The sequence below is a fragment of the Ustilago hordei genome, assembly GCF_900519145.1.
Source record: "Ustilago hordei strain Uho2 genome assembly, contig: UHO2_contig_24, whole genome shotgun sequence".
Taxonomy (NCBI): Eukaryota; Fungi; Basidiomycota; class Ustilaginomycetes; order Ustilaginales; family Ustilaginaceae; genus Ustilago; species Ustilago hordei.
In genome coordinates, this window is record NW_024545283.1 from 1 (window position 1) to 136,024 (window position 136,024).

Here is a 136,024-nt window from a genome sequence, read left to right on the forward strand (position 1 = left end):
CCCTAACCCTAACCCTAACCCTAACCCTAACCCTAACCCTAACCCTAACCCTAACCCTAACCCTAAGCATGCATGCCTCAATCAGGGGCCAACACTTGCACAATATGAAGGCATGGTCAGCACCATGCTTTCCAATGCAGCTATGCCGATGACCAAAGAGGTAGCAGAGGGAGCACTGCTTGGACAACTTGTGGAGAAGATCAATGGTGGAGGGGATTGTCATGGGCCTGGATGCTCAAGAAGCAGGAGGGTCACTGGTTCATATGGACGGAGCACAGGTATCGAAGACCTAGTCGATACCAGTAGAGAGCATGGTCGTAGTGCAGTCTCCATGGAGACCATGGACTCCTATGGATTCACATGCAAAGGAGCACTGAGCCCATATGCGAGGAGGACCAGGCACAGCCACGAGGAGGACCAAGCTCAAAGAGCAGGCGCAGCCACGAGGAGGACCAAGCTCAGATGGTTACCACTCAGGGGCTCGAGAGACAGGAAGTCGACACAGGTCATGAGGAGGAGGAGCAGTGTCGAAGGAGTCGACACAGGTCATGAGGAGGAGGAGCAGTGTCGAAGGAGTCGACACCACTCAAGAGGCACAGGGGTGCCAAGCAGGAGAGGCCCCTGAGCAGTACTCGATGAAGAAGGTACTCTCTGGAGAGAGAGCAAGAGCAGCATCGCTGGCAATGCTGTGAAGAGGTATATAACCATGCTTTCTCATCATAGGTCGAGTGGATCCCCATCCACTCTACTCACCATAACTAGTTATCACTTCAGCATAAGTATACATTAGTTTCAGTCAGCATAGCAGCAATCTATCAAGGTTGCTCCTCATCGTAGTGCGTGTGTTGTATCACCACTACCTGACGTCCGAAGGCGCCCATAGCAGGTTAGCGGTCCGGATATAGATAGAACCGAAGGCAGTAGTCCACTGCGGTCCGGAGATCACTTCAAAGCATCAAGTCAACACACTGGACACTCGTGTTGACGCCACCAACCTTATCATCAACACCATCAACCTCATTATCATCGACATCACCAATCTCATCACCAACACCATCAACCTCATCATCATCAACACCCACACCAGACCTTGGTGTCATCATAACATTGATATTGATCGTGCCGAGCTACCCCTGAACGGAGTGTCCACAGAGGTCAGCCGAAACCTACGATAGTATATACAACAAACGCCACCTGTTGTCACTGCACAACTTGATAGTCACCGATACCGAGACAATAGCTGTCATACAGTTTAATAGTCACCGAGTATCTCGACAGACCGACCTGGGTTTCAGGCGCGAGACCCCTGACATTAGAGTGGATCATTCAAGCAGCTCCTCACGATCACCATGACGGACCCAGACCTCAACAATAAGCTCGATAGACTACTCACTCTATTGGAAGCTCAGCTAGAGCTTACTAGGCAGGGTCATCGAGAGGAACGACTACAACGAGCTCAGCTGGGTAGGGAGGAGACAATGGACCTCTCTCACTCAGAAGACCAAGCAGGAGGAGGAGATGAGTCTATGATAGGAGACCCACATACTCCTACTCCTGCTCCATGATCAAGACGATCAGTCTCATTCAACCTGGATGAGCAGGAGGACATCAACTATGAGAAGTATGCCTCACCTACTGGGCCAAGATATGTCAAGACTAAGCTGGACCCCTACAGCAGGACTAGGACGGACCCTTACCCCCTGGACCACGAGGAGGATACCAGCATCATGGCAGAGCTTAACCGGTCAAAGCCCATTGCCACCCCCTTTCCAAAGTTCAATCCCCGAGACATGGAGATCTTCATTCTAGAAGCCGAAGCATGGTTTAAGTTCAACCAAGTGTATGAGCAGTCTAGGATGATCAATCACATGGGTGCTCAACTGGAAGGGACAGCAAGAGAGTGGTGGACCTCCAAGCTCCGTATTGATAGAGCTAGAGAAGGAAGGTTGTTCAATGATTGGCACTACTTCACAGAGCGACTGTCAGAGCAGTTCAACCCACGCAATGCTAGGATGGAGGCATACAACAAGCTGTTGGCTCTCAGACTCACAAGTGATACTCCTGGTGCTGCCACACGTCATGTAGAGCGGTTCAGAGACTTGGAAGGACAGGTCAACCTAGATGACAACGAGCTAGTGATTGATCTCTTCAGAGGTAGTCTCACTCGCAGCATACAGGAGAAGTTCGAGAGGAATCCACCTGGGAAGAGATGGGAGTGGTATCGAGAGGTTGAGGAGATCGATCGACAGAGGATGCTACTACAGCAGTCCTCGGCTAGACACTCACTCCCAAATGCCACATCACCTCCACTAAGAACTGGGTCTCGGCCAAATCAAAGTTCGATCCCCATCCGACAACCCACTCAAACTTATCCAGCTCGATCACCATCACAAGCAACTACACAAGCAACTATACAAAACCTAAACCGACCCCTTCCTCATCATCCCACCCAACCCTCGAAGCAAGGAAGCCCTGCTCCATCAGGTATCAACACCTGTCATGTATGCAAGGGTATCGGCCATTGGGCCAGAGACTGCCCCAGCAGGAGGGTAAACCCTCTTAGCTCTCGACCCATGGGACCAAAGGTTATGGTCACCACAGCAGACCCCTTCGAGGAGGCCACCGACTCAGGAGATGGCCACACAGGCAGCACTGAGACGGGTGACCCCGAGGCCATGGACCTCAGCTCATACCAGCAACCCATGGACCCCGATCACGAGGAGGAGCACGATGATGATGACGACGAGGGAAACGTCAGTGGGGTGATGCACTGATGGCATGCATTGCTCTACAAACCTCCTCGCCATCACTCTGTATATATCAAGATTGTCAAGTATGTTTCTCTACCAGTGGAGGCAAAGCAGTACTGGAGCTCTCTGGAATGGTTCAAGACCATCCTGCTCGGATACTAGCTGATACCGGTGCTGGTTTGTCCATAGTCTCAGATTCTTTCATTAGTAAGTACCAAATACCCACAAAACCCATAAAAACAAGATCGATCCATGGTGTCACCGGGCACCAACTCTCCATCAATAGTTCTGCGAGCATGCAGGTATCTATTGGTACACACAATCTGGGTGTGGTCGAAGCTTCAGTGGCCGACACTGCGGACTATGACCTCATCCTGGGGTTCACTGAGCTACGGAGGCTCAAACCCACCATACAATGGGATACGGGCCAGCTGGAGTTCAAGACTCAGGAGCAGGACCGACCCCCTAGGAGACCCCCTGAAGCAGCAAGAGCAGGGGACCTAACCATGAGGAGACCAACCCTTCATGGTAACGAGTTTGTCTCAGCAGAGCGCATACTACGAGCAGCTCTGGAAGATGGACCCATAGGGTTCATGCTGTTAGAGGAGCCACCATCATCACTCCCGGCCTTTGGTTTTGTACCTACAGGCGCAGACAAAGGAGTCGAGATGGAGGTGGAGGTAGATAAGGTGGTGACGGCTGCAGAGATATCAAAGCCATACCAACACCTGCGAGATGTGTTTGATGAGGTGGAAGCAGACAAGCTGCCCCATCATACCGAGCATGATCTCCACCTCGAGTTGATAGAAGGAGGGAAGCCACCTCAAGGGCCCCTATATCTTAAGGGACCCAAGGAGATGTCCGAGTTGAGGAGGTACTTGGATGAGAACCTCGAGAAGGGGTTCATAAGACCATCGAAGAGCCCGGCACGATCACCAGTGCTCTTCGTACCAAAGAAGGATGGAGGTCTCAGACTCTGTGTGGACTACAGAGGTCTCAACGAGATCACTGTCAAGAACAGGGCACCATTGCCCCTCATCGAGGAGCAGCTGTTCTTACTCAGGAAGGCAAGGATCTATACCAAGCTAGACCTTAGAGCAGCATACAACCTCATCCGGATTGCTAAAGGAGATGAATGGAAGACAGCTTTTGGCACTCAGTTGGGACTCTATGAGTACCTAGTGATGCCCTTTGGCCTAGCCAATGCTCCGGCTCACTTCCAGTCATTCATCAATGACATCTTCCGAGATATCATTGGGATATATGTGGTAGTATACCTAGATGACTTCCTGATCTTCAGTGACACTGAAGAAGCACATGTGAAGCATGTCACTGAGGTCCTCACTCGCTTAAGGAGCAACAGGCTCTTTGCTAAGCTGTCAAAGTGTGAGTTCCACACCAAGACAGTTGAGTTCCTGGGGTACATCATCAAGCCAACGGGCATAGAGATGGACCCAGAAAAGGTGCGCACTGTCAAGGAGTGGCCAATGCCAGAGTCAATCCATGACATCCAGAGGTTCCTGGGTTTTGCCAACTTCTATCGAAGGTTCATAGCCCACTTTGCTCGCATAGCCAAGCCCTTGACAGCACTGGTAAAGCCTATAGAACGGTTCAAGAAGTTCGAGCTACCAGAGGAGGCCCAACAGGCCTTCCACAAGCTCATCCAGGCCTTCACATCAGCAGGAGTGCTTCAGCACTTCGACTACCACCTTCCAACAAGGTTGGAGACTGATGCAAGTGACTTTGCTATAGCAGGAGTACTCAAGCAGGAGCATGAAGGACGATGGCATCCAGTGGCCTTCTACTCTAGGAAGATGTCTTCTGCCGAGAAGAACTATGAGATCCATGATAAGGAGCTCCTAGCTGTGGTCGCCTGCCTCACTCAGTGGCGACACATGCTAGCTGGACTACCGAACCAACTGGTCATCCTCACTGACCATGAAGCCCTCAAGTACTTCAAGTCACAGAGACGCATCACAGGTCGACAAGCTCGATGGGCAATACTACTAGCAGACTTCGACTTCATATTGCAGTATCGACCAGGAGACAAAGGTGGTGAACCCGATGCTCTCACCAGAAGGACAGACATGCAACCAGCCGGTGAAGAGCAGGATCACAATGTGAGGCAACTACTGCCTCCTCGAGTGTTCAAGGAGACAGCAGACCATGACTCGCTCCTAGTGGCCCCCATGATCTCGATGGAGTCCATAGCATCAAAAGGTCTCAAAGACCTGGTCCAGATCTTCCAGCCCTTAGACCAAGAGCTACAGGAGATACATAGGAAGAAGCCCTTCGAGGTCAGGGATGACCTATGGTACAGTGGAGGAAGGTTGGTTATCCCCAAAGTGATCATGCCAGGGAGGACCAACAACCGACACTCAAGGAGTGCCAAAGAGGTAGATGGACAGTCTCTCTCTGTAGAGCATCTGCGATTCATGGTGATGACCCAATGCCATGATGGTATCACTGCTGGACACGTAGGAAGAGATGCTACCATCAAGGCAGCACAACGACATTACTGGTGGCCAAACATGACAGCTTGGATTGCAGACTATGTAGCAAGTTGTCCTGTATGTGCTAGGTACAAAGCTCCTCGTCATCGTCCATATGGTTTGCTACAGCCACTAGCAACCCCAGACAGGCCCTGGGGCTCCATATCCCTCGACTTCATCGAAGGACTACCAACATCGAAGAAGTATGACTCCAAGACCTATGACTCTATCTTAGTCATTGTCGACAGGCTAACCAAGTTTGCCATACTAGCTCCAACCCATAAGACAGTCACGGCCAAACAGACTGCAGTATTGCTATATGGACACATGGTTAGACTCTTTGGATATCCAGATCACATGGTCTCGGACCGAGGCAGGCAGTTCATATCAGGAGCATGGAAGGCATTTGCAGAGCAAATGGGTGTGAAGCACTCACTTAGCACGGCTTACCATCCTCAAACTGATGGTCAGACAGAGAGAGTCAATCAGGTCATAGAGCAATATCTCAGGATGTACTGCAACTATGAGCAGAATGACTGGGCCAACCTGCTGGACACTGCGGCCTTTGTATACAACAACACGGTCCACAACAGCATTGGTGTCTCACCATTCTTTGCATGCTATGGATGGAACCCCAAAGCTCATCCTGACATCCCTCAACGACTAGGAGTCAATGATCCAGGTCGCTTCGAGTACCTCATGGATGGAAAGGAGCGTTGCAAGTACCTCCAGGAGCAGATCAGAGAGGCACAACGTAGATCAGTAAACCAGTATAACAGGAAGCACAAGGACATCGAGTTTAAGGTGGGTGATATGGTCTATATCAACCGACGAAACTGGAAGACAAGGAGACCCACACCCAAGTTAGACACCCGGTTTGCAGGACCCTACCCAGTTCAGGAACGGGTAGGACGCCGAGCTTATCGAATCACATTGCCAGCAAACCTTAGGGTGCATGATGTGTTCCATGTCTCCATGCTCGAGCCAGCAAGGACAAGTTCTCTTCCTCAACGTGCTGAACAGCCCACCATACCATCACTTCCAGATGAGGACCTCGACTTCGAAGTCGAAGCACTCATCGACAAGCGTTCACACAATGGGACTACAGAGTACAAGGTGTTGTGGAGAGGGTACTCAGAAGAAGCTGCTTCATGGGAACCAGTAGAGAACCTCAACTGTCCCGACCTCATCCAGGAGTATGAGGTGTCGGAGGGGGGACGAGTGAGTAGACAAAGTAGAGAAAGGAGGAGAGAACAGGAGGAGTAGAGAAGAGGAGGAGTCAGCATGAACCAGACCAGAGCATGCCTCGACGGAGCTCGGCTCTTAAGAGGGGGGTAGTGTCATGGGCCTGGATGCTCAAGAAGCAGGAGGGTCACTGGTTCATATGGACGGAGCACAGGTATCGAAGACCTAGTCGATACCAGTAGAGAGCATGGTCGTAGTGCAGTCTCCATGGAGACCATGGACTCCTATGGATTCACATGCAAAGGAGCACTGAGCCCATATGCGAGGAGGACCAGGCACAGCCACGAGGAGGACCAAGCTCAAAGAGCAGGCGCAGCCACGAGGAGGACCAAGCTCAAAGAGCAGGCGCAGCCACGAGGAGGACCAAGCTCAGATGGTTACCACTCAGGGGCTCGAGAGACAGGAAGTCGACACAGGTCATGAGGAGGAGGAGCAGTGTCGAAGGAGTCGACACAGGTCATGAGGAGGAGGAGCAGTGTCGAAGGAGTCGACACCACTCAAGAGGCACAGGGGTGCCAAGCAGGAGAGGCCCCTGAGCAGTACTCGATGAAGAAGGTACTCTCTGGAGAGAGAGCAGGAGCAGCATCGCTGGCAATGCTGTGAAGAGGTATATAACCATGCTTTCTCATCATAGGTCAAGTGGATCCCCATCCACTCTACTCACCATAACTAGTTATCACTTCAGCATAAGTATACATTAGTTTCAGTCAGCATAGCAGCAATCTATCAAGGTTGCTCCTCATCGTAGTGCGTGTGTTGTATCACCACTACCTGACGTCCGAAGGCGCCCATAGCAGGTTAGCGGTCCGGATATAGATAGAACCGAAGGCAGTAGTCCACTGCGGTCCGGGGATCACTTCAAAGCATCAAGTCAACACACTGGACACTCGTGTTGACGCCACCAACCTTATCATCAACACCATCAACCTCATTATCATCGACATCACCAATCTCATCACCAACACCATCAACCTCATCATCATCAACACCCACACCAGACCTTGGTGTCATCATAACATTGATATTGATCGTGCCGAGCTACCCCTGAACGGAGTGTCCACAGAGGTCAGCCGAAACCTACGATAGTATATACAACAAACGCCACCTGTTGTCACTGCACAACTTGATAGTCACCGATACCGAGACAATAGCTGTCATACAGTTTAATAGTCACCGAGTATCTCGACAGACCGACCTGGGTTTCAGGCGCGAGACCCCTGACAGGGATGTCGACAGGGCTCTTGGCAGCATTACTTGGATGCTGAGCCAGTGAGCTGAGATCGGCCATGCCCTGCTGATACTGTATCTTCTGCAGAGAAGGAGGTAGAGACATTGCTGCATTGGACTTGTCGGACCTTGGAGGTGTGTTGATAGATGTCATTGGATTTGGCAGAGTCTTTGCATCACCTGCAACACATTGACTGCAGAGGTCACAGAGAGCAAGATCTGGCTGACTGAGACAGGTGAGGGGTGTCATGGGCCTGGATGCTCAAGAAGCAGGAGGGTCATGGGTTCATATGGAAGGAGCACAGGTATCGAAGACCTAGTCGACACCAGTAGAGAGCATGGTCATAGTGCAGTCTCCATGGAGACCATGGACTCCTATGGACTCACATGCAAAGGAGGGCCAAGCACAGCCACGAGGAGGACCAAGCTCAAGGAGCAGGCACAGCCACGAGGAGGACCAAGCTCAAGGAGCAGGCACAGCCACGAAGAGGACCAAGCTCAAGGAGCATGCAGATGGTTACCACTCAGGGGCTCGAGAGACAAGAGCCAAAGGAACTGTCACTGATCAAAGGAGGAGGAGCAGTGTCAAAGGAGTCGACACCAGATCATGAGGAGGAGGAGCAGTGTCGAAGGAGTCGACACAGCTCAAGAGGCACAGGGGTGCCAAGCAGGAGAGGCCCCTGAGCAGTACTCGATGAAGAAGGTACTCTCTGGAGAGAGAGCAGGAGCAGCATCGCTGGCGATGCTGAGAAGAGGTATATAACCATGCTTTCTCATCAATAGGTCGAGTGGATCCTCATCCACTCTACTCACCATACAACTAGTCAATACTTTAGAAACACAAGTACTCATTAGTTACAGTCAGCATAGCAGCAATCTATCAAGGTTGCTCCTCATCGTAGTGTGTGTGTTGTATCACCACTACCTGACGTCCGAAGGCGCCCATAGCAGGTTAGCGGTCCGGATATAGATAGAACCGAAGGCAGTAGTCCACTGCGGTCCGGGGATCACTTCAAAGCATCAAGTCAACACACTGGACACTCGTGTTGACGCCACCAACCTTATCACCAACCCCATCAACCTCATTATCATTGACATCACCAACCTTATCATCAACACCATCAACCTCATTATCATCGACATCACCAATCTCATCACCAACACCATCAACCTCAACATCATCAACACCCACACCAGACCTTGGTGTCATCATAACATTGATATTGATCGTGCCGAGCTACCCCTGAACGGAGTGTCCACAGAGGTCAGCCGAAACCTACGATAGTATATACAACAAACGCCACCTGCTGTCACTGCACAACTTGATAGTCACCGAGTATCTCGAGACAATAGCTGTCGCACAGTTTGATAGTCACCGAGTATCTCGACAGACCGACCTGGGTTTCAGGCGCGAGACCCCTGACAAGGGGCATGCCGTCCATGTAGCTAGAGATAGCTACACGTCTGCACACCTTCTCCTTGACATACAGATCAACCTTGTCCTCCAACCGTACACCATCATAGACCATCATCACTGCCTTGGCTGGCTGACCACTCCTGCCAGCACGTCCTGACTCCTGCACATAGCTGACCATATCATATGCTCCACCCATGTGCACAACCAAGCTGACATGCTGAGGATTGATGCCAGTGCCAATGGCTGTTGTGCCCACCAAGACACGCTTGCTGTTATCCATCTCTGCTGCTGAAGAGGCAAGCCATGACAAGAGGATAGCCTTTTTTTCTGCCTGATCCATTTCTGACCAGATACACTGGCAACTCAGCAACCTGGCTGTAGTCTCGGCAGCTATCCTTGAACGGCAGATGACCATGATGGAGCCATGAGGATGGGATCGGAGAAGCTGCTGGAAGTAAAAGTCCATGGTTGCAGAGGATGGCAGCCATTGAACAGAGTAGGCAATGTTGTTGCGGTTGGTAGCAGCACGGATGATACCAGTGCCATCTTGTGGGAGACAAAGTGCAGCCTTGAAGGTCAACAGGAGGCTTGGCGGCAGGGTGGCAGTGAGGAAGTACTGAGGCACTGGAACAGTGGTGATCAGTTGCTTGATCTTTGCCATTGATGGCCGGAAGGAGTCTTGTGTGATGCAGACATGACACTCATCAAAGAAGATGGCTGCCAGGCACTCTTGCTCCACCATCTCCTGTGCCCAGCTGCCAAAGTGCTCGTTGTAGCAATTCTCTGCAGCCACCAACACAAGCTGACTTCCCTCCACCTTCTTGGCACAGTTGTACCCAGACCACTTGCTTGCAATGATCCCAACAAGCTTGCATTGCTCCAGTAGGTCCTCCATGAGCGCAATGAATGGTACAACCACCACCACCACCGAGGTAGGAGGAAGCCAAAACAGAGGTGTCATGAAGAGCGCAGACTTGCCAGTGCCTGTTGCCATGACAATGATCAGTGGTGACTCACACCTGTGAATGGCATTGAGTGCATATGCCTGCTCCACTGTCTTGGTACAGTGGCTACCAGTGACCTTGAAGAGGGCTTTTCTGACCACAGGAGGTATTACAGCTGAACGGTGGTTCTCAACAACAGGAGGGATGATGTTTGCAAGGGAAGCAGATGGCTTCTCCTCCACCTTTCTCCTGATGTGCCGGACATCTTCCTCCAACTTGTCCAACTTGTGCTTGAGATCCACAGGCAAGGCAGCATTGACACATGCAGAGCCTGCCTGAGGAGGTGCTGCTGCATCCAATGGCTGCACAGCATCCTGGTAGCGTGAAGCCAGACACCAGAATGCATGCCACCTCTTGGAGACAGAGAGCATACAATCCAAGCTCTCCTGTGTCAGTTCAAGTAGCATGCTGCTGTCCAGACCATAGTGCTGCTGAGCAGTAGACGTGGAGTGACCAGCTTGCAAGTCGTGAGAATGGTCAGCATACTCCTCTGAGGGAAGGCCAGGCCGGATGAGCACCTTGTCAATGCTGACTGACAGCTGCCGCCAGTTGCGTATGTGGAGAGAACTTGCTGATGGGCCAACAAACTCCTGACAAAGACTCTGTAATGTCTTGCTGATGTCATTGGTCTGCCATGGCTGACCCCTGTGATTGACAAGGAGGAGAGCACTCAGCTCCCATGCAACTTCTACCGAGTTGAAGAGGAGGTGCAGGAAAGGTACTACCTCCATGACGTAAAAGAGCACCAGCTGGCCAACAGCATGAGGGAGGAAGCGAGGGATGAGCTTGGATGGACCTTTGCCCTTGTTGCTGGCAAGCACAGTGACAAAGTGACCATCAGCAAGGAAGAGGTTGCGCTGGCTGACCAATGTGTTGGTGTGCTGCAGCTTGACCAGCTCTGTGCCTCTTGCCGGCAGACCACTGGTGAGCTCAATGAGCACAGCAAGGAGCTTGTTGAACTCATTGTGAAGGGCAAAGTAGGCATGGGCAGCAGCCATGTCAAACTCTGGCTCTGCTGAGCAAGTATCAAGGAGTGGTTGATGCTGAGGAAAGCCTTTGAGAGCCTGACGGAGGCAAAAGGTGCCAGTATCTTGCTTTGTCACAGTAACAAAGCTGTAGCCTGGCTCCCTGTTGCAGAAGTGGTCCTTGTATGTAGACAGATCCACATGCTCGGACAAGGCACCATCCTTCAGCAGCAGCTGCTCCAACAGAGAGGTGGCATGGTCCAAGGTGCCTTGGACAAGGGTGTGAAGGCGGCTGATCTTGATTGTGTTGGTGCCATAAGTCACCAGCTTCCTATCCTCAGACCACTGGAAGTAGAGGCTGCCGCCATTATCCTTAGCCAGCTTGGTCCCATAGCAGAGAAGGGATTGCAGATGAGCACTTGCCGAGTAGCTGTTGTTGAACAGGTAACACTTCATAACTGCTTGAACCCCCTTGTTGATCTCTGGGACTGGCTTGCCAATGAGAGTGCCATGCTCTGGGTGGAGAAGGTGGTGATGCATCACTGCACGGAATGCAAACTCCAAGTTGACCAGGATCGAGGTTGCTGTATTGACCGGCTTGGATGTGCCATCAGGAGAGAGGCAGAGGTGGAGGAAGGTGCGTAGCAGAGGAAGACGTTCCAGCTCACCATAGGCAGGAGGATCTTGGGTGATGAGGTAGACACTGATCGACTGGATGCCACTAAATGCTTGCAAAACCACATCAGGATGCATGGAGACATCAACATCCAGATTGGGATCATGGAAGAGGTCCTGAAGGTCCTCAAAGAGCCCTGCAAGCTGTTCACTGATGCCAAGGTGTGCATCCTGATCATCATCACCATAGTAGCCAAGAACCTTGCCATCTAGCATGACATGAGCCAGCATGGTGATGAGCATTGCCCAGCAGTCAGCACGCTTGATGACTGTGGGTTGATCAAGGGAGTATGGATGGCTAGGGGTGTCGTCAAAGGCATGGAAGGTTTGCTGCACCTGGCGGCCAGATTGAAGAAGTGCCTCCATCCACTGCTGTGTACACTGTTGTGTCATGCCAAGCAGCCAGTGAAGGAAGTCCTGGTGGGCACCTGGCCACTTGTGAGGGTTGCAGCCAAGGGAACCAATGGCCGCCACTGGCTTGCCAGCCCAGTACTCCTGCCAGCCTAGCTGCTTGAGCCATGGGCTGAGATTGCCAGTCACAGTTCGTGGTTGAATGCCCTCCATGTCCAGATCTGCCTTTGCCATTAGCTCTGCATCCTTGGCAAAGAATGCTTCCAGCTGCTCCTTGAAAGCTGCGTCCTCCTCTGTGTTGATGTTGGTGTTGATGTTGAAGGCAACAGGAGGGGGTGTAGGCTCGAGCTTGCTGTTGAAGACCCACACATAGCGGGTGAAGGGACCACTGGTGAAGATGGGCTGAATGAGAACAGGGTGGATGACAGAAGCCTTGCCATCATGGCTGCTGCGCTGGTGCTTGTATGCAGAGGAGCTCGACTTGACAGCATACTCGCAGATACTGCAACAGTAGCCATCAAATGTATCAAGCTCCTTGATGAGGTTGATGGGGAGTAGATTGGTGTTGATGCTGACAGTAGCAGGGCTGACAAGGTCAAGAGTAAGGAGTGTCTCCTCCAACAGCTTGATGCCAGTCTTGGTGAGTGGATGATGGTGGGACTTGAGGTGCTGAGACACATTGGCATAGGTTGGGATGAGCGGCAGGTGGTGAGTGCACTCAGGGCGAGTGCAGAGGAGAAGAGAAGGGTGCTGGAGGAGGCGGAGGCGGAAGCTGCAAAGCTGGTTGGCAACCTTCAGATCAACTGGAGCAGCAAGAGCAGTCTGGTTGGCAGCAGGGAGCGGCAAAGTGCTGTTGATGACAAGGAGAGCATAGATAGCACAAGTGACGTCAGTTGATGCTGATCAAGAAGATACACTGGAGAGAGAAGCAGTGTACATACAAGTCATCATCACTGTCAATGGCATCAGAAGGAGCGAGGTCATCAGCTACTGGAGATGGGAAAGCATCATCAGGGTTTGAAAGAGCATTGGCACTGTGCATCGCAAGGTTCTTGATGATGGCAAGAGGAACTTGGCTTTCAGTGAAGGGGTTGATGCTGCTACTGTGACAGTGACAGCAAAGCTCGGTAAGAGACAGAGACTGGTCAGTTGGAGATCAATAGGAACAGGCAAAGGAAGAGGATAATAGCACGTACCTGACTGCAGCAGCAGTGTTGATGCTGGCACCGATGGAGATGGAAGATGATTGAGACATTGTAGATTGTGGTTGGTGTTAGCGGCAAGAAGAGCTAGATGTTGCTGGTGTGGTATGGTGCTGAGAGATGTGAGCGTTGAGGAGACTTGCCATAGCTGTGAAAGAGGGCTGGTATATATGCTAATGCTGAGGAGCTCAGGTGTTGGCAATGACAAAGTCAAAGGATGCATGTGCAGACACACACACAATGATGATGGGGAACAACAACATTGGATTGCTGAGTGTGGGAATAGAGTACAGGCGGTGATGTGAAAGGTGATGTGCAACAAAGCAATGATGAGAACAAAGGGTTGAAGATCGACTAAGGATTGATGATGAGCAAAGGCCTGGAGGAAACAAGTGGCAATGGTGATGTGTGGTGATGGTGAGAAAAGCAGCAGTGGCAAGAACAAAGGGGTGAGAGCGTAAAGGACAAAGGTGTGAGAGTGTAAGAACAAAGGTTAATGATGTTGACAAAGGTGTGAGAGCATAAAGGACAAAGGCTGATGATGTTGACAAAGGTGTTGCAAGGCTGATTGGTAGTGAGGTGTGAGCGTGAGAGAGAAATGATGTTGACAAAGGTGCTGTAAGGCTGAGCGGTAGTGAGGTGTGAGTGTGAGAGAGAAATGATGTCGACAAAGGTGTTGTAAGGCAGAGTGGTAGTGAGGTGTGAGCATGAGAGAGAACAACAGCTGATGAAGACAAGTGGTGATTATGTTGTGCGGTGATGATGAGAAGTAGTGGCAGCAAGAACAAAGGGCTAAGAGTGCAAAGGAGGCTCATGATGTCGACAAAGGAGTTGTAAGGCTGAGTAGTTGTGGGGTGTAAGTGCAAGAGTTGTGCTGGAGCTCTGCATTGCTCTCAAGCTGTGCGCTGCTCAGATTGCGTTGCTCCAGCAGAGTGTGCGTTGCTCCAGCTGTGAGTGCATTGCTCCAGCTGTGAGTGCATTGCTCCAGCTGTGAGTGCGTTGCTCCAGCTGTGAGTGCGTTGCTCTCAAACAGTGTGTTGTTCTCGAGCAGTGCGTTGCTCTTGAGCTGTGTGTTGCTCTCGAACAGTGCGTTGCTCTCGAGCTGTGCGCTGCTCAGATTGCATTGCTCCAGCAGAGTGTGCGTTGCTCCAGCTGTGAGTGTGTTGCTCCAGCTGTGAGTGCGTTGCTCCAGCTGTGAGTGCGTTGCTCCAGCTGTGAGTGCGTTGCTCCAGCTGTGCGTTGCTCAATTTGCGCTGCTCCAGCGAAAATAAATTTGTTTGCGTTGCAGCACTTGAGCAGTGTAAATTTCGAGTGCGTTGGGGGTCAACGCAGTCGCGTGAATTTCGAATTTGGCGGAGCGCAATTGTGCGTTGCCCGCAAGCAAGACACACCGGCTAGGGCTAGGGTCTTGCTGGGAACACCCTTGTAACCCTAACCCTAACCCTAAGTTGCTCTCGAGCTGTGCGCTGCTCAGATTGTGTTGCTCCAGCAGAGTGTGTGTTGCTCCAGCTGTGAGTGCGTTGCTCCAGCTGTGAGTGCGTTGCTCCAGCTGTGCGTTGCTCAATTTGCGCTGCTCCAGCGAAAATAAATTTGTTTGCGTTGCAGCACTTGAGCAGTGTAAATTTCGAGTGCGTTGGGGGTCAACGCAGTCGCGTGAATTTCGAATTTGGCGGAGCGCAATTGTGCGTTGCCCGCAAGCAAGACACACCGGCTAGGGCTAGGGTCTTGCTGGGAACACCCTTGTAACCCTAACCCTAACCCTAAGTTGCTCTCGAGCTGTGCGCTGCTCAGATTGTGTTGCTCCAGCAGAGTGTGTGTTGCTCCAGCTGTGAGTGCGTTGCTCCAGCTGTGAGTGCGTTGCTCCAGCTGTGCGTTGCTCAATTTGCGCTGCTCCAGCGAAAATAAATTTGTTTGCGTTGCAGCACTTGAGCAGTGTAAATTTCGAGTGCGTTGGGGGTCAACGCAGTCGCGTGAATTTCGAATTTGGCGGAGCGCAATTGTGCGTTGCCCGCAAGCAAGACACACCGGCTAGGGCTAGGGTCTTGCTGGGAACACCCTTGTAACCCTAACCCTAACCCTAAGTTGCTCTCGAGCTGTGCGCTGCTCAGATTGTGTTGCTCCAGCAGAGTGTGTGTTGCTCCAGCTGTGAGTGCGTTGCTCCAGCTGTGAGTGTGTTGCTCCAGCTGTGAGTGTGTTGCTCCAGCTGTGCGTTGCTCAATTTGCGCTGCTCCAGCGAAAATAAATTTGTTTGTGTTGCAGCACTTGAGCAGTGTAAATTTCGAGTGCATTGGGGGTCAACGCAGTCACGTGAATTTCGAATTTGGCGGAGCGCAATTGTGCGTTGCCCGCAAGCAAGACACACCGGCTAGGGCTAGTGTTCTGCTCGTGATTGTGCTCCTCTCTCTTGCTCTGTGCTCAATTGCGCTCCTGTCAATAGAGTTCCTGCCGATAGAGCTCCTGTTGATTGCACTTCTCTCTGCATCTCTTCTCTCGATTGCACTCCTGTCGATTGCTCTCTTGTCGATTGAGCTCCTCTTGATGAGCTCCTGTTGATTGCTCTGCTCTCGATTGCGCTCCTGTCGATTGCTCTGCTCTCGATTGCCCTCCTCTTGATTGATCTGCTGTCCATTGCGCTCCTGTCGAGTGAGCTCCTCTCGATTACACTCCTCTCAATTGCGCTCCTCTCTCTCTTGCGCTCCTGTCAATTGCACTCCTCGTGATTGCGCTCCTTTCGATTGTGCTCCTGTCGATTGCACTCCTCTCTGCTGCTCATCTCTCGATTGCGCTCCTCCAGCATAGTGTTCTGCTCTCGATCGAGCTCCTGTCGATTTCACTCCTCTCTTGCGCTCCTGTTGATTGCTCTCCTCTCTTGCACTCCTGTTGATTGCTCTCCTCTCTCTTGCACTCCTGTCAATTGCGCTCCTCCAGCATAGTGTTCGGTGCTTCGAATTGTGCTCCTATCGATTGCACTCCTGTCAATTGAACTCGTCTTGATTGCACTCCTCTCGGTTGCTCTCCTCTCGATTGCACTCCTCTCAATTGCGCTCCTCTCTCTCGCTCTGCTCTCTCTTGCGCTACTGTCGATTGCGCTCCTCTCTCCTGCTCTGCTCTCGAGTGAGCTCCTGTCGATTGCTCTCCTGTCTATTGAGCTCCTGTCCATTGAGCTCCTGTCCATTGAGCTCCTTTCGATTGTGCTCCTGTCAAATGCACTCCTGTCGATTGCGCTCCTCTCTGCTGCTCGTCTCTAGATTGCTCTCCTGTCGATTACGCTCCTCTCTCTCGCTCTGCTCTCTCTTGCGCTACTTTCGATTGTGCTCCTCTCTCCTGCTCTGCTCGTGATTGCGCTCCTCTCGATTGCGCTGCTGCAGCACAGTGCTCGCTCCTGTCGCTTGCACTCCTCTTGATTGTGCTCCTGTCCATTGAGCTGCTGTTGATTGCACTTTTGTCGATTGCGCTCCTGTCGATTGCGTTCGTCTTGATTGCGCTCATGTCGATTGTGCTGCTCCAGCAGAGTGAGTGCTCCTCTCGATTGCGCTCCTCTCAATTGCGCTCCTCTCAATTGTGCTGCTCCGACAGAGTGTGCGCTGTCCAGCAGTTCGCTGATGAGATTGCGCTTCTCAGATTGCGTTGCTCCAGCTGTGCGTTGCTCAATTTGCGCTGCTCCAGCAAAAATAAATTTGTTTGCGTTGCGGCACTTGAGCAGTGTAAATTTCGAGTGCGTTGGGGGTCAACGCAGTCGCGTGAATTTCGAATTTGGCGGAGCGCAATTGTGCGTTGCCCGCAAGCAAGACACACCGGCTAGGGCTAGGCTGCCCACCTGGCCCTCCTTCCAGTCCACGCCCTAGCCCTGGCCTCCACTGCCCTTGGCCTCCGCCTGTCAGTCAAAAAGACTTTCGCCAACCTCACACACCTCGAGGTCCTCGGCATCGACATTGACTCTGCAGCTCAAACCATTGGCATTACTTCAGAACGTCGGGCACACATCCTCTCTCAGTGCCACCACCTCCTTAGCTGCAGCACTGCAGACCTTCTCGACATGCAGCATATCGCCAGCCTCCTGCAGTTTGTGTCACAGGTTTTCCTGTGCAGCAAGGCTTTCCTGCGCTGCCTTTACAGCTGTACTCGCCGCCGGCACTCTGCTGGTCACTGGCGCATACCCAGACCGGCCCTCGCCGAGCTCACCTGGTGGGTCACCATGCTGGAATCCTGGTCTGGCATGAGTGTCCTCTCCCCTTCTCCCTTGGTGGTTGCCCATGTGTGGACTGATGCCTGCCCTCGCAGCTACAGCACCCACTTGGGACTGGCCGCCGACACCACGGCCGTCTTCTCGCATGAGGTCCTGCGCCGACACCGCAAGAAGAACATCTGGTTCTTGGAGGCCTTGGCCATCCTGGAAGCGCTCCGTCTCTTTGCTCCCCTCTGGTCATCTCCTTTGACGGTGGTTGTCCACGTCGACAATGAGAACGTCGAGCATGGTCTCCATTCCGGCAGCTCACACGACCCACTCACACAGAAGCTGCTTTGGGAGATCTTTGGGTTCTGCTTCACCCACAACTTCACTCTACACCCCATGCATGTCTCGACCACTGACAATGTTCTTGCTGACCTTCTTTCCCATCGCCAGTTCCATCACATCCAGCAGTCCTTTCCACAGGCGTACAGCCAGTTGTCCTTCTGCCAGGGACACGTCGACCAGCCGGCCAACCCCCTCCCACCTTCGCATCCAGCATGGGGATCACTTCGGCAGTGGCTACCTTGCTCTGGAACGGCCTTGCGCCCAGCACTCGAGACTGTGCTGGTGGTACTGTCACCGCTTTCCAAACCTTCTGCACCTGGCACTTGGGTGCCAACATCGCTTGTCTGCCTGCCACTGGTGTCCAGCTCCTCAAGTGGCTTGGCAGCATGTCCTCCACCGGCCGTTCATACCACTCCACCAAGCACAAGCTCAGCCACCTCCGCTCCCACCACGTCAACCTTGGCCTCAGCCTGGCCGGCTTTGAGTGCAGCCATCTCGAGCAGGCTCTGCGTGGCTACAAGTGCATCCATGGCGCTCGGCACACCGGCGCCAAGCTCCCCATCACGTTGCCCCTCCTTCGCCGCCTTGTCACTGCTGTCGATACCTTCGGCGACCTCTCTGTGCGCGATCGCACCATGTTCAAGGCGGTGTTCACCCTCTCCTTTGCCTGTTTCCTGCACTCGGGTGAGGTCGTCTGGGACTGGCACACCGACCCAGCCATCGTCCTTCACATTGGCAGCGTCGAATTGGCCGCCGACCATGCCATCGTCACCTTGCCGGCATCCAAGATGGACCCCTTCCACCTTGGCGTCAAGGTCGTCACCCCTCTTGTCGGCAGCCCAGAATGCCCAATCGCCCACCTTTGCCACCTGCTCTCTGGTTGTCCCTCTTCTGCCCCCCTCTTTGGCCTCGGCCCATCTGGGGCAGACCCCCTCCCACACTCGTCGTTCGTTGCCATCCTTCAGCACACCATTGCCTTCACCGGCCTGGCACAGTCGGCCTATGCTGGCCATTCCTTTCGACGCAGTGCCACCACGTGGGCGGCCCGCCTTGGCGCCAGCCCCGAGACCATCCAGTGCCTCGGCCGTTGGAATTCTGACTGTTTCCGGTGCTACGTTGACCGCTCCACCAGCGAACGCCATGACCTCTCCGTCACTGCCCTCTTCAGTGTTCGTGACAGCCCCCTCGTCCCCGACAGCGCCTCGTGGCAAGACGTGGGGGCCACCTAGCCCATCATTGGGCCCGGCCTTGTCGAGAGTGCTGTCTGCTGCGCAGGTGCCTCGACTCTCGGTTGGCAGGCCGGGAGCCTCAGAGCCAGCACGCTTCGCCGCTGACCCGCAATCAAACCCTTTCTCACATCTGTCAGCCGTGTGAGCATGAGCTGGGATGGACTGTCTTCAAAATTAAATTGGACCGTCTTCGAGGAGCGCAAGACGCGTCTGCCCCACGGCTGGACACCCTTAGAACCCTAAGACAAGTGTGTGGTAGACCATGTTCCTGTGTTGCTGCAACATCAAATTAGAATTGGACTGTCTTCCAGACTGTAGTTGACTGTCTTCCATTTCAATTGGACTGTCTTTGATCTGTAGCTGACCATCTTCCCAGCTCAGCACACACAGAAAATCAACTTTGTATTGGACCTTTGAAATGGACTGTCTTGAATTTTGAAGTGGACTGTCTTCCAGGAGGGCAAGATGCATCTGCCCCAAGGCCTGAATTTTGAAGTGGACCATCTTGAATTTTGAAGTGGACCATCTTGAATTTTGAAATGGACTGTCTTGAATTTTGAAGTGGACTGTCTTCCAGGAGGGCAAGACACGTCTGCCCCACGGCCGGACACCCTTAGAACCCTAAGGAAACGAATGTGCTGCACAACCTCTGAATGGAGTGGTCAAGGCGGTCAGCCAAAACCTACCAGAACGAAGCTGTCTGGTTGCTTTCAATTGAAACATACCAAGTAGTTCATACTCAATCGATCTCACCAAAATCAATCAGAAACACCCAATCTGGTTTCAGGCGCATGACCGCTTACAATTTACACCAAATTCATTTTTGCTAGTGTGGGTGATGAAGTTGATCTTGACATTGCCCCTTTCAGCCCATAGGCCCAAGTGGATGTTTCCCCTGGATTTCATCTGGTCATGCTTTTGCAGGGCTTTTGTGAAGAGTTCCAGGTCCTTGCCAGCTGACTTGTTGGCTGCAGTCTGCTTCTTGTAGCTTGTGGGCTTGAACCTCTGCAATGGCTGGTTGGTCTCAGAGTCAATGACAGTGAGGTTTGTCATGATCTCCTTGTTGAAAGCAGGGATGTGGATAGGACTGCCAACAATTCTGAACTTGTTGCTGGGGGGTTGATCATGTCTGGTGCAGCCCATGTTGTGGGCCATGATGGTCTGGGCATGGTCTTTGGCAGCAGTCACCAAGGCTCTCCTCTCCTTCTCTGCCTTGGACTTGGCCTTGTTCTTGTTGGAAGGCATGTTGCTGAATGTGTTGTAAAGTTGAGTTGAGTGTGTGTCAAAAGCTGGAAGAGGGATGGTGGAAAAAGGGAAGGAAGATGCAAAGTGGAAAAAGCAAACTATCTCCAACTTGCATGTGGAGGTTGGAATTTTCATCTGGAGGCCAGTGCACATGTGGAGGTTTCCATTTTCAAGTTGAGCTCCAGCAGAAATGGCTCACTTGCTTGTCTCAGCCTCAATATACTTTCCAGAGATGACTGAGCAACCGAGCATGTCTTACATTAAAAAGATAGATGATAGAATGATGGAGAGGAGGCTCCAGAGTGCTTCACAGCTTGTCCTGCTCACCTACAGTGCCTTGGAGAATACTTCACCTTGACATGCCTTTAAATGGCACATTCTGGGAGATGAAGGCATGTCAATGCTGGGTACCCTATTGTCACAGGGTCTGCGCAGAAGACCCTGGAGACATATTAAGTGCCTTGTGCACACAAATTATGAAATCAACCTCATCAAGGGTTTTTGGTTGATTTCATGGAAGTTGATCAGAATAAGCCCATTTGGTAGATCTTGCTGAACTCAACTGTAACACAACCACCTGGTCAGTTTCACCAAATGTGTTGCAAGAAAATCACATCGATGTGTAGCATGATGGGCATCCACATGGAAGTAAGGGGATAGTGGTACAGACAATTATCATCATTGGAAGGCAAGGGCAACATACAGGAGGAGATCGGATGTGAAGAAGGGGATCAAGCTCAGAAGCACACAGTTGGTTACCACACAGGGGGACATGCTCATGAGCACATGGAGCTAGTCGCAAGGGTGACTGCATGGACACGGAGCAAGACAATAAGGTCGGTGGTTGACTGCACAGTCAGGAGGATGCACAAGATAGAAAGAGAGAACAGTCACCAGTTAGGAAGGAGAGCTGTGTCCAGGAGACCAGCATATTGGTCATGAGGAGGAGGAGCAATGTCAAAGAGGTTGGCACAGCACAAGAGGAGGAGGAGCAAGGAGAAAAGGAGCAGTGTCGAAGGAACCGACACACTGTCCCAGGAGAAGAGGAGCAAGGACAAGGAGGTCAGTGTCAGGGGTCTCGCGCCTGAAACCCAGGTCGGTCTGTCGAGATACTCGGTGACTATCAAACTGTGTGACAGCTATTGTCTCAGTATCTGTCTCAATGAGCTAGCCATTCAGCAACTATCAAGTTGCACAGTGACAGCAGGTGGCATTCATTGTATATACTATCATAGGTTTCAGCTGACCTCTGTGGACACTCTGTTCAGGGGTAGCTCAGCACAGTCAATATTGATGCATAGGTTATGATGACACCAAGGTCTGGTGTGAGTGTTGATGATGATGAGGTTGATGGTGTTGGTGATAAGGTTGGTGGCATCAACATGAGTGTCCAGTGTGTTGACTGATGCTTGAGGTGATCCCTGGACCACAGTGGACTACTGCCTTCGGTTCTATCTATATCCGGACCGCTAACCTGCTATGGGGCACCTTCGGATGTCAGGTAGTGGTGATACAACACACACACTATGATGAGGAGCAACCTTGATAGATTGCTGCTATGCTGACTGAAAACTAATGAGTACTTATGTTTCTAAAGTATTGACTAGTTGTATGGTGAGTAGAGTGGATGAGGATCCACTCGACCTTTGATGATGAGAAAGCATGGTTATATACCTCTTCACAGCATCGCCAGCGATGCTGCTCCTGCTCTCTCTCCAGAGAGTACCTTCTTCATCGAGTACTGTTCAGGGGCCTCTCCTGCTTGCTTGGCACCCCTTTGCCTCTTGAGCTGTGTTGACTCCTTCGACACTGCTCCTCCTCCTTGCTATCCTGCTGCTTGTTTGGCACCCTTGTGCCTCCTGAGTGGTGTCGACTCCTTCGACACTTGTCTCTCGAGCCCCTGAGTGGTAACCATCTGCATGCTCCTTGAGCTTGGTCCTCTTCGTGGCTGTGCCTGCTCCTTGAGCTTGGTCCTCCTCATGGCTGTGCCTGGCCCTCCTCGCATATGGCTCGATCCTCCTTTGCATGTGAGTCCATAGGAGTCCATGGTCTCCATGGAGACTGCACTACAACCATGCTCTCTACTGGTATCGACTAGATCTTCGATACCTGTGCTCCTTCCATATGAACCAGTGACCCTCCTGCTTCTTGAGCATCCAGGCCCATGACAGTCAGGAACACTCCCCAGGAGGAGCAGGAGCGGTGTCACAGGCAACACCGTGCAAACACATAAGTAGTCTCATTTTACCATAGCATACGAGTGGATCCTCATCCACTCTACTCTATACTCTACTCATGCTTTACTTGACTCTTAGTTTTGTATCATTGCAATAGCAGGGCTTTTGCAATGACATCTCAAATGTGTGTGTTGTATCACTGTTGGACATCAGCTGTAGACGGTGTCTTCAACACTTGCAGTCCAGCATCTCACTGTAGGCGATAACTTTATTGCAGTCCAGATATTGTCAGATACCATCAAGCAACAAGCAGCATCATGAACACTTGTGCTGCAACAGGAGACTGCATCTTGTAGCCTTCCAAACCTAGTTCTATGGACAAGCCACATAGTCTCTGAATGGAGTGTTCAAGGTGGTCAGTCAAAACCTACCAGAAATAAGTCTTCTGGTTCCTTTCACCAAATTCTACCAGAAGTTGGCCTTCTGGTTCCTTTCACTGAAACAGTTCAGTTTCAGATGCGCGACTGCTTATAAAAGCATCATCCTCAATGATGAAGTACCATGAAGAGCGGGACCCAGTTGTATCCGATCCATCATTGTATCGGCTCTGACCGATCCCCAATTAGATCTGTTCTACCCGATTTTCAGTGTCTTGCTGGATCGTTACCTTCAGGAGGACCGACTGTCGGGCCTCAGGACGCTGGACGCCGGTCATTGGATAGTCAGTATAGTTTCTCCGAAGTTCCATAGTCATGCTCTGGCCTCATCATTCTAGTACTGTACCATACATGCATATGAAGAACATCGAGACATATATATACACTCGAATCATCATGTACTTAGCACGCACTCCTTATTGCAATCGACACTTGTGATCATTGACGAATGACGCACGCCCTTCAACAATTTGATACCCCCTATCAAAGCGATTGACAGGTCTGTGCTCGCTGAAGGCGTCGCAGCTGCCTAGCCGGGATTCGACTAAAGTCGAGATTTCGATATCAGATACGATCTCGGCCCGCTTTGTTGATCTCCACACAGAGACATCGCGAGATTTAGCCAGTGTCGACACTACCTTCTTCCCTGAACCATCTCACTTCACCTCGCTCCTTCCTCTGCCCGCATATATACGACCGCTACGGCTACCAGTATGGCTACCTGCACTCTATAAAGGCTCATTGCAGCTTTCAGTGCCCTGTCTTGCTTCCGAAGCCGACCTCCCATCATTCAAGACGATCACTTTCGTCTCCGAGCGCAGTCACTTTGACATACACGCGAGCCCACCCAGCTCATGACTCCTAACGACGACGAAGAGAGTCGCTCTCGCCATTGAAGCTGCTCCATTTCTGCAATTTGTGTGTACTCAATACTGGCTGGCGCTCACGATCTCACATACGGCCGGACTCTGACCGACCACCGTGCATGGACCGTTGAACGACGCTGTCGACCGCCTCGCGAAGGCTACATCATCCGACGTCGACAGAACGCAGCAAAGGCAATACCTGAAGAACGCTCGCTCATCACCCCATTGCAAAGGGCAGCCAGTTCGATCGCTGCCATGTTCCAAGCACCGGTGAGCTGGGCTGCGAGCAAGTTGCTTGCCTTTGTGTTCCCTCACGACACAAAGGCTCGGCCGCGTTCTACGCTGGATGCATCAGATCCTCTCGAAACTCTAGGCTCGACAGAGTGGCGTCGTCGAGATGAAGCGAGACGGTCGTTGCGGGGAACAACCCTTCAGCAGATGCCATTCGAGGCCTGTTACTGGCCGCTCATGCACCGACCCCGCAACAGCAAGGAAGCACAGCAACTCTACGATCACATTCGCACAGTGGCGTGGTACCTCGACTCGGTACCTTTGCTGGGCTCTCGACTTTCTTTCAACGTTGGCGTAGAGTCCCTCATTGGCCTGATCCCCGGCGTGGGAGACTACGTCGGACTCATTCTAGGACTGTATCAGATCTTGCTCTGCACGCTCTTCGGCCTTCCGTTGACCGTCCTTCTCTGGATGATTTTCAACGTCGTTGTCGACTGCATCATTGGCATCGTACCCATTATTGGCGATGCGCTTGATGTTCTCTTCAAGGCAAACTTGCGCAACCTGCGATTACTCGAAGATCACCTGCATCGGACGAAAGGCAAATGTGGTGCAGGCGTTTTCTACATCGAGTTCCCTCCAAGCGACAGATTCCTACCAGTACGACAGAGCACTCGCACGTCGCAAGATCCGCCGCCCTATGCATCAATCAGGCATCCTGAGTTCAACATCCCCACAGACAGCCCAAGAAGAAGCAATGACACAAGACCGTACTTTCTGAGCCTTCCGTCTTCTGTATCGGCGTCTACTAACATAGGCACGGCAGCCTCTCCAGTCCCTGAACGACGTCCGAATGGACACAGTGCAAATGTGCCTGTTCCAACAGCCAAAGCCGGGACATCGCCAGTTGCGTCAGAGAATGGCACACGAGACGCTGCACAGCGGACAGCAAAGTTGCAACTGACGATCGAAGCCGAGGCATACACCATTCCAGAAGAGTCAAGCACACCGGGGCAGGGCGGCAAAACGAGTGCTGCATGGCTCCATAATGGTACTTCGCAAGCGTCCACATCGGATGCTCTTCATGACCCTCCTCCCAGTGTCGTCGAGGCGCTGTCTTCAGATGACTTCCTCGCTCAAGACGATCAGCTGCACACCCAACTAACAACAGACTCAGCTTACACAAGCTCGATGGACAGCTCCAACAAGCATCTGCAAACGATCCATCACGGGCCTTCGCATTCTCTATCGCTCGACGAAGAGCGACCACGCGTCTCTTGGCACGAACTAGCACGGACAAAGTCGTCGACAATAGCAGGGCCAGAAGCAAAGCGTCCAAGTCATGAACTTTTCGACGCGGATGACGATGCAGAGGACGCATTGGAAGACCAGCGACTGCTCAAACGTAGGCCATCGGATAGGGAGCACGAGATTGAGGATCCACGCGAGCTCTGGCGAAGACGTCGCGGAATGTATCTGCTGGTGTACTCGGCAATCTTTTGCGTTGCCTATGTGACCTCGCTCGACTCGAACACGGGCTACCTCTACCTCAACTTTGCATGCAGCGAATACGGAGCGCTAGCTTCCTTCAGTACGGTCGCGATCGTGCAGCAGATGGTGTTCGCCATCGCCAAACCGCCTATTGCCAAGTTATCTGATGTGGTCGGGCGACCTCAGGCATACGTGCTTTCTTTGGTCTTTTATGTTTGCGGCTACATCGTGGTGGCCTCGACGGCTTCTTTACGATCGCTGATCGGCGGCATCTGTCTTCAGTCTGCAGGCACAACGGGCATTCAAGTACTTCAGTCGATCATCATTGCCGACACTACAACAGCCAAGTGGCGCGGACTCGTCATCGGCATAGTCAATCTGCCATTTCTGATCAATTTTGCGGTGGCTGGGCCGATGGTGGATCTGGTGATGCGCCATGGTGGCTGGCGGTTCGGTTTTGCAATCTGGACAGTAATCGTGCCGCTAGCAGCCACACCGCTGCTACTCACACTGTTGGTGGGTCAACGTCGAGCGCATCGGGCTGGACTGGCGACGAGGAGCACACTTACGGACAAGCCTTGGAGGCAAGCTTTGCGGCAGCTGGTGACAGAGCTCGACGTGCTTGGGCTCTTGCTATTCACAGGCGGATGGCTGCTGATCCTTCTGCCACTGACGCTTGCCGGACACGGCGAACGACAGGCTCAGATCCCGATGACGACCTTCATCCTTGGCGGTGTGGCGATGCTGTTGGTGTTTGGATGGTGGGAGACGCGAGCATCAGTGCCGATCTTGCCGTACCAATTCTTGACCAACAGCGCTGTGGTCTGCACATGTGTGGTGGGCGTGCTGGATTTCGCGTCGTTCTACATCTCATGGACATTTCTGTCGAGCTTCGTTCAGATCCTCAAAGGGTGGGATCAGACCAAAACGGGTTATTTTGCTACGACGCAAAACGTGACGTCGACGATCACAGGTATCATCGTCGGGTCACTGATGGCCATGACGCGTAGGTACAAGATGCTGCTGATGGTCGGATTGCTAGTACGAGTGCTGGGTGTAACGCTGATGGTGAGGTACAGAACAGCGGATGACCCAACGTACATGCTGGTGTTGTGCCAGCTATTGCAGGGTATCGGTGGTGGTTCGATCGCCATCACGATGCAAGTTGCGGTACAGGTGACAGTCAGACACGCGGATGTCGCGATTGTCACAGCACTGGAGCTGCTGACAACCGAGATCGGTGCAGCGATCGGCTCTGCAACTGCGGGATGGATGTTTCAGACCTATCTGCCGACCAAGCTCCGGGAGAACTTGCCCAACATGAACGCCGACGAGCTCAAGGCGGTGTACGGCAGCTTGCAAAAGGCACTCAGCTATCCGATTGGGTCTGACGAACGAACTGCCATCATCAAGGCTTGGGTAGACGTGATGCGAATGCTGAGCATTGTTGCCACAACCGTGCTGGTACCAGCAGTTCTATTTGGAATGGCAATCCCTGACACGTCGTTGCCCGACGTGCACGGTGGAGTTAGTCATCATCACAGTCATCATCATCACCAGCACCACCATCATAACCATGGATCTCGCAGAGGAGAGCGAAGAAGCTCGAGACGACAGCCTTCCTTTTTGTCAGCAAGCAGGCCGTCATCTCCGCTTGAGGTGCGGGCAGGCTATCCGGACATCACACCGGGGATGGGACTGGGCGTGGCTAAGGAAGAGGCTGCAGCTGCAGGACTGCTTGCTGCAACGACGAATGGATCCAAACGAAGTCGATCTGCGTCAAGGAATCGAGCTAGCGAGCGAGAGAGCAGAGATGATCCGAGTCTGCAACAGAAGAAGCGAAGATCACGCCGAGCAGTGCTCCATTGATCTTGACATGCTCGAGCCTCATCTTTACCAAATTCAAAGGATGCTCGTGTGAGCAATTCTTTGTCTCGAACAGTGAGGTGTTGTTCAGGCACATGCCAATCAGCACAGTCACGGCTGCGACGGTTTCGCGAAAGGGTCCCAGCCGTGACTGAGCGCGGATGCATTATTATTAGAGATCAGCCTCTGTCTGCGGGTGAGATAGAGTTGTAGATTACGTCGGAATTGCAAAGGTTTACCCGAGATGCCGAGAGAGCTAAGCTCGTGAATAAGCGACATGCACGTGAAATGCATCAAGGTTGACATGGCAACGACTCAGGAGCTCTGCAGGAGAGGCACTCAACCCACCTAAAGGGCAGCTCAGCATTTTCAAAGATGGTGTCAAAGGTATCTATACACATGTTTATAGTCTCATTTCCTTTGAATATGACAAGAATTATAGTTGCTCCCAACGTAGTGGGAATTTCATCTTCAACTTGTTCGAAAAAAAAAAGCACGCGACTTGAGCTGTGCTGTGCTGCCGCGTTGAGACGGAAACAGGCAAAATGTGGTTGGCCTTACGGGCGAATACAAAAGAGGACCCCATTTCTTGTTTCAAGTTGAATTGGACACTTAACATTGAACTTCAAAATGGTCGTCGATTTGTATTCAAGGCGAGCTGGAGGAAAAGAAATACCCGCAGGAGACCGCAGGAGACCACAGAGTAGGGGGTTTCAGTTTTCTCTGAGTTTTCAAAACTCCGAGTTTTCATGGTTTTTTTGGATTTTGAAAGCTCACTGCTTAAGTAAGCTCTGCCAGGAAAGAAAAGCTCAGAAGTTTTGAAAACCTCTACTTATTTTTGCCATGAGCCCGGGTTTCTGAATATTTGAGTTTTCAACAGGAGTTTTTGTCATGTGCTGATATCATGTGATTCTAACACAATTCTGCACACAACCCTTGACCTCCACTTTCTGCACTGTCTACACTTTCTCACACTTTGAGTTACGTCTGTCCTTGCTTCACTTCTATCACCATCTCCAGTAGCATTTCCTCCCTGTCAGTGCCAGGACATGGACATGCCATCCCCTCACAACCATATCAACAACATTACACTATTCACAGCTTTGCAGCAAGCCTCTGGATTGGCTCCAGCATCAGAGCAGTCTTCAACTGCTTCGCAGCACAACACAATAATGTCAGCTCAGTCCAACCTTGATTGCTCTCATCAGTGCCACCCTTCTGCAACTTCCAGCACCTTGGCTGGGGCTGAGTAGACTCAGCCAGCAACCTCTCCCACTTCCCCTTTTGTCCTCCTCCACTCCTTCTGGTTCCAATGCCACCACATCTGCTGGTTCTTTGCCTCACCAAACCTCTACCCACCCAACTCGAATCTCTGCAGCTTGCAGACATCAAGCCAGTACTTGTGGCAGCAGGTTCAACAAAACAGATCATATTGCCTACTTCAATTGGTCACCTAGCAACATAAATAACCTCATTGATATCATCTACAATAATGATCATTACCAACATGTTCTATTGCCAGGATGTTTGACTGCGGAACAGGAAAAGGGTCTGAAGACAAACAAAGATGTTATCTGCAGGCAGATATGGCAGGAGCTGTTCCCAGATGAGTCTACTGTTGGTGGTGCTGGTCAAGTAAAGACTAAGATTTGCTGGCTCACTGAACAATACAACAACATCAAGAAGACCATCTCACAGCAGACCGGTGCTGGAGTACTTCTTCAAGACATGGATCACAACAGCTCGGTGTAAGCGATCGCGCGCCAGAGACTAGCTGAGGTTGATTGAGTAAGGTCTACTTGATATGATTCGCCTAAACATAACCAAGCATCATTGCCTAGTAAGTCTCGACTGACTGCCTTGAACACTCTGTTCAGAGGTTGCACAGCATGGATGTTGTTTGTTGGTGAGTGAGTGATACACCCTCCCCTACAGTATGAGTGTTTGTAGTACTGTTGATAATGCTCTTGGATGTCGACTGGACTGCGATATGCTAATCACCTACAGAGGACAGGAGTTACTGGACTGCTGGTGTGAAACACTGCCTGCAATAACTGACTGGACTGCTGGTGTCAAGCAACACTGCCTACAGCAAGGGACTGGACTGCTGGTGTTGAAGAACACTGCCTACAGTAATGAACTGGACCACTAGTGTGAAGAACACCACCTACAGTTGTCGACTAATGGTGATACAACACACATGTTGAGAGTCGTTGCAAGAGCACTGCTATTGTGATGATACATAACTGAGTAAGTATAGAGTAAGTAAGTTGAGTTCAGAGTGGATGCCAATCCACTCATATGCTATGTAGAATGAGAGTATTTATATGTCTGGTTGGTGTTTTTTTCCCTCGACACCTATCCTGCTCCTCTTGAGGGGCCTTTGTCCCCTGTTAGGCATTGCCTTGCCCTGCTGGCACCAACCCCTTTGATACTGTGCTCCTACCATTTGCTTGGCATAAGGGTTATGCAACACTGCCCTCTTGCCTACATGCTCTCCTTCTGTCTGACGTGTGATGCCCCCTTTTGGCACAGCTCCCTCTCGACTTAATCATGTGAATTCCCTTTGAACCTCATGACCATACCCCCTGGTCATGTGGTCATGTTGGCACAGTTCCATCTCAACTTGTTCAGATCAGCTGACTAGTTGAAGCATGCTGATCCAACTGACTCCAATGTTGGCACAGCTCCAAATACTTGTTCAGATTGGCCAACTAGTTGAAGTGTGCTGATCCGACTGACTCTGATGTTGGCACAGCTCTGAGTACTTGTTCAGATTGGCTGACTAGTTGAAGCATGCTGATCTGGCTGACTCTGACCAATCCCATGAGATCAATCTGGATTCCTGGGGTTCAATCGATCTTGTAATTCATGTGCACTGCCAACCCGATTAATCTTGTTGATCCCTGATGGTTTTTGGCTCTGATCAATCTGGCGCACCCTTCATATGTTGATCTTCTGCGCACCCTTCATATACTGCTCTGTTATGCAACATTATCATAGCTGCCGCTGATCATTTGGCGCACTCTCTTGCGCAGGCCAGCCGTCCCTGTGACACTCGGTAAGTACAACTTAGTTGATTCATGTTAAGTGTGCCAACATTCTTATACTTTATATCTCTGTCTATGCTTCTTTATCAACTTGCAGGACTATGCCACATGTGAATCGATTGCTCGAAGCTGCCCTTGGTTTGAGCACTGGCACAAGATGATGACCAACTGTGCACAGACTGGTCCAGTTGTTCTTCTCACTGGTCACCCATATGATGCCACCCCTGCCTCCTCTCAGAATAACTCAGTTGATGCCAATGTGAATATGGATGATGCCAATGATGCTCACTACCCTCAGCAATGCAACATTCCTGGCATGGAATCCATTCTTGAGGAGTTGCAAAATGATCCCATTGGAGCAAGAGTTATCTCATCTTTTTCTTCTTTGGTTGCAGCCACCCCAGCTGCTGCTTCATCTTCATCCCACTTGCCCTTCTCTTCCTCATCCAACCTGTCTTCGTTTGGCCCCACCCCCTTCACCATTACCCCTATAGACACTCCAACCTGCCAGTGCTCATCCAGCACTGCTTTTGAGGCTGATGAAGTGGACAATGGTGATGGTGACTCTGTTTACCATTCTCCAGCCACAGGTACAACACCCAAGAAGTCTTGACCCTTCACTTCCAAGAGCAAGCAAGAAGAGCTGTTGGAAATTGTGTGGGCCTACACCCAAGACATGCTTCAGGCATGAATCAAGGTTGAGGAGGAACACACAAAGAGGGAGGAAATGCACATTCAATTTGCCAGGGAAGAAAGTGAGGGACAAGAGTGCATGCAAACTGAAGAGCATGGTTGGCTCATGGAGATGGTGCAGATGATGAACCCTAATATACCCTTTGGCAACATTGCTGAAAGTAGTCAAAGCAATCTTGATCTTGACCCACTGGTTCTTGCCATGGATCAGCAGGACAACAGTGATTCAGCTCATGAGTAGACCATTTGGCAAGAATGGTGTTCCTTTTGAGTTCTCCAAGTTCTGTTCCTGTGTTTCTGACTTGTTGTACCATTGCTCTCTGTAAAGCTAGCTCTCAATATGTATGACTAGCATACCCCATACCCAGTCTTCTGTGTAATCTCTCAAATGTAGATTGCTTCAATGTGATGAATTGTTCCACATACAAGATGCTGATCAGTGTAGCCCCAGTTCTGAGCATGCATGTTGTGCAGAAATCAGCTGTGTTGTGTTTGTAGCTTTGGACTCTCTTTTGGACCACATCATCCTCTCCTATTTCTGGCCCTCTACTTCAACCATGGTGTGCACTTCCGACAAACAGCACCTCCTGGATGACATTGAGACCACCATCATGCACTCATTGATGGTGGAATCCAAGATGCAACTTGATCTGATGGATGTCAATGCCACTTGGCACCCTAATGATGACCTTGAAGATTCTGATGATGACATGTTTGATCATGCTGTCTCATTTGCACTCATCAGGACTTACAACATCATCAGCCAGTCTCGATACACAGTTGAATGCCTTCAACTGCTGCAATGAAAGGATCCCCTCATCAACATGCTTGATCGATATGCTGTCATCAACCGCAAGCTCTTTGGAGGGGCTGTTCACATGACCCCAGATGCATTCCAAGCTCTCACTTACAGACTCAGCACAACCAATGCCTTCAGATCAATATCAAGCTTTTGGCATGTTCAGCAGCAAGTGGCAGTTGGTCTATATCGGCTTGGATGGTCAGGAAATGGTGGTGGAGTTTGTGATGTTGCATTTGCCTGTGGTTGCAGTTGGGGCTCAGTTCATGTGTGGACAGATAGGACTATTGCAGGCCTATATGAGCTGAACAGCGAGGTAGTAACCTTTGCAACTGAAGACAAGCATGCTAAGGCAAAAGCATGGGTTGCTGATAAGAGTGGAGTTGAGGAATGGTCTAGAGGATGGTTGGTGGTAGATGGTACACACATCAATCTTGCTTGGAAGCCAGTACTCAATGCTCACAAGCATTACTCATACAAGGGTGATTATACATTCAACATTGCCCTTGTCTTCCTCCCTCATTCCTTGTGCATTGTTGAGTCAGTGGTTGGACATCCTGGGTCATCACATGATGCACAAGTCTGGGCTTCAGGCAGTGGTATTGTTGTGAAGCCTCGTTTGCATCTCTGCACATACAGTCCAGGCTTGTATCATTGCACATATGTTTGCAAGCTGTTATGATTGACCAGATGAGGTGGCAGAATACCTTAAGGCATCAGAAACTCTATCTGAAGCTGAGGTGCTGGAGACCATGTCAGGGTTGGAAGCATATCAGCAGGCTACCAAAGATGCAAGGATACAATGAAGGGAAACCCAGCAGCAATACAAACAGGAACAGGCTGCTGTCATCGAGGGCATGTCTCAGAACTGAGTCCAGAAGTTCAGGCAGGAGAAAGCACTGGATCTTAGGGAGGAGATGCTCACTGCACTCTTTGCTTCTCATGGCTGCCCTTTTGAGGACACAACAGCAGAATCTCAAAGGATGGGAATGACAACATTGGCCTTTGCTGAATGGCAGGAGAGACAAAACTGATGGCATGAGGCTCACAGAAGACAGCGATCAGAACAGGTGTGATGTAAGCTATTTGCTTTAGCTTTTCAATCAAAGGTTTTGGCATTGTTCAGTATAGTGTTCAACAACATCTGATATGATCACTTTGATCTTGACCTGGTGTAGGGAATCAGAGATTGTTTTTACTGGGCGAGTCAAGTGAAACTCCAAGATGCATGTGTCACAGGCCTGTGCAGTTTCTTGGGGTGTCAAAAATTGGGCCCAAACATATTTTCAAAGTATTGTGTTTTCAAAACTCAGAGATAACTGAAACCCCCTAGTGTGTGCTTCTTTCTCAACGCAGAGAGAGAAGAGAGGCAGACACTCGAAGAAGGACACAGGACCACACAAAAGAAAGAGACACACACACACACACGCAAACACACACAAAAAGTAAAGGCGGTGTCCAATCATGCCGTTGTGCGAAGGAAAGAAACCGCAAGCTTGGCCCGTTGCAAGACTTGATATTCATCCTTCGAGCTCGACTTGCTCTCCAATCTATCCTCTTCTCATCCTCAACCTTGAGCCTGTCCCCACAACATTTCATCGCCACTTGATTGGGCCGATTGGATTGGTAAGTAGCTTGGCCTGATCAGCGTTCTGTCTCCAGACGTGGCCCCTCGTTGCTCGTTCCTAGGCTCACCTCTAAGACTGCCATCTTGTCTTGCTTTCCTTACCTCCAGCTTTCGTTTCAGGCTACTCGTCTCATCGATTGTCACCTTTCAAGGAACACTTTGCTTCGCAGCTCCACGCAAGTGCAAAGCCACATCTAAGGTCTTCGTTCGGGTCTCGTTCGCCCAGGTCTATCGTCTTTGCCACCGTCCTTTGCCCACCTCTGCCCAACATGGTCTCCGCCGCCGATTTCATGAGGCAGCACCAGGCTCAGCTTGCTAACGCCGCTGCCGAGCAACCTCCCATGGCTGATCCTTTCCCGGCCCTCACTCAGGATCCCTTCCCTGCCGCTGAGCCTGCTGCTCCCTCTGCTTCCGCATCCAGTACTACTACTGCTGCTGCTGCTCTTGGTGCTGCCAACGGTTCCTCCTCCACTCCTGACGCTCCTTCTGCTGGCGCTGCCACCAAGGGTCGTACTCAAGCCTCGGCTCGTGCCAAGTCGCCCGACTTATCCGAATCGGCTTTCCCTTCGCTCGGTGCCGCCGTCAACCCCGCCAAGGGTCACTGGGCCAACAAGGGTTCCACCTGGAACGGCTCTGCCCCAGTTATTCAGCGTTCCGTTGCTCAGCAGACCCTCTCGCTTTCGCTTTCGCACGACTCCATCAATAAGCTCTCCTCGATCATGTCCAAGGTTCAGAATAAGTACCGCGGTCTCAAGGTTGAAGCCTCCACCACTCGCAAGACTGGCACCACCACCTTTGTGCTTAAGGCTGCCGACGAGGCCCTCGTAAAGAACGCCAAGCGTGAGATCACCGTCCTTCTTGCCAAGCACGTCTCGACTCAGATCATGATTCCGGCCTCGCTCCGTGCCTTTGTCATCGGTACCAAGGGCAAGAACCTCAAAGCCATCACCGAACAGACCAGCGTCAAGATCAACGTTCCTCACCGTGACCCTGCAGCTGACCAGGCCATCGACACCGATGCAAACCAGCGCAACACCATCGACTACGAAAATGACGAGCAGATCCCAATCACGCTCGAGGGCGACGAGATCAACGTCAAGCAGGCTCAAGCCATGATCCAGTCGATCGTTGCCGAAAGGACTTCCAAGATCACCCAGCGTCTCACCCACATTGACCACATCTTCTATCCCTTCATTGCTGGCCCCAAGGGTGCCAACGCTGCCAAGCTCGAGAAGGAGGCTGGCGAGGGCGAGATCTCGGTCCGAGTGCCCCCTCGTGCCGCCTTCTTGCACAGCAAAGACGGTGACGACGAATCGGCCGAGCCCAAGCGTGAGCGTGATCTCGCCATTGTCGTCTCTGGAGACCGTGAAAAGGTGAACAAGGCCGTCACTTCCATTGAGGCTCAGGTCGAAGAGATGAAGAACTCCTTCCGCACCCTCGCTATCAGCATCCCCAAGCGTCAGCACCGCTTCTTGGTCGGTGACGCTGCCAACGACATCCTCGCTTCCACCTCCTGCAGCGTCGAGCCGGCCGCTATCGACGACCCTTCCGACAGCGTCACTATTCGTGGTCCTCAGACTCAGCTGCCTTTGGCACTGACTGCTGCCATGGAGAAAGCCAATGCCGTCCGTGTCGAGGTGGTCGACGTTGTCGCTGCTCACCGATCCCTCGCCAAGGACCCTGTCGGCCATGCCAAGCACGTTCTTCGATGGCTCAACGTCGGAGGCAAAATCCCCCGCAGCTCCACCGCTCAAATCTACCTCCCGCGTCCTGCCATTGTCGAGTCGACTGGCAACGTTCATATCGAGATCGTTGGCTCAGACGCTAGCGAAGTTTCCAAACTCCGAGAGACGATCCAGGAGCTCGTCAAAACAGTTCCTCCGTTCTTCGTCGAGGAAATCGATCTCGACCCTCTCCTGCACCGCTTCATCATCGGCAGGAAGGGTCAGAGCTTGAAGCCCTACGAGGCTCGCGGTGTCGACGTTCTCTTCCCTCCCGCTTCCTCGAGCGCCGACGGTGACTCTCGTTCCGACGTTCTCCTCGTCCTTGCAGGCTCTTCTGTTGTCTCTGGGCTGCCTGCAGACCGCAAGGCGCGCGAGGCCAAGGCCAAGGAGATCCTGGATGCCGTCAAGCAAGACATCCAAAAGGCTCAAGTCGCAGCTGCCGACATCCGCACCGAAACTCTCACAGTTCCCCCCAAGCTCCACCGCGCCATACTCGGTCCCAACGGCACCACACTCAACGCCGTCATCGGCGAGGATAGGCTGGTAGCTGTCAAGCTTGGCTCCAGCAAGGCTGCGTCTCCTGCCTCGACTGACAAGTCTGGCTCTTCCCTCTCCGAAGACTCAATTATGGTTCGTGGCCCCAGCTCTGAAGTCGAGCGTGTTGTCAAGGAGCTCAAGCGCATCGCCGTTGAAGCCGAGCAGGACAGCATCATCAATGGCCATGTAGTCGAATTCTCCGTCGATGCCAGCCACGTGCCGCACCTTGTTGGACGTGGCGGTTCTGCCATCACAAAGCTGCGGGAGGAGCTCGGTGTTCGCATCGACTTTGGCGAGCCTTCTAGTGCTGAACGTGGCGACGGCGCCAAGAAGGGAAAAAAGGCCACTTCCAGCACCAAGGTGGTCCTCACAGGTCGTAAGGAGAACGTCGAGGAGGCCAAGAAGCGTCTCCAGACACAGATCGAGAGGCTGGCAGACGAGACTACCGTCACCCTCAAGATTCCTCAGGAGATGCACGGCAGTTTCATCGGCCAGGGCGGCAAGTACGTCACCCGACTCCAGGACACCTACGCTGTCCGCATCAACTTCCCCAACGCCAACGCCCAGAGCGGCGTCTCGACTCCCACCGAGGGAGCCGATGACAAGCCTGCTGGTGGTCGCGCCGCACACAAGCCTGACGAGGTCATCATCAAGGGTGGCAAGAAGGGCGTTGAAGGTGCCAAGGCCGAATTGCTCGAGCTGCTGGAATACGAGAAGGAGCACAACAACGTCTCGACCCTCACAGTAAGCACCAAGTCGATCGCCCGCATCATGGGCAAGGGCGGTGCTACGATCAAGCAGATTCGTGACGAGAGCGAGGCTCAGATCGACGTCGATCGCGAGGACAACGAGCAGGACGGCACCACCTCGATCAAGATTCGCGGTACCAAGAAGGCAATCGCTGCTGCCCGCAAGGCGATCGAATCTATCGCATCTGAGGTGGACGCCGAAGAGGTCTTTACGCTCACCATCGCTCCCGAGCACCATGGTATCCTGATCGGCCCCCAAGGATCCAACATTCGCGATCTCATCATCAAGGCAGGTGGACCTGAGGATGCCAAAGCCTCGTCTCAGTACGTTCAATTCCCTCGCCGAAACGAGAAAGACTCCTCCACCGTCACTATCCGTGGCCCTGCATCGTTGGCCAAGGCGATCCGTGATGAGCTCAAGAGCGCCGCCGAGGGCCTTGCTTCGCGCGTTGTCTACGGTGTCATCGTCGCTCCCCAGGCACAAAGGATGCTGATTGGCCGCGGAGGATCTCGCCAGTCAGAGCTGCAGACACAGTACTCTGTCCGCCTCATCTTCCCAGGCTGGAAGGAATACTCTTCGACTGGCGAGCCCATCAACAAGTCCGACCTCGCTGGTGGTGACGACACCACCATTGTCAAGATCATTGGCGCCGAGGACAGGTGCAAGGCATTGGCCGAGGAGATCAAGTCGAGCTTCGCGTCCGTCACCAAGTCGATCGACGTCCCCCGCGCTGTGCACGCCCGCATCGCTACTCCTCAGTTCTTTCGCCAGCTCCGCTCGGACTTTGGCGTTTCGGTTGACACTCCTCGCGACTCGGCTTCGTCTTCGGCTTCGGCTTCGATCCCAGCCGCTTCCGCCAAGAACGGCGCCAAGGCTTCGGATGCCCGCATCGACGATGATGACGCAGCAGACGCCGAGGAGAACGAGTTTGAGCTCGAGGAGCTCTCGTCAACCTCAGGCAGCGATGTTGTCTCTTGGACCTTGACCGGAAAAGATGAAGCTTCCCTGCAAAAGGCTGAGAAGCGCATCCAGGCCTCGATCAAGGACGCTGGCAACACTTCGCACCAAGGCAAGCTGTGGATCACACCCTCTGCCGTCCCCCGAGTGATTGGCCGCGGTGGTAGTGGCCTCATGAACATCCAAAAGGAGTCAGGCGCCACCATCGAAATTCCTCGTGACGCTGGCGGACTTTGCATCATCCGTGGTTCCAAGGACGCTGTTCTCCTGGCCAAGGAGCTTATCGAGAACGTCGCTTCTTCAAGCGGACGTGCTTGACAATGATCCCTGCTCCGACACACTTGTCAAATAGACCCCAAAAGCATATTATCTTATCGCAATCATTCTTCTCTCGTTCCTGCAATTAGAATTGGTAGCGTCGCTGAATTCCATTGTCTTGGCCTGTCGTTCGTTGACTCATAGTGATGCGCATCCGAGCGCTTGGTCGATCCGCAAACTGGTGAGCGGCTGCCAAAACTCAGTTTGCCTGACAATGACTGAGACTTAGTCGATTAGATAATCGAGTGAATGGCTAAAATACAGCGATGTATGAAGGGTTCAGGATCGATAGCGAGAACGTGAGGATGTGGATCTATCGTCGTACCAATCAGGGTCAAGCCCAAGCGCACGCAAAAGTTTAGGGCTAGGGCGGTAGCCGTGGTCCGACATATCTGCAAGGACGCCTTCCCATCGATGGTCTTTCTCACTGAAGCATTTGCGAACGAGAGCCTCATAGCTCTTGCGGCTCGGCTTGATACCCTTCTCTTTGGCTTCTTCAACAAACCCGAAGGCATTGTCGTAGTTACGCTGCGTTAGGCACAAGACGATCATTCGCTCAAATGTCACCAGATCGGGCCGGATGCGCAGCTCGTTGAGATCTTTGAGCAGCTTGACTCCGGTCTCGTAGTCGGCGGCATCGATGCAACCATTGAGAAGCGTGTTGAAAGTGTCAAGGTTCGGCTTGATCGCCAAGGCCTGGCGGGGCGGTCTGCCGCCGTCCTTGTCTGTGAAAGTATAGTAGGAAGGCATAGCGCGATAGATTTCCAGGGCTTGCGCCAAATCACCAAGCCACACAGCTGCGCTGAGTACAGCGTTGACGACCGCAGTGTGAGTCCCGACAGCGGAATTGGTGGCAGTGCTAGCAAGTGCATCAAGAGCAGCTTGTAGCCAGGTCTTGTCGCGATAGATGGAGGTACTGATTCTCGAAGTGATGCGATCGGTGATGCGGAACCCGCGATGGTGGTACGTATGAAGCGTGCGCATGGCCCCGCTGTAGTCTTTCGCACTGCATTGCGCTTCGAAAAGGGGCGCCAAATGCCATTCTTGGATTTCGATGCGTTTGGAAGCAGGCGATGGCCTTCTCAATGGTTGCGCAGAGTCTTCGTGATTGCTTTCGGTTTTTGAGTTGAAATCTTGCGCCTCATAGGTGGGGTCGATATGGCGAAGAGATATACGAGCCATCTGCACACTTCCTTCTTTGGCAGCGAGGGATAGGATCTGGAGGACAAGACCGTCGTCAGGCGACAGGAGTCCTTGCTTCACCGCGCGAAACCAGGCAAGTTCGACACCTGGCAGATATCCGCCTTCGGCGCAGGATCGCAAGATCGACATCCACAGGCTTGGCGGAAGTCGGCGAGCAACTTGACCGCTTCTTGCTTCGGAGCGAAGGAGATCCTGGGCGTCTAGCCCGGACGTGCTCCCCTCTCCTCGTGAGGCTTCGGAGTACACCAAGCCTCCTTGCTCGATGAGATCGGCGAGCTCGACTGCGGCTCTGAACTCCTCGGTATGGAGGCAGAGGCCAATCAGATGCTTGAGCGACTCGTGAGGTAGTTGAAAACCGAGGCGGTAGCAAGAGGACAGGAGCAAGAGTGCGTACTCTAGGTTGTAATCTTGAAACGCGTTGTGAGTCATATGTGCAAATGTCGATACATTCCAGTTACGCGTCTTTTGTAACGATAGCGTCAGTCCACGGCTGGACCTCGACGACAGTGAGCTTTCGTCGCCTTTGAGAAGGAGATTCGCGAGCTCTACCGCCGAGCTGTTTGAGGTTGACGAGGAAGGAGATTGCAGAGCAAAGATGCGCTCAAGGATGGCACTAGTTGCATCCTGGTCGCCGGAGACGACGGCGGCCTGAAGCAGGAGATTGAGCGACTCGATACAATCCTCGAAACCGACTGAGAGCATGTCCGCGTGAACTGCTTGAGTCTCTTCCAGAAAACCGTGAAAAGCAAGAGCACGCATCACTGCGAAAAAGACGATCTTCTCTTTTGACTCGAAGGTGCCAGCAGAGGATATCTTCTCCTTCCTTTCCTTGATAAGCTGACAAAGCTTGGTAGCTTGAACAGGATCATGGCTGTCCGCTGCTTTTCCCAGCGACGTGTAGAGCTGCTTGAGTTCGGGGTCGGTGGAGATGTTGCGCAAGATGTAGGTGTCGCTCGACACCTGCTCCTTGGGTGTCTTGGATTGTGGTAGGCTCACGCCAACACCGCGCCTCCTGAAATGCTGGAACAGTTGTGGTGCATGTGGATGACGACGTTCAGCAGCCTTTGAATGGGGATAGATGGAGTTCCGCGATGGACCGTTGGACTGGTCTGATAGTCCAGGTTCATTTCCTTTGTCTGCGTAAAGTTTTTTACTGGATGCTGCGGATTGTGTTGCTAAGCTGCGGTGAGGCGATGTAGTGAAATCTGCATGGCAGATTGCTTCGAGACCTTGCCTCCAACTTGGAATTTGATGGAACACGAGCAAACCGCTCCGAGAGAGCAAGGGCCGGAGCGCTCTGGAACCTCTCTGCTGCAGCATTCTGATCAAAGCTCCGTAGCTTTCTGGATTAAAGAGGCTATAGAGGAGAGTCGGCGTTAGAAGCTGTAAGTTCTGTGTCAAGAGTTGTGTCGAGAAGAATCACCTCCAAAGTGGCTTGAGAACAAAAATGTCAAACCCTTCTCGCAGCCTGACTCCCGAGTCCCGGAACAGGTGCGCATCACGTGATTTTCAGAAAAAGGCGTGCGCGTCTGGACTGGACTCAGCCATCGCTTTGTTCTGCTCCCCGCTCCGCTCTTCACAACATCTATTTGCTCTCCGCCTCTCTCTTCACTACCATCATCTTCTCCAACACCAGGCATACGATAAGCAGCCTGTTTTGTCATTTTCGCCCGCCCTGCACACCCTCCCTTGCCGCTCGTTTCTGTACTCGACCGGCCCCTCTTAGGGCGGGATGGGAGCCTCCTGTCGAGCTTCGAGAACCTCACGGGTCTTTGCCTGCAATCCACCTAGTTTAGCGTGTTCTTATAGTCGATTTTCAGTTTCATTCGTGCGATTGAGTCCAGACGGGATTTTCTCTTTTTGAGTCTAACAGCTGGGTAAAATTTGGCAGGTGCCGTTGATCTCGTCTCACTTTTTGACAGCTGGCTCTGTATGCGAAAGGGCGAGCTTGCTGCAGCCCACGGCAACGTTGGCAAGATAAGGATCGTCGAGGCTTTTGTTCAGAAGGCATGTATGGGCACCACAAAGAGCAAGGTGGATGCCTACAAAAATGCAATGGTAAGCTGAGACAGTCTAGCCCAAGGATTAGGCTGCGAAACATGCCCTTCTGAGTGCACACTCGGACAAGCGGAAGCAATGGAAGCCGGCGGCGGCATCGTCAGCTTGAGGCGCAGCCGTCGAATTGCTATGGTCTGGACACAAGTCGCAGACAACGTAGGCCTCTGTATTTGAACTATGGCTGTTTAACCAAGCAACGCCAGCCAATAGACACCCTTCGTGGCCTTGAACACTTGAGTCACGAAGAGAGGAAAGGGTCAAACGCCAGACCTTCGGCAACCAAGGCATATCATCATTCTCATTCTCATCGACGGCAGAATGGTCTTCAGATGAATCTCACTCATCACTACAGTAGTGGCCACTTCCTGAGGTACATGGATGTTTTTTCGTGGTACAAATCTGTGGCTTGATTGACAGTGCAGGTAAGGAGACTGGTGAACTAGCACAAGTTCGCTGTGCATATCCAACAAGTCGACCTGAGCTGGCTGCAATTGTGGTCCAAGAGAGAGGAAAGAGGGAGGAAGAGAGGACCGAACACAATCCAAAGTTTGAACCACGTTGAGCTGATCGGAGTCCTGATGGGAAGAAGCGAATCGTGGAACGGAGCTTGAACTTTTCTCGATGGAAGCGACCAAGATCAACGTCATAGTTCAGGGCGAAACCCACAAAAAGATCCATACACATACAGTCAAAGATATCGAACGCCGCGATGGCTTTAGAGATTCAGCGATCTCGCACCTGCCGGCCTTTGCTCGAGTAGAATCCTCGCTGTGTTTGCTTCCATCGGATCTTTGACAATACTCAGAAGTGCGAATTGTGGATGCAGAGAGGAAGATTGAAACGCCGCATCTTAGACCCGCAGATCCGACTCGCAAGGGAAGACATCCAGCAGGTTGAGGTTGATATCACCCTGCAGAAGTCAAACGCCGATGCAGAGGGTGGAATGTGGACCATTCTGTTCCTAGTTCTCAGAACCGTTTACTTGTCGGTGACTGCCAATCGAAAGGCGAAGGTGGCTTCGACGACGTCGGAGACTTGGATCCTTTATTCAATCGAACGAGTCGGAGAATCTCGCAAAGAGCGGTACAAGCCTCTCGCTTGGCTGACCTACTTACTGCCCTTGCTCACATGATCAAGAGTGGAAAGGTGTCCCATACTTTCGCGGAGTTGGAGGGAAGCAAACCGTTCTTGACGACTGTCTGAATGCGCCAAGCAACAGGCCATCGAACCGATGCCGGAGAGAAGAAGCTCGGCAAAAGCCTCGTGGCATGTTGGATTGCGAGCAAGCGAGAAGATGCGGCCTTCGCTTGTCCCACTGTTGGCTTTACGCTTAGTGCCCCTGACTCGCTTTCTGTGCTGGTGCGATTTGCCCACTTCCAGGCGCCGAAGCTCCAACGTTTCGGACCAACTTGCCAGACGCATGCCGCCATCATCATCATCTCACAGCTTGACCATCCTCCTCTCCTACTCTTCTCGTGATGCCCAAGATTTCGTCACACCGGGCATCTGCCTGTTGTCTCTCCCACCCTTCCACACACATCCGCATATCACCTCGCCTCTGCACCCCAACTTTGACTTGCCCCTGACTTGCTCTGCCTTGTTCTGCCTCGTCACGCCTCGCCGACGTCTCCGCTCCATTGTCCCGTCGCATCGCGGATGTATCTCCTCGCTCGCCTATTCCTCGCAATCATGCAGCCATGAAACTGTACCGCAAATGTAAGCTTGGTCGGCCTGTTTTGGACCAGACGCAGCACCAAACCTACACTGTTCTTTCATTTCGTTGACGTGGCCAGCGGCTAAAGAACCATCTGGAAGTCGACTTCTGGTGCTTCTGTCTGCCCGACGCATGGATTTCCATGTCGAAAAGTCAAGCTCTTTTCCGTCAAGGTGCCCTCTGTCTCCATCTCGTCTCTTGTTTTACCCGCCAACCTCATCTTGCATCCGTTAATGCATTCGACGATTCCGATGTGGACGCCTTGCTCCACTTGTTTTCCGTCCTCTACATCGACCATCTGGTGCTGTCCTGCCTGTCCCTATCTGCCGCGATCACGGCGAATTGTTCGCATGTTCCACCAGGCACCTTTCCGTCCTTCTCCCGCTGATCCCTTTCCGTCTCGGCAATTGCGGCGTCTGCTTCGACGATTCGTGCAGTGCTTTAGCATCGCAGTCCTACACAGCCTGTCTGCCGGCGGAGTGATTGTCAGTTGATTTGATGCTGCCCTCAGTCTCTGAATACGTATAATGGCCCGCGTGTCGGACCGGTCTCTGAGCCCACTCTCCCCCTTGCCCATCGACTTGCTCTCCGTGATCCCTACTCCCTTGTCTCTTATCCCCAGTGTTGCCCTGGCTGGCATCATCTCTTGAGCCAGCGTCACCCCCGACATCCTTTCTCCACCATCACTGTCTCCCACCATACGCAAAACTACCCACCATGCGATCGAGTGCCACTGCCGGCCTCACCCCTCAACAGCTGTTGGACCGTCGCCGTGCTCAGAACAAACTGGCACAAAGGCGATTCAGGGAAAAAGCTCGAATGTCTCGATCATCTGCTTCGAGCTCTGCGGTATCATATCTCTCAGCAACCTCAGCACTGCCCAGCTTCCCACCCCATCTCGACTTGGCAGCGACAGCTCCGCCTCGAGTAGGTCAAGTCAGGATCCGTTCGGCATCGTCCGACTCGGCTTCATCTTCCTTTCCCCTCTCCCTGTCGTCACAAGTCTCCAGTCCCACCTCATCATGCACCGAACTCAACACGCCAACCATGCCCACTTTCAATCACCTTGCCATGCCATCGTCCAGCTTGCCATCCCTGAACGGCGGCTCGCTTGATGTTCAGCCTGTCTTGGTAGCGCACGAGCCTAAGCCCGACATAGCCTCGACTGAGTGCTCGTTCTACATGCCACCACCTCCTACCTACTTTGATCCTTCGAACTTTGCTTCCTTTGACCCAGTCCACCCTCAGCCTGTACCGATTGTACCTTCGGCAGCGCCACTCACCTACTCGAGTCTGGCTTCTTCGTCACCGACACTTCATCGCAACATCGGCTTGAAGATGCTCGGAATGCACTCCGATGCGTTCCTCATGAGCCAGCCTCTACCGAGCCTCTCCTTGCTTTCTAACGCAATGCTCTTTTCGCCTCACGGTACACCTCAGCACGTGCCCCACGAGAGCTCTTGTATACCTGTCAGCTCGTTCGAAAATCTGTTGCGCATCCCTTCGCGACCCTCTTCCGGCTTTGCCAGTGGCACCGAGGAGCCAAGCCTCTCGCCGCCTTCTTCCAGCTCCTCGACATTTTCGTCAACATCTCAGCCCTACGAACCAGTGACCTCTACAGCTGTAGCAAGCCAGTCGGCAGAATTGTGCCTAGAGAGAGCCATCTCTATGTATAATGCAGGTGGCTCTTCGGCTACGTCAACGCGATCTGTCGCTATCGCGTCGCAGTCATTTGCACGCGTCATCGAGCTCCTCGGCGGGCATTTTGGCCTGGACCGCAACGGTCAGAGCTTGCCTTCGCTCCTTGCTCGTCTGCAGCTCGATGGAAAGCTCTCTGAGAATGCCGAAACCAACAAAGGTCTCGTCTTCGATGCGTGCATCGACTGGGACAAGATGGCCTTGAACATGTTCCCCGTCCCCGAGCAGCTCTTGTACCCTCACCGAGCCTTCATCGACGCCTGCCTCCCGTGGCCTGCTGTGCGCTCTCGCCTGCTCAAACAGTCCTTGATCTCGCCAGTATGTGAGCAAGAGTTCGCTTTGGATCTCTTGCTCTCCATTCTTTCTTCGGATGAGTCCCTTTCAACTTTCCATGTCTACGGCGACGACGTGTTTGATCCGGAGGCGTGGAAAGTGAGCGAAGGCATGCTAACAAAGTGGTGGGGATTGTTCGACGATTCGATTGTTCGTAGGACCAACTGGTGGCGACGTCAGCGAGGACTTCCCGACCTGGTCATCCCTACTCCACTAGACTCGTCGAACGACTCGGTGCGACAAGGACTGGGAACCGGTTCGCTTGACCAAGTTCACCGCCTCGCTGCGACACTTTATGCATAGACAATACCTTCCACTACCCTTCACTTGATAGACAATGGTTCTGTTTTCTTTCGCTAGTCACCTGCATGCTTTCGTCTAATCGTTTTCGCCTTATGTATTCTATATGTATCATACTCGATGCCACGCTTTTCAAAAGCATCAATGTTCAATCAGTCAGAACATGGACCAAATGTGAAAAGTGTTGCGATGCATTCCATGGATGAAGTCACAATCATATCCAGATATGCTAATCCCTAGGTTTTGTATCTGAGAAGAAGTGGTTGTTCATGGCAGCACAATGTATTTTTGCAAGTGCTCGGGAATGGCCTTGTCAAGACCCTTGGATTCGAGCCACTTTCGGGAGAACAGCCTTGCTTGGTACCTGTAAGCACCATCACAAAGAATCGTGACAATGGTTTTGTTGGGGCCGAGCTGCTCAGCCATCTTCTTAGCAGCGACCACGTTGAGGGCAGAAGAGGCACCAACGTAGATGCCTTCCGAGTGCAAAAGGTCGTACACCATCTCGATACTCTCCTCGTCAGGAATGTGAACGGAGCCGTCGAGCTTCTCGATGTCGGGCTTGAGGTTGTCGGTTACTCGACCCTGGCCGATACCTTCAGTGATGGAGCCACCTTGGCGGTCCATGAGCTTTCCCTTGGTCTGGATGTACGAGTGGAGCACCGAGCCGGGAGGGTCCGCAAGCCAGCATTGCACCTTTCCGTTGCTCTTCTCCTTGAGGTAGCTTGTGATGCCGGCAAGAGTCCCTCCAGTACCAGTAGCGCAGATGAAGCCATCGACCTTGCCATCGGTCTGATCCCAGATCTCGGGACCGGTGGTCTCGATATGGGCTCGTCGGTTGGCAGTGTTGTCAAACTGATTGGTCCAGACGGCATTGTCAAGTCGGTCAGCATGTCGTTTTGCCTGATGGTTGTAATTTTCTGGGTTGTCGAAGGCGACGGCAGGAACTGGGTAGACTTCGGCGCCGAGCATGCGCAAGAGGTCGATCTTCTCTTGGGACTGGGTGTTGGGCATGTAGATGACACACTTGTAGCCCTTGGAGCGGCAGACGTGAGCCAAGCCGATACCAGTATTACCAGCAGTACCCTCGACAACAGTACCTCGAGGCTTGATGAGACCACGCTCCTCGGCATCCTTAACAACAAAGAGGGCGGCGCGGTCCTTGACGCTTCCTCCTGGTTCCATGAACTCAGCCTTGCCGAGCACCTCGCAGCCGGTGGCATCGCTGATCTTGTTAAGGCGGATGAGCGGTGTGTTGCCAACAGCACCGACGAAACCGTTGACGGGACGCATGTGAGCAGCTGCGACGGGAGAGAGGCTAGAGGTGGAGGCAGCGGCAGTAGCGGAGCTGTGCAAGGCTCGCACCGACGAGCGGGCGATGCCCATCAAGGATCTTGGAAGTGACGCAGCCATGACAAGTGTTCTTGCTCGATGTGAGAGTCGATGAGTGATGTCCACACACTAAGGGTATAGCGAGATGATGGCGATGAGAAAAGAGAAAAGGTTGTCGACTGCAAGACTTGTCAAGTTCTTCTCAACCTTAAGCCCGGCAATCGCGCGGAGAGTTTGCTTTCAGATTATCTTTCTCGACATTTTCCGACACAGAAGGATTCGGTGACAGCTCTGTATCACACCCGGGAGCATTGAAAAGACGAGGCACTGTGACATGGCACTTGCGATCTACACAAGTCCAGCCCAGAAACTCACCTGAGTCATGTATGCAAGAGCTTCACCACGGCAACGCAAGAAGGTTGAGCTGCTTTCTCTGCCAGGCCGATTCTTGACTTTGATGCGCTCGCTGTCTTCCAATCTGCCATATTTTGAAATGCCGCCATAATCTCAGCTTGGCGCGTGCGCTTTGACTGTGCCAGAGATCAACCAGCGATTCCATTTCACCTCAACATCCTGCTGTCTTCTCGGGTCCTCACTTGATTCAAAGACATCCTGTATGTGTCCAAAGCACGTACATGACACACGAAGTCACAACGTAACGCAAACCGTGAATCGGGCTGCAAGACAGTGATGGAGCGAGTATCAATCATATTTATTTCTAAGGACGTGTCTTGGTGTGGCTTTGAAGCGCTTGCACTTGACGAGCAATGGAGAAGCAACCATGCACTTACTGGTCGCGGACCCAGAGGTCAACGAACTCGTTAGCGGGGAGCTTGGTGAGCTTCTCGTGGTCCTCGAGGAGAGCGACGATCTCAGACTGACGAGCCTCGGGGAAGAAGCCCTTGAGGTGCTTCTGCAGCTTGGACTTGATCAAAGGCTTGGCCTCGTCACGACGACGGGCGTGGCCGACGGGGTAGTCGAGGGCAACCGAGTCACTGGTACCGTCGTTGAAGGTGACGTTGACGGTGTTACCGATGGATCGAAGCTCAGGGTCAAGGTAGTCGGTGGTGTAGCGGGGCTCCTCCTCAACCGTCATCTTGGCACGGAGCTCGTCGATCTTGGGGTTCTTGGCCACCTCGTCCGAGTAGTCCTCGGGGTCGAGCTTGCCGTTGATGAGACCCATGGCAGTGATGTACTGGAGCGAGTGGTCACGATCGGCGTAGTTGTTGAGCTTGCCGGACTTGGAGATGATACGAACAGCAGCCTCCTGGGTTTTGATTCTGACGCTCTTGATGTCGTCCGAGGTCTTGCCGTTCTTCTGCATCCTGCCGTGGAGGGTGATAGCGCCCTCAATGGCGGTCTGCGAGTGGAACTCGGCGGGGACCAGCTTGAAGAGGACGTTCTCCATGACGTACGAGCCGTAAGGGCGCTGGAACTTGAACTCCTTGCCCTTGAAGAGGACGTCGTAGAAGCCCCAGGTCTTGGCGGTGAGGACCGAGTTGTAACCCTGCTCGCCCTTCTGGACGAGGAGAGCGAGGTTGACGGCACGCGAGCAAGCGTCACCGGCAGCCCACGACTTACGCGAACCAGCGTTGGGAGCGTGACGGTAGGTACGGAGCGACTGGCCGTCAACGAAAGCCTGCGAGACTACGTCAACGGTCTGGTCACGGGTGTTGCCGATCAACTTGGAGACGACGGCAGCTGAGGCGACCTTGACAAGGACGACGTGGTCGAGACCGACACGGTTAAACGAGTTCTCGAGGGCGAGGCATCCCTGGATCTCGTGAGCCTGGATGGCAGCAGTGAGAACGTCCTGGACAGTCAAAGGCTTCTTGCCGTTAGCGATGTTGGTACGGCTGATCCAGTCGGCAACGGAGAGGATAGAGCCAATGTTGTCGGAAGGGTGACCCCACTCGGCGGCGAGCCAGGTGTCGTTGAAGTCGAGCCATCGGATCAAAGCACCGTTGTTGAAAGCGGCACGGATGGGATCAAGCTCGTAATTGGTACCAATGACGCGGGCACCGTTGGGGACAACAGTGCCGGGGACAACGGGACCGCAGACTTTAGCAGCGGAAGGGAAGCGGAGAGCCTCCATGGCGCATCCCAACGAGTCAAGCAAGCAGAGACGAGCAGTTTCGTAAGCGACCTTGGAGTCGATCTTGTAGTTGTGGACGTAGTCGGCAATGTCCTGGAGGACCTGGTCGGGAGGAGGACGGGCGTTGTCCTCACCCTTTCCAACACCGGCGTGACCACTCATGATGCGAGCAGAAGTGGCGAAAGGGGCGGCGCTTCGGGGAAGGTTGGAAAGAAGGGACTTGTTGGAGAGCTGTCCGACGGATCGAGCAGCAACAGCGGTAGCTCGGGGCAGAGCAGAGGTGGAGATGGATCGAGTGGAGGTGGATCGAAGCGATGCAGCCAAAGTAGATTGAGAAAGGAGACGAGGCATCTGTGCAAGGAAACGGAGGAAGGAAGGAAGACCATACGACGTCAGTTTGATTGCTCCGCTGCTTGTCACGGTCGTTCGAGACTGGTTCCCGCGCAGACTACTTTTGCTGCGAGGACAGGTGTTCTGCAAAGGCTGCGACATGCTTCATGAGAGAAGAAAGGAACAAGGCGAAGCAAGGCGCGGAATCGAGTTCTAGGATGTATGCGTGGAGAATACTTACGATCTGTCTGTCGGTGATGACACTCGACGATAAGATTAGGTTTTGAAGATTGGAGAGGTGGGGGGAGGAAGGGAGTGAAGAAGGAAGATGTGGGGAAAAGGAAGGAAGTGATAGAGCTTGAGTTGGTGTTGGACTTTCAAGTACTGTAGTTTGTCGACGATCAACGAGCGAGGTTGTTGTAGTTGCTGTTGATTGACGTGCGGGAGCCGCTTTGACCGACACAGCGCTTTAGCCCTTTCGACAGCTGGAAGAACAAGCCGGACGCGGGGCAAGAAACAGGGCCAAACGCAGAGCGCAAGGGCCAACAGTCACAGAGTGCTAGCAGCTCTCACAAATTGACCGGGAGCGATCGGTCAAGGCGAGACACAGCAAGGTAGAATTGTAGGAAGAATTCGGGTCGGCTTTTGGGGACTTACCGGTAATCGCTTGAAAAGGCGGCCGTTATTTACTTATTGAAAGAGAGCCAAAAAGGGTTGTGCGACCACAATGTGAATGCGGAGCCGCAGCTCTCTCCCTATACAGACACGCAACAGACACGCAACACATACACACAACAGCTCACGGACGCAAATGTCGACTGGGAATCGTCAGATCTGTCGTTCGCAATCAGAGAACAAAATCGTGCGTGAGTGAGGCTGAAGTGTGTTGGAGGGTAAAGGCATGGTTGCAGTCATAGTCTTGGGTTTAGCAAGCAACTGTTGGAAAATAGAACTCTGATCGACCCTTATCGGGAGGTGGTAGTCACAGTACAGCGTCCAAGCTTATCGAGCTAAACACTATACTATATTGACATGAGGAAAGAACACTGTTGTAGCTCGAGCTCTCTGCTTACTATCTATATACATTTTGGTTTGTGGCTGTCTGTGAGAATGTCCCACCTAATAACTGTCTGTGACAATGGATGTGTCGCTGTTGCCCTCGATCTTCATCATGTGGGCCCGCCCAATCTCCAATCTGATTAGCCCTCCCCGATCAGTCACCAGATCGTGTTCTGCTGGATCGTTTTCTCCAGCAGCAACAGGGTCCTTTCTTCCACACCTTTTCTCCCTTAGGGGGTATCAAAGTTTTTGCGATTTTAAAAACACGGGTTTTTTCGAGAGTGCATTTTTGGAGGGAATTTGAACCCCCCCCAAGGAAAAGCAGGTTTCCAAAAACACAATGAAATCATATGGCCGATAAAATACATAACCTAACAGTGGTCATGTTACTTGTCACTCTTGTCGCTATTACCCTTTGCTTGCTTATATCTTGCTTTCCTCTTCACACAATGCACTCAATGTAATGTTTCATATGGTGGTGAGAAGAATTGTATTGAACAGAAGAAGAGAGAGTGCCTGTCAGATCGAGAATGGTTGTGTCAAGACTTGCTCCTGTCTCCGAGCTGATGTGCTTTGAGTCATGGCAATGTAGTCCACAGTAGTCCTCTCATGATGTCGAGACAATGCAGTAGTGTCTTCCTCATTGCACCCAGTGGATCTGAACAGTGCCTGGAACAAACCCTCTCGAAGATCATGTGCAGCAGAACTTCAAAGTCTTGACACTGCATACTGTGACATTCCTTGTGTTGCAGTGGCAAGATCCAGTTCATATTCCTGCTGATTTGTGCATCTTGTCCTCCTGAGCTCTTGTGTATCACTGGCATCAAGTTGGAGGCTTTGAACAACCTCACTCACCTCATCCTCAGAGAAAGAGGGCAACAGCAGGTCAGCAATATCAGCAGGATGGTCATATTGACTTGCAAAGGTGTGGGCAACAATGCAGGCTTGGATTGTCTCAGCAGCAGTGATGTGGTCCTTGAAATGGTAGATGTTACCACAATAGCCTGTAAGGCACTGGAAGCGGTTCTTCAGGTATGCAATGGCATGTTCGACTTGTACTCAGACTCAAGAGAGCATGTAGTTGAAGTGTTGAAGGTCTCAACTCTTGTTGGCAGCAATGTGAGAGAATGGTCCAACTGTGAAGGCAGAATGGCCATATCCACCATCAACCCAGATGAACTCACCTTCGTCAAGGTACAGGCAAGGCTTCTTCAGGATGTTGCTGCCTGAGGCCCAAACCTTCGAATCCTGAACACTGCCAGGCTGTCCAACAACTGATTTGACAATCCACAGTGAGTGTGGCAGGATCACCAGCACTACATTGATGCTGTGGAAGCCATTGTAGCAGAAGTGTGTCACAGGGACGGCTGGCCTGCGCAAGAGAGTGCACCAAATGATCAGTGGCAGTTATGATAATGTCATGTAACGGAGCAGTATATGAAGGGTGCGCAGAAGATCAACATATGAAGGGTGCGCCAGATTGATCAGAGTCGACAACCATCAGGGATCAATGAGATTAATCGGGTTGGCAGCACACATGATTTACGAGATCGATCGAACCCCAGGAATCCAGATCAATCTCATGGGATCAGTTGGAGTCAGCTGGACCAGTATGCTTCAATGAGTTGGCCGATCTGAACAAGTACTTGGAGCTATGCTGACGACGGAGGCAGTCAGATCAGCATGCCTCAACTAATTGGCCGATCCGAACAAGTATTTGGAGCTGTGCCGATGTCGGAGTCAGTTGAATCAGCACACTTCAACTAGTCGGCCAATCTGAACAAGTCGAGATGGAACTGAGCTGACATGACCACATGACCAGGGGATATGGTCACGAGGTTCAAAAGGGGATTCACAAGATTAAGTCAAAAGGGGGCCATGCCGAAAGGGGGCATCACACATCAGACAGAAGGAGAGCATGAAGGCGAGAGGGCAGTGTTGCATAACCCTTACGCTGAGCAAAACAGTAGGAGCGCAGTATCGAAGGGGATGGTGCCAGCAGGGCAAGGCAGTGCCTAACAGGGGACAAAGGCCCCTCAAGAGGAGCAGGATAGGTGTCGAGGGAAAACACCAATCGAACGTATAAATACTCTCTTTCTACCATAGCATTCGAGTGGACTGGCATCCACTCTGAAAACTCAACTACTTACTATATACTTACTAGGTTATGTATCTTCACAATAGCAGTGCTCTTGCAATGACTCTCAACGTGTGTGTTGTATCACTGTTAGTTGACAACTGTAGGTGGTGTTCTTCACACTAGCAGTCCAGTTCATTACTGTAGGTGGTGTTCTTCACACTAGCAGTCCAGTTCATTACTGTAGGTGGTGTTCTTCAACACCAGCAGTCCAGTTCCTTGCTGTAGGTGGTGTTGCTCGACACCAGCAGTCCAGTCAGTTATTGTAGGTGGTGTTTCACACCAGTGGTCCAGTAACTCACATCCTCTGTAGGCAATTGGCATATCGCAGTCCAGACGACGTCCAAGAGCATTATCAACAGTACTATGAACACTCGTACTGTAGGGGAGGGTGTATCATGCACTCACCAACAAACAACGTCTGTGCTGCACAACCTCTGAATGGAGTGTTCAAGGCGGTCAGTTGAGACTACTAGGCGACAATGCTTGGTTACATTTAGGCGAATCATATCGAGTAGTCCTTACTCAATCAACCCCAGCTAGTCTCTGGTGCACGACCGCTTACAAAGTGCTCTCGACTGAGCACTCCTGGCTTCCAGGCAAGAGGGATGTGTGTGCCATCCACCACAAGCCAGCCCTTACCCCACTCTTCAACCCCAGTTGTATTGCACACCCAGGCAGAAGCATGTTGTCTCTCTCCCTCTGAAGCAAACTGCATGACCTTGTTGTTTAGCTCGAGGAGGCCAGCAACTGTGCAATTGGTGTATCCAACAATGCTCCCAACACTGCAACCACATTGCAAAGCAGCATCACATTCACCACCTCCATTTCCAGAATGGCTGAGTCTGTACAGAGCCACTGAAAGAATCTCTTGCACTTTGTTGAGAGACATCACACCTGAGCTGCTGTAGTTCCACCAGAAAGCCTCTGTTTGCTGGAGTCGGATGGTGAGATTGTTGCATGCTTCAGGCGACATATGAACAGGTCCATGATACATCCTATGATTGCTTGATTCATACCTGTTGAGAAGGTGGATAAGCTTATCAGCATGGCCAAGAGGAGTGCAATGTGTGATTGTGTACCTTTGCTTGCATATGAAAGTGTACAAGCAGACAAGGTGTCATGAGAGTGGAATTGGGTCACCATCATTGTCCAAGTTGTCAATGTCAGTGATGCAGGAGTGCTGCACTCTGTTGGTGTTTTGGATGACCTCCACAGGTATAGAGAGCTTGAGAGTGTGGACAATGTCATTGAGAATTACTTGCTTGTCACTGTAGCACACCATGGCTGGAAGGAGGAAGGGAGTTGGAGAGGGAGCATGGAGAGGGGGGATGGAGAGGGGGGATGGCAGCAAGAGCGATGCCGAAAGGTTGCAGAGTGGAGTGTGTCAGGGGTCTCGCGCCTGAAACCCAGGTCGGTCTGTTGAGATACTTGGTGACTATCAAACTGTGCGACAGCTATTGTCTCAGTATCAGTGACTATCAAGTTGTGCAGTGACAGCAGGTGGCATTCGTTGTATATACTATTGTAGGTTTCAGCTGACCTCTGTGGACACTCCGTTCAGGGGTAGCTTGGCATGATCAATATCAATGCATAGGTTATGATGACACCAAGGTCTGGTGTGAGTGGTGATGATGATGAAGTTGATGGTGTTGGTGATAAGGTTGGTGTCAGGGGTCTCGCGCCTGAAACCCAGGTCGGTCTGTCGAGATACTCGGTGACTATCAAACTGTGCGACAGCTATTGTCTCGGTATCAGTGACTATCAAGTTGTGCAGTGACAGCAGGTGGCGTTCGTTGTATATACTATCGTAGGTTTCGGCTGACCTCTGTGGACACTCCATTCAGGGGTAGCTCGGCACGATCAATATCAATGTTATGATGACACCAAGGTCTGGTATGAGTGTTGATGATGATGAGGTTGATGGTGTGGGTGGTGAGATTGGTGATGTCGATGATAATGAGGTTGATGGTGTTGGTGATAAGGTTGGTGGCGTCAACACGAGTGTCCAGTGTGTTGACTTGATGCTTGAAGTGATCCCCGGACTGCAGTGGACTACTGCCTTCGGTTCTATCTATATCCGGACCGCTAACCTGCTATGGGCGCCTTCGGACATCAGGTAGTGGTGATACAACACACACACTATGATGAGGAGCAACCTTTGATGGATTGCTGCTATGCTGACTGAAACTAATATATACTTATGCTGAAGTGATAACTAGTTATGGTGAGTAGAGTGGATGAGGATCCACTCGACCTATTGATGATGAGGAAGCATGGTTATATACCTCTTCTCAGCATCGCCAGCGATGCTGCTCCTGCTCTCTCTCCAGAGAGTACCTTCTTCATCGAGTACTGCTCAGGGGCCTCTCCTGCTTGGCACCCCTGTGCCTCTTGAGCTGCGTCGACTCCTTCGACACTGCTCCTCCTCCTCATGACCTGATGTCAACCCTTCGACACTGCTCCTCCTCCTCATGACCTGGTGTCGACTCCTTCGACACTGCTCCTCCTCCTTTGATCAGTGACAGTTCCTTTGGCTCTTGTCTCTCAAGCCCCTGAGTGGTAACCATCTTCATGCTCCTTGAGCTTGGTCCTCTTCGTGGCTGTGCCTGCTCCTTGAGCTTGGTCCTCCTCGTGGCTGTGCTTGGCCCTCCTTTGCATGTGAGTCCATAGGAGTCCATGGTCTCCATGGAGACTGCACTACGCTCTCTACTGATCTTGACTAGATCTTCGATACCTGTGCTCCTTCCATATGAACCCATGACCCTCCTGCTTCTTGAGCATCCAGGCCCATGACACTACCCCCCTCTTAAGAGCCGAGCTCCGTCGAGGCATGCTCTGGTCTGGTCCATGCTGACCCCTCCTCCTCCTCGACAACATCGCCAACATCATCCTTCCTCCTTCTCTCTCTACTCCTCCTGTTCTCTCCTCCTTTCTCTACTTTGTCTACTCACTCGTCCCCCCTCCGACACCTCATACTCCTGGATGAGGTCGGGACAGTTGAGGTTCTCTACTGGTTCCCATGAAGCAGCTTCCTCTGAGTACCCTCTCCACAACACCTTGTACTCTGTAGTCCCATTGTGTGAACGCTTGTCGATGAGTGCTTTGACTTCGAAGTCGAGGTCCTCATCTGGAAGTGATGGTATGGTGGGCTGTTCAGCACGTTGAGGAAGAGAACTTGTTCTTGCTGGCTCGAGCATGGAGACAGGGAACACATCATGCACCCTAAGGTTTGCTGACAATGTGATTCGATAAGCTCGGCGTCCTACCTGTTCCTGAACTGGGTAGGGTCCTGCAAACCGGGTATCTAACTTGGGTGTGGGTCTCCGTGTCTTCCAGTTTCGATGGTTGATATAGACCATATCACCCACCTTAAACTCGATGTCCTTGTGCTTCCTGTTATACTGGTCTACTGATCTCCGTTGTGCCTCTCTGATCTGCTCCTGGAGGTACTTGCAACGCTCCTTTCCATCCATGAGGTACTCGAAGTGACCTGGATCATTGACTCCTAGTCGTTGAGGGATGTCAGGATGAGCTTTGGGGTTCCATCCATAGCATGCAAAGAATGGTGAGACACCAATGCTGTTGTGGACCGTGTTGTTGTATACAAAGGCCGCAGTGTCCAGCAGGTTGGCCCAGTCATCCTGTTCATAGTTGCAGTACATCCTGAGGTATTGCTCTATGACCTGATTGACTCTCTCTGTCTGACCATCAGTTTGAGGATGGTAAGCTGTGCTAAGTGAGTGCTTCACACCCATTTGCTCTGCAAATGCCTTCCATGCTCCTGATATGAACTGCCTGCCTCGGTCTGAGACCATGTGATCTGGATATCCGAAGAGTCTAACCATGTGTCCATATAGCAATACTGCAGTCTGTTTGGCCGTGACTGTCTTATGGGTTGGAGCTAGTATGGCAAACTTGGTTAACCTGTCGACGATGACTAGGATAGAGTCATAGGTCTTGGAGTCATACTTCTTCGATGGTGGTAGTCCTTCAATGAAGTCGAGGGATATGGAGCCCCATGGCCTGTCTGGGGTTGCTAGTGGCTGTAGCAAACCATATGGACGATGACGAGGAGCTTTGTACCTAGCACATACAGGACAACTTGCTACATAGTCTGCAATCCAAGCTGTCATGTTTGGCCACCAGTAATGTCGTTGAGCTGCCTTGATGGTAGCATCTCTTCCTACATGTCCAGCAGTGATACCATCATGGCATTGGGTCATCACCATGAATTGCAGATGCTCTACAGAGAGAGACTGTCCATCTACCTCTTTGGCACTCCTCGAGTGTCGGTTGTTGGTCCTCCCTGGCATGATCACTTTGGGGATAACCAACCTTCCTCCACTGTACCATAGGTCGTCCTTGAGTTCGAAGGGCTTCTTCCTATGTATCTCCTGTAGCTCTTGGTCTAAGGGCTGGAAGATCTTGACCAGGTCTCTGAGACCTTTTGATGCTATGGACTCCATCGAGAGCATAGGGGCCACCAGGGTTGAGTCATGGTCTGCTGTCTCCTTGAACACTCGAGGAGGCAGTAGTTGCCTCACATTGTGATCCTGCTCTTCACCAGCTGGTTGCATGTCTGTCCTTCTGGTGAGAGCATCGGGTTCACCACCTTTATCTCCTGGTCGATACTGCAATATGAAGTCGAAGTCTGCTAGTAGTATGGCCCATCGAGCCTGTCGACCTGTGATGCGTCTCTGTGACTTGAAGTACTTGAGGGCTTCATGGTCAGTGAGGATGACCAGTTGGTTCGGTAGTCCAGCTAGCATGTGTCGCCACTGAGTAAGGCAGGCAACCACAGCTAGGAGCTCCTTGTCATGGATTTCATAGTTCTTCTCGGCAGAAGACATCTTCCTAGAGTAGAAGGCCACTGGATGCCATCGTCCTCCATGCTCCTGCTTGAGTACTCCTGCTATAGCAAAGTCACTTGCATCAGTCTCCAACCTTGTTGGAAGATGGTAGTCGAAGTGCTGAAGCACTCCTGCTGATGTGAAGGCCTGGATGAGCTTGTGGAAGGCCTGTTGGGCCTCCTCTGGTAGCTCAAACTTCTTGAACCGTTCTATAGGCTTTACCAGTGCTGTCAAGGGCTTGGCTATGCGAGCAAAGTGGGCTATGAACCTTCGATAGAAGTTGGCAAAACCCAGGAACCTCTGGATGTCATGGATTGACTCTGGCATTGGCCACTCCTTGACAGTGCATACCTTTTCTGGGTCCATCTCTATGCCCGTTGGCTTGATGATGTACCCCAGGAACTCGACTGTCTTGGTGTGGAACTCACACTTCGACAGCTTAGCAAAGAGCCTGTTGCTCCTTAAGCGAGTGAGGACCTCGGTGACATGCTTCACATGTGCTTCTTCAGTGTCACTGAAGATCAGGAAGTCATCTAGGTATACTACCACATATATCCCAATGATGTCTCAGAAGATGTCATTGATGAATGACTGGAAGTGAGCCAGAGCATTGGCTAGGCCAAAGGGCATCACTAGGTACTCATAGAGTCCCAACTGAGTGCCAAAAGCTGTCTTCCATTCATCTCCTTTAGCAATCCGGATGAGGTTGTATGCTGCTCTAAGGTCTAGCTTGGTATAGATCCTTGCCTTCCTGAGTAAGAACAGCTGCTCCTCGATGAGGGGCAATGGTGCCCTGTTCTTGACAGTGATCTTGTTGAGACCTCTGTAGTCCACACAGAGTCTGAGACCTCCATCCTTCTTTGGTACGAAGAGCACTGGTGATCGTGCCGGGCTCTTCGATGGTCTTATGAACCCCTTCTCGAGGTTCTCATCCAAGTACCTCCTTAACTCGGACATCTCCTTGGGTCCCTTAAGGTATAGGGGCCCTTGAGGTGGCTTACCTCCTTCTATCAACTCGAGGTGGAGATCATGCTCGGTATGATGGGGCAGCTTGTCTGCTTCCACCTCATCAAACACATCTCGCAGGTGTTGGTATGGCTTTGGTATGTCTGCAGCCGTCACCACCTTATCTACCTCCACCTCCATCTCGACTCCTTTGTCTGCGCCTGTAGGTACAAAACCAAAGGCCGGGAGTGATGATGGTGGCTCCTCCAACAGCATGAACCCTATGGGTCCATCTTCCAGAGCTGCTCGTAGTATGCACTCTGCTGAGACAAACTCGTTACCATGAAGGGTTGGTCTCCTCATGGTTAGGTCCCCTGCTCTTGCTGCCTCAGGGGGTCTCCTTGGGGGTCGGTCCTGCTCCTGAGTCTTGAACTCCAGCTGGCCTGTATCCCATTGTATGGTGGGTTTGAGCCTCCGTAGCTCAGTGAACCCCAGGATGAGGTCATAGTCCGCAGTGTCGGCCACTGAAGCTTCGACCACACCCAGATTGTGTGTACCAATAGATACCTGCATGCTCGCAGAACTATTGATGGAGAGTTGGTGCCCAGTGACACCATGGATTGATCTTGTTTTTATGGGTTTTGTGGGTATTTGGTACTTACTAATGAAAGAATCTGAGACTATGGACAAACCAGCACCGGTATCAGCTAGTATCCGAGCAGGATGGTCTTGAACCATTCCAGAGAGCTCCAGTACTGCTTTGCCTCCACTGGTAGAGAAACATACTTGACAATCTTGATATATACAGAGTGATGGCGAGGAGGTTTGTAGAGCAATGCATGCCATCAATGCATCACCCCACCGACGTTTCCCTCATCGTCATCATCATCGTGCTCCTCCTCGTGATCAGGGTCCATGGGTTGCTGGTATGAGCTGAGGTCCATGGCCTCAGGGTCACCCGCCTCAGTGCTGCCTGTGTGGCCATCTCCTGAGTCAGTGGCCTCCTCGAAGGGGTCTGCTGTGGTGACCATAACCTTTGGTCCCATGGGTCGAGAGCTAAGAGGGTCTACCCTCCTGCTGGGGCAGTCTCTGGCCCAATGGCCGATACCCTTGCATACATGACAAGTGTTGATACCTGATGGAGCAGGGCTTCCTTGCTTCGAGGGTTGGGTGGGATGATGAGGAAGGGGTCGGTTTAGGTTTTGTATAGTTGCTTGTGTAGTTGCTTGTGATGGTGATTGAGCTGGATAAGGTTGAGTGGGTTGTCGGATGGGGATCGAACTTTGATTTGGCCGAGACCCAGTTCTTAGTGGAGGTGACATGGCATTTGGGAGTGAGTGTCTAGCCGAGGACTGCTGTAGTAGCATCCTCTGTCGATCGATCTCCTCAACCTCTCGGTACCACTCCCATCTCTTCCCAGGTGGATTCCTCTCGAACTTCTCCTGTATGCTGCAAGTGAGACTTCCTCTGAAGAGATCAATCACTAGCTCGTTGTCATCTAGGTTGACCTGTCCCTCCAAGTCTCTGAACCGCTCTACATGACGTGTGGCGGCACCAGGAGCATCACTTGTGAGTCTGAGAGCCAACAGCTTGTTGTATGCCTCCATCCTAGCATTGCATGGGTTGAACTGCTCTGACAGTTGCTCTGTGAAGTAGTGCCAATCATTGAACAACCTTCCTTCTCTAGCTCTATCAATACGGAGCTTGGAGGTCCACCACTCTCTTGCTGTCCCTTCCAGTTGAGCACCCATGTGATTGATCATCCTAGTCTGCTCATACACCTGGTTGAACTTAAACCATGCTTCAGCTTCTAGAATGAAGATCTCCATGTCTCGGGGATTGAACTTTGGGAAGGGGGTGGCGATGGGCTTTGACCGGTTAAGCTCTGCCATGATGCTGGTGTCCTCCTCGTGGTCCAGGGGGTAAGGGTCCGTCCTAGTCCTGCTGTAGGGGTCCAGCTTAGTCTTGACATATCTTGGCCCAGTAGGTGAAGCATACTTCTCGTAGTTGATGTCCTCCTGCTCATCCAGGTTGAATGAGACTGATCGTCTTGGTCGTGGAGCTGGAGTAGGAGTATGTGGGTCTCCTATCATAGACTCATCTCCTCCTCCTGCTTGGTCTTCTGAGTGAGAGAGGTCCATTGTCTCCTCCCTGCTCAGTTGAGCTCGTTGTAGTTGTTCCTCTCGATGACCCTGCCTAGTAAGCTCTAGCTGAGCTTCCAATAGAGTGAGTAGTCTATCGAGCTTATTGTGGAGGTCTGGGTCCGTCATGGTGATCGTGAGGAGCTGCTTGAACGATCCACTCTAATGTCAGGGGTCTTGCACCTGAAACCCAGGTCGGTCTGTCGAGATACTTGGTGACTATCAAACTGTGCGACAGCTATTGTCTCGGTATCGGTGACTATCAAGTTGTGCAGTGACAGCAGGTGGCGTTCATTGTATATACTATCATAGGTTTCGGCTGACCTCTGTGGACACTCCGTTCAGGGGTAGCTCGGCACGATCAATATCAATGTTATGATGACACCAAGGTCTGGTGTGAGTGTTGATGATGATTAGGTTGATGACGTTGGTAATAAGGTTGGTGGGTGTTGATGATAATGGGGTTGATGGTGTTGGTGATAAGGTTGGTGGTGTCAACACGAGTGTCCAGTGTGTTGACTTGATGCTTGAAGTGATCCCCAGACCGCAGTGGACTACTGCCTTCGGTTCTATCTATATCTGGACTGCTAACCTGCTATGGGCACCTACGGACGTCAGGTAGTGGTGATACAACACACACACTACAATGAGGAGCAACCTTGATAGATTGCTGCTATGCTGACTGTAACTAATGAGTACTTGTGCTTCTAAAGTATTGACTAGTTGTATGGTGAGTAGAGTGGATGAGGATCCACTTGACCTATGATGATGAGAAAGCATGGTTATATACCTCTTCTCAGCATCGCCAGCGATGCTGCTCCTGCTCTCTCTCCAGAGAGTACCTTCTTCATCGAGTGCTGTTCAGGGGCCTCTCCTGCTTGGCACCCCTGTGCCACTTGAGCTGTGTCGACTCCTTCGACACTGCTCCTCCTCCTCATGACCTGGTGTCGACTCCTTTGACACTGCTCCTTCTCCTTTGGTCAGTGACAGTTCCTTTGGCTCTTGTCTCTCGAGCCCCTGAGTGGTAACCATCTGCATGCTCCTTGAGCTTGGTCCTCTTCGTGGCTGTGCCTGCTCCTTGAGCTTGGTCCTCCTCGTGGCTGTGCTTGGCCCTCCTTTGCATGTGAGTCCATAGGAGTCCATGGTCTCCATGGAGACTGCACTACGCTCTCTACTGATCTCGACTAGATCTTCGATACCTGTGCTCCTTCCATATGAACCCATGACCCTCCTGCTTCTTGAGCATCCAGGCCCATGACAGTTGGTGGCATCAACATGAGTGTCCAGTGTGTTGACTTTGATGCTTGAAGTGATCCCCAGACCACAGTGGACTACTGCCTTTGGTTCTATCTATATCTGGACTGCTAACCTGCTATGGGCGCCTTCGGACATCAGGTAGTGGTGATACAACACACACACTACAATGAGGAGCAACCTTGATAGATTGCTGCTATGCTGACTGAAACTAATGTATACTTATGCTGAAGTGATAACTAGTTATATGGTGAGTAGAGTGGATGAGGATCCACTCAACCTATGATGATGAGAAAGCATGGTTATATACCTCTTTACAGCATTGCCAGCGATGCTGCTCCTGCTCTCTCTCCAGAGAGTACCTTCTTCATTGAGTACTGCTCAGGGGCCTCTCCTGCTTGGCACCCCTGTGCCTCTTGAGTGGTGTCGCCTCCTTCGACACTGCTCCTCCTCCTCATGACCTGGTGTCAACTCCTTCGACACTGCTCCTCTTCCTCATGACCTGCTTGCCAGTGTCCTATGACTCTTGTCTCTCGAGCCCCTGAGTGGTAACCATCTGAGCTTGGTCCTCTTCGTGGCTGTGCCTGCTCCTTGAGCTTGGTCCTCCTCATGGCTGTGTCTGGCCCTCCTCGCATGTGGCTCAGTTCTCCTTTGCATGTGAGTCCATAGGAGTCCATGGTCTCCATGGAGACTGCACTACGACCATGCTCTCTACTGGTATTGACTAGGTCTTCGATACCTGTGCTCCTTCCATATGAACCAGTGACCCTCCTGCTTCTTGAGCATCCAGGCCCATGACAGAGTGGTGGTAGTAATGGAAGAGGTGTGAGAGTGAAAATTTTCGTTTAAATGCTTTTGAGCTCATTATGTGACTGTGCTGCACATCATTTTTATTCACCTCATACTTGCACTCTACAGAAAAACACTCAGAAATGACTTTGCATTGAGACCAGATGATAGTACATGTAATGCTACAAGACAGGAAGATTGAATGAAGAGTCCATGTTGTTGTTGTTGTTGCTGGTGTTCTGACAAGCATCCTGTTTGATGCTGGCCTGAGAAGCAAGGAGGCACACCATCTCCATCACCATTTCATGATCACACATGTGAACACATTCATCATGATCTTTCTCCTCCCTCTCATGATGCAGGTGCATCTCCTCATGCTTGGTACACTCAGCCTCCAGTATTTTCTTGCATCTGGTGCATTCCTGTTCAAGCTGCAGGTGGATCTGAAGGGTATCAATGGAAGAATGATAGAAAGCTTCAGCAAGTGTGTCATGCTTGTGATCAAGGGCACCTCGCTTGTGCTTGGTGCTGGGAGAGAGCTGGGCTGAAGATTGAGAAGAGGTGGAATCAGAGACATCCAAACCGCCAGCAGTGGAGGAAGGTGGTTGAGCCTGCAAAGGTGGAGGCAAAGATGTGTTAAAGATGTCATCATCACCAGTGCCAGCAAAGGATGCACCAGAAGTGGATGCAACAGCAGCTGGGGGGTTGGTGGGTTTGATCAAGTCAAGAATAGGAGGCAAACCATGGCCATGAGCACTGTGATTGTACAGCTTGCTGCCACAAATATCCATGGGTATGTCAGCTGAGCCATTCGAAGGCATGTCAGGCTTGTCATCACTGGTGAAGTCAAGACTGGGAGTTGTGATAAGTGCTGTGGGATCAGCATTGAATCGGCCATTCATCATCTTGTGCATCCTTTCAAACCAAGCATACTTTGTTGACAGGGCAATGCGAGATACATAGGACTGTTTAAAATTGAAAGTATGAATCAGCATCCAAGCATACTATTGCAAGCAACAAAGATCACCAAAACTTACTGGGTTGGATGCATCCATGTCCTCCAGCAGTGTACCAGCTCCAGTGGGTGAAAGCTTCTTCTTCTCCCTGTAGTATGTCTCTAGCAGCCACCTCAGCTTTGACTTGATGCGATTGGGATCGACAGATGCACCTGGGAAAATCATCTTGGAGATATCCTGAAAAATGGGATGTTTGTGAAGTTTGAGGGCTGGATTGCTCTCAGCCAATTCTCAAGATGGCAGCAGAGTGTGCTGGTAGGAGTTGTTGTTGTAGAGGATCATGACAAGGTGAAGAACATTGGCACCTGACCATGTCAAGTTCTTCTTGCCTGTGGCAGATCTAGAGGCTTGAGTTGGACAGGAAGTGTGGATGTCAGGAGCACTTGTAGAACCAGATTGAGACAGTGCAGGCATGCTTTTGGTCTGAGTTGCAGAGCTTGTAGGTGTAGTGGATTGGCATAACAACTCTGCAGAGATGTCACCAGAATCATCAGTGGAGGAGGTCATGTTGAATGAGCACAAGGAAGAGGGAGTGAGCAAAAGTGTGACAAGAGTGAGGAAAGGAGAGAAGATGTGGAGTGATAAAAAAACAGTGTTTTCACAAATGTGCCTCCTGAGCTGCATTTTTGAAAATGCGGTTTTTTTTTTCCCTTTGCAGAGCTTATGTAAGCTTTTGCGTTTTTTTGAAAAATGCGCTCTTGAAAAAACCCGGGTTTTTAAAAACGCAAAAACTTTGATACCCCCTCTTGTCGCCTTCCGGTCATACAAGACATGCATCCATGATTTGATAGCGTCGCTTGCAGAAGCAATCATGAAGTCTGTCAAGTCAAGATCATGGTATGGTTGTTGGAAGTAAGCTTTATGACAGGATCTGGGCAGTGCTGAAGGTTTAAGAGTGTAAAGCCTACTGCTTCTTTGCTTCTTCTCGAGAGTCTGCGGCCGGTCCGAGCATTCAGGCCGAGTTCGCGTTGAGTAAAGCCTGCACAGAGACACATGGAGAGAAACGTTGATCGACGTCGATCAGGTTTCTTCAACCACTTGGCTACTTATCTCACGGGCAGAGCGGAAGCAGCGGAATTGTGCTTGGACATCAGCAATCTGATAGCCTTTGACCGTCAAGTTTTTCATCGTTGCTTTCACGGAGTCAGCGCTTTGCTTGCACATTGTTAGATCTCATCGAGATCCTCTTCTCAGACTCGAGATGAGGACGGGTCCCGATGATCAACAATCGGTGATAGTCGGAGCACAGTATCGCTGCTGTTTAGGACAGAAACACATCTACTCAATTGACTAATCGAACATGGTGAGAGCCTAGAACTATCAGCTCGATATATCTACATCTGGGTGGCACATGCCGAATGTGCATGTATCCTTCTTAATGACGAAATCTGACAACGAGCGGGACTAGGTTGTACCCGATCGCTGGTGAGATCGGCTCTGTCCGATCTCTTTCTTATCCGCTTACGTCAACCAAGGTCATCATATTGGATGGATATCTCCAGTATCGACACCGTCCGATCGTCCGAAAATTCAGCTTCTCCCGATGAGAAATGTGCCAGTGACCGATTTTCTTTCGATCGATCCCTGACCGAATTTTGTGTGCGACGTCGATGCCAAGGGCTGAGTCAGAATTGCAGGCAAGCCAACACTTGAATGCTCTCCTCTCGTGTTTTCAAGCAAGATGGTTTCACTGATAACCCTTGCGTAGTGAATCTACGGCGAGAAGGAAACTCGGCTTGCGTTGGTGTCAAATCAAGCTTGCGAGCGATCCTGGCTATCAGTGATCATGTTGCATTTTTGAAGGACAAGCGTGGCCGGAAACAGGAGGAAGCGTGAGCGAATGGAGATAGCGACACGAATTCCGTGTTTGGCGGCGATACGGCCACAACTCTCTGTTTCGCTTGAGCCTAAAGCAGCCTTGCTGATGTAGCTCTAGATCACATCATAGACGACAGCCTCACAGCAGAATCTCATCTTGTATCGTAGCAGCGCTTGCCGATACCGTCGCACCTCGGGAAAGGCTCTCTGAAATCGAAACAGTCGGCTGCAACGTTTGCATTTTGCCTGGCCATCTTTCTGCCTCACTAAAGAGAGAGAGAAAGAGAAAGAGAAAGAGAAAGAGAGACGAAGCACAGCGTCAAAGTGGATCTGTAACGAATGCTAGAGAGTGTATTACAGTATTGCTGCTTCACTGTGCCGTGTTGGAAGGGCAATTTTTCAGTCTGTGTGAGAAGTCAGTGAGTGAGTTGGTGTGATTTCGCGAAATTCCCAAGCCCTGCCTCGTTCTTTTTCGCTGTTGTGCTGTGAATTTGCCTCTGCTGTGCTGTGCTGTGCTGTGCTGTGCTGTGCTGTGCTGTGATCTGATCAAAAAGTGGAAAATGTGAAATTGAAATGGGCTGAGCGGGCAACGTCGGACCTGTGCTGCCAGAGCGACCGGTTCGTGATGCTCTCTTGATGAATCGTTTTCCCTTGACAGCCTCTCCCCTCCTCACCATCACACACATTCAACATCGAAAAGGCGCCTCTACACCTCCCCCTCTTTCTTTCTTCATCCTTTCTCCACTCCATCACCGCGACGAGCTCTTACCTACTTTCACTGGCTTCCTATCTTTGATCTGCTGAACACATAGACAGGTTTATCCGACATCACCCCCTCTACTGCATTCCACTTATCTCAGGTGTCACATTCCACCGTCAGACTGAACAGCATCGCTCATCGGCATTTTCCACCCCGGTTCCATCCTTATAAGCAACATCATACTTCCATTCAAGGCCTGAATTGCCTTTTCGAGTGACTTTGAAGATTCACGCTATACTTCCACAATTCTCTCTCCAAGACACACTCGTATCACTTCGGGCGCCTACCGACCTTTTCAGAATGACTGACTCCGTCTCTTCAGGGGAGATGGAACGTCTTACGGCTCAGGTGAGTCTCAAGGACGCTCCACAGAGTGCCACCGGTGGCCCTCCTTCGCGCGCTTCGCCCTCATCCGCTGCTCCGCCATCACTTCGACCTTCACCAGGTACTGGTGGTCCATCAGCAGTGAGACCAGCAAATACAGCGGTAGGCGCAGCTGAACGGGCACGACAGATGGCAGGAGCACGCCTACCTCCCAGCTTACAAGCAAAACTCGCTGCCAACGCAAACCGCTCGACAATGTCTGGCAGTCCCAATCCTGGCGTTCTCGGTCATGATCAGCGTATCGACAGCAGTGCAAGTGCTTCTCTCTTTGTCTCGGCATCTAGTCGTCCAGGCACATTGCCAGGAACAGGTATGGGTGGACTCGCAGCTCGTCGAGGCGTTCCTGGCGCAATGGGCAGTTCGCCGGCAGCTGGAGGTCCACCAGGAGTAGCACCCGGCGGAGGCATGGGCGCAAGGCGTAATCGACCAGGTCTCAAACTCAGCGACATGGGTGTTGGGCCCGGAGACGGTGTCGAGGCAGGCACTGCTCCACGACCAGGCATGGGTGCTGGCGCTGGCCGCAGAGCACCACCACCAGGGCGTCTCCCCGATAGCAATGGCTCTAGCAAGTCCAACGAAGGAGGAGAAGGTCAAAATGACGCTATGTCGACCCCCTTCAGCAACTTCTCCAAGATCGTCGATCCCTCGGGTCGACTCAACTTCAGCGGTAAAGCTGTTCTGCATGCATCAGGTGTCGAATTTGGAAATGGAACATCATTCAAGATCAACATGGCCGAGTTGGAACTTATGGACGAGCTAGGAAAAGGTAATTACGGAACTGTTCGCAAAGTCAAACACACCAAAACCCACGTCGAGATGGCCATGAAGGAGATCAGGCTGGAATTGGACGAGTCCAAGCTCAATGCTATCATCATGGAGCTTGACATCTTGCATCGAGCAACAGCACCACAGATCGTCGAGTTCTACGGCGCCTTCTTCATTGAGTCGTGCGTCTACTACTGCATGGAGTACATGAATGCCGGAAGTCTCGACAAACTCTACGGAGACCGCGGTAGCGTACCCGAAGACGTTCTGGCAAGGATCACAGGCAGCATGGTTCGCGGTCTCAGCTTCCTCAAAGACCAACTTCAGATCATGCATCGAGATGTCAAGCCCACCAACGTCCTCATCAATTGCAAGGGTCAAGTCAAGCTCTGTGATTTCGGAGTTTCTGGACAATTAGAGAAATCGCTCGCAAAGACCAACATTGGCTGTCAATCCTACATGGCTCCCGAACGCATCAAGGGCGAATCGCAAAACATGCTCCGAACCTACACAGTAGCTTCCGATGTGTGGTCGCTTGGGCTCTCAATGGTCGAGACTACACTTGGAACCTACCCCTACCCGCCAGAGACATATTCCAACGTCTTTGCCCAACTACAGGCTATTGTACATGGCGATCCACCCGAGTTGCCTTATGAGCTCTACTCCGAAACAGCACGAGACTTTGTAGCCAAATGTCTGGTAAAGATCCCGTCGAGAAGGCCGACGTACGCACAACTGCTGCAGCACGACTTTCTCAAACAGGACGATGCAAAGGGCGAGCAGGGCGTCGATATGGTCGGCTGGGTCGAGAGGGCGATTGAAGCTAGGACGAGGAAGAAGGAACAAGCCAATGCAAATGCAAATGGAACAAGTCCACCAGCTGCCTCTTCGGCAACGCAGAATGCATGATCAATATACGGAGTCGTTGCATCTTGTCGATAATCGCCCCCTACCACACAGGTCATCTCATTTATTTGCATCGTCTCTTCTCATCATCGCAATCTTGCTAAGGTTATCTCAGTATCAGATCTGCACACAAATCCGTCTTGCTGTGAGCTGGATTAGTGTCAAGAAAAGCCATTGCTTCGTTGGCCTGAACATGAGTTGTATTTCTTGAGGAGGAATGAGATCAGGTCGCCGAGTAATAGTAATACTCATCGATCAACGGCAAGTAATCGCTCAAAACACCACCCACCATTCCGACCAAAAACTTTCCTTGTGTCCTTTCCACCATCCCTTGCAACTTTGGCCTTGTGAACGCATACCACAGTGGTCCTCTGAGAAGGTACCAGCAGAACGAGTTTCTTCTCTTGCTCCACTCTGTTTGCTCAACTGCAGAAATGGGTCTTTTGGCCTTATCGGCTGGGTTACCACCCATGAACACGGATGCGAGGATAGAGGTGAGGGGATTTTGACCCATCATAGCGGCCATGAGTGGGTTGGTAGCGAACAAGCTCTTGGGTGCGGGAATTGCTGGCGCAAACGACTTGTTGCGGAGTTCTTTTGCGAGGTATTCGAGCGCAAAGGAGAGGGCGAAGGGAAGTGTTGCAGTCCTACCCCACTTGCGGAGGGCGAGGACGTAGATGAATGGTCGCAAGATCCATAATACCTCGGCGAGGTGACCTGTGCGGTTGCGGAGAGGACGGACGAGGTCAGAGGGTTTGCGAACGTCGTTTACAGTCAAGACGCGGGAGAGGAGGTAGTCATTGATCTGGGATTCGGACCATGATTTCATCGCGATTGGAGGTGACGGGGGTTCTTTGCGACCTGTGGCGGTTGTGGGAGCAGGAGTGCGGATCAGGGAGGTGGTTGATCCGTTGAGACGGGTTGAGTCTACGAGGGTGTCGTCAGTGTCAGAGCCAGAGTGGCCGGCGGCAGCGTTGATTCGCATTGCTCGGAGGTGTGGTGGTTGACGATCGGGTTCGTTGGCTGTGGGAAGCGGGTCTTGCTCTTCGTCATCGTACCCGGGACGAAGAGATGCAAGCGTAGGTCGCAAGAGTCCGGTACGAGATCCCTTCCAGAAGCCCTTGGGTGGCTTCTCGCTAAGCTCTGCAGATGACCCTAGCAGATGAGACGAGGCAGCAGCAGCAGCAGCATCATGCAACTTCCCAGCAAAGTTGCCCATCGTCTTTGCCCTTTCTCTCTCCAATGCCGCTGGATCCACTTCTCTTTCCGGAATGGGTGGGTTGATCACCATTCTAGACCCGGTCATCTGCACCAAGCTCAACCTGAGCACCACTTTGACTGCCTCAATCGCAGCCACCACATCCCAGGCCTTGCTCCTACCAAGCTTCCGCCTAGCGATCATCTCTGCTAGCAGCTCAAAGTATCCTACTACTACCAGGGCCCTGGCTACTTTGTTGTATCCGCTGGAATGCTGTGCAAAGTGCTGTGTATACCTCGCATGTTCAGAAGGAGTGATGCCGGTGATCGCACTGACATCTTTTGGTGTCAAACTGCGTTTCTCGGATGTAGTGACTGCCTGGGCGGATGCGCCTGCTGCATAAGGATATTGCTTATCGAGCGCCCGAGCGAGGATGGAATCGTGATAGAGACCGAGAAGGTTTAGCGTGGCGTAGATGGCTTCGCCTGCAAGTTCGGCGTCTTTGAATCGACCTGGAAGGAAGTATGTGATGGATCGAAGCGAGCTTTCGACTGCAGTGATCTGAGAAGCGCTGTTCAATAGAAAGTCGTCGTACTGTTTAAAGAGGGCCATCGTGAGCAACGCTTGTGCGGAGCACTATACGATTTCTGCCGATGCGATGTATGATGTAGAGAAGAAGGTGGAACAGATGGAATTGGTGGTCAGGCCAACTTGCTGCAATGTGGAATCTGGATCCGGTTCGACTGGTGTGCTCAGTTACCGGCGCTCCAACAAGCGATTCGCTCAAAGGTTACGCCGTCAAAGCGCGCGCGGCAAAAAGGACCCTCCTCTCTACGTTGAAAGCGGACCAATCCAAGATCGGGGCCCCATACCACCCGATCGACGAATTTTCAGGCCTCGTTTTAAAATGGGGAGATGGCTACGAACTTGTTGCGGACGAGAGTTGTAACTTCGGTCGTCGCTCTTGCGGCACATCCGTCGGCAGAATCGTCCGAGCAACGGCACAGAGATTCTCTCTTTCTCTCTTATAGTGCGAGGTTGAGCTATAGAAGAAGAAATGATGGAATGGCGTGGGACTGATTTGATGCTTTCCCTCCGCTTCTCCTGCTCCTGTACTCCTTGCTTGCCTTTCCACTTTCGGGCTGAATAGAGGAGCAATTTAAAATCCAAAAAGACTTCAAGATACGTCGATATTTCCAGGGTCTAACACGTAAGGGCGGCGTATTCGGGAGCCGAAGACCGAAAGTAAGCAAGGTCTCGGCGCGACCGAGATAAGGGCAAAGTTCGTGGGAACATATGCAGCTTACTCTTGAGGCTCGACAGCGAGAGCGAGTTATGAGGTATGCCAAACGATGCGTTGACGTGACAACGGTTATGAAAGGGGGGTAGCTACTGGACAGAGGGTTTAGAGTTATGTGGGAAAATATACACGACTCACCTGGAACAATACAGCGAGAGTCAGGGGCGGTGATGGTATATATACTCATGTTTTGTAGCCTCCATTCTTTCGTGATAAGCAAGACTTGTAGTAGTTAGACATCTGTCCGAAGCGAGCCTGATTGTGGCCCCCAAGGAAGTGTTGTTTCTACATTCAACTAAAAGGCGCAATTAATATTTTTTTTTCTCACGCCTCGCGCGGAAACTCTCTTTTTCATTGTAGTCGCACCTAGGATATGTGTTAGGGTTAGGAGAGAGTTGCTGTTGCCGCGTTGTGTGCACTTAATTTCGCACCCGACCGAGTGGATTTGACGCCGTTCGTCAATACGGAGATGTTTGATTGGCACTGTAAGTGTGAACTTTTGGACAGCGATCGTCGCTGACCTACCTTGCTTACGCCCTGAGACCTCCTTGAATCGTTGTCACATTTCATGTTGAAGGAGTTAGGAGAAGAAAGACTGCTTCGGGTTATTTTCCCACAGCTGCGCGTCCAACCCCTTAGAGGGTCAGAAGCATAGAAAACATGTTTTGTTCCTACCTCTAGGCCGCTACCGATGGAATGCAATGCATCGCCCTAACCCGCCCCTTAATGAGGCGGAGGCGTTCAAGATGGACCAGACCGTCGGAACAAGGTTCGGTCATGGGCCAGGTAACATATACAGCGCCATATGGCGGATCAGGAAGATAGGTTGCAAGGATCATAAAGTTGACCGGCATCATCGTTTGATGCTTCGAGACATTTCAAGGGCACAGCCGCTTTGGACGCGTAATGAGTCTTGCACTTTGATAGCTCTGTATGACTTGTGCGGCGGCAGCTCTATCGCCTTTGGATGCTTCCTTTGCACCCTAACCCTTCTGCCGGGCACCGACATGGATCATCGGAGAGAAGGAGTTGGTAAGAGACCACTAAGCTGAATGATGACACTGGTTATCACTAAGACGCTGCGTAGCTAGACAAGTGCTTTTAGTCGTACCGAGATGCAGTCGTGTCTTGGGCCCGGATCGGTGACCCCACTCGCTTGGCTGTCTTGCATTACCGCCTTTTGAGCTACTGTATACGAACAAGACAATGCAATGTGTACAGAAGACACGACCTGCAGAGATGATGTGTCTCTCGCAAGTGGTGGTTAGAATGTGTGAAATTGTGTAGCGAAAGAAGGCAGAGAAGCGAACATCGCTTCTGCACTGAAGTCGCTTTTACCGCAGATCGATTCACTCTTCTCCACCGTACAACAAGCGGCATCCTCGTCGATGGATATGGCACTCACTGAGCATACGCTTTCGCCACGTATAGCAACTAGGTGGCGCTGGAACGTCTCTAGCGTACAAGGGAACAGAGAGACTCGTCTCAGAAGGGCATGATTTTAGGTTTCGTCGAATGAAGCGTGCTATGCTGCAACTTTGGGGGAGCATCCTCTACACGGAGCATTGGTGAAGGGATGACAACCAGAGCCCTGGCTGGGCTGCAGACGGCATGCATGCAAACCCATCTTGAAGCAAGATGCGTTTTTGGTGCGATATCGACCTGGTGACCGTTTACGACTTGAACAATTCGGAATTTGCACACACAGAACTCCTCACGCTCTATGCTCAAAAGGAAAGGCGATTTTCATGTTTTGATTTTGATTTTGATTTTGATTTTGATTTTGATTTTGATTTTGATTTTGATTTTGATTTTGATTTTGATTTTGATTTTTTGATTTTCTTTTAAATCTATCTAATTATTTAATTCATTCTTAAATTTCTGAGAGGTGCCACGCGGCAAATCGGTCGGAAGGAACGTGCCTGACCTCCTTGCTTCTCTCGATCCCTGTCGTTCTTGCACTCCTACGCAAGCTGCTTTCAAGATGGAAGCAGAAAGCAGCAGCACCGCAAACTTTATGCATCCTCCTTGAAACCGTTCCTTGCATCCGTATCAGAGTTATGAGCAATGGCCAAGGTGCATCATGCTTGCTTGTTTGTGTCACAAACTACTCTAGAGCTCTTTGGTTGGTAAAGGTGTCAAGATCTCTTCAATGTCTGCAAGACGACTCCCCGTTCACTCTGTTTAGTCCATAGTCGGCAATGCCGGTCAATCCAGCACGAATTTACCAATCCGAATGATCCGACCTGATCCCATCTGAAGCGTTGTCTCCTCGCGCTGCTTGCGTTGCAAATGCCACCCAGCCCATCACACCGATCAGCCGAAATGGATCGGAAAACAGACACTCGATACAATTCACCGAGATCGGTCGGAAGGGGCTCAGTGGACACATCTCGCTGACATTTGCCCGAACAAGGCTCTTCCAGGAGATTTCGGATTTCTGGCGCGCGACCTCTGGCAATCTACTCGTCTCCTCCTCCAGGATCCTCTACCGCATCCAAAATCGGCCCGGACTGCGACTTCATGTCACATAAGGGTGTCGCCCACTTCATCCGAGTGTCGGCACCCACCCTTGCATTCCTCCTCCCGTATGCCTTCCTTCACTAGCGGCAATGGCGACCAAGCCACTACGGCCATCCCTCCTATCCCATCAGGCCGTTTGGCTCCCGATGCATCGGTAAGCCCTTCTCGCAGTGCGATCGTTGAGATCCAATCGGATCTGCTCGACCTGACCGATTTCGCTGAGATCGACCGGAAGCTCATGTCCCCGCCAATCTCGCACTTTGCGATCCCAGAGAGGCAGTCGGGTTAGAGAACAAGCCAGGCTGAAATGTCAGGCTGGAATGTCGGGCTGGAATGTCGAGGCGTAGATCGGCAGAGGTGTTGGAGTAGAGGGCTGTCCTCGAGATGGCAGCACGCTCAGCGGCAGACTTATCGACGTAGCATCGGAAAGCATCGCTGCACCAGCGGCCAAGAGCGTGGATTGTGTCAGCATCGGCACCGTTAGCAGCTGTCCGTGTGGCAGCGCCGCGTCTAAAAAAGCGGACCGAGTGCGATGACGGCGCAACGCCACAGCCCTGCTGCCGGCTTTTGTTTCCGTTGTTCAAATTTTATTTTATTTTTCAATTTTTAATTTTTTTTTCTTTTTTCTTTTTTCTTTTTTCTTTTTTCTTTTTTCTTTTTTCTTTTTTCTTTTTTCTTTTTCTTTTTCTTTTTCTTTTTTTTGTTGGTTTTACAGGAACGACTTTTTTTTTTTCTTCTTTTTTTTTATTCTTTATTATTATTATTATTATTATTATTATTATTATTATTATTATTATTATTATTATTTTATTTTATTTTTCGTTTGGAAGTGACTGGGCTGATTGCTGTTGCATTGCAGTTCATTGTTCCCACACTTTGCACCTTTTCCTCATCTGCCGCTATATGCACATTTCTGTAAACGAGGGCCAGACTGTTGTCTGTGCTTTTTGTGTGGCTTTTTTTTTTTCTTTTTTTTTTTTTTTTGTTCTTATTCCCTGCTTTCTCCTCGAATTCGCAGTCTGCGGTGAAATCTAGACAGTTCCACAGCGATATTGTGTGCAAAATGAGTCTAGTCGAATCCAAGTGGTGACAAACCCACTCTTCATCCTCTCTCTCTCCTCTCTCTGTCGCTGCTCTCATCAACCAGTGTGTAGGAGTGTGTAGGAGTGTGTAGGAGGAGTGTGTTGGCAGATCTTTCAATCGATTCTTCACACTCTTTTCTCCTTTTCTCTTCCGTTCTGTCAGTTTGCCTCTCCGCCAGCAATTACACAGCCGGCTAGGCTGCACTTTGTCTTGCTTCCTCTCTCCAGACGTTTCCGGCGTGTTAGTTCACCCATTCACCCATTCATTCACTCACTCTCTCCAATCCTTCGCGTTGCCTTGTCATCTGCAATCGACAGTAGTGCTGAGCTGCTGGCCGGTCCATTACTTCTCTGCCTCTCCTCTTCCGCTCTCTGTCTGCCTGTCGCCCTTTTTTTTTTAGCCACCCCGCTGTCAATCGTTCCTTTTCGTCTCTCCACTACAAAAGGCTTCTGTGGAACAACCGCCATCACTGCGTCCCCCTCTTACTTGCCTGTCCCTTCTCCACCACCCTCTCCTCCTTCTCGTCGTGCCCAACCATCATCGCTCCGACCCTCCCGACCTTCCCGACCTTTTTCCCTGACCTTCTTCCCTGACCTTTTTCCCTGACCTCACCTTTTCTTTTCATTCGCGACTCGATCCTACAACCACCAACTTCACTTACACCGCCTCTCGTCTTCCGCTCGATCTGCTCCGCCATCACACGGACTCACTCTGCACTTGGTAATAATTGCAACAATACTGATCGCCATCGGGTGCACAACTCCTCCTTAGATTGGACTAGAAGGAGCTCCACTACGGCCTAGAGCTTTCCTCCGTCTCTGAGCGACAACCACGGAAGAGCAGTTCCCACGCTAGACCTAAGCAGCCACTTCCAGGCGCACACACCTACACTTACACAATGGACCGTCTTCACCAGCTCGTTCCACGCGGGCTCTACATGGAGCCCGTTTTGCCTGCTGGCATCAACCCGAATAGTAAGTAGCGTTCAGCCTGAAATTGGCTTAAGCCCTGCCCTCACCTCTCCGCGATTGCAACCCTACTGAGCTTGCTTTCTATTACTCTTCGCTTCCACAGACCTCACTGCCGTGGCAGAGTACTATGTCACACACCGCATTCCACAGCGTTTCAACCCCGGTATCGTCGTGGCTTCGATTGCTGTTTCCGCTCTCGGTTCCTATTCGACTCTTCTCGTTCTCGGCAAGCGTACCTCCAACAAGGGTAAAAAGAACATCTTCCTTCTCTCGCTCGCTGCTACCACCATGGCTGCCGTCGGTATTTGGGGTATGCACTTCATTGGCATGCACATGAGTCTTCGTCCCGTCGCTGGCGTCAACTGGTACATCAAGGTCGACCCTGGTTTCACCGTTCTCAGTCTTTTCGTTCCCATCATTGCTCTTCACGCCGCCTTCTTCATCGTCGACGCTGCCATCTCTTTCAGCTTCATCCGAACCACCATCTCCGGTGTCTTGACCGGTCTCATTGTCAGTCTTATGCACTACTCGGCTTCCCTCAAGACCAACTACGCGGTCAGCTACAGCCCTACCCTTGTCACCATCTCGATCGTTGTCGCCTGTGTCGCCTCTACTGTCGCCCTTACTGGCTTCTTCAAGTTCCGCTCCCAGTGGGAAGACTCGTGGTGGAAGCGTATGATCTGCGCCTTTGTTCTTGCTGCTGCCGTCTCGGGCATGCACTACATCGGTGTCTGGGGTACCAGCTACAAGGTCAAGGCTTCTACCATCACCGGTATGAACGAGATCAGCTTGCTCATCGGTCGTCAGCGCAACAACATTCTCGTTATCGCCATCGGCTGCATGTGTTTCGTCATCATCTGCTTCTCCATCTTCATTGCCGTCTCGGACATGCTTATCGTTCGTGACGCACGAAGAAAGTCCAAAAAGGTTGTCGTCTGCTCTGCCACCTTTGACAAACAGGGTCGTCTCCTCGTCAAGCCTGACGGTACCATGCCTCTCATGATCATCGAGACCGATGTCAACACCCGTGACATCTTGGATGCCCTTGACAACCGTCAGCCTACCTTCCAATGGCTCTACTCGCTCTCGTGGGACTGGGCGATCATCAGCCCTTGGCTCCGCGCCATCACTTCTCGCTTCGCTGCTGAGTCCCAGAACGCTCAGAGCAACGAGGCCCTTTGGAAGAGTCGTGGCAAGAAGATGATCGCTCAGGGCCGACGATCCCTCGACATCTCCGATGACCGACGCAAGGGACCTCAGAGCTTGGCTGACTTCCGTGACCGCTTCATTGACGCTGCTTACCACCTTGCTCACGAGCTCGACATTCCTTTCGAGGAGATCGGAGTTCTCTACGACCACGTCTTGCCCACTGGAACTCGTAGCGAGGGAAACAGCAGCAACCCTAACAACCTCATCCCTGACAAGTTCACCCCTTCCCGCCAGTTTGCCGATGACGAGAGCTCCATCAACGGTCCTGTTCCTTCCATCTTTGGTGAGGGTAATGACCAGGAGGAAGGTGCCATGTTGTTCCTTGTTCGCGAGCTTCCTAACTCGGCCGCTTCCACCGAGCGTTTCCGGCAGATGGGTTACCGCATGACCGAGACTCGTTTCCTTGCTGGTGTGCTTGCCGACCGTGTCGCAGTGCAGAAGGACGAGATGGAGCCTTTGCTTGACTCGCTCAAGGTTTACGCCAAGCGTGGTACTCGTCCTGTCGTTCAGCCTGGAGGAGTCTACTGTGGTCTCTTTGGCGTTCGCGCATCGACTAGCAAGGAGGGTGGTCTGGATGTGCTTGTCTACAACTTTGCTCGTCACCAGATCCCTGCCTACCGTCTGCCGGACGTTCAGTGCATCACGCCAGAGATGAAGACCTTCCTTGGCTCGCTCGATCAAGCTACCATGGAGGACGCCATGAAGGTCTGCGAGCGCGAGTCGATCCGCTCTGGTGAACGTCGCAAGTACCTTCAGTCCATCTCCTCCGTCAACGTTGCTGACAACCAGGAGAACGAGGCCGAACAGGAGGCTGTCGAGCTCATGATTCAGTTCCAGACTGCTCTCTTCATTGCTCTTGACGCTTTGCACAACTCGGTCCGCTTCTACCCCAAGATCTGCCAGACTGCTCGCATCAGCGCCGAGGTTCTTGAGGTGCCTTCCAGCCTTGACGATTCTACTGCTCCCGCCGAGATGATCTTGGTTCAAGCTGTCTTGCCTGAGGCTCGCACTATGCCCGCCTCGTACTCGGCTTCCGAAGGCCAGCACGCCGTCTCCGAGGTTGTGCCTACGGACAAGCCCAACTCGGCTACTCCCTTCGTCTTTGTTCCCTACACTCTTTTTTCCAAGTCGCAGATGATGCTTCTCCGCGGTCGTCAGGCTGATGACTTTGAGCACGAGGTCATCCTCGAGATGCGTCGCAGGTACCCCTCTTCCCTCCAGTCCGAGGCTGAAGAGAAGGGTCTCTTCGAAGCAGCTTCGCCTCGCCGCATCTCGCACAAGGAATCATTCATCTCTGCCGGTCGCTTCAACACCAAAAAGTACGCGGGTAGCGATGACGATGACAAGCTCGAGACCAGCTCCAAGTTCTCTTCTGACGACAACCCTGCTTCGCCCATTACTAACAAGTTCAGCGTCTTGCCCAGTACCAAACGATGGGGTAATGGAGCTCGTCGTGGGTCGAAGGAAGATGGATTTGAGCAATACGAGCAGCAACAGCAGCAGTACCAGCAGAGGAGAGCTGATGGTACTACCGCGCTTTCACCCGGTCGCCGTCAATCGATTACCTCTTCGCGATCCCGTCAGACCAACGAGGATCATGAGATGAGGCAGCTCAACGACGGTCCTCTTTCGCGCGCTGATAGCATGTCGAGCCGTAAACCTGTTCCCTCTGTCTCAGGTTCGAGCGTTGCAGGTGGTAACAACATGAACAGCTCTCTTGGCGTTCGTCGTTTCATTCAGGGTCAGGAAGCTGCTCAGCAATCACGAGATGGTCGATTAGTTCACACCATGGACGATGTCATCACGGAAGAAGGTCAGGTTCAACGCGATGGAGACTTGCGATCCATCTCTCCTGACTGTGGAGAGAAGGAGACCTCTTACCCTCCCACATCGCCTTACCCCGCTCAACCTCCTCAACCTTCTCAACCTTCTCAAACTCCTCAACCTCCTCAACCGCGAACATTGACTGAAGCTTCCAACTTAGTCTTTGGTCAAGGTCAATCGCGTTCAGCAGCCCGCCCATCTACGGCACCAGCAAACGTCATCCGACGCGAGCCCAACTTGCTTCGACCCTCCTCCTCTGGCGCTCAACAGCAACAGCAACGAGCATTGCCAGTATCACAAAGGCAAAGGAGGAACCGAACAGCCATCAGCCCAGGTGTAAATCCCTCTCATCAAGATGAAGGCAGTTTGCATGCCAGATTGCAGTCTGACGGATGGCACGCAAGGCAAATTCAAAGCTTGGAGAGAAGTCCAGCTGGAACTGCGCTACTTGGTGTTGACTTTTAAGTGATAGTGCTTTTTATTCATTCATTTATTTATTTTGATATTCACACTCTTTTCTTAATTAGCTCTATAAGGTCAGGTCTTGTTATCCTACACAGTTTTGCAATTTCTTTTTAGTCGCTCTTTCATACCTTCTTACCTTGGCCTGATCGAGATGTCATGTCGAGATCTGCTCTTGACTTTGTCTATCTGCGATTTCAACGTTTGACCTCCTTAAAACTTCTCCTGCACACTCGAGCATTCGCGCAAGTTGAACCCACCTTTCCAACTCTCAGTGTCTGCTACAGCTTTGTTTGGTGAAAAAATTCACAAAGAAACCCAGCCTGACCTTTTCATCGCTGTGTCGACATCGAATCCTTTCACGCAGGCATCAGTACGATGAGGAACAAGCAGGTGGGACGTTACTCTTCTAATGCGCTCTGTATGGCTACAAGAAAGTATCAAGATTGCAGGGCTTAATCAGGCTTCCATATGGCATCACTCTCCGCTAGCAGCCCCGATCTCAGCACGAACCATCTCGACCAATTTAGGCAGAATCTTGCCTACCAATCCATCTGGTTTGTCATAGTCCAACGGAGCAAGAGAGATGAGCAACGCTCGACGGAGATCCCATACGCGTTGCTGTCCCGCTTCGCCATCTTCAGAAGTTCGTAGCCAAGTGTGAATCTTGCGTAGGACAGAATCCATGTTGGGGATCGGTTGGAACTGCATTGCTGCCGAAAGATCCGTGCGCTTCTTTGCCTTCGGCCTTGTGACATTGGTGTCGGTTGTGCCAGGTTTGCCAGCAACGAGATTGTTGAGCAGGTCAGAGCCAGAGAAAAGACCATCTTTGCTCTGCTCTGTGCGCTCTGCGGCATTCAGACCTTTAGACGCATCCTGTGACTCGCTTCGGAATAACGGCCGCGAAGCATCCGACGCAACCAACCTCGATCGTGTGGCCAACCTCAAGTCCAGCGCGTACCGATCTTGGAACCGCAACCTGAACCAAGTTGCATCTTTGATCTCGACCTCAGGCACCTCCGGATCGCTCAAGCACTTCTGCGTCAAGGGCGCAATCTCTCGTACTAGAGGCAACGTGTCTTGCAGAAGTTTGAAGAACCCTTTCCAAACCAAGCGTTCCAGCTGAGGCTGCACCATTGCGCTCATGGCTGCTGAGCGGGCTGCTATGTTGACGGTGCGCCGGAGTTCGAATGCCATTGTATAGTGCGGATTGGCTGAAGCGTGAGCGTCGTGGAACCATTGCGAGACCGCATCTTCTCGCTGAACAGCTGTAGTTGTCGCCCCAGCGGCGCTGGGTGCATCTGCATCATCTCTAACTTTGTCTAAAGCATCAATCTCGCTTGTCGGAATAGAGCCGAACTCGAGGATGTAGCCACCACTCTGGGCCATAGGCGTGTTGGTATACGGCGCCATCTCCATCTTGGCGTCCTGCCATCTCACGTGGGCCAAAAGCTTGCGCTCTAGGTCGTCCACTTTGATAGTCCCGTAAGAGAAAAGGACCACGTCAAAGTCAAATCGTCGCAACTCTACGATCTCAGACGGCTTCTTGCAGCTGATCCGAGACCGCAGTGCACGCAGCTGCCATGCTCGGCTGGCGTTGAGGACTTCTCGTGTGAGCTGTACCATTCGCATGATGCGTTCCCACTGCGTATAAAAGATAGGGATGCAGTTGTCCAGGTCGCGCGTCGACAGAGTCAACAACGCTGTCTCATCGTCAAAATCGATCCAAGTCGCTGGAGATGTAGAATGCTGGTCCGAAGTGGTTGCGTACGCCACAACCTCGTGCAGCTGTCGGAAGCGCCCAGACTTCATACGGAGTTTGACGAGCACCTGCACGCAGCATGCGTCAGTGTCGTCCCATTTGCGGACACGCAGCGAGATGTTGGGTTTGGTGAGATGTGCTTTTGCAGAACCGAGCAAATCTGTGGCACGGAGGCAGAGGGTCGGCACCAAGGTACCAACGCGCGAGTCGGCCGTCGCTTGCTCGCTTGCGTCGTGCCCATCATGTGTCGGACTGGCATCAGCACCTCCGTCGTCGCCTGGAGCTGTGCCGCCGCTAGGATCTTCGTCATCCTCGAAAAGACCATTGTCGCGCACGTCAGCTTGCGCACCAGCGCCTGCAGGTGCTGCGATCCGTCGTTGACGCTTTGCTGGTGGAGCCGACCTGGCGGTATTGCTGCCAACGTGTAAGTACGGGATGCCTCGCATGCGCAGCTGCTGCTCTACACGGAAGTAGGAGACGAGAGCGATACAGTACGAGTGAACGTCTGCAAGCTCTTCCATCGTGAGGTCCTTGGTTCCGATACTAGAAGCGACGTCAGTCATTGTGCCGTCTTGAACTCCTGTAGCTTTGCGTTTTTGACCAATTTCAGCTGCGATTGCCAGATCGTTGTTCTTGAAACCTCGTTCGGCTTTCGAAGTACTGGCGATCTTGGTTCTATCCAACCATTCGATGGACTGAACAGTCAACGATGGCGCACCTGTAGCGTCCATCATCTGCACTACATAGACCAAACCAATGCTTGCGCCTGCCAACTCTGACGGCTGCAGAGCCAGAAAGTAGCCGGGAAAGCTGTTGCGCAAGGGAATGAAGAGCTTCGGCGCTGTCTCTGGGGATGTAGAGGGTCCAAACTTTGTCAAGTCCTGAGGCCGCAGATTGAGCTTGCGCACAGTACGCAAGCCAAGATAGGAAGCCATTCTCTCCCACTCCTCGACACGAGCAAAGACCTCGAGTTTGTAGAGAACGTCGAAGAGCGCGTCGATGGACCCATTGATGCGATCCGAAGCCTCGGCGAGACGTGCAAATGTGGGACGCGTTGAAAGGATTGAGGCAGTAAAGCTTGCAGACTGTTGCGGCCCAGCTCGAACAGCTATGTCCGTCGAGACCCGGGCTGGCTCCGAGTCGAGGAGGATGCGGCCTGTGACGGGGTCGACGCTGAGGCGGAGAGGAGGCATGGCAGACATGCTACCTTGCTTCGCTCTGCCTGCCCGTTGACGATCGCTGCCACGGAGCTCGATCTGAAGGAAGCTGGTTTCTGTCATCTCTGTTGCGGTCGAGAACTCGTCGCCTTGCCTTTGCGCATCCTCGACACAAAGGGTGCAGTCTTCTGGGCGTAGCAGGCGTGAGAGCGGATGATCACTGACCAGTATGCGTCGCTGCAGATTGCGCAACAGGGCGGCTGTGTGTCGCTTAATGACTAAGCTGAGAAGCGCCTCAATGTCGAGACTGTGCGGAGAAATGGAAAGGTCGGATGTGGTTGAGTCTGCGAGAATGCTTGAGTGGGCATCCCACGTGACCTGCAAGCCTCTTCGTTTCACCGTGGTCGGTTTGACAGGTCGGGCCTGATCTGTTTGATGTTCATCGTCGTCGAACAAGGTAGCGAGAGTCTTGGCAGCGCCTGCATGATCCGGCAGATCGACAATGGTGATTTGAACACTGCCTCCCGCAGCGGGGCTGTCGACCTTCTGCGCTGCACCGGTGGCTCCCTGCGCCTGGGTCCAGTAGTGAACAGTGAGCCTTCGAGGACGTTCGCCGGTCTCGATGCGCAGGTTTGAGCCCCAGTTGAGACGACATAGAGCGTAAGCTTGATGCTGCAAAATGTCCATCTGATAATGGAGGGAGCGCTCTTGCAAGAAAGCGAAGAGCCTCAGTAAGGATGCGTCACGTTCTTTACTTTCTTTTCTATCTGTTTGTCCGTCCTGGGCGGCTTCTGTTGATGCAACTGTCGGGTCGGAGTTTTGCACTTTGTCTTGATCCTCTTCTGCTCCTTTCGGCTCTTCGGCTAGGTCTGCCTGCTGCGGGGCTACATCAGTCTGTTCTGTCTTGGCTTCGTCCGAGCTCTGAACCTGCGGTCTTGGCGCCAGCTCCTGGTCACCCCAAATACGCAAACGCTCTCGGTAGGCTTTCTTGGGCTTCTTCGGAAACATGCGCGAGCTAGAGGCTGCACATGAGCCAGTCGGAGTGACGTCAAAGCTGAGGTCGAGCAACCACCACCTGTCCTCGACACTGGCGTCACCAATGGTAGCGGCTTCGTCGGCCCCTGACATCGCAGACTGGACATGCGAATCTGCTTCCTCGTCCCGACCTCCGCTGCTAGCGGTGAGCGCAGCCTCAAAGAGACCCTGTACACGAAAGTGAACCTGGCCATCTCGTATCGAATAGTCGGAGAGAGGCGCGGGAATGTATTCGCGACAAGCCATGCGTGTGCGAAGGGCATCTTCGAGTCGTGCGACAATGGCAAGCGCTTGCTTGTCTGTGAAAGGCTTTGGTGCGACGGCCATGTCCTTGATGCTGGACGGCAGTCGTCGGTAGGTGCCAGTCTGCAGAACATCGATAGCGGTGGGGAGGTCAGCGTTTCTCATGCGAGCATTGGGCAAGATCTTGCGAATGTCAGTGAGACCAGCAAACACGTCTTCATGCTGCCACTGCTGTTCGGAGAGAAGCGCAATGATGTTGCGTGCCTTTTGCAGGTCGGTGACATCTTTGGACCAGCGTGAAAGAACAAGAAGCTTGATGAACTGCTTGCGGACATCGAGAGCTGTGTTGAAGATCTTTGCACGTTTGGAGGAAGACGGTAGTGACGGCAATGTCTCTGCAAGGTTCTGAAGTGATTCGTAGCCGTAGTTTGCCAGCCTCTCGACCAATGCTGCGAGCGAGACGAGATCAGTCTCCTCTAGCGGTAACTCCTGCTCGAGCTGTACTAAGGGGATGTTCTGGATGGGGTCCACCTGTCTTTGCTTGCCTTTGGCATCGGCCGTAAGAGTGCCGTTAGCGGCGCCATTGTGATGAGGTGGCTGGTGCTGGTGACCTTGCTGGCCGTTTGTAGATGCATTCAAGCTCTGATGCGTCTTTGGAGTCGTAGCTGGAGGTACGCCAATGTTGAGCTTATGAGGTGAGGTGAGCAGATGCTTATCCTTTCCGAGGGACTGCTGGGCTGAGAGAGCGGCAGATGGCGATGAAGGATGCATAACATTGGCGTTGGAAGACATGTTTGTGTTGTTAGCTGTTGCAGACCGAGAAGAAGGATTTGGCTGACTAGATTGAGTCACATGATGATTGTAGCTGATACCGTTGGCGCCATGCGGAGTTGATGGCATGCGATAGCGAAGGGCTGGGAGAAGGCGGCAGCGAATAGAGTATGGAAGGAAAAGATATCAGAGGGAGGAGCGTGTGGCGATGCTGTAGTCAGGCTGAGCTCTGCAATTCGGCGCTTAAAGGCTGAGCGATGTGAGTTGATTAGCGGATGCGTGGGAAGCTCTGTGGAGGTCGCAGCGATTGTATATAGTCTGAGCAATATGACCAAGGATGCGGAATTGCCGATTATGTAGAGAAACAAGAATGCACGCAAGTGCCGACGGTGGGGATGAGGGCGATCTTGAATGAAGCTGGCGAATGAGACAAAGCAGCGACACTGCAACCGAATGCGTGCACGCCAAAAGATCGAGATGAGGATAGTCGGGAACGAGCCAGCTGTGCTTCGACAATGATGTCGAAAGTGTGCCGAGCCCTTGACAGAGCGATCTAAAGGGTGATGGGAAGGATAAGAAGGGTGGTGGTAAGGGAAAGGCTGATCGACGACGAGAGGAGATGTGCTTGACGGCTTCTCAAATTGCGGTCTTGCCGAAGTTGCTAATCCCTTTGGACAAGGAAAGCAACAGCAGCAGAATCAGGCAGAATGGCTGAGAAGAGTCGGGCGTCGGTGAGCCAGAGATGAGATTGCCAATAGTTTCTGTCACTCTTCCCACTTTCTCCTTTTCGGTGCCAGTCTCTCTCTCTCTCTCTCTTTCTTTTTGTTTTTGTTTTTGTTTTTGTTTTTTCTGCCATGGCTCATTCCTTCTCCTAGCCAAGCAGCGAAACGGGGGATTTAGCCCTGTTCGTCTATACATTTTATCAATTATTTAAATTAAGTTTTTTTTTTTTTTTTTTTTTTTTTTTTTTATAAATGTTTCTCGTTCATTTTCTGATGACCTTCGCTGCAGATGAATGCGAAGCGTGTCCGCCGACACTGTAGTTATGCTACGCCCAACAACAGTAGCAGCCTTTGTCTACTGGAGCAGTGTTGGTAATGAAGATCGCAGAAGGCATTGCGCGGATGTGATGCGCCGAAGAGTGTTGGCAGGACTGTGACTTTATGGTAGGGTTGCTCACCGTTTTCAAGCGGTTGCCTCCACAATGAGTGTCTCAACTGACAGCTCTTCCTCTGAGAATAAAACACAGCGCTGAAACAAGCTCAACGGCGACTCGAGTTGTCAAAAAGTATATCGTTTTATTTTTTATTCCAACCTTGAAGTTAGTCCTGAAGGTTCGAACACACGCACCGGAGCGCATTCGGGCCATGCGAAAGTCTATTCAGCCTGTGCGCCAAATGCTTACTTTAGTGTGAGAAGCAGAGGACAAGATTGGAGGACAAGCTCAGAGCGAGGGCAGAATGAACGGTACGCGGCTAAGCCGATGACCAACGTCAAGCGAAGCCAAAGCGAGCGAGAAGACGCGCCTCCTCCAAAAGCCACACAGAGATTATTGACCCAACCAACACGCACACGCACACGCACACGCACACACGCACACCAAGTTGAAGTCCTTCGTCAGTGCGTTGGAGCCAGTGGTTGATGATGATGGTAGGAGAGAGAGAGAGAGCGAGAGAGCTAGGAGTCTATATATACAAAAGAAGAGCGGCGGAGAGCCGCATTGACTGCGGAGCATAACAAAGCATTTGCCTTGAGTAGGTTGTGACACATGTGGTCTGTGCTAAGATGTTCAGGCCTTTTACTCGGCCGTAAGCACTACCTTCACTGTCTCCACGCTTTGTGCGGCTTTATCTACTTCAACTCCCCCCCTCAACAGCATATGTACCCTGTTCATTATGCTGTTGCTTCAAGGTGTGGCCTCCGTTCTTCAACACTGTCGCATAGCTCGGGGACCCCGTTCCGTACACTGCTGCCGGTATTTGCAGGTGTAGCCCAGATCTTGCTTGCTGCATTGCCTGCCTCCCAATGGGCTTCGTGAGTACGTCTGCCAAGTTTCTTGTGGTGTCTACGTACTTGATCTGCACCCTTCCCTCTTGTACGTTGTTACGGACGAAGTGATACTTGGTGTCGATGTGCTTAAGCTTCCAGTGCTGTGCTGGGTCCTTACTAACCTGTATGCAACCAGTGTTGTCCGAGTAGACCGTCGGTGTGCCTGTGGCAATGCCAATTGAGCGTAGCAGTTGCTTGAGGAAGAGCACCTCACGTGTTGCTTCCGTGGCTGCAATGAACTCTGCCTCGACAGCGGACAATGACACGCATTTTTGTGTCGCTGACTTCCAGGCTACTGGATTCCCGTACACTAATGCCACTGACCCCGATGTGCTTCTTCTCTGTATGGTGGCATCGCTTGCCCAGTTTGCATCGCTGTGTGCAACCAGTGGCTCTTGCGACTCACTTGCCCTATAAACCAATCCAACCTGCCTTGTGCTTTCGAGGTAGCGTAAGACCCTTTGTGCTGCCTGATAATGCTCCTGCGATGGTTCACGCATGTGCCTAGCGAGAACACCCACGGTGAGACTAAGGTCGGGCCGGGTGCTGTTGGCAACCCAGAGCAGCTTGCCAACAATCACCGGATACTCCTTCTGTTGTGCTGCGCTTGCGACAAGGGTTCCCTCCGGTATGCTCTGCATTGGAACCATGGTTGGCTTCGTACGTTTGTCCAGGTGCTTTGCCAGCACTTGGTCGATGTACCCTGACTGACCAATCGTCATGGTGCGCATCGCATGGTCTCGACTGATTTTGATGCCCAAGAAGTGAGAGACCTCACCACTATCTTCCATCTTCCATCTCTGACCAATCTGCTTCTTAACCTTTAGGACCGTTTCCAGCCGTGGTGCTATGACTAATGTATCATCGACGTAGATGACCACAATGGCCATATCTTCACCCTGTCCCTTGGTGTAGATACAGGGAGCGCACTCTACCTGGAAGAATCCCATGCGTCGCAAAGACCTGTCGAACTCCTGATTCCATTCTCGCCCAGACTGCTTTAGGCCATATAGGCCCTTGACTACCTTGTACACCTTGCCAGGTGCTACTCCTGATCCTTCTGGCGGCTTCATGTAGATTGCTTCCTTTAACGTGGAGTTCAAGTAAGCCATAGTGATGTCCAGAGCATGTACCTCCCAGTTGTTCTGCACTGCTAGTGCTAAGATGGCTCTGATCGCTCCGAGGGGTGCTACTGGAGAGAAGGTTTCTTGGTAGTCGATCCCCTCTCTCTGTGTGAAGCCCCTTGCAACCAGTCGCGCTTTGTGCTTAACAGGTACACCGTCAGCATCAAGCTTCAGCCGAAGCACAACCTTAGAGTCCACAAGTGGTACTCCTGGTGGTTGGTGCACCACCTCCCAAGTCCCCATTGCCTCAAGTCCTTCTAGCTCCTTTCGTATTGCCTCCTTCCAGAGCTGGGCGTCCTCACCATTCATTGCTTCCCCAAGCGTTGGGTCCAGGTTCAGTATTGCTGTGTTGGCGGCACCCACTGTGCTGTCTACGGCTGGTAGGAGATCCTCCACTGCAGTCTCTGATCTGGTCTCCTCCTCTACTATGGCTGGCGTGACACCCTCCTCCTCGACCTCCACGGTCACCATGGGCCTGACTGCCTCTTGTTGGCGATCACTCCATCCTTTGTCCTCATGGAACGTTGCTGAGTTGCTCCATTGAATTGACGCAGGCTGGTCCGGGTTGCAAAACTTCCATGCTTTGTGTTCGTCGTCATACCCAATCATGATGGCTGGCTTTGCTCTAGCTCCATGCTTGCCTTGCTGGTCCTTCTGTTGAACATGAACCCATGCCAAGCATCCGAAGACTCGCAGTTGCTGGGCCAGCTTGTGCGCGGTGGTTCCATAAAAGGCCTCGTGGGGAATGGTTTTGGTGGCTGACGGGGTAAGGTTCATCACGTGTGCTGCTGCTGTGATTGCGTACGGCCACAACTCTCTGGGGCAAGCTCGACCAATCAGCATCGAGCGCATCTTTTCTTGGACCGATCTGATTGCTCTCTCCGCCCGTCCATTTTGGACGCTGATCCCCGGGACGCTCTTTTGCCACTTAAAACCCTCTTGAGTTTGCCAGTCTTCGGCTGCTATGCTGCACCATTCTCCTCCATTGTCGCTGCGGAGTGTTTTGAGTTTCCTGTCCGTTGCCCGTTCCATCCTGGCTATCCACCTTCTCAGCGCCGTGAGTGCAGCACTCTTTGTGCAGAGTGGTTCCACGTAGATTAGAGAGGAGAAGTCGTCCACAGCAACTAGTGCGTAGTGGTAGTTGGCATGTCCTTTGAAATCTGTCATCAGGTCTACGTGTACCAGCTCTAATGGTGCCTCCATTCTTTCTGACTCTGATTGGCTCATCCGTGCTCGAGTCTGTTTTCCTTGACTGCACGCGTTGCAGTGCTTCGACTCATGTTCCATTTCCTCGTCGGTACCTAGGTAATGGGCCCGGATTTGTCTCGTTTTGTCTCGTCCTGGGTGTCCGAACCTCTCATGCCATAGGTAGCTGTCTCGATGCTTCATGTCCTTATTGCCCTCTGGGGCATTATCTAGTTTTCCTGTGTTCTGGTTGTCCTCTGGGACGCCATCTCATGTTTCCTCCAGTTCCAAAACCCGTGCTTGTCCTCGCACTTTGAAGTGGCCCTGTCTTCTGTCCCTTTTGAATTGTACTTGGGTACCATCGTTCTGCTTTATGGTAGTTCCAAACTCATCAAAGATTACTCGTGCACCATTCTCGATCAAGCCTTGTACGGACAATAAGTTAGCATTCAGTTTCGGTACATAAAGCACATCCAATAGTTGGATGGTGGCCTCACCAACCCGAAGGGAGGCATCTCCTATAGCCTTCACCTGAAGCTTTTCGTCCCCTGCCGTACTGATTTGGCCGACCTTGTTCGTTGAGGTGAGCAGCATTCTCTCATCATTTACCATATGATGGGTTGCACCTGAATCGATGATCCAGGTGTCGCATGCTGATCGCTCGCCCCTGTCGACTGCTAGAAAGGTGCACCCGAGTTCCTAGTGGTTCACTTCCTGTGCCAGATTGGGGGTGGGTCCGTCTCTACTAGGTGCGGGGTTATTGTTGGTGTTCGTGCAGTTTCGAGCAATGTGGTTAGGTCCTCCACAAGCGTAGCACTTTGGAGGGGCCGAGGGGTTGCGAGGATCGCGCCTGCCTCTGGGTCCTTGCTCCGCCTGGTCCGTACTTGTGGCAACCCTTGCTGCTCCTCTAATACGGCCGGTGACCTCACCATCCTGCTGTTTCTTGGCGAGTGCGTGGTAGGCTTCGTCATATTTACAGTCTGGTCTGGCCGTTTTCAGTGCGTCGACGGTGTTGGCATAGAACCAGTCTTGGGCCGTGCAGCGATAGAGAGTTGATTTCTTGAGGTCCTCGTCGAAACGCTTTCCCAGGCGTGCCGCATCGTTCCAGATCGAATCGAGTTCCTTGCCTAGCCTGACAACGTCTCGATTGTGCAATCGCACTGTGTGAATACGATCCTGCAGTCCTGCTCGCTTTACAGCGTCGTTCAACGTTAGTGCCTTCTTGAGTTTGGCATAGAGTGTGCTACCGAGTTGGACTTCTTCATCCACTCCCCTGACGGTGTAGGTGTCGATACGGCTGTCTGGACTGTTGTCACAGCAGGCGTGGATGAGGCCCACGAGGGCTTTATCCAAGTCTTCGTCGTATTCCTCGTTTCCAGGCGCTACCGTGCCATACAGTATCTCCTTCGCATTATGTACTCTTTGGAGGCAGTCGATGAAGGTAGGTTCCCAAGTGTGCCAGTTGCTGTCGCTGAGCTTCTTGATGTGCGCAATGGCGCTCGACACCTCCTTGGGGATCTTCTCGGTTTCCCTGCGCGGGGTCTGGTTGCTAATGCTGATGAGACCCATAGCTCGTACGATTGCTTCCTCGGCCGTTAGTGCTGGGTTCGCCAGCTGGAGGATCCTGACTACCTGCGTGAGCCATCCTTCCTCCTGTCCGTTGCTTGGGGTCGTTTGATCATCATCGCCCCTTCCCGTCTGTCCAGCTCTTGTCGATGGCGGCATTGCGTTGAGTGTCAGACTCTTAATCAGTTGAAGTCCTTCGTCAGTGCGTTGGAGTCAGTCGTCAGTGCGTTGGAGCCAGTGGTTGATGATGATGGTAGGAGAGAGAGAGAGAGCGAGAGAGCTAGGAGTCTATATATACAAAAGAAGAGCGGCGGAGAGCCGCATTGACTGCGGAGCATAACAAAGCATTTGCCTTGAGTAGGTTGTGACACATGTGGTCCATGCTAAGATGTTCAGGCCTTTTACTCGGCCGTAAGCACTACCTTCACTGTCTCCACGCTTTGTGCGGCTTTATCTACTTCAACTCACCAGACACACACTCGGCTCCCGCCGTCTGCTCTCTGCATCGGGAGTTGCGAAATGCAATTTACGATTTTGAGTTTGGCTTTACTGTAACCATATTTCACTCCACCAAAGTGTGCTGGCGCTTCGGCATCTTCCCTTACAACGCCATACACATTCACACATTCAGACGGTCACGCGGCTCAGCCAGGCCACCTTTGCCCTGCTCAGTCGAGCCACCGCTCCGCCATTAGGTTGGATCGCTCAAGGCATCGGCCTCAACTTCGGTCAGGGTCTCAACTAGGCAAGGCGAGTTCGGTTCAAGTGGCATCAACCTGCCACGATGGACTACTTCAAGTCGCTTAGTTCGGCCGCTTCGTCGGTGCTCTCTTCAGCACGATCAGGACCACTCCCTAACTTCACCATCGGCCACGAGCTCGTCGAATATCGGTCGCGCACACTATGGTCGCTCTTTTCTGCTGTCAGGCGTGACGACAACTCAGCATGTACGGTGCTTGCATTCGACCTTACCCATCCACACAACTCCACTCGAGCCAATCTTCTACCACTTGCAAAGAACGCCGCTAGGAAGCTGCGGACTACACGCCATCCCAACATCCTCAAGCTACTTGATAGCGCAGAGACCAACTCGTCTGTCTACATTGCTGTGGAGAAAGCGACACCGCTCTACAAGGTCCTTCAACTGTCCGAAGACAAGCGTGCAACCCCACAGCGCCAAGACTGGATCGTTTGGGGATTTTCGTCAATCGTCAATGCTGTCAAGTTCCTCAATGTCGATGCAGCCTCGACACACGGCAACATTCGCCCCGAATCCATCTTTATTAGTGCATCGGGAGAGTGGAAGCTCGCTGGATTTGAAGCTCTCACTCCACATGCTGAAGCACCTCATGGCTTTCTCTTCAGCCAATGCTCTTTAATACCCAACGGCAATCGTTATGTTCCACCGGAAGTCAAGCAGAATGGCTGGAGTGTTCTGTCAAACATGGACTCTACTCTGCTTGACAGCTACTCGCTTGCTCTTGTTGCCATCGAGGCTTTCAACGGTCCATTACCACCACAGACTGGCACCGCCGCTCCTCCTAGAGGTCATGTCCCGCAGGCTCTGTACACCGTCCTGCAGCGCATGTTGATCCCCAATGCCAAAACTCGAAACACAGTAGCAAGAGTCTGGCAAGCAGGTGAGGCTGAGGGAGGCTTTTTCAAGGAAAATACTCTCGTCAAAGTCGCACGAGGCCTTGACGGTTTCCTCCTCGCTACTGAGAACGAGAAGGCCTCTATCATCAAGCTCTTGCAGGAGAAGCCCGACTCGTTCACTCCAGACTTTCTCATGTACAAAGTGCTCCCTGCTCTGGTCGCTGCTCTTGCCGCTGTGCCACCGCCAGGCACGATCCCATCGGCTAGCACGCAAGCTTCAGTTTTGCTACCCCTCGTTCTTCGTCTCGGTCAACCATTGCCAAAAGAGGAGTGGAATGCAAACGTGGCCCCGCCCGTTCTCAAAGCCTTTGCATCACCAGATCGATCAACTCGTATGGCTCTGCTAGAGAACCTGTCGCTCTATGCCCAACGCATGGACAACAAGGCTGTAACGGACAAGCTCTGGCCAAACCTTATCACTGGTTTCAATGACTCTGTCCCTGTCATACGAGAGGCGACACTCAAAGCCATCCTGCCTCTCGCACCCAAGCTCTCAGACCGTATTCTCAACAACGATTTGCTGCGCCTACTTGCTCGAACTCAGGTCGATCCTGAAGCCGGTATCCGTACCAACACCACCATTCTCCTCGGTCGTCTTGTGCCCCATCTCTCCCTGTCGACACGCAAAAAGGTGCTTATCCCCGCTTTCTCACGCAGTCTCAAAGACCAATTTGTGCATGCACGTGTTGCGGGTCTCATGGCCTTGATGGCCGCCGGTGACTCATTCGATCACGAGGATTGCGCTCGGCAAGTCCTGCCGGCCGTCTCGCCGTGCATGGTCGACAAAGAGAAACTCGTTCGAGATCAGGCGGATAAGGCGATGAAGATGTTCCTCGCAAAGGTCGAGTCCGGTCGTGTCGGTATGTCAGAGAGTGTGCTCACGCCTGAACAGCTCAATGGAGCTACATCGTTCAGCGGTGGGAGCGGCGCTGATGCAGCCAACGGCGCTGGATACGCATCCTCGATGGCTGCCTCGGCAGGTAGTGCAGCAACAGCATTGGCAGGCTGGGCCATGTCTTCGGCCTTGTCCTCGCTATCCAACTCTTCTTCGGCACCTTCTGTCCCCGATGGCCAGCCGCTGTCTTCAGCTGCTGAATTGCAATCGCAGATGGACGGTCGCAGCACCCCTGCCACCTCGATTGGCACTCCCGCCGCACCGCCGCTCGCATCGCCTTCAACAGTCCCACCATCATCTGGTCTCGCTAGCCTCCGTCTTGGATCCGGACTAGGCGGTCCAGACTCAAGCATGGGCTCGCCAAGCTGGATGCACGACTCACCGTCTTCCAGTGCTGCAGCTGCAGCCAAGTCGCCTCTGGACTACGACCTTGATGAGGATGCCACTTCGACTGCCGCAACAGCATCCGCTTTCAATGTATCTGCAGCACACACGGACCTCATGGATGTGCACGACGACTCTGCCGACTGGTCTAGCTTCGAAGTAGGTCAACCAAAGAAGAAAGCTCCGACTGTCGGAAAGACCAAGATGGCCAAAGCTAAGCTCGGACCTCGACGCACCGCAGCTAACAACGCCGCAGCTGCAGCAGCCAAAGCCGTGCCAGTGCAAGCAGATCCAAAGCAAGCTATCAGCCGAAGCAGTCTCAAGGTCGCCGCACCCGTCGAAGAGGCGTGGGGAGAAGACGGATGGGAGGCTAACCAAGAGTCTACGCCACCACCACCACCAGCAGTGGCATCGGGAAGCATGACGCCATCAGCCTCACAAGGAAGCTTGTTCAACTCGCAGGAACTCACAGCACAAGCCTTCGAGACTCCAGTCCCCGCTTCCATTGCTGCAGCGTCAGTCGACGAAACATGGGCCTCGTTTGACGATAACGCGGATGATGAAGATACAGAACGCAGTAGAAGTGCGTCACCAGCACCAGCAGCGACGGCGACGGCGGTACCTTTGACGAAAGAGGAAAAGAAAGCTGAGCTGGAAAGGAAGAGGAATGAAAGACGGTTGAGATTGGAACAGTTGAAAAAGGAGAAAGAGGCGGCGAGGCAGAGGGCGCTCTGAGTCGCCCTTCGAATCTGAAATCTCAATCAGTCGAAACACACAGACATTCAGATCTGAAGACAGGTGTGAGTGATGCGATGCGGGGGTTGTGGATTGCTGTGATGTACTTGAGTTATTACTGAGTTCCCATCCTGGCTTGTTGCGCCTGCTGAGCCCTGGCAAAACGTTCCTGAGCAGCCTCTTTCCCACTCGGTCCACCGTGTCCGATTGCGTACGGACTCTCCTCAAACGCTCCTGCCTTGGGCGTACCGATAGCCAACAACGCAACATGACCGACCTCGGCCGATCCTAACTGTTCAACCACCTTCTGCTCCCTGGCTCTTCTTCTGAACGCTTTCCATCTTTCCCTTCCCTCCTGACTCCTCGCCAACTCTCTTGCTTGATTCAAACTTTTTGCAGCGTCCAAGTGACTTCTATCTGCTCTCTCTGTCGCTTTTTGACTCTGGAGACTCAATCTAGAATACTGCAATCCTGCTAGAACCCAAGTTACAACGAATAAGGTGGAGATCAAGATTCCGTTGGAGGTGTATTTACCATTACCGCCGTTCCAACCATTACCATAACCTGCGGTGCCGGCAGCGTTATACTGGTTTGAATAGAATCCTTGGTTTTGCCATCCAAAACGGTCGTGGCCTGGTCCTGTGTAGCCGGGATTATAACGTCTTGTGTATCGCAAATCTTGCCAATTCCTCCACGGATCGCTGCCAGCAAAAGGGGAAGTGGTGCAAGTGTCGCCTTTTGATCCGTCCCATCCGATTCCTGCTCGATCGTACAAGTTTTTCTTCTTGGTATCTTTGAGAAGGTTGTATGCTTGCACTACCAACTTGAACTCTTCCTGGGCTTTCACTTTAGTCTTGTCGGAGGAAGAAGTCGATAGACGATCCGGATGGAGAGATCGCACAAGGTCGTAGTATCGTGATTTGACTTCGGAAGGCATGACGTTGCGGCTTGAGGTGAAATGAAAGATTTCGTATGGTGTTGGGTTGCAGTGCTGAGGGAACGAGTATTCCGGTATGCCCGATGAGGAGGGTGTCGAGGTGCGAGGTCGCGTTCTCGATGCTGAAGAAGAAAAGTGACGAGAGGTCGACAGCTGGATTGAGGGCAGAAGCCATGTTGGTGGTTGCCAGGTTGATCGCTGTTTATGTTTCCTTCTCGTCAGTGCTGATGTATTTGGTCCGGTTTCGAGCGCTCGCTGGAAGCTGAAGCTAGTAGCTTTCGTTGCAGCATCACTGAGACGCACTCGACTGCTGCTGGCTGTGGCAGCTGCCAACCGTGAAGATGAGGCTGGAAACGAAGCCATGTTTGCAACCATGCAGCTGTCTGCTGAGTGAAGCAGATTCTGTACAAAGTCGTTCCTGGTGTTACTACACGATCCTCCCTCCGTCTATAATGATGCTGGACCCAGTTCCCAGATGCTTCTACCTGTCTATCGTGCTTGCATGCCTATGCCAGTGTATATCCGAACGTTGAGTTGTGTGTTCCAGAGTGCTTGCCACATCCGCTTTGATTCCGATCGTGCCTGTAACCGAGGACCTTTGCGTGATGAGACGGTGCAATTATCGTATATAATGGCCCATGCGCCTCCTGAAGGTCTCCGGAGGATGGCCGTCTGATGAATGTCGAAGCAAGTGAAGAAAAGGATACTCGATCCATATCAGAAGGGTCGGAAGCAAAGTAAAGCTGCACGCTTATCCAAGTGGGGAAAGTTAGCTTCAGCCTTGACACTTTGCGCCGACTTTTTCCGGGACGGCCAAGTTCCGCCTCCACAGCCCCGGCGCCTTTTGTTCGGCGTGTGACGTCCCTCCACCGCTTTTCTCGCACGATACAATTCCCTTCCTCAACACAAGCTTCGTACCGTGTTGCTCACATTCAAATTCTCTAGCGTGGTGGTTATGGGACAAGGCAAGAAAATGCTCCTTGAAATTTCATACATATACACAGGGATAGTTGTAAGAATAGGAGCTTTCGGGGGAAGGAGGGGGGGATGGGGAATGCACAGAGAAAAAGAGGAAGAGAGGAGGCGATGGAAAAACAGCTTGAAGCTGAACAGAGTCAGGTTCGGGGCTTACACCTTCTGTCCAAGCGCTTGGAACTGTTGTGCTCGTCCACGTCCACGACCTCGTCCACCACGTGCTGCAGAACCACCTCTCCTCTCACGACGTCCACCAGCCTGTCCGCCTTCACGATCACCCCTCTCGCCGCCAGGACCACTCCTCTGCTCCTTACCCTCGCCCAACTTGGCATCGAGCAAACGTTCGTTTTGCTCGAGCATCGAGTTGGCCTTCTCCGCCAATGTCGCAGCAAGCTGCTGTACCTTGGTCAATTCGAGTCTGTGGAAAGCGACCACGTTGGCCGAAGGGTCGAGCGAAGCTGCCAACTCATCGTTGTAGATCATCTTCGAAACCATCGCCTTGACCACCTTTTCCTCGACATCGAATGTCGCTGCCAATTGTGAGAGTGAGACCGACTCGTAGTATGCAGAGTAAGAGAATAGGTATGTGCGAAGACCAACCTCCTGAATACGCTTAGCGAGCATCGATTTGACTTCTTCGGAACCAGGCATGAGCTTCCAGATCTTGATGTCCGAGATGAGCTCGATGCAACCCTTGCAGTCACCGTTCTGGAGCGCCTTGCAGGCCTGCATGATGTGATCACGAGTGTTTTCAGGAGGACCCGAGAAGACCTGTCGGTCAGTGTAGTCGAGCATCCTTCGGAAGGGTCGCGAGATTACGCGCTTGCGCAACTCAGGGTCGTTACCGGCCAAAGCCATGTTGGGGACCTCGAGCAACATGGATGAGATCAAGTAGATGCATTCGAGCAACTCCAAGTTGATGTGCATGTGGAAGGGCAACTGACGCTGACGCTCGAGCTTCTCCTGCTCAGGAGTGATGGTGCTGAACTGGTTCTGTTTCTGAACACCTTGTGCCAGGAGCTCCTTGACACGACCAGTGGCAAAGATCTCCTGGAGCGCCACCTGCGACTCCTTGATGAGACCGTTGCGGAAGGCGCAGATACCGATCTGAACGACGACACGGTTGTACAAGATCTGGGTAGCAACATCGGCAAGCTGAATAGCATCCTGCAAGTGCGACATGAGGAACATGTCACGGGCAACGTGGTACTCGGCGTGCAGAGCGTGAAAGTAGATGTGGCAGAGCATGGCGCGTGTTCGTGGTCGCTCGGCCTGAACACCGCGTGCCTGGTAGAGGTAAGTGCAAAGGGCGCGAACGAGAGTGGCAGGGCCGTCCTGCTCAGCAACTTGAGCAGCCGAGGGGAACAGCTTCGACTCGAACAACTTGGCGGCGTCACCGAGGGTAGACTCGAGAGCCTTGATGATGACATCCTGCTTGGCGTAGACGTGGTCAAGACGGCGGATGGTGCAGCGCGAGAGAGCGTCGGTCTCCTTGTTGCTCTCAAAGTAGCCCTGAGCGATGACAATGGTCTCGTAGAGCTTCTTCTCGTCAGAGAGACGGTCGACGTACTCGGTGGTGTGAGGGTCGATGTTCTGCAAGCTCTTGGTGAACTCGTCGTCGAGACGGTCAACAACGCTGATGATGCTGCCACGGACGGCGACGGTCTCCTTCTCGCCGTTCTGGTTAGGGACACGCTCGACCTCGTCATCGTAGTCTTCGGTCTCTTCGCGGACAATGTAGCCGCGGTGCTTGCTGAGGAGGGCGAGCAGCTCGTTGATCTCCTTGCGGGCGGACTTCCACATCTCGACAGGCATGTAAGCGGAAGCGGAAGCGTTGTAGTCGAATCGAGCAGCAACGAGGGCAAGGATGACACGGATCTTCTTGTAAGGAGTATCGGCGACGCTCGAGAGGTCGGCAAGCTTGCGGATCTGCTCGTTCTTGTCGGTGCTCTTTTTACCACGTGCCTCCATGATGCCAGCGAGACTCTTGAAGAGACCTTCGGAGGTGAAGATCTCAGTGCGGCCACCACGGCCGACAGTCTGGAAGTCATCGTTGGCATCCTCGTCGAGGGCGGCAGCGAGACGCTCTTTCTTACCCTTGGTGATGGCAGTCTCTGTGTCGGCAGGAGCAGCGGCGGCAGCAGCAGCAGCTTCGGCATCAGCCTCGAAACCGTCGGGGTCGGAGCGGTATCGTGCAATGGTCTCGTCGTTCTCCTTGATGACCTTCTTGAGCTTCTGCTTGATACCGTTCATGGCCTTGGCAACGGGAGCCTTCATCTTCTTTTTAGCATCCTTCTCCTTTGCAGCGGACTCGTTGAGGAACTCGTCGAGCTGGGAGATGGCCTTGTAGAAGAAAGCGGGGATGGACTCGTTCAAGGTGCGTTGACGCTCGATGGAGCGCATCAGGTTGTCGAAATCTTTGTTGATCGAGGTCCAGTCGCCGGACTTTTTGGCGGATTCGATGTGGTCGACGATGGTCTGCATGTCATCGATACGCTTGTCCTTGGCGGACTTGACAACCTTCTTGACCTCCTCCTCCGAGTCGCTGTCATCACTGTCGGCAGCGCCCTTCATGAAGCGAGAAGTGGGGGCGGCCTTCTTGCCATCTTGGCGAGGCTCGTCGTCCGAGTCGAGCGACTCTTCGTCATCGTCATCGTCCGAGTCAGAGTCATCGTCATCGTCCGAGTCGTCATCGCTAACCTTGAGGAAACGGGAACGACCGGGGGCAGGCTGAGTAGTCTTTTGCTGCTGCTGCTCGTCGCCGGACTCGAGCTCAGAAAGCTCCTCCTCGGACGAGGAGATGTCGGACTCAGAGTCGGAGTCGCCGACCTTGCGAAAGAAACCAGACATGTTGGGCTAAAAGTTGTCTATGTTGAAAAGCAGAGAAGCAAAAGTGTCGATGCTATCTCTGCAGTTGGGGGGTGGTACTGTGAATGCGTGCGTGCAAGGAAAGCTAGAGCGAGGCTGGAGTTGTGGTGAGGAATCTGTGAGAAAAAGGAAGGTTGAAAGTACCGCTTTTCCGTCGATTTAGAAATCGAAAGGTGAAGAGAATCCAGGAAGTAATGAGCTCTCAAGAAACGAAGAGCCAGGACTTTCAAGGAGATAGAGGGTGATGGAGGATGAAAAGTCGAGATTGATGATGGTGAAGACGACCTCTGCTGTAGCTAGCCAACAGACAATTTTTCGCAGCAGAACAGCACCACACACACACCGGCACAGGACACGGACGGCATCGACCCTTCTGTCTCTTCTGTCTCTGTTGTGCCTTGGGAGCGAGTGATTTCTTCTCATCTTCTCGCGCTGTCTGTCTTCTTCCTTCTCGTCCTTCTCGTCCTTCTCAAATTTCCTCGCAAAAAGTCGCGTTGGGAAGCCCAATTTGAATTCTGCTTCGAGGCATCGAATTCAACTCGACCCTGTGGCAGAGCTTAAAAGAGTACAAATTTTGTATTCAGGCGAGAAGTCCATTTGATTGGCGCTCCACGCCGCAGCTTGCTTTCTCACACACTCACACCACACGCGTCGCTGATATCGTTAAAACAAAGGGCAGCTCATGGCTTCTTGACCAGCTGTCTCTATCGTCTGCTTGGATGACCGAAGAGCAATTCTGACTCTCGAAGTTCTGACACTCGAAGCATGGCCGAGGTCTGAGGTGTCATTATATCAAAAAGCATGCTTGCATCGAAAGCTGCAGTCGTTGAGGGACAGACGGCAGGAAAAACGGGAATATGGCATCTGGTGTGAGATCGAAACAAACTTGTTGAGAGAAATATTTCGTTTCTCGCCTGAATTGCTGTCGTCCGAGTGAAGCTGTCGTCCGAGTGAAGCTGTCGTCCGAGTGAAGCTGTCGTCCGAGTGAAGCTGTCGTCCGAGTGAAGCTGTCCTACTCTCTCGCCGAACCGATCGGTTTGGCGGGCACAGAGGCTGAGAGGCGGGTGTGACCGCGAAAATTGCAGAGAAGCACACAGTATCTCAAGAAGCTTGGCGTGAGCTTTCGTCGGAGAGAGTCGAGCCAACTCTGATGTTGGAGATTCGAGATTGAGATTATCGTCGGCGTCGTCGTGGTTGTCGTCGATGTCGCACTTGTTGATCTTCTCCACTCCATTTTCTACATCAACTTCACATCACCACCCCTCCTTTCACCTCACACATACAGCAGCCATGGCCGCCCGATTCACCCCCCGTCTCTTCCAGGTTCGTATCCAATTCGGCACAACCACATAGCGTCGCCAAACTTGCATCGATGAGCATCATCCGATTCTTCGCACAAATAGCCTTCGTCCATCACATGCTTTGCATTGTCGCAAAACAGACCTAGAGCCCCGCTTATGGATTTCGAGGCATTTGTCCGTCGAGAGCATATCATTGACCATGAAGCGCAGACAGGAAACGACATCAATCCTTCAACTCATGAGAATCCCGACAATGATTACTGACACACACCTTTTCTTGCTCGCTTGACTCGTACATCCAACAACCTCCCCGAATCGGCTCGTTCCACATCCGTTGCATCCCATCCCACAGCAGGCTACCCGAGGCTACGCCTCTCAGGCCGCCGTTCGTGCTCCCCGTCAGCTTGACGGTCTTGCCGGTAGGTTTCTCGCATCCCACATCACCTGCATCACACTGTGACCTCAACTGATCGTCTTCCATCCTCGTCTTCCCATTCATCGCACTCGACTCGATCCGCACGCAACTTCGATTCTACTACACCGACACTACACCGATCGCTTTCGTTCCCAATCAATCGGCACGCACTCGCACACCGATTGACCATTTCTTGCAACCACAGGCAAGTACGCTTCGTCTGCGTACGTCGCTGCCCTCTCAAAGGACAGCAAGACCCTTGAGAAGGTCGAGGCTGATCTCAAAGCCGTCCAGTCCGCTCTCGCCGGTTCCGAGGGTGCCAAGCTCAAGACCTTCATCTCCAACCCCACCCTCAGCGGTGCTGACCGAACCAAGGGTCTTGAGCAGCTCCTCGGCGGCGGCAAGGGCAAGGCCGACCCCATCACCCAGTAAGTCTCAAATCTTGCTACAGCAGCAACCATAACACCGAAGTCATGCACAACAATGCATCAATCACGTGGGAATGGAGTGGAAGCAACGTATGGAGATCTGGGCATGGAATGCAAGGGAAAACGAAAGCAGGCGAAGGCATCACAGATAATCCCAGTCAGCTACCAACATTCGGCCACTGGACGAAGCGAGGGGCTCGCTTCTTTGCGCAAAACTTGTCGGTCACTTAGGGATCCTTCCAACGGCAGGCATCTACCGAGCTGTAACGCCGATAGGATATCATCGACCTGGAGAGCAGGATACCCAATTTGGACATGTCGGCCGCAGGTGTTGAAACAATTTGAAGCATGACGGGTAGGCTCGACCGATAGAGAAGGACGTTGGAGACCAGAGCATGATTGCTGTGAATTTACAATTAACGACTTGCCATGGTGGTTGCTTGTTGACATTACTTATGAACGAGGACTGATTCGCTGACGATCTTCACACTGTTCCTCCACGCACTACTCGCACAGCAACCTCTTCACCGTCCTTGCTGAGAACGGCCGTCTCGGAGAGACCGAAAAGGTCATCGAGGGCTTCCAAGACCTCATGACCTCATACCGTGGTGAGGTTGAAGTCACCGTCACCTCGGCTACTCCTTTGGACAAGTCGATGGTCTCGCGCATCGAGTCGGCACTCAAGGGTTCGCAGATCGCCTCCAAGGGTAATGGCAAGACGCTCCGCATCGTTCAAAAGGTCAACCCCGCCATCCAGGGTGGTCTCGTCGTTGACTTTGCCGGCAACACTGTTGACCTTTCGGTCGCTTCCAAGGTCAACAAGCTCAACGCCTTGCTCGAGCAGGGTATCTAAGCTTGTCCACGCAATTGACTTGGACTGTCTTCCTGTGAAGCAACGGGAGAATTGAGCTCTAGGAAAGTTGTAAAGAGGAGCAAATCTATACATTCGAATCTCACATCTAGAATCTGAACGTCTGGAGGGTGTGTGAGAGAGAAGCAATATTGCGACTACACAGAAGATCTGCTATCGACGGTCCCACTCATTGTCATCCCAGTGCAGCCCACATGTGATCCTAGAGAAGCTCGCATGATACCATCCACCTTGATTCCACAGCAGAGCAAAAATTTGACCAAGCCAAGCGAGGCTGTAAGGTCTGCTCAGCCAAGCCTCATCATCCTTCTCTTCGTCATCATCCCTCTTTCTTTCACAGTCGCTTGTGACACCGACGACAAGAGGTCTTCGTAAGCATGATCGGATTGCATCTCGTCGAGCTCGATAGCTACGCTGTCGTCTACGGTCAACATGTTCATCAAACATCAACAAATTAGATCTCAGGCATAGCAGGCATCCAGTTGGGCTGTTCAACATCAATCGACAATAAAGCATCATCAGCATCTCGTCCACTCTTCTCTGCATCGACGCACCGACCAATGACATGGGAAAGGTACTTACGTCGTCAAGATTCTTCAAGAGCTCAGACTTGGTGGGAACCTCAAGACCCTTCTGAACAGCGGGTCGCTGCTTGATTCTCTCGATCCAAGCCTTGACGTTGGGTCCGACCTCATCATTCCTGACACCGGCGAAACGGTACCAGAGAGCCCAAGGGAAGATGATCATATCAGCAAGCGAGTACTTGCCCTTGCCATCACCAACTAGGTAGTCGCGGCCCTCAAGACCGGCTTCAAGGACCGTGTAGAGTCGGACAGTCTCATCGTGGTATCGCTTGATGCCATAGGGAACGACGTTCTTCGAGTCGCCAGTGGCTTGCATACGGAAGTGGTTGGCTTGACCTTGCATGGGCTGTTATCGCGAAGCAGAAATCCAAAAAAGGGGCAGGAAGAATTCAAGTTAGTTACACCACCATCTCAGCATCATCAACAGCTATGCTCTGAACCATAGCGGGGAGTTCTAGAGCGTGCAACTTGCCCCCTGGCCGGCCATTTGCCATCCCATCCACTGCAAGACGAGATTGCGATAGTTGTCTGCTTTGGGGTCGGAACTAGGCCACGAGAAGAGGTGGTTATCGTCGTACTTCTTCTCGAGATAGAGCATGATAGCCATGCTCTCCATGACAGCAAAGCCCTTGCCGTCAGTGGCAGTGTTGTTAGGGTCAAGGATGGTAGGAATCCTTCCGTTAGGGTTCATCTTGAGGAACCAGGGTTCCTTCTGCTCGTTCTTGCTCATGTCGATAGCATGCGTCTCGTACTCGAACGAAGGGTTGAGTGCTTTGATTTCCTCGAGCATGATCGAGACCTTCTGCCCATTGGGCGTGCCGGCGGTATAGAGCTGAACGGGCTTCATATTGGCAAGGATCCTTGCGGTTGCGAATGTTCTTTGCTGAATAGTTTTGATTGAAGTTCGCAGGGGTTGAGCGAGTCGGAAAGACATCAGATACTTATGGAAAGGCTGATGGTGGAAGGGGTGAAAACAAGCGAGGGAAGAACGGAGGAAGTCAAAGTGTCATATAAGCTCACACTGCTCAATGACTTCAGAATCTCGGGAGATCCAGTGAGCCAGTCGAGCTCAAGCAAAGTCTTGTCAGGATGCCTTGGAAGAGGTCGGCTAAGAGAAGATTTCTGTGCTTTGTGGAGGCATATCTGCTCTGCGCAAGAGCACCTTTCCATTGTTTCGCCTGTCAGAACGACGTCAACTTTGTCATCCATGCGGTCGTCCTCGCACCTCTAGCGTACCGGCCAGCGATAGTGCACCTCACGCACACTTTCCATGCATGTCTACCTCTAACAGTAACGCCGATAGAATAGATCTTTCCCATGGAGTCGGAGCTAGCTCGGCAATGCTTCTGCTACCGTTCCTTGAGCTCGGTGATATCTTGTTGCTTCTGTGTCACTTGCCCATGGCCCGAAAAAGTCGTAGTCCGCGGTAAGTTAGGCTGTCACTCGAAGGTCGAGTCGTGCGAATGGAAGGTGCGCTCGTTTCAATGGTGGGCGAAGGCACGTGACCTGAGTCGTGTCACTTGATATTGCTCATCTCATCTCCTGTCGCTCTCGTTGCTTCTTGTCCATCATCTTCTCTCCTCTTGCGCAAGCCTCCTGGCTGCGCTTTGTCAAGTTCATTCTGACACAGACTTCAGGCACGTGAGACAACTCACCGTTGATCCCGTGCACTGCAGCGCGGAAAAATACAAAGTGGAGGCGGATTTTACGATTTTATGGGCACGAGAGCTAAAGCAAATTCCGCTTTCTCATGTCCCAGCAAATCCGAGCTCTCTCTACTGCGCCTGTCAACCGAGTTGGCCGCTGCATCGCACAGTCTCTTTTTTTTCTTCTCTTTTTTTTCTCTTTTTTTTTTTTTTCTTTTCTTTTTTCTTTTTTCTTTTTGGCTCGTGAGCGTGGGCAGCATCAAACCATCATCATCACTCCACAAGTCGACGCAAAATGACTTCCTCGGCAGCAACGTCCTGGTGGCGCCTCATCCGATTCATCGCCCGAGAAGATGGACAAACGTACTTCGGTCAACCTCTTGACGATTCACTCGATGTTGGTGTTGCCTATGCCAATTCTTCTCCACCTATCCGCGCGAACATTCTCTACACCCATCCGCTATCCGGTCCTGCACCTCTATCTGGTGTAATCAAGACTGTATCCACTCTTCTTCCACCTCTTCTTCCCCACGAGATCCCCTCGATTCGTGCTTTAGGAGCAAACTTCATCCAACCCAACCAAGATCCCCATGTTGCAATCAAAAGCCGCCCTGTCTTACCCATTCTCTTTTACAAACCCAACACCACCATCTCTGGTCCCGGTCGTGAAATCATCATTCCCGCTTGTGCAAAGGAAGAATCAGACTACGAAGTTGAACTACTCGTTGTCCTTGGAAAGTGCATAAAAGACGCCTCGCCCAGCGAGGCAATGCAAGCAGTTCTCGGCTACACACTTTCCAACGACGTCTCAGCACGAGCACGGATGTTCGCAGTTCCTCAATGGGGTCTAGGTAAATCCTTCGATGGTTGGTTACCCATTGGACCATGCCTAGTCTCCGCTTCAAACCCTAAAGGCATTCATAACCCTGATAATATTCACCTAATGACAAAACTCAACAACAGGGTCATGCAAGACGGAAACACATCAGAGATGCTTTGGAAAACAGCTGAAACTTTGGCAGAGTTGAGTAAAAGTACAACGTTGGAAAAGGGTAGCGTGGTTAGTATGGGAACTCCTCCAGGTGAAGGATTCAAGAGGAACCCAAAGGTTTGGTTGAGAGATGGCGATACGTGTCATTTGTGGGGCGGAAATGGCTTGGGGAGCTTGATCAATGCGGTTAGAGAGCAAGGGAAGGGTGATGAGCGGCCGGTTGAGGTTCACAAATTCAAGGCTAAACTGTAGAAGGGAACATGTTCGTGCAAATGCAAAGACAAGCATTTTGCGATTGGAGTAAGGCTGATGTTCATCGCGCGTGTGTTCTGACAGAGAAGAGAAGTGGCGAGTGTATCGAATTGGTTGTGCTCATCTTGTCGAATCTGAATCAAAACGGCACAAAATAGAGACTCCAAAATTGCAGTCAAAAATCTCTCCACTGGCACATACAATGTGAAGCCCTGAACCTGAACCTGAACCTGGCACCTTCAATCTCTCTCTCACAGAGAGATACATATGTTGATGACCTGATGATCATCTTCATTTCGCTATCATTACAGCATAACTATGTCAAATCATTATTTTGAGACCCCAAACTGCCACTCCTACTCCTAGTTAACGCGGAACCGACCATCTCCCTTGCCGTACTCGACTTCCACGAACTCGGCGGACCATTCACACTTCCCCTCGCGCTACTCCCATTCCTGTGCGAAGACGCTAGTCTAGTCGAAAGCGGAGTTCTTGCGACCCCTGAACTGTCTCCATAGTGCGACATGGTGCTTTGGGTGACCCTGGGTGCTGCTATGGAGGAAGGAGTCGTTGCTCTTGGAAGTGCGCTTGAAGTGCCAGATCGAACTTTCGCTAGTGAGCCGTAAGATGCCGAATGAGACATGCTAGCGCCTGACATAGAGGTTCGCCGTCTGGCTGAGCTGACGGATGTGTTGGCAAGTGCTGCTTGTGCTGCTGCGTACCGTGCTACGTGAGGTAGAGTGCTGGCTGGGTCGTGGTCCATGAACTCTAGAGGAAGGGGAGAGGGTCCGCCTCTGGAGCCTCCTCTCGCGTGTAAGCCACTTGGTGTTTGTGAACGGGGCAAGCCAAGACTAGGCATGGGAGGTGTCCCTCGTTCCAACATCCTCGAGCTGGATCGTCGTACTCTCGAAGCAACTGGAATGGAAGAGCCGATAGTTCGGTTCCCGTCCATGCTCGCGCGTGGCGCTCGGGGTATAGAGGTGGGCATGTGGATCGAGTTCTGTGCAATCCCAGCAGCGGAAGAAGATGCAGTCGGGGAACCAAACACTGTTCCAGCCATACGAGAGCTAGGTCGAGGGATCGCACTTTCATCGTTCGGCCCAACGACGCGAGACAAGTCCTTGGCAGAGTTGATGCGTGTTTCGAGCGCCTTCATCTTGGAGATCATTTCTGCCATCATACGTTTTGAGCCTGCTGCATTTGCACCGTTCGAAGGAATTGCAGAGCGGGGTGTGGAGGGAACACCAGTATGGCCGTGGATGCGTGCTGCTGCGCGAACTGATGCTCGTAGCTGTGCTCGTGCGGAGGGTGAAGATGTGAGACCATTGGTGTGGGACGTGCTGTTGTGGGAGGGTGTGCCGCGGGCGAGGGTCGATGTACGTGAAGAGGTGGACGGATGGGCTGAGCTGTCGTCCTGCACAGCAGCGAGGTGGAATCCCTCGGCGGCACGGACGTCTCTGCTCAATCGTCTGTTGTGACCCATTGCACCTAGCCTTCTTGAGATTGGAACTCTGTTGAGGCTCGGTGAGCTGAGCGCTTGTCTTGACGACGGACGTTCAACCGCACTCGGCTTCTTGGGCGAACTATCGAAGCTCTGATCCGATCTCGAGACTGGCTGGTCATCGTAGGTCGAACTAGCCTGTGTCTCTGCCCTCGAAACAGCCCTACTTCTCGTCACAACATCCCTCAGTACAGTCATCTCTTCCGTCATTTCCCTTAATTCATCCTTCAATCGCTGATTCTCTTCCTCTAACCTCGTCTTTTCAATCAGCTCCTCTTCCAAGAGTGCTGTCTTTTCAATCGTCTTGTTATACTTCCCCTCCATGTCCGCCAGACTCGATGCGATCATCCTCTCTGCATTCTCGAGCTCGTCGTTGGTCAGCTCTGTATCCCTCAACTTTGCCTTATACACATCCACCGCCTCCCTCAATGCCGCCAGCTCTTTTTGCAAGTTTGTCAAGGTCGCATTGTGTTCCTGAAGCGCACGGGAGTATTTGGACTTCCAATCGTCAAGATCACCCGTAAGCTGTTCGTTTCGTCGTTTGAGATCAGAGATGGTCTTGGTGGAAGAAGAGAGCTCCTTTTCCATTTCAGTTTCGAGCTCCTTGGATGACTCCATGAAGTCTTGGAGAGAAGACTCGGTTTCACGGAGAGCATCTTGCATGTCGGCAACTTTGGATTTCCAGTGCTTGACCTCCTGCTCGGGAGAGTCGAAGCGGAGCTCGACGGCATCGTCGTTCATCTTCAGGGAGGGCTGGAGGAGCGATTGCTCCAGTGCCCAGTGTTGCGAGAAAGGTTTCTTGAGGAGTTTTGAGGGTCGATGGAGAGGAAAGAGAAGGAGAGATGATAAACACACACACACACACACACAAAGAGAGAGAGAGAGAGAGAGAAAAAAAAAGGCGCAGAGAACAACACTTCAGAGTGCACGCGCGTCTGACCAACACTTTCAGGGCGGGCGCGTTGCGTTTCGAGTGTCAGATTCTCATAGCTAACAAATATCAAAAAGAGCAACAAACAACACTTTGAGGCGCGTCTCTTTTCTGCTTTGTTTTGGCCTTTTTAGCAGCATAGCAAAAGAGACCGAGAGAGCAACACCTTTTTTAGAACTGAGCGTTGGCAGCGGCGGTCAGCGGTGAGGTCGGGTCAAAAGAGCATTTCGTCACTGTTTCAAGCCAACTGCAGAGAGCAGATCACTCACGCAATCCAACACACTCTCTCAACACTTAGTCTAGATCACACCGACCCTCTACACTATCATCATCCCTCAAGACCAACCCCTCCAGCGAATACGCAGCCTGGCTTCAGCTTGCGTGACGGACCATTCTTCCGTCAGCAGTTGGCGAATCCTCGCTCCCACTTCATTACTTTCGCGAGTCTCCTGTACTACCGCCTTGATGCTATCTGGCACTCCATAATACGTCCTACTTTCTTCTTCTTACGCTCGAGATCACCGTCTCTTCTTGCTTCCCGACTCAGCCTCAGCGTACGGCTCGCGCCACAGGCTTACAACGCCCTTTCGATCTGGATCCGCACCAGACACTTCATCCTCACTTCCGCCCTAGCACCATCATCATCGCCGCACTGGCGTAATCTTTCAACATTATGAGCATGGAAATCATGGGTGGCGGCGCTGCAACAGAGGAGGACTTTACCAAACTGTCAATAGAGGAGCGCCTCTCTTCCAAGCTCTGGAAAGCACGCGTCTCCGCTTATGAAGACCTCTCCAAAGCATTCCCAAAAACATCATCGGAAAGCGACCCCATCTTCCGCCAATATACCCGCAACCCGGACATCTTGAAAGCCATCGTCGTCGATACCAATGCTGTTGCACAGGAGAAGGGTGTCGACGCCGTCCGCGCCTTTGTCGAGTTTGGTGGTCAACCCGCAGGCAAGACGAGAGAAGTCGTCCTTCCCGCACTCGTCGAAAAGTGTCTCGGTTCCAATCGTGCAGGCACAAAGAAGAACGCGCTCGGGCTCATCTCGTTCTATGCAGAGATGGAGGATGTTGTTGGATGCGAGCCGCTACTCGGCGATCTGCTCGACGGTCTCAAAGCGAAACAACCGAAAGTGGTCGCTGGTTGCATCACTGCCATCAAGGATCTCGTTCGCGACTTCGGTCACAAGCAGGTTGCGCCCAAGCCCATCCTCAAGCGTCTCCCAGACATGTTTGCACACTCGGACAAGAACGTCCGTGCCGAGGCATCTCTACTTGCACACGAGCTTCACAAGTATATTGGCGCAGCACTCCAACCTACCATCGACTCGCTCAAAGACATTCAGGCCAAAGAGCTTCGACAACAATTCGCCGACATCGATGCACAGCTTACGTCCAAGCCTACGCCAACACGGTTCCTTCTCAGCCAGCGTGAAAAGATGCAAGCTGCTGCCGCACCAGCACCATATGCAGGCGGCGACGGTGCTGATGATGCGCAAGGAGCAGACGCAAATCCTTACGCTCAGGAGCAAGACGATGACGTCGACCCATACGACCTTGCCGAGCCTGTCAATGTCTTTGGCAGTCGAGATTTCCCCGCCAACTTCGAGGACATGATTGTCTCCAAAAAGTGGCAAGAGCGCAAAGAGACCCTCGAAACCATCCTCAAGATCCTCACATCATCGCCCAAGATCCAGCCCGACAATCGCTTTGATAACCTTGTCGACCATCTCGCACTCAAGATTGCCAAGGATGCCAACATCAATGTCGTCCTCGTCTCGTGTCAATGCCTCGAAGCAATGGCAAAGGGTCTTCGTGACAACTTCTCTCGGTACAAAGATAAGGTCGTCCCGCCCACCATCGAAAAGCTCAAGGAAAAGAAGCCAACCACTGTCGAGGTGCTCGCCAAAGCGCTTGATGCCATCTTCCAGACCGTCTCCTTCTCCGAGGTCCTCGAACACGTCTTCACCGGTATCAAACACAAGAACCCTGCTGTCAAGACAGAATCGATTCGCTTCCTTGTTCGTTGCCTTCGTACCACCAAGGTGGCTCCTGCAAAAGGCGATATCAAGCCCATCGGCGATGCTCTCGTCACAGCCATGGCAGATGGCTCACCAGATGTACGTGACGCCGGCGCTGCAGGTCTCGGTACCCTCATGAAGCTCATTGGTGAGCGACCAATGAACATCTTCCTCGATGGTCTTGACGATATCAAGAAGGGCAAGGTCCAGGAAGAGTACAAGATGGCAGAGGTCAAGATCAAGATGGGAGGAGCAGCCGGCGCTGCACGATCAGCATCAGCAGCACCAGCGAGACGACCTCCAGGTACAGCTCCTGGGCCTGCGGCAGTCAACCGTGCTGCAGCACCGCCAGCAGCAATGCGTGCCAAACCACCAGCAGCTGCCTCTTCCGCTGCTGGAATGGAAAACCAGGCGCCAAGACCCTTAGCTCGACCACCAGCAGGTATGGCGGCCCGCGCTGCCGTTTCACGCCCAGCTGCTGCTTCATCAGGTGCACCTGCGAGAAGGCCAGCAGCGGCTTCAGCCGCATCATCGAGTGCACGTTCAGCAGCAGGTGGCAGTAAGGCAGCTGCATCTGCGACAGAGCCAGTCAAGTACCGCTTCCACCCAGACGACGCAGAAGCACGAGCCGCTGATCTCATACCTGCCGGCATCGCAGCTCAGCTTGCCAGTGGTGCATGGAAGGAGCGTCTGCAAGGCATGACCGAGTTCAACGACTGGCTCAAGGTCGAAGCCGAGACGGTCGAGTCCGAGATCATCGTTCGTGCTCTTGGCAAGAAGCCAGGCTGGAAGGAAAGCAATTTCCAGGTCATGGCCGAGGTCTACAAGGCACTTCAGCTACTTGCCAACGACTGTCCCACCTTCGGTCGTCCCTCCGTTGCGCTCTCGGTCCAGCCACTTTGTGACAAGCTCGGCGACATCAAGCTCAAGACACCTGCTGGTGAGACCCTGGTCACCTTTGCTGAGAAGACGTCGTTCGGCTTCCTTCTCGCTCAGGCCCTCGGTCCACTTGGCGGGCTCAAGGCTCCCAAGGCAATTGCGGACTCCATTCTCTGGGTTGACCAAACACTGCTCGAGTTCGGCACTGCCGGTGTTGATGTGCGATCCTTGATCGACTACCTTGTGACCTGTCTCAAGTCGGCGAACGCTGCCGTCCGTACCAATGCGACAAAGGCTATTGGCACATTGGCCCGCTTCCTCGGTACTGCACTCAACGCATTCGTCGCTGATCTCAACCCACAGCTCAGGACAACCATCGAGGCCGAGATCGAAAAGGCGGCATCCAACCCACCACCAGCACCCATCCGCTTCAGCGACGAGACGAAAGCACCAGCGGGCAAGGCAGGGGCTGGTGGCAATGGTGGCGGTGCAGCAGGCGCCCCAGCTGCACAGGATAACGGCGTCGATGAGGACATGCTCGATGAGCTCGTGCCTCGTGTCGATGTCGATCGTCTCATTCCTGCCACAGCCATCGCGCGTATGGGCGATGCCAACTGGAAGGAGCGCAAGGAGGGCCTCGAGGAGGTGCTTGCCGCCGTTAACGCCAACAGTCGATTGAAGGGTAATATGGCCGAGCTCGCCAACGCGCTCAAGATGCGATGTGCCGACAGCAACATCATGTGCAAGAACATGGCGCTCGATGCCATCGCCAAAATCGCAACTGCCATGAACAAGCACTTTGAGCCACAGGCGCGCATTCTTGCCGGTCCCGTCGCACAAGTCCTTGCCGATGCCAAAGCACCTGTTCGAGCTGCAGCGACAACGGCACTCACTGCAATTGCTGAGCAAGTTGGCGCCGGTCCCATGCTGCCAGGTATTGCAACTATTGTCGAGAGCAAAGCTGCCAACCCTATGCTTAAGCAAGAGATCTTTGGCTGGCTCGCCAACTGGTTTGAGTCGCACCCGCCAGAGAAGGGTATGGAGCTGGCACCACTTGCTCTGCCCTGTGTTCAATGCCTTGACGACAAGCTCGCTGCTGTTCGCAAAGCTTCGGTGGCCTGTTTGCCATTCATCATCATGCGTGCAGGATACAAGCATGTCATTGAGCAGACCAACCAGCTAAAGACCGCTTCGAAGAACACCGCTATTCCTCTCATCGATGCTGCCAAGGCACAAGCGCAGGCTGCGGCTCGCGCGACTGCGGCTCCGGCTTCAGCAGCTGCTCCTGCTCCGGCGGCGGCAGCGCCTCGAGCCGTTGCAGCGGGTGCACGAGCTAATACTGCTTCACCCAGGCCTGCTGGTATCGGCGGTGGTTCCGGCTCAGCTGTGGCGGCACCGCCAGCTTCTCCACGAGCGTCAACGATTGCGCGACCGGGTGGGATCAAGCCACCCTCCGCTGTTGGTCGATCGCTCAAAGCACCTTCATCTACCGTTGCCCGCCAGTCTCGTCTTGCTTCGGATGGCAGCGATGGCGCCACCTCTTCACGCACGGCATCAGCGTCTGCTGCCGGTGCTGGAGGCAGTATGGACCGTTCAGCACCATTCATCTCAGCAGACATCAAGGCCAAAGCACTGCGCGAGAAGCGAGAGGGCAAAGGCTCCAACTGGATCGCTGCTGACGGAGCTCCACGACCCGAGCTCATCGAAGTGCTACGCCAGCAATGTGATGGACAACTCAGCCGAGGCGTCATTGACTCGATGTTCAGCAAGAGTCACTCGGCAGAGAAGGACTTCTATGCTGCCTTGACGTTGCTGTCCGACTTCATCTCGAGCCCGACCTTCGCAGAAGAGCAATACGGTTTGTCGCCGGAAGAGACTGTCGAGCGAACACTCGCCAACTCGGATCTCATCTTCAAGTACGTCTCGATTCGGCTCACGGACAACAATACCAGTCTTTCGATCAAGTGTCTCGACATCCTCGAGCATCTCGTAGCTTTGCTCAGCGGCCAGCAATATCACATGAGCGACTACGAGGCTGCCTGCATCCTGCCATGCCTCACAGCTAAGTTTGGTGATGCGAAGGTCGCTTTCCGCGACCGCATTCGCGAGATTTTCCGCAAGATGACTTTCATCTTCCCTCCCAGCAAGCTGCTTACGAGCTACCTTGAGAACGGCTTGCCGTCCAAGAATGTCCGCGTCCGCACCGAGTGTCTGAACGAGGTCGGCTATGTATTCTCGAAGAACGGTTTGCAGGTTTGCTCGCCCTCGAGGACATTACCGGTAATAGCCAAGCAAATCAGCGATCGCGATGCCAATGTGCGCACTGCTGCTCTGTCTGCTATTGGCGAGGCGTATAAGATCATCGGTGACGAGGTGTACAAGCTCGTTGGTTCTTTGCCCGGCAAGGAGATGTCGATGCTCGAAGAGAGGCTGAAGCGTACAACCGCTCCGTCGTTCTCAAGTGCTGCGGCACCTCCAGCAGCAGCAGCAAGACCAGCGGCAGCCGGAATTGCCGTGGGCCGTGCTGCTCCACGTGCGTCCTTTGTTCCTGCTGCAGGGTCTTCTTCGCCGGCTCGTCTCTCAACTGGTCCTCCTTCGTCGAGACTTGCTCGACCCGGCTCGATGCTTCCTTCGGCATCTGCAGCACCACCAGCAGGCGTCAGAAGCCGCTTGCTTGCGCCAGGAGCGGCACGTCGTGAATCGGCCATGGGCTTGCCCCGTGCTGCTCAACCTTCTACAGGCGTGCCCCCGCCACGAGCCTCAATGCTGCGCACACCTACCGAGGCAGCTGCACGTCCCACCAGTGTCATCTCCCAGGATCGTGACGGGATACTCGCCGACGAGCTCCCCGAAGAAGAAGACGAGGAGCTCTCTATCGATCAAGCAATCAACCTTGTCGTCAGCAACGACATTGAACAGAGCGTTCTTGCCCTCAAACACGTCGAAGCCTTCATCCGCGAAGAAGAGCCTCAACTCATCTCGCACGTTGACCAGCTCGCGATCGTTCTCAGCAAGCAGATGCAACGTGCTTTCTCTCCCGAATCGGGCGAGTATGGCAACGAGCGACTCAAGAAGCATCTCCTTGTTGTCAGCACATCCTTGTTCGACAAAAATCGAGTCTGGGAAGATGGTCGCACCCTCGGCTCTTACCTATCCCGCTCGGCTCTCATTCCTTTGCTGACGGTGCTGTTGCAGCAGCTCATCCACTCAACCTCGCGTACGGACGATCCTACGGCCCAGAATGAGTCCAAGTTCCTCAACGTCATCGTTCTGCGTTGTTTCTCGGCTTGCAACCTCAACCTTCTCTACGGCGCCTGTCTGCAGATGCTGACGGAAGCAACGGAAGATCTGCGCGAGTTGGAGGGCGAAGTTCTCGAGACCCGCTCCAAGTTCTCTGAATTGTTGGTCAAGTGTCTTTGGAAGATCGCCAAGCGTCTCGAAGACAGTCTCGCGCAACACCAGGTGGAGCCGCAACAACTGTTTGCAGATGTAGAGAGCTTCTTGCAAGCTATCGCACCTTCTGAGTGGCGACAGAGAGCACAGGATGGTGTGCCGTTGGCCGATCTACCTCTGCGAACGGTCAAGATCATCTTGTCGCACACTTCGAACCATTTTGGCGAGGAAGCGTTGGGAATGCTGGATATGATCCCGCAGCCGGAGAACAGCTATGTCTACAAGTACCTGATCAGGATGTTGAACATTGCAGCTGAAGGAGGTGCTGGTGCAGACAAAGCTGCTGTTGCAGATGTTGATGGTGATGCTGCGGGTGGCGGGGTTGCTGCTAAGTCGCGTTCTAACTCCACCGCTGCCAACGGCGTTGAAGGACATCAGCGGACCAGTAGTCAAAACGGCAATGATAACGGAGCGGAGGAAGCTGGGGGCACACATCACGCCGAGCTGCGAGACATCTTCCAACGTATCTCGAACAAGTCTGAATCTCGTCAAGGCATTCGCGAGCTGTATGAGTTCCAGAAACGCAACCCTCATCTCGAGAAACACGTGCAGAACTCGTTGCAGAAAACAGGCCCTATCTTCCAGAGGTTCATCAAGAGAGCGCTGGCGAACCACGCTGCTGAGGATCCTGACATGATCAACGGCCCAGCGACTTCTGCTGCTGAAGACGCGGGTGGGAATGGGGATGCAGGCGAGGTGAACAGGGTTAGCACGCCTAGCACTCCGAGATCAGGGCGGTTCTCGACTCCTGCGGTTGGTGGAGGAGCGGCGGGGGATGGATCGATGGAGAGAAGTCCGACTTCTTCCGCCACCCAATCGCCAAGAGGATCTAGCATTAGGAGTTCGGCAGCGGAGGACAGGTTGGCTCAATTGCGGTCAAAGTTCCAATGAGGCGGCAGGACTGCGACCGTTTCTTGTAATCTTATTTGTTTCGTTTCCACAAAGAAAGTGCTTTTTCATCTCAGCTCAGAGGTATGTGTTGCTGGTGCACACGATGCCATCTTCCTATCGCCATACGAGCGAGAATGTCTTACAGCAGAGCAGCAGTCGTAATGCGTATCAAAGAGCGTATTGGTTCCATTTCAACCGCAAAACCTCACCCGAACAAAAGCGGTGAAATAACATGAGCCCAAATATACAGCGCCAATACCAACAGCACGATGAAAACGAACAACAACGGCACTGTTCCATATCTGTACCTATACAACTCTGCCAACTGCTCCAAATACTTCAACATGACCTTCCCATCCAACTTGCTCTCTCCCTCTTGTCTCAGACCGAAACTGAATGGTACCTCGGCAATCCCTGCATTTGGTACTCCACTTTTGACTAGCAAATCCAAAGCAATCTTGAATCCTTGCGCATTGATGTTCTGATCGGCATTACTGAATGCCCTTTTGGAAATGCCAAAGAAGCCAGACATTGGGTCTGACGCCGATGTCAGCGGTCTCGCTAGCAATCTCGCACCCGAGCTGATGATTTGTCGATGCAAAGGCCAGTCTTTATCCATGCTTACACCTTCACCGTACCTTGTACCCAACACGAACTGTTTTCGGTCATTAATGGAGAGTAAGAGAGAAGGAACCGCTTCAGGTGGGTGTTGAAGATCGGCGTCCATGCAGATCATTCTTTCTCCCCGTGCCTCTCTGAAGCCCCGGACGACGGCGGAAGAGAGACCACGTTCCGATGTGCGAACAATAATGCGAACCTTGTAGCCTTCCGATTGAAGTTGGGAGACAGTTTCTACTGAGCCATCGCGAGAATTGTCATCGACGATAAGGACTTCGACCTCGCCGAGGTCGGACGATTGAGGGTGAGAGGAGAAGGCTTGGAATAAGCGTGTTACGAGGGGACGGATGTTGAGGTTTTCGCGGAAAGCTGGGACGATGACCGAGCAGGATGGGTTAGAGGAGGAGGACGCAGCGGGCTGCTTGCGGGCTTTTGCGGACTCCATGTCGAGAGATATTGACATCGAGAGACAATGCTATTGGTGCTTTGTGTGTGTGTTGGATGGTGAGAAGAAGGATGTTGACACGCGCTTCCATGCCACATCGGAGACTTTTCCAAAATTTAGAACTTCGTTCGGTGTTGGTCTGTGCACAGACTAAGCAGTGTTATATCTATAGAAGTTACATCCGAAAGTTGAGGGCCGTGCACTCAAGTGGAGGTTTGGACGGGCAAAAAAAAGTCATACACACACGACACGACGAAGAAAAGGGAAGCTGTTGATGAGGAGAGAACGTCACATCCTTAGCTCGGCTGGAAGAGTGGAAGAGTGGAAGAGTGGAAGAGTGTCGATGGGGTTGTGTGTCTGACTGATGATGAGCCGCCGATTCGTTGTCACGCAGAGCGGTTTCTAGTGGTATCTCCGCACAAGCTGCCGATGCTGACCAAGCTGCCATACTGTTATATATCCGGCGTCTTCTCCCCCTTCCTCTCCCACCATCTTCCATCGACTATCACCTTCGAAGGAACAGATCGTCAAAATGCCCGCTACCGCAGGTTCGTACATCCTCCCTTTGTGTCGAGCTTCATTGCGCTCTCGCACCAGTCTGTTCCCCAGCATAGGTGTAAGAACAATTCCTGTGCAGCAACGATCCTTACATTCATCTTCTGGCAACTTTCTCAATTCCGCTCTGCCATCTGTCGCCGCTTCCTTCCCTCAACGATCTGCCTTCCACACCTCTGCAAATCTTCGTCTTCCCCCCACTGCAGAGACTGCAAGCTACCGCTTCAACCAGTAAGCCATCTACCACCTCCTTGATCTAGCCCTCACGTTTTAACCTTCCACTGAATCCTCCTTTGTGTTGCGTGTAGTGTCATGATCCGCGTCAAAGACCCCAAGGTCTCGCTCAAATTCTACGAAGACGTCCTCGGAATGGACCTTATCGACCGTCACGATGCCTCCGATTTTTCCCTCTACTTCCTCGCCTACCAGCATCAGAAGGACGTCAAAGAACGTGGCCAGAGGGAAGCCATCTTGGAGCTGACTCACAACCACGGCACCGAGAACGACGAGAACTTCAGCTACCACAATGGTAACAACGAGCCCAAAGGTTTCGGTCATCTCTGTATCGCAGTAGATGACATTGAAAAGGCTTGTGAGAGATTCGAGAAGCTGGGCGTCAAGTTCCAGAAGAAGTTGACGGACGGTAAGATGAAGAACATTGCTTTCATTCTTGACCCTGTAAGTACAGACTATCCCAGCAGTGAAGAGGAGCGCGAAGTTGTGCAGCAGTAGATGCTGACGAATTTTTGTTTCTACGGCAATTCCTTTTGCAGGACAACTACTGGATCGAGATCATCTCCACTTCCAGGCCTCAGTAAGCATCCCGCCCTAGTAGCAAAGCAGCTATCGCGAATGCAAATGTCCGAGCAATGCAATCCAGCAGCTAGCTGCTCCTTGTGTCTGCTCTTTTTGCATGCGTGTGTGTGATCCGTCTGAAAAGCAACAACTGAGAGGCTGGTGAGCACACACGTTTGTGGGAAGAGCCGGAGCCATGATCGTCTAGACTTTGCATCCTCCGGCCGGCGCACGTCGAGCTGACAACAAGCGCTCTCTCCCTCTCTTTCCTCTCACCTACGCAGACGCACTCGAATCTAAACCTCACATCACCAACACTCGTCTCTGGCACACGACGATGTTGCACAAATCGGACCTTCGCTTGTATCAACTTCCATTCCTGTATCGATTCCTGTATTGCTTAAGATGAATCAAATCGCAGCCAAACCCAGTACAAACCTCCTAACAACGTTCTGCCCTTTGACCAAATTTCTTTGCCTCAACCTCTCATTCGGCAAATGAGCATTATCGCTACTTTGACCCATCGGTAGATGCACCGCTCCCGCACCCAGCTCCTTCTCCAGAATAGCTATCGCTGGGATGCTACCACCTTCTCTAATCGAGATTGGTTCTGCGTTCCATTCTTTCTTCACTGCTTCCCGCAGAAGCAAGAAGTATTGCGATGAATCGGAGCCCATCCACCAGTCCGCACGATGGTCTACGGTCACGCTTACTTTGTTCTTCACCATTGAGGGTGAGGTAGTGGGATAAAGCGAGTTGAATGTGGATTGGACGTGTTCCAGCAACGAAGCCTCGATAGAAGGAAGATCTTGATCCGGTACAATACGAAGTGAGACTTGTGCAGAGACAGTAGAGGGGATGACAGTAGAGTTTCCTGGACCAGAGACTCTGATGTTGTGAACCGAGAGAGAAGGGTTTCTCCATTTGGCCATGAGTGATTCCACCGTTTCGCCTTCTTTCGATGCTCCTGCATTGAGCAACCGTTTGATGCGGACGATATCGCGATACGCTTGGAGCTCGGATTCGGTTGTTCCTCGAACAGAGTCATAGAATCCAGGGAGAGCAACTCTTTCGCCTTCACCAGTGAGTTGAGCTAGAAGCTTGACCATATCAACCATAGGCTCGCGAATGGCTCCGCCCTCGACACCTGAATGTACATCCCTCTCTCCGCTACCCACGCTTACCGTCGCCCTGACCACCCCACGCAACCCAACGGTCAGACAAGGCGTTTCCTCGTCCAACCAGTAAGAATTGCTCAGTAGCACAACATCGATAGGTCCAATCTCCGATTTATACCTCCTCACAACTTCAACGAAACCCACCGAACCATTCTCTTCCTCGCCCTCGATGAGGAACACTACATCCGAATGCAGTCTGCGGGTCGAAAGAAGATGGTGTACTGCACAAGCAGAAGCAAGGATCGGACCTTTATTATCCGAAACACCTCTACCGTACAGATACCCATCCCGACCATCCAGCGTGAACGGTGGTGAAGTCCAAGACCCTTCAGCGGCGATGCAATCGTAGTGACCGTAGAACAAGCATCTTTTCTTCTTGCTTCCCCTCAATTCCCTCTCCTCCCCTTCGACGTCATTATCGTCGCCGAGACGGTTGAACATTACCGACCCGCTCAAACCTTCATCCTTACCATCCCTCTCGGCGTCATCTAAGTTGCTGCTGAGGAAAGAATCCGTCGAGTCCGTTGAAGCGGAAGTAGAGCTGCTTCGTGATCGATCGGTGGCAGCAGCATTGCGATGACGTCGTCTGGATCGATTCGCGTTGGCCGTGAATGTAGCCAGCACGAGAGGGTTGGTTCCGACAGGGTTGGGTAGGATGCGTGCTTCTGCGCCGAGTTCTTGGAAACAGGTCTTGAGGAAATGCGCTGCTTGTCGACAGTCTTCACGATGCTCTTCGCTCGCACTGATGCTGGGAAACGAGATGAACTTGCGTAGGAGCGACCGGAGGAGTGGCCATTGCGCTGAAGCTTCGTATGCATTGTTGCTGTTGGGGGCGAGAATCGATGCGGCTTCAGGGCCAACTGTGTTGACGATTTCAGCAGCGGTGTTGACGTTGCTGGTAGCGGCGATGGGTGTGGTAGCGAGAGGAGCGGAAGCGGGGTCTTCGAGCGAGAGTCGTTCTAGCTCGCGGCTACGAGACTCAGCTTCTCTACCCGAGGTGGAAGGGATGATGGAAGGTAGCGTATCCCAGATCCTGATCAGGTTGTCACTCGACCCAGTAACCAGCTGGACTACTCTCGCCTGCGGCCAAGTCGATGATCTCCCATTCAGTCCATCCGGGCTACCATCGCCATCTGCCACCGCACCGCTAATCTTAGCAAGCGACAACACGATCCCATCATGAGCTTGTACCCTCCCGACGTTCCTAAAGCTTCTGTCCCACGTGTTCACCTTCCCATCCGCCCCCGCTGTAAACAACAACCCACTCTCCGCGCAAGTTTCAACACAGATTACATCATCCGTATGCGCTCTAATCGTTCTAACCAGCGTACATGTCTCTAGATCCCACACTTCTACCTCACCGCCCTGCAAGCCTGAGAAGAGGGTGGTTTTCCAAGAAGCGAGCGCAAGAACAGCGTTCCCGTCCGCGTTTGGGCTTTCGAGTGTAGCTAGGAGGGACAGACCAGACCGTGTGGCATGCCAGAGTTTAATCGTCTCATCACCAGAACCCGATGCTAGGACTGTGGGGTGTTGGGAATCGCCCTCGAGCGTCAGAAGGGCGAGGGAGTAGATGTAGCCGTAGTGAGCCGAGGGCACGGAGGACGAAGGCGGAATGAGCAGTGTTCGTACTCCATCTTCAACCGCATTGAGTTGCGGCTCAGAGGAAGTGCTCGGGAAGGCTGGACTATCAAGACGCATTGACGCGGCGTTGAGGACTGTCTCTGTCGCGCCGGCTGACGAGAGCGGACCGATGGAAGCGAGACTGTTCTCAGTCGCTAATGGAGCGAGCTTGTCTTTGTGTGAAGACGCTTTCGTGCTGCTGAGCGCAGAAGTGGCTGATGGTCTGCCACGAGTGGGTGTTGAAGTTCCGGCACTGCCCATACCAGATCTACTGAGAGCAACGGGAACCGAATCGAAGAACTTGTGCGGTCGGGACATAAGGTCGGGTGTCGAGATGATTGGACTATCCGCTCCCGCATCTCTCCTGTCCACGCCACTCAGCCCACTCAGACCACTCAATTCACCAAATTGCCTTGTCCCCTTTACTCCCTCTCCTTGCGTTACTGCTCCATTCCTTGCGCTGCCCTTCTCAAAGCCAGCCAAGCAGATCCACTGAATACTCGTCGACTGACACCCAAGATACAGAGTCTCGAGCCCTGAACACCACTTCAATGCAAAAATATCTCCTACAATATCCTCTGCCGGGTAGACCACGAACAGGGGTGCGTTGCTAACAGTATCCCAGACTCGTACTGTGTTGTCGCCCGACGAGCTGAACAGCCAGTTCTTTTCCGGTGCGAGCTCGAGTGCCAGAACGCTGGCAGAATGGCCAGCGAGCCTTGCTGTGGACTGGAAAGTGTCGAGATCCCAGACATTGATAAAGCCTTCCTGTGAGCCAGAGTAGAGGAGGCTGCGGCGTTCGTCGACGGCGAGGGAGAGGACCGAAGAGTGGTGGTTTATTGTGTGGCTGAGCTGGGCGCTGCCTGAAGCGATGGCTGAGGGGTTTGATGGCGCGTAAAAAGATCCAGAAGCGATTGAGGAGATGCCAGATAGTCGAGCCAGAGCAAGGCTGCGGACTGAGTCGATGTGCTGACGAGATGAGGAGGGCTGGGTGGAGGACGAGGGACCTCCTAAAAAGTGCTCAAAGTGCACGTTGGGCGAGCACATCGTAAAGTCGCCTCAGCTCGAGATTCGATCGAGTCTGGGATCTTCTGTATTGACATACGAAGCGGTTGTCGTCCAGGAAACTTCGATGAGGTGGTGGGTAGGTGGGGACCAAGACGAAGTTGTTGCACCACTTTGAGCCTCAAGGAGAAAGCAACGGTCCTGAGAAACTCGTCTGTAAGCTGAGCGGAAGATACAGATGAAGTCGATCGGCGTGCCGGTTCTACAGTGACTGATATTCGGGACTGGAATGTGGCCAGTAGAGAAGCAGGATCAAGCTCGGGTGTTGTTTGTGTTGGTCAAAGCAAGAATGTCATACCACAGATATGGTGTCATTTGACTCGACAACAACGTCACACAATAAGTAGCACCCGATTCACTGTCTTCTGCCCGATTTTCAGGGTCCGGAACTCGGTCAATTTTGATGCAGCACACTCTGAAACAGAAAAAGTTCAACGTAGCTTAACCAAATCGTGAATTGTTGTGCTGCGAGCCTCCAATCTTCTTCCATTCTTCCCTCACCTCACCCTCCTTCGCATATACTTCAGTCCCATACACCGCCTCAAGCACAGGCGTAAAAGGTTGCTTCCACGTCTCAGATGCCCAGTGCCAGGGCTTCATCCTCTTCGGCTGCTGGCGGGGCCAAGCTCACCAAGCTTGAATCCGCCCTCTACCGTGCAGCACAGTCTTCCCCTGGAGGTGTCATTACCCAAGACCAGATCTCGGAACAGTTCAAGACCGAGCAGCTCGATGATCAACTACAAGCAATCAACGGCCTACTCAAGAAGAGCCTCTTCACCGCCCAGACCCTCAATGGCTCGATCCAGTTCGCAGCAACCGCCAAGGCGGAGGCTAGCATGATGGGCAAGCTCGACGAGAACGAGACTATGGTTTATCAGCACATCAAAGATTCACGTAACGAAGGTATCTGGACTAAACAGTTGAAAGTTCGCACTGGATTGCATCAGACCATCATCAACAGGTGTCTGAAGTCGTTGGAGCAGAAGCAGCTGGTGAAGGCCGTCAAGTCTGTTAAGTACCCGACCAGGAAGATCTACATGCTTTACGGATTGACGCCGTCGATCGAACTTTCTGGTGGACCTTGGTATACGGATAACGAATTGGATACGGGCTTTATCAATGAGCTCTCGATGGCTATCCTCAACTTTATCCGATCGAAGTCGTTCCCCAAGAATGGACAATCGAGAGCGTTGTTCCCCACCAGCCACACTTCACAGCTTCCTTCGGCTAATGCCGTTCACTCGTACTTGCGCAATTCGGGACTAACAGAGACTCAGCTTGAGGTGGAGCATGTTGTATCGCTACTGGATATCTTGGTGTATGACGAGCAGATCGAGAAGATCCCAGTTCTGCCGTTCTCGTTGGGGGGCCGAGGCATGAATGGTTTCGACGAGGATGATGAAGATTACACAGACTCGGGTACATCCTCTGGTGGAAGCGGATCAGATAGTGACAGCGAAAGTGGATCAGACAGTAAATCAGAAGCGGAAGAAACAGGCTCAGATAGCGACGCTGGCACTAAAAAGAAGAGCAAGGCCAAGAAAGAACGCAAAAGCGACGACAAAGGGAGCGATGACGACGATGGACCGGTGATCGGCGGCAAGCGCAAGCGATCCTCCAGCAAGTCATCTTCGCGGAAGAAGAGCAAATCGAGCAAGTCCTCTTCCTCCAAGAGCAAATCGAAGAAGTCTTCCTCACGGTCCTCGTCAAGATCTCGCTCACGGTCACGTTCGCGGTCTAGAGCCGCTTCGTCCTCCGACAGCGAAAGTGGGTCAGAATCGGAAGCCTCCGACTCCTCTACTTCCTCTTCAACTCACAGCCGCAGGAAGTCAAACAGCAAAAAGAAGAGGCGTTCCAATGGCAAATCGTCCTCAGCAAATCGCAATTCAGCGGCTGGGGGCGGTGATCTGGTGCCCTTCGTCTACCGTGCAATCCGACCGCACGCCGTGAAAGTGGGATGGACAGAGACGCCGTGTGGTCATTGCCCGGTGTTCGACTTTTGCGATGATACAGGTCCGGTCAATGCGGAAAGTTGTCAGTATTATGGTGGGAAGACGGATGAGTTTGGTCGGAAGCTGAAGAATGGTTGGATTGATACCATCGTTGATGATGACAATGACGAGGAGGATGAAGAGGGCGAGAACGGCGGAGAGAGGGAGGATGCCAATGATGAGGTTTGAAGTGGGCATTGCAACCGTTGATCTCAGGCTCTGTCATCTCGGGTACGTTGTTGTATTGCAATGCATCTATGGTAACTGTACAAAGGCATCTGTGGTCCTGAGTGAGTAGCGTTGTCTGACTGTCCGAAGGATCGATGGTGAGGTGATTGTGAGTTGTATCTGTCCCCACCGACGAAAGATGCGTTGTTGCATTCGAATCCGACCTCCAATCTCGCCGACGAATCCTGATCCATCCCACACTTCATATCGACTCCCCTCCCTCTTTACCCCTTCCCACCTTTCACCTACGACTTCAGTCACCATCGTGTCAACGTTGATCATGCTCCGCATCGGATCGGAAAGCCTGATCATTCAAGCTTTCGGCTTCTGTGTAGCTCAAGCTTTCTTTTCAAAGTGACGTAGGTTCGCGGCTTTCTATCATGAGAATTTGGTTTTCGGGTAGTCAAAACGGAGCGTCGGAGCGTTTGAGTCCAGTTGTCAAGAAACGCAGCCTCCAGCACAGAAAGAAAAGAAAGCGGCAACAGACGTGTCACCATGCTTATATGCGTTGCGAAAAGAGCTTTCGACGATGTGGGCTGGCTGAATTGGTTGCAACAACCAGCTTCATCTGTGCCTCATCGAGATAGCTCAATTGTTGAGATGATTGTGAGGCGGCGTTCAGAATACAGTCTTCCTCTCTGCACTGGCTGAGTTTACAACGACTTTATCTTGCTCCCTTTTGTTCTTCTCTTATCAAGCACTCTTTGGAAGGACCAGCTTCTTCATCGCTCACTCATCGTGAGATCGACCTCGAAGATCTGAGCTTTGAGTTGCAGAGAACAGGGAAAGGGCGAGGTGAAATGGGTTCGTTTTCATGATATCATAGCGACCCTGAGGTGGGATCATGTAAGTGTACCTGATTGCCGCAGGGCAGCACAGTATCAACGACCACCATGCGCTCTGAGGTGATACTCCCGTCGGTTGAGTGGGAGTGACCTCATCTCAGCTACAGAAGCAGTACCCCTGCACACTTTTACTGTGCCTCATTCATCTGTGGGGACAAGGGCGTAGGAGACCAACCCACACATTCGCCGGACATGTGCTCTTCAGTTTTCCTTCAGTCATCCTTCAGCCTTTCTCCTCGCTTTCTCCCTGTCCTAGCAGGCAAAAGTAGGTTGTTCTGCTTGGTCAATCAGTCAGAGAAGATGGTCCGACACGAAAGTACATAAGCAGCTCACCCCCCAACCCTACTCCCGCTCCTCTTCATCCACCATCCTCGTTCTCAACTTTTGCTTCGTCTTCACGCCTACTTCTTCTTGCCGGTCAAGAACATTCTGCTTCTCACAAACATTGGAACTTCTGGACAAGTTTTTCCTTTTCATTTTTCGCTACAATGGCATTCAAGCTCAACGTCGGCCTTCTGGCCCTTTCTCTTTCGCTTTCGCTGATCAACCTCGATGGTGTCAGCGCCGGAACGGCCACTCGATACTGGGATTGCTGCAAACCATCTGCTTCATGGGGTAAATTTTCGAAACAAATCACAACTGAGCCGCTGGGCTGCAGCGAGCCCAAAGGATGAGGACTCTCGGCTGCAAAGTGGTTCCTATTAAAACTCTGAACAACGCACTGACTTGTCCTTCACTCCCTTTCTTCCCCTTTTTTTTTTTTGCGTTGTGAAAGGCAAAAAGGCTCCAGTCTACGCCCCGGTCGACATCTGCAAAGCGGACGGAGAAACTCTCATTGACGCTTCGAAAGCCGAGTCTGGTCAGAGCGGCTGCAACGGTGGAGACCAGTTCATGTGTAGCTGCATGCAACCATTCGACGACTCCACAGACCCCACCCTTGCGCTTGGATTCGCCGCCTTCACTGCTGGCAGCGAAGAAGAAACCGACTGTGCTTGTTACATCGCCGAATTTGCCCACGATGGTCAAGGCAAGCCGATGAAGCGCAACAAGCTCCTTTTCCAGGTCACGAACATCGGCGGCGATGTTGCGTCCCAGAACCTCGACCTCCAGATCCCTGGTGGTGGATTGGGTGCTTTCACTCAAGCTTGCCCTGCCCAATGGAAGACTCCTGCTTCTCAGTGGGGTGAGACGTATGGTGGTGTGAAGGAGGCCAGTCAGTGCAAGGACTTACCTGAGCCTCTGCAGGCGGGTTGCAAGTGGAGGTTCAGCAGCTGGGGTGATAACCCAGAGATGAAGGGTAGCCCGAAGAGGGTCAAGTGCCCGAAGAGTCTGATTGATAGGTCGGGTTGCCAGAGGAAGGATGACAACTCGGTGAGTGCTTATCAGGGACAGACAGATGCTCAGAACAAAGCTGCTGAGGCTAGGTACAAGCGTGACCGAAGTGTTTGTCTTGGTGGTGGCAGCAACAGCGGCAGCAAGGGCAATCCAGATGGTTATGGTTCTGAGAAAGATAACGAGAGTACTGGGGGCGACAACGGCGCTGGCTCCAACTCTGGCCTCAACCCCGGTTTGGACTCCAGCGCGAAAGGCAGTCGGCCTGAAGGCTACGGTACTGGCGGCGGAGATGGTAGTACTGGCGCCCCTTCCCCGTCTGGTGATCGTTCCGCTACTCCTTCCCGCACTTCCGATGGTCAGCCTCAGGTCAAAGGTCAGAACGACGATACCACTGACGCTAACAACGGTGGCGCGGCAGTTGTCCCAGACGGTCACAAGAAGATGCACAAGGTGTGCCACAAGTGGCGCTGAGAACTGTTCCATGCTGATCCCATCCCTTTCACCTGCAACTGACTTGTTCTGCATATGCCACCGTCCATTGCCCACATGCTCTCCAAGTGTTTCGTCCGTTGTCACTTTGATGACATGGTTGGGCGGGGGGTCATCAATCAGAAATTACAATGTCAATCCTTTCACCCTAACATCGATTTGACTTTTTCTGCCGATCGTCGGCATGAAGAGGGACTGAGCTTGTTGCTTGCCACGGTGTTCTACCTAACCTTGTGCGCTTAACCCCAGACGACGCTCATCTGACGTCGACAGTCGAACACGTGGACAGGGAGTCTAATCTTAGAATACACTAGCTCGGGTATGAGATTTGAGGCTATGCTCCTTCTCGAACGGGGAATCGAGATCTGGCTCAGCATTAGATCTATCCACGTGTATGAAAGGCGGCGTCCGTGGGAGGAGAGGGAAAAGCTGTGGCTCGGCAATCGGGGTTTTTTTGTTATTGTTTTGTTTTTTTTAGCAAATATCGTTGGAAGATTTGACTCTGATCGACACTTATCGGGAGATATCAGTCTAAGTGCGGTGTTCAAGCTTTTGAAAGACACTATACTATATTGACATGAGGGAAGAAGGTAGCGCTAGCCTCGAGCTCTCCGCTCATTATCTATATACCTTTGTGGTTTGTGGCTGACTGTGGGAGCATCCCACCTAATGAGGAAGTATGACAACGGACGGGATCCAACGGTCCTCGATCTCCATCATATCCGCCTGCCCGATCTCCGATCAGATCGTGCTCTGCTGGATCGTTATCTCCAGCAAATATGACCTCAGAGACACGCCAAATTTGGCTCTTACTCAAGCAACAGCAGAACGCGACTTTTGCTCATTTGAGCCTCTTTCGGAAGATTTCGAAAAAGGCAAACGTGCGTGGATTGAGGAAAATCCTGAGAAGAAGAGCTTAGAATTTCTCTGCTCCTCTGCCATGGGAAGCCGCTCCAAAAGACTCTTGCCTGCCGTGATGAAGCTAGACTGATGTCGAGAGTGCGTGACAAGTTCATGTGACAGTGGCGGAAAAAAAAAAAAAGGAGATGAGTGTGTGACATTCGAGAAGACAACTCAGTCTCGCGAACAAGCCAAGAAAGCAAACCCTGGGGAAAGGCTGAAACTTGCCTCACCTTCACCTTCTCCTTTCCGATTCCATCCAGCTCTGCTCAGCAAGCAGCACATTTACCGTCATCATCATCATCACCGGCAACCTCATCGTTGCGCGCCGGTCACTTCCTTTCCATCCCAAAATACACCCCTGGATACCACAAGAAAGCAGAGATACGACGCCCCACGGATTCTTCGAGGCTTGCCACACTCAAACTACAACCCTCCTCACAAAGATGTCGCCTCCTCCTGCCCGTCCCGAGACCTCCGCACAGGCTTCTGACTCGGCCAAGCCTAGCATGTCATCTCTCTCGTCCTCCAGCTCGCTCCTGGACCTGCTCGCTGGAGCCCCCGCTCGCATCACTTTGCCGACCTCCGCTCCGGTGTCCACGTCCACAGCCACAGCCACAGCCACAGCCACAGCCACAGCCACGGTTCCCACGTTAACTCCGTCCAAGCAACCCCAATTGCTCTCATCTCCGACGCCATCCTCTTCATCTGCAACCACCATCACTGCAGCATCCGCCACTAGTCCTTCGACAAGTATCGATGCTGACACCTCAACCATCATGTCTAACAGTTTCCAACAGAAGGATGTGAGCCATCTCATGCAGCAGTTTATGGCTCCCACCTCTCCACTCGTCATTTTTTCTCCCAACTCAAAGTCAGCGGAGAACAAGGATCCTATGCAACTCACAGTCAACAAGAAAGAGTCGGATAAGCAGTCACAGCCCGCCCTCACCAACAAGGCTTTGCAGCTGCCGCCATCTCCTCCAAGTTCCGTCAGCAGCGCTTCTGGCAGCGGGGCTCGTCACATCTCCTCTGCTATCGACTCGCCCGTCACAAGCATACCGCCTTCGCGTGGTAGCGAACTTGGCTTGACCAACGACTTTCGCGCCGCTCGACCTAGAGCAGCAGCATCCGCCGCCTCTGCACCAACCCCACCGCTCAAGACGCCCTTCGACTTTGTCAGCCCATTCGACATGCTCTCCAAGCGTGATGAAGAGTCAACACCGCAGCCCACTCCGCCTCAGACTCAGCCTCAGGCAGAATCACCGTCTCGTTCGGAACAGCAGTCCAGCGGACGTGTTGCGGGCTACGAGGCAGCTGACGCTGGTATCTCAAGTTTGATGCAGAAGCTTTCTGCTGCTAACAAGAAGCAACAGAAGCCCAGCTTGCCGTCCAAACCTACAGAGCCAGCCTCTGCCGACGCTGGACCATTCAATTTCACCAACGCCGAAGAGTCCGATGCTCAAACACAGCGACCTCGTGCCGAGACTTCGTCCTCGAGCTCGTCCAAGTCGGCAGCATCTCGCTCGTCGCCCAAGCGTCCCACTTCCCGCAGGCTTCCAACTCAGCCTTCCGTGCTAGATGCTCCCGACAAGCAGTTCCACGCTTCGCGTCACGTCGCTGTACTCAAGAAGGATGATGCTTTCGACGAGCCTAAGTCATCAGGCCTCTCGATCCTCTCGCCTTCGCGATCCACTAGTGCACCCAGCATTGCAACTCTCGAGCTCGCAGCACAGCAGCCAGGCGGTCTCTCCAGTTTGAAAAACACCAAGGTTGAGACTTCCGGTGTTGCTCTCATTAAATCGCCATTCCAATTCCCATGCAACGTATCAGCAGCAGGTCTGCTCCCAGCCTCCCGAATTGCTAACCTCGGCCACGATGTAGCATGCTACGCCATGTCCAAGGGCAAGGTCAGGCTCATTCACGTAGGCACGGGCGCAAGGTCGCTAGTCCAGACCCCAAGCAAGGCTGGTGTTCGATCCATCGTAGCCTTTGAGTCTTACGAGGACGATGGCACCTACTTGCTTGCTGCTCTGACTGAGCGATCCAAGGAGGCGCAAGATGAAGCCGTCGTCTTCTGGCGAATCCCTGCCTCTTTTGTGCAGCAGGGCACCGAAGACGAAAGTCCGACCTTGCACGGTCGCATCACTGCTGACCCTTACAAGAGCCCTTTCATCTACCGCTTCACCGCCATCGCCTTCCACCCTAATAAGCCCAAGATTGCCATCGCCACCAGCGACAGCAACGTCATGGTGGTTGACATTGCCCAGCAGCTTCTCTACCAGACAGAGCCCTCTTCGCCATCCAGCAAGGTCCGATCGCTTTCTGAGAGTGATGTTGACCCCAAACACAAGTTATGTGGCTTTGCCTTCTCGCCAGATGGCTCCATGCTAGCTACCCTCTCGGCTCCACTCGAGGGCGATGTCTCCTGGATCTTGAGTTTCAAGCAGCTCGATGGCAGCTCTCATTCTCCCGAAAGTGACTCGACTTACATGATCAAGTCGCCGCTCCAGCAGCCTATGATCATTAGTCACCTCTCCTTCATCTACGGACCAAGTACTGAGGACAAGGATGGCGAATCGAATGACACCGACTTCCATGCCATCCGTGGCGTCATCGTCGGTTTCAGATGCAACACCATTATCGGTCTCTATGACATGGCTTCACGCACTTGGAAGCATGTCTGGCAGTTCGAAGGCCCAGCTCAAGCCCATCCAGGTGTTGAGGAGCACTTCAACCTGATCCGTCTCGACACTGCAAGCAGCTCGCTGTTGGTTTGCAACAGCTTCCGATCGTCTGTATTTGCCATTCCGCTTGAGTTGCAGTCGCTACAGGCGCGCGGCCAGGACGGTCTGCTGCCATGGAGCATTCAGCTTTCGTACCCGATCAAGGAATTTGCTCTGCAGGACCCTTGCACATCGGTCTCACTCAGTGCAGCTGCTAGCGACGATGAGGAGCCCTCGAGACTGTTCGTCACTTTCCCTGAGGGCATCAGTGTCGTTCGTCTCTCGGAACCTAGGCCTCCTGTTGAAGAGAAGCCGGGCGAGGATTCAATTCTGGATGCGAAGGCCGATAAGGCAACGCCGGAGCCAACCGCCGATCCCGAGGCAGTCGAGGCACAGTCTACTCCCAGCAAGAGCGCCAAGAAGAAGAACAAGAAGAAGAAGGCTGCTGCTGCCGCACAGCCTCAGGTCGACGAGCCTGCAGCGCCCGCTGAAATTCCCGAGCCCGCTGCTCCAGCTCCTGAGCCGCAGCAAGAAGAAGAACCTGTTGCGCGCGAGGAGCCCAAAGAGAGCAAGACCGATATCTCGGACTTTATCCCTAAGATTGCCGTGCTTGGCCCCACTCCTGCTCTCGCTTCACCTCCTGCACCTGAACCGTCTCCGGTCAAGGAGACGATCATCGAAAAGCCAGTCACCCTCACCGCCTCCGCCGAGGTTGTCAACGCCGCTCTCTCCGACACTGTCGTCAATGCAGTGCACGAAGCTGTCTCGGCCAACATCGAGTCCAGTTTCCAGCACTCCATCGAGACTGCCATCCCCAAGGAAGTCGAACGGCTCATCACCTCGACCGAGCTCAAGGCTGAGCTCACCCGCAACATCGCACAGACCATCCTGCCTGCCGTGCAGCGTACAGCTATGGAGGTGGTCAGCCGCGTCCTCGCTCCTCACTTTGAGGATGTGATGATGCAGCTGTCTGATCGGGTCGAGCGAGCGATAGTTTCCGAGATCACGAATGTTCGGAAGACACTGGTTGAGGAGCAGAGCGAGTCGCTCAAAGGTACAGGGGAGACGGTCCTGGCGATTCAAAAGCAGGTCAACGAGGCGCTTGGCAAGTTGAAGGATCTGAACGTTGAACAGCTCAACAATAAGGTCACTGAGGTGCGTGATGATGTTGCGGCCTCAAAAGCTGTCGTCAAAGCTAACCTCGGTTCTGCTGATGAACTGTCCGAGGTCGAGGCTACGCCCGTTGCACCCTCACCGAAGAAGAAGGAAGGTCTGTTCAGCTTGAACAAAAGCGCAGCTGCTCTTGTTCGCAAGCAAACCGCCGCGCCTGCTACCAAGGCCCTTGCACCTGCTAAGATCCCCACCAAGTGTGCTCTGCCCGAGCGAATTGCCATCATTGGTGCTGGTCCCGTCGGTTGTCTCGCAGCCCTTGCCTTCGCGCAGCGAGGTTGCAAAGTCGACATCTTCGAATCTCGTCCCGACCCACGAACGCACGAAGCCATCACTCGTTCTTCACAGCGCAGTATCAACCTCGCTCTCTCCACTCGTGGCATCACCGGTCTGCGCAGTGTCAGCCTCGTCGGCCTCGGTTCCACAGACAAAGACCTCGCTGATCTCGTGCTGGAAGATTCGGTCCCGATGCGAGCTAGGATGATTCACATCGTCACCAGGCGCGCGACTAAGGATCAGAAAGCAGAGGTCAAGGAACAGAGTCAGCTCTATAGCAATAAGGGAGAGTGCATCAACTCTGTTGATCGTGGTAGGTTGAACAACATCCTGCTGGATCATGCACTGATGCATCCTAATGTGGCTGTGCATTTCGAGCATAAGCTGCAGAGTGTTGACTTTGATCATGATTCGAGGTCGAAGCGTGGGGCTTTGCCTGCGGCCAACGGGGCTAGCAAGAAGACGATCACTGGTGGAGAATCCTTTGTAGATGAAGGAGCTCGTCGGGGTGGGAAGAAGGGTAAGCGCAACATTGCGTCTGCTGCACAGAATCAGCAGCTGCTGATTAAGGCGACACCTAACGCGGCTGGGTCTGGTGATAGGGTGAAGTTAGACTTTGACATTCACTCCACGAACCAATCCATCCCGAAATCATCCATCAGCCACCAAGCATCCCTCGTCGTCGGCTGCGATGGCGCCCACTCCTCCATCCGTTCCGCCATGGGCTCACTGATCCGCATGCACTACACGCACAACTACATCGACACAGGTTACGTCGAACTTTCCATCCCACCCCGCACCTCGCTCTCTTCCGGCTCATGCACCCGCGGGTCCGGCGGAACCGATGGCAAACCTCACGGACACGAGGCCTTCCATCTCGACCCAAACCATCTCCACATTTGGCCGAAACATTCGTTCATGCTCATTGCACTCCCCAACCTCGATGGGTCGTTCACATGCACTCTTTTTGCTCCGTTTAAGATGTTCGCCTCTCAACTAAGCACAAGGCAGGGCATCGTCGCGTTTTTCGAGGAGCACTTCCCTGACGCACTGCCCTTGATTGGGGAGGATAAGTTGGTGGAGTGTTTGACTAGTCGTCGAGCATCTGCGTTAGGATCGGTTCAGTGCGATCCGTACCATTACAAGGATAGAGCAATTTTGATTGGCGATGCTGCTCATGCTATGTTGCCTTTCTATGGTCAGGGGCTCAATTGCGGTTTTGAGGATGTTCGGGTGCTCTTTGACATTATCGATTCGAACGAGCATTTGGAGCAAGCGCTGGAGAGTTACACCAAGCAGAGACATCCGGATCTCGTGTCGATTTTGCAGTTGGCCGAACAGAACTATCGCGAAATGGCCCATAGCGTCGTCTCTTGGCCTTACCTGCTAAGGAAGAAACTCGACAGCCTGCTGATGGCAATTTTGCCAAGTAGCATGTGGAGCAGTCTTTATACCATGACTACCTTCAGTAATCTGCCGTATTCACAGGTCGTTCAAACGGAAAGGAGACAGCAGAAACTCATTGCAAAGGCGTTATTGACCATGGTGGTAGCCATCATGACCGGGGCTAGTGTGGGGGTTTACAGGACTAGGGGGGTTTGGCAGCCGATTACGAGGGGCTGGATTCAGGGGTCGCACAACAAGATCGCTTGATTCTTTCCCTCGTCCTGAAGTAGTGTCTGTTGTTCGTATTCACCTTAGAAGATCTTTTTGGAATAGTTGGCCTTCGAAGCCGACACCCCTGTGCAACTTGGCATCTCGAGAGCTGCTTGCGTTTTGTAGACTCCAACACTCGAGCGCTCCAATGAGAGAGACTCTGAGTCTGTCATAACAATTCGCGAGTTTAGCCAGGACATTCAATAATGTGATCGAGTCTCGGTTCAGAACGGAGACGCGACCTCGTATGCAGCATGTGCCATGTGTAATCTCGAGGAAGAAGCGACCGGTTTCTCGAGAGCGCCGTCCAGACACGGACTTCAACTCAAGAGCAGTGTGGAGCATAGAAAGGACGCTCTGCTAGTCAGATTCACTCGCAAGTCTCGACAACCTCATTCGCTCAGCACACACAGATAAGATCTTGTTACACAAATCAAATTACGGATTGTCCAAGACGAAAAGACCATTAAACATGATAAGAGAGAAAGTGTGTGTGTGAGTGCGAGCTGTCCAAAGCAGACGCTCTACGATTAATCGTTCTTGAGCACCTTTGCTCCCCCTTCCTCCTTCCACGCTTACTTCTTGATAACCTGGAACCCAACCTCACCATCCTCCGTACTCATCGCATAAATCACCGCACACCCCTCAACAAACGCCATGATCGGCTGCAAAATCAACAAGGCAACCGCATGCACCGGAACCTGCCAAGCCTGACTCCACTTGTACCCGTAGTCAATCTCCGAAAAGAACAACCCCGAGTAGTACAACCAGTAAAAGTTTCCGAAACAGAAACACGAGATAACGTACAACCATCTCGGTGTAGGACCCGACCATTCCAACAATAACGAGAAAGGAATGTTAATCAGGGTTGCTACAAGACAGAAAATACCCGCAGTCCAAAGTTTGATCGCAATCTGAGGCAAGAAGAACAAACCGTTGATACCTCGAATACCCATGTACCATCGACGACGTTGTTTGATGAAATCCATCCAGCCTTCAGGGGATTGTTCGCGGACAACACCGTGGATCCGACCGAGGGTGAAGCCTTTCGACCAGGCGGCTTGCGAGAATTCGAAATCTTCAGCGAGTGAGCCGAAATCCCAGGTGACTTTGTTTTCGACGTCGCCGTTGATCATTAGGAAGGAACCGTGGACACCGAAGACAGGGCGTTTGATGATGTTGCCTTGGAGTGAAAATCGAGCGAGTTCGTCACCGACACGGATGCAATCGGCGACGGCGAAGAACCAGTTCTTCCAGTAGGTCTCGCGTTTACCGTTGTAGATGATAATGCCTTGACCAATGTGTGCGTCGTTGTAGCGGATGAAATCGAGGCATCCACGGAGAGATTCGGCGTCCATGGTCGACTCTTCGTCCATGTGCAACACCCAATCGTAAGGGGTGAGGTTCATGGAGGAACGGAAGTAGTCGAGGGCTTTGGCTTTGTGCTTAGCTTTACCGAGGGGAGACTTGTAGGCTTTGGGTGTCATGACGTTGTCCAGATCCGGGTAGTAGTAAGGCTCGTCAGTGAGGACGATAGCGCGAACGGCAGGGTGATACTTTTCGAGTTTCTTCAGGTGCAAGTGGGCACGACGGGTGGTCTCGGGGTTGGAACCACGGGTGACGGAAACGATGAAAAGACGGTGAATGTGCTCGCGGATCACGGGCTTCTTCTTGAGCTGTTCGGGAGTCCTTGTGATGTCTGGAGTGGCAAAACCAAGCGTAGTGATGATACAGTAAGGAAGCGCCAAAGCCCAGAGCAGACGCCAGACAGTCGAGAAGTTCGCAAAGCCATCCAGAATGTAGTCAGCCCAAGGGTTGAACCACATCCAAATGAAACCGAGACCCAAAATGATGCCGACCTGAATAGGACCCATGTAGGACAAAGCACGAAGCATCCATCTTGTCCTCACAGCCTGCTCGTCGTCCGAGATATCGGCGTCGAACAAAGTGGAGTGAACTTGATCCATCTGCAATCCAACTTCCATTGGGTGAGAAGGAGGTGCAGGAACAGCAACCATGGTCCTCCAGTGGAAGATGGTCCAGACAACGTGCTTCGTCTTGGCCCACTTTGCAGCAAGCCATCCCGGAGTAGCCTTGGCGAACGCGGGAGGACCGTAGACAAGCCCTTTGGCAGTGTTGAAAGTAGCCATACGAAGCGTAGTCAAGGTATCGTGACGCACGATCGTACTCGCGAACCAGTCCGAGAAGATCATGGCCCATTTGTCAATTGTGTGAGCAATCAACCAGGCAACGATGTAAGCGGAAAAGAAGGTGATGCACCAAGTGCTCCACATGTTGCTCCAGAAGCTGTAACCTCGGTCACGGAAGTAGATGACCAGATAAGGCATGATACCGTAGATGATAGACATCTGGCACACGTAGAATCCGAGAGCAACACGACCAAGAGCCTTGAAAGCAAAGTTTCCAATGAGCCACTGGAGAACAGCGCTCATCTCGAGCCAGTAGTACAGGACACCGGCCATAATGAGGTAGCTTGGCATACGACCGGCTGTGAACATAGTGATATCATAGCCAAGGACACCGTCACGGTCGGTGATCTGCTCGAGCCCGCGATCAATGTTGACAAAGATGGGGTTGTAGCAGTAAGCAGCAACAAAGAAAGCGGCCATAGCTACTTCTGTAAGGAGGAAAGCGATGCGAGACTTCTGGTTGAACTTTTTGATGTATCCTGAGGCCTTGAGGTCGGCAGCAATAGCACCAACGGTGAAGGGAATGTTCTGGTTGTAGGTGTAGCCTTGGAAGATCAGGAGCAGAGCGTAGAGTGTGAATCGTCGCGAGGGTCGCAAGTGCATCAGAATCGGGAGAAGCATGAGAACTGAAAGCATACCCCAGAGCTGAGGTACGATGGACCAGAGCATTGACTGGTTCAACAGCTGCTGCAAGTAGTCACGGTTCGTTGCCATTCGGAGAAGACCGACTACGATGTCACCAATACTGGTCGAGATGTTCCAATCCGAAGCGTAGGGGGAAGGGTTGTTGTTGTCAACGTTACACCAGAGTGGGTAACCGAGATTTCCGCTCTGCAACCAACCTTCAGCGATGACGGTCTGGTCAAAAGCATGTGTACCACACTCGACCTTCTGAATGATGACCCAAAGACCACCAACGATGAGCAAACGCAGCGATCGACGGATCATGGCTTCGGGAAGGACGGTCCAACGAATAGGGCGACCGAGCGCCTTGTTACGGAAGTACGAAGTGGCGTTGAGGCGACCGGAAAGCATGTAGAAGAGAATTAAACCGATGGGACTTCGGAGAATACCGACGGGAGTACCGTTTTCGATGGTCCTCGGGTGGGTTTGGATGAACGTGTTGTCAATAAAATGACCGTTAAAGACCATGATCATGGCAATACCACGAAGACCGTCTGCATAGTCGAGATAGCCATTTGCTGCTGTCTTGGCGGGAACATCAGCACGTGGCTTCTTCTCTTCGGCGACCAAACCAGTGCCAATCGCACCAGCAGAGTCCTTTGCGGCCTTGAACTCGGCAACGCTGCGAGACCTTTCATCTTCGACGGGGGTTGCGACTGCTGTTGGGCCGTAAAGACCGGGAATTTCGCTACCAGAGCTTCCGGGTGCGTAGACGAGCGATTCTCGCTCGTGAGGTGTCAAGGTACTCGAGCCTACGGGAGCAAGAGGAGGGGTGCAAGAATGCAGAAACGGTACGGGTCAGCTGGATACGCTCAGAAGAAGATTGCTTTTCAGGGTTACAGGGACGAGTACACTTACGGGATTCGTAACCAAGGTAGTTTGGGTATGGCATCTGCCCAGCGGGTAGGATTTGATCGTCAATTTCGCTTGAGGAAGAGTGATGACGTTCGCTCGAGCTGTTGCTCTGGCGTTTCTCGTTTTGCCTTGAAGGCGATGACATTGTCGCAACTTGCACGTCAAAAGTGCTACTTTTCCAGCAACTCGTTCGAGAGTGAAGATAATTAGCCTTTGGGATGCTCTGAGGGAGCTTTTAGGGAATAGCTGCGCTCGTCACGATCCGAGATGAGAGGTGCTCGAAAAGGCAGCTGGAAATGAGAGTGGAGGGTAGGGTAGGTGGTGAGGAAATGGAAGGGTTGCTCGCTTCTGAGTTCTTGCGGAAAGCTCTTTTGTGAAGACGATAACGGAGTTGATGATGAGGAGGAGGGAGGATGAGGGGAAAGGAAGGTTAAGCAAAGAACAAGACTTGGACGATGAGCGAGTGCGAATACGGGACGGAAATGGAGATTCGAGTGTGACAGCTGCAGGTAAGCCATCTCTGGAAGCTAAGTTATTGCGAGAACACTTTCTGCAAGTTGATTGTGACAGG

At 52.4% G+C, this 136,024-nt stretch overlaps 33 protein-coding genes across 33 annotated transcripts; 16 read left to right on the forward strand and 17 right to left on the reverse strand.

The window, feature by feature from the left end:
• Positions 1-9,024: 9,024 nt before the first annotated feature.
• Positions 9,025-13,381, reverse strand: UHO2_07118 (uncharacterized protein; the record flags this gene model as incomplete). The annotated part of the gene is made up of 3 exons (XM_041558920.1): positions 9,025-12,976; positions 13,068-13,229; positions 13,323-13,381. The coding sequence occupies 3 exons, from the start codon at positions 13,379-13,381 to the stop codon at positions 9,025-9,027; spliced, it is 4,173 nt and encodes a 1,390-aa protein (XP_041414854.1).
• A 3,434-nt stretch (positions 13,382-16,815) lies between these two features.
• On the forward strand, positions 16,816-19,073 carry UHO2_07119 (uncharacterized protein; the record flags this gene model as incomplete). Its single annotated transcript, XM_041558921.1, has 5 exons — positions 16,816-16,840; positions 17,162-17,299; positions 17,445-17,517; positions 17,610-17,904; positions 17,991-19,073. The coding sequence occupies 5 exons, from the start codon at positions 16,816-16,818 to the stop codon at positions 19,071-19,073; spliced, it is 1,614 nt and encodes a 537-aa protein (XP_041414855.1).
• Positions 19,074-19,856: 783 nt separating this feature from the next.
• UHO2_07120 (uncharacterized protein) lies at positions 19,857-20,318 on the reverse strand (the record flags this gene model as incomplete). The annotated part of the gene is made up of 1 exon (XM_041558922.1): positions 19,857-20,318. One exon carries the CDS (start codon positions 20,316-20,318, stop codon positions 19,857-19,859), a length of 462 nt encoding a protein of 153 aa, XP_041414856.1.
• A 954-nt stretch (positions 20,319-21,272) lies between these two features.
• On the forward strand, positions 21,273-21,612 carry UHO2_07121 (uncharacterized protein; the record flags this gene model as incomplete). Its single annotated transcript, XM_041558923.1, has 2 exons — positions 21,273-21,417; positions 21,587-21,612. 2 exons carry the CDS (start codon positions 21,273-21,275, stop codon positions 21,610-21,612), a joined length of 171 nt encoding a protein of 56 aa, XP_041414857.1.
• Positions 21,613-24,053: 2,441 nt separating this feature from the next.
• UHO2_07122 (uncharacterized protein) lies at positions 24,054-27,389 on the forward strand (the record flags this gene model as incomplete). Its single annotated transcript, XM_041558924.1, has 1 exon — positions 24,054-27,389. The coding sequence occupies one exon, from the start codon at positions 24,054-24,056 to the stop codon at positions 27,387-27,389; it is 3,336 nt and encodes a 1,111-aa protein (XP_041414858.1).
• A 6,435-nt stretch (positions 27,390-33,824) lies between these two features.
• On the forward strand, positions 33,825-37,841 carry UHO2_07123 (related to SCP160 - involved in control of mitotic chromsome transmission; the record flags this gene model as incomplete). The annotated part of the gene is made up of 1 exon (XM_041558925.1): positions 33,825-37,841. The coding sequence occupies one exon, from the start codon at positions 33,825-33,827 to the stop codon at positions 37,839-37,841; it is 4,017 nt and encodes a 1,338-aa protein (XP_041414859.1).
• Positions 37,842-38,120: 279 nt separating this feature from the next.
• On the reverse strand, positions 38,121-40,364 carry UHO2_07124 (uncharacterized protein; the record flags this gene model as incomplete). The annotated part of the gene is made up of 1 exon (XM_041558926.1): positions 38,121-40,364. The coding sequence occupies one exon, from the start codon at positions 40,362-40,364 to the stop codon at positions 38,121-38,123; it is 2,244 nt and encodes a 747-aa protein (XP_041414860.1).
• Positions 40,365-41,359: 995 nt separating this feature from the next.
• On the reverse strand, positions 41,360-41,749 carry UHO2_07125 (uncharacterized protein; the record flags this gene model as incomplete). The annotated part of the gene is made up of 1 exon (XM_041558927.1): positions 41,360-41,749. The coding sequence occupies one exon, from the start codon at positions 41,747-41,749 to the stop codon at positions 41,360-41,362; it is 390 nt and encodes a 129-aa protein (XP_041414861.1).
• A 1,784-nt stretch (positions 41,750-43,533) lies between these two features.
• UHO2_07126 (uncharacterized protein) lies at positions 43,534-45,150 on the forward strand (the record flags this gene model as incomplete). The annotated part of the gene is made up of 1 exon (XM_041558928.1): positions 43,534-45,150. The coding sequence occupies one exon, from the start codon at positions 43,534-43,536 to the stop codon at positions 45,148-45,150; it is 1,617 nt and encodes a 538-aa protein (XP_041414862.1).
• Positions 45,151-45,414: 264 nt separating this feature from the next.
• On the reverse strand, positions 45,415-46,560 carry UHO2_07127 (putative cysteine synthase; the record flags this gene model as incomplete). Its single annotated transcript, XM_041558929.1, has 1 exon — positions 45,415-46,560. The coding sequence occupies one exon, from the start codon at positions 46,558-46,560 to the stop codon at positions 45,415-45,417; it is 1,146 nt and encodes a 381-aa protein (XP_041414863.1).
• Positions 46,561-47,266: 706 nt separating this feature from the next.
• Positions 47,267-48,925, reverse strand: UHO2_07128 (putative 2-methylcitrate dehydratase; the record flags this gene model as incomplete). Its single annotated transcript, XM_041558930.1, has 1 exon — positions 47,267-48,925. The coding sequence occupies one exon, from the start codon at positions 48,923-48,925 to the stop codon at positions 47,267-47,269; it is 1,659 nt and encodes a 552-aa protein (XP_041414864.1).
• A 13,339-nt stretch (positions 48,926-62,264) lies between these two features.
• UHO2_07129 (uncharacterized protein) lies at positions 62,265-63,605 on the reverse strand (the record flags this gene model as incomplete). Its single annotated transcript, XM_041558931.1, has 3 exons — positions 62,265-63,047; positions 63,120-63,275; positions 63,396-63,605. 3 exons carry the CDS (start codon positions 63,603-63,605, stop codon positions 62,265-62,267), a joined length of 1,149 nt encoding a protein of 382 aa, XP_041414865.1.
• Positions 63,606-65,976: 2,371 nt separating this feature from the next.
• On the forward strand, positions 65,977-67,734 carry UHO2_07130 (putative PBS2 - tyrosine protein kinase of the MAP kinase kinase family; the record flags this gene model as incomplete). Its single annotated transcript, XM_041558932.1, has 1 exon — positions 65,977-67,734. One exon carries the CDS (start codon positions 65,977-65,979, stop codon positions 67,732-67,734), a length of 1,758 nt encoding a protein of 585 aa, XP_041414866.1.
• Positions 67,735-67,954: 220 nt separating this feature from the next.
• Positions 67,955-69,541, reverse strand: UHO2_07131 (uncharacterized protein; the record flags this gene model as incomplete). The annotated part of the gene is made up of 1 exon (XM_041558933.1): positions 67,955-69,541. The coding sequence occupies one exon, from the start codon at positions 69,539-69,541 to the stop codon at positions 67,955-67,957; it is 1,587 nt and encodes a 528-aa protein (XP_041414867.1).
• A 5,192-nt stretch (positions 69,542-74,733) lies between these two features.
• Positions 74,734-78,304, forward strand: UHO2_07132 (uncharacterized protein; the record flags this gene model as incomplete). The annotated part of the gene is made up of 2 exons (XM_041558934.1): positions 74,734-74,809; positions 74,910-78,304. The coding sequence occupies 2 exons, from the start codon at positions 74,734-74,736 to the stop codon at positions 78,302-78,304; spliced, it is 3,471 nt and encodes a 1,156-aa protein (XP_041414868.1).
• Positions 78,305-78,778: 474 nt separating this feature from the next.
• UHO2_07133 (uncharacterized protein) lies at positions 78,779-83,398 on the reverse strand (the record flags this gene model as incomplete). The annotated part of the gene is made up of 1 exon (XM_041558935.1): positions 78,779-83,398. One exon carries the CDS (start codon positions 83,396-83,398, stop codon positions 78,779-78,781), a length of 4,620 nt encoding a protein of 1,539 aa, XP_041414869.1.
• A 1,727-nt stretch (positions 83,399-85,125) lies between these two features.
• On the reverse strand, positions 85,126-89,352 carry UHO2_07134 (uncharacterized protein; the record flags this gene model as incomplete). Its single annotated transcript, XM_041558936.1, has 3 exons — positions 85,126-87,884; positions 87,987-88,301; positions 88,374-89,352. The coding sequence occupies 3 exons, from the start codon at positions 89,350-89,352 to the stop codon at positions 85,126-85,128; spliced, it is 4,053 nt and encodes a 1,350-aa protein (XP_041414870.1).
• Positions 89,353-89,977: 625 nt separating this feature from the next.
• UHO2_07135 (related to CEX1 ### cytoplasmic component of the nuclear aminoacylation-dependent tRNA export pathway) lies at positions 89,978-92,863 on the forward strand (the record flags this gene model as incomplete). Its single annotated transcript, XM_041558937.1, has 1 exon — positions 89,978-92,863. One exon carries the CDS (start codon positions 89,978-89,980, stop codon positions 92,861-92,863), a length of 2,886 nt encoding a protein of 961 aa, XP_041414871.1.
• A 115-nt stretch (positions 92,864-92,978) lies between these two features.
• On the reverse strand, positions 92,979-94,175 carry UHO2_07136 (uncharacterized protein; the record flags this gene model as incomplete). The annotated part of the gene is made up of 1 exon (XM_041558938.1): positions 92,979-94,175. One exon carries the CDS (start codon positions 94,173-94,175, stop codon positions 92,979-92,981), a length of 1,197 nt encoding a protein of 398 aa, XP_041414872.1.
• A 753-nt stretch (positions 94,176-94,928) lies between these two features.
• Positions 94,929-97,625, reverse strand: UHO2_07137 (putative translation initiation factor eIF3; the record flags this gene model as incomplete). Its single annotated transcript, XM_041558939.1, has 1 exon — positions 94,929-97,625. One exon carries the CDS (start codon positions 97,623-97,625, stop codon positions 94,929-94,931), a length of 2,697 nt encoding a protein of 898 aa, XP_041414873.1.
• Positions 97,626-98,933: 1,308 nt separating this feature from the next.
• UHO2_07138 (putative ATP5 - F1F0-ATPase complex, OSCP subunit) lies at positions 98,934-100,640 on the forward strand (the record flags this gene model as incomplete). Its single annotated transcript, XM_041558940.1, has 4 exons — positions 98,934-98,966; positions 99,297-99,363; positions 99,565-99,787; positions 100,304-100,640. 4 exons carry the CDS (start codon positions 98,934-98,936, stop codon positions 100,638-100,640), a joined length of 660 nt encoding a protein of 219 aa, XP_041414874.1.
• Positions 100,641-101,112: 472 nt separating this feature from the next.
• On the reverse strand, positions 101,113-102,089 carry UHO2_07139 (uncharacterized protein; the record flags this gene model as incomplete). The annotated part of the gene is made up of 3 exons (XM_041558941.1): positions 101,113-101,145; positions 101,241-101,588; positions 101,715-102,089. The coding sequence occupies 3 exons, from the start codon at positions 102,087-102,089 to the stop codon at positions 101,113-101,115; spliced, it is 756 nt and encodes a 251-aa protein (XP_041414875.1).
• A 1,094-nt stretch (positions 102,090-103,183) lies between these two features.
• UHO2_07140 (uncharacterized protein) lies at positions 103,184-104,131 on the forward strand (the record flags this gene model as incomplete). Its single annotated transcript, XM_041558942.1, has 1 exon — positions 103,184-104,131. The coding sequence occupies one exon, from the start codon at positions 103,184-103,186 to the stop codon at positions 104,129-104,131; it is 948 nt and encodes a 315-aa protein (XP_041414876.1).
• A 316-nt stretch (positions 104,132-104,447) lies between these two features.
• Positions 104,448-106,373, reverse strand: UHO2_07141 (uncharacterized protein; the record flags this gene model as incomplete). Its single annotated transcript, XM_041558943.1, has 1 exon — positions 104,448-106,373. The coding sequence occupies one exon, from the start codon at positions 106,371-106,373 to the stop codon at positions 104,448-104,450; it is 1,926 nt and encodes a 641-aa protein (XP_041414877.1).
• Positions 106,374-107,236: 863 nt separating this feature from the next.
• UHO2_07142 (uncharacterized protein) lies at positions 107,237-113,812 on the forward strand (the record flags this gene model as incomplete). Its single annotated transcript, XM_041558944.1, has 1 exon — positions 107,237-113,812. One exon carries the CDS (start codon positions 107,237-107,239, stop codon positions 113,810-113,812), a length of 6,576 nt encoding a protein of 2,191 aa, XP_041414878.1.
• A 205-nt stretch (positions 113,813-114,017) lies between these two features.
• UHO2_07143 (putative dolichyl-phosphate beta-D-mannosyltransferase) lies at positions 114,018-114,893 on the reverse strand (the record flags this gene model as incomplete). Its single annotated transcript, XM_041558945.1, has 1 exon — positions 114,018-114,893. The coding sequence occupies one exon, from the start codon at positions 114,891-114,893 to the stop codon at positions 114,018-114,020; it is 876 nt and encodes a 291-aa protein (XP_041414879.1).
• Positions 114,894-115,407: 514 nt separating this feature from the next.
• UHO2_07144 (putative glyoxylase I) lies at positions 115,408-116,248 on the forward strand (the record flags this gene model as incomplete). The annotated part of the gene is made up of 3 exons (XM_041558946.1): positions 115,408-115,661; positions 115,739-116,108; positions 116,204-116,248. The coding sequence occupies 3 exons, from the start codon at positions 115,408-115,410 to the stop codon at positions 116,246-116,248; spliced, it is 669 nt and encodes a 222-aa protein (XP_041414880.1).
• Positions 116,249-116,635: 387 nt separating this feature from the next.
• On the reverse strand, positions 116,636-120,070 carry UHO2_07145 (uncharacterized protein; the record flags this gene model as incomplete). The annotated part of the gene is made up of 1 exon (XM_041558947.1): positions 116,636-120,070. The coding sequence occupies one exon, from the start codon at positions 120,068-120,070 to the stop codon at positions 116,636-116,638; it is 3,435 nt and encodes a 1,144-aa protein (XP_041414881.1).
• A 596-nt stretch (positions 120,071-120,666) lies between these two features.
• Positions 120,667-122,268, forward strand: UHO2_07146 (uncharacterized protein; the record flags this gene model as incomplete). Its single annotated transcript, XM_041558948.1, has 1 exon — positions 120,667-122,268. One exon carries the CDS (start codon positions 120,667-120,669, stop codon positions 122,266-122,268), a length of 1,602 nt encoding a protein of 533 aa, XP_041414882.1.
• A 1,372-nt stretch (positions 122,269-123,640) lies between these two features.
• UHO2_07147 (uncharacterized protein) lies at positions 123,641-124,958 on the forward strand (the record flags this gene model as incomplete). Its single annotated transcript, XM_041558949.1, has 2 exons — positions 123,641-123,767; positions 123,928-124,958. The coding sequence occupies 2 exons, from the start codon at positions 123,641-123,643 to the stop codon at positions 124,956-124,958; spliced, it is 1,158 nt and encodes a 385-aa protein (XP_041414883.1).
• Positions 124,959-125,655: 697 nt separating this feature from the next.
• UHO2_07148 (uncharacterized protein) lies at positions 125,656-125,967 on the forward strand (the record flags this gene model as incomplete). The annotated part of the gene is made up of 1 exon (XM_041558950.1): positions 125,656-125,967. The coding sequence occupies one exon, from the start codon at positions 125,656-125,658 to the stop codon at positions 125,965-125,967; it is 312 nt and encodes a 103-aa protein (XP_041414884.1).
• Positions 125,968-126,322: 355 nt separating this feature from the next.
• Positions 126,323-131,701, forward strand: UHO2_07149 (uncharacterized protein; the record flags this gene model as incomplete). The annotated part of the gene is made up of 1 exon (XM_041558951.1): positions 126,323-131,701. One exon carries the CDS (start codon positions 126,323-126,325, stop codon positions 131,699-131,701), a length of 5,379 nt encoding a protein of 1,792 aa, XP_041414885.1.
• A 578-nt stretch (positions 131,702-132,279) lies between these two features.
• Positions 132,280-135,598, reverse strand: UHO2_07150 (uncharacterized protein; the record flags this gene model as incomplete). Its single annotated transcript, XM_041558952.1, has 2 exons — positions 132,280-135,350; positions 135,457-135,598. The coding sequence occupies 2 exons, from the start codon at positions 135,596-135,598 to the stop codon at positions 132,280-132,282; spliced, it is 3,213 nt and encodes a 1,070-aa protein (XP_041414886.1).
• Positions 135,599-136,024: the final 426 nt, after the last annotated feature.